This window comes from Sturnira hondurensis, unplaced genomic scaffold, assembly GCF_014824575.4.
Source record: "Sturnira hondurensis isolate 20B ecotype Veracruz unplaced genomic scaffold, ASM1482457v3 Scaffold0001538, whole genome shotgun sequence".
In the NCBI taxonomy this organism is placed as follows: Eukaryota; Metazoa; Chordata; class Mammalia; order Chiroptera; family Phyllostomidae; genus Sturnira; species Sturnira hondurensis.
The window spans coordinates 359668-503846 of record NW_028074169.1 but is presented as its reverse complement, the minus strand read 5'-3'; the positions used below and the strand labels follow the sequence as shown (position 1 = coordinate 503846).

The following is a 144179-nucleotide window of genomic DNA, read 5'->3' as shown; positions in this document are numbered from 1 at the left end:
GTCCTGTTTTACTGAGATATAATTGACCTGTAGCACTGTATGAGTTTAAGGTCACAGTCTGATTTGACATACACATGTTGTGAGATGATTACCAAATTAAGTTTATATACAATCCATCACCTCATATTGATATGGAACAAAGAAAAAGAAAAAAAAGGTTTTTTCCTTGTGATGAGAACTCTTAAATCTACTCTCTTTCATATATGCATACAGGAGGTATGAATATAGTTATGGTCATCATATGTTACATCCCTAGTAATTATTTATCTTGTAACGAGAAGTTTGTACCTTTTTGCCATTTTCCCCCAATTCCCCCTCCCTCTACACTTTGCCTCTGGTAACCTCAAGTCTGATCTTGTTTTCTATGTTTTTTAAAAATTATTGCTGTTGAATTACAGTTGTCCCCATTTCCTCCCATTGCTCTCCCCTGTCCTGTGGATGCCCACTCCAACATTCAGTCCTCCACCCACCCCACCCCATTGTCCTTATCCATGGGTCCTTGATACATTTTCCTTGACTTTACCCATCCCCTTCTTTCTCCCACTATTCCCCCCTCCCCTCCAGTCACTGTCAGTTTGTTCTTTATTTTCATGTCTCTGGTTCTATTTTGCTCACTTATTTTTTTGTTGATTAGGTTATACTTATAGGTGAGATCATATGGTATTTGTCTTTTACTGCCTGCCTTATTTCACTTAGCATAATGCTCTCCACTTCCATCTATACTGTTGTGAAGGGTAGGAGATCCTTCTTTCTTTCTGCCGCATAGTATTCTACTGTGTGAATGTAGCACAATTTCTTGATCCACTCATTTACTGATGGCACTTAGGCTGTTTCTAGTATTTGTCTATTGTAAATAATGGTGCTGTGAACATTGGGGTGCATAGGTTCTTTGAATTAGTGTTGCAGGATTCTTAGGGTATAATCCCAACAGTGGAATTGCCAGGTCAAAAGACAGTTCCATTTTTAGTTTTTTTTAGGAAACTCCACACTGTTTTCCACAATGGCCGCACCAGTCTGCATTCCCACCAATAGTGTATTAGGATTCCCTTTTCTTTACAACCTCGCCAGCACATATTCTTTGTTGATTTATTAATGATGGCCATTCTGACCTGTATGAGGTGGTATCTTACTGTGGTTTAAATTTGCGCCTCTGTAATGGCTAGTGATGTTGCATATCCTTCATATGTCTGTGAGCCCTCTGTATTTCCTCCCTGGATAAGTGTTCGTTCAGGTTTTTCACTCATTTTTTAAATTGGATTGTTTTTCTTCCTTATATGGAGTCATGTGAGTTCTTTATATATTTGGGAGATCAAACCTTTGTCTGAGGTATCATTTGCAAATATATTTTCCCATATGGTTGATTCCCTTTTCATTTTGCCAATGTTTTCTTCAGCTGTGCAGAAGCGCTTTAATTTGATGTAATCCCATTTGATTATTCTTTCCTTTATCAGTGAATATACTACTGTGTGGGATATCTGAAAGTTTGCTGCCTATGTTCTCCTCTATGACTTTTATGGTGTCACGACTTACATTTAAGTCCTTTATCCATCTTGAGTTTATATTTGTGTATGGCGTAAGTTGGTGATTTGGCTTCATTTTTTTGCATACACCTGTCCATATCTCCCAATACTATTCATTGAAGAGATTATTTTTCTCCACCTTATACTCTTGTCTTCTTTGTTGCATATTAATTGCCCATAGAGGCATGGATTTACTTCTGAGCTCCATGTTCTGTTGCATTGATCTATATGTGGGTTCCTATGCTGTTTTGACTACAGTGGCTTTGTAATATAATTTGATACCAGGTATTGTGATCCCTCCCACTTTGTTCTTCTTTCTCAAAATTGCTGAGGCTATTCAGGGACATTTATGGTTCCATATAAGTTTTTGAAATGTTTGTTCTAAATCTGTGAAATACATCATCAGTATTTTAATAGAGTTATGCTGGATCTATAAATTGCTTTGGATAGTATGAACACTTTGTTGATGTTAATTCTTTCGATCCATGAATATGGTATATGTTTCCATTTATTTGTGTCTTCCTTAATCTATTTCTTCAGTGTTGTGTGGTTTTCCAAGTACAGGTCTTTTACTTCCTTGGTTAGGTTCATTCCTAGCTACTTTATTTTTCTTGTTGCTATATCAAATGGTATTTTTCTTCTGATATCTGTTTCTGATATTTCATTGTTGGTGTACAAGAATGCCTTTGGTTTCAAATATTGACTTTGTATCCTACCATTCTGCCAGATTCATTTACGAGGTCGAGTAGGTTTTGGTGGAGTCTGTAGAATTTTTTATGTACACTATTGTGTAATCTGCAAACAATGACAGTTTTACTTCCTCCTTTTCAGTTTGGATGCCTTTTATTTCTTTTCTTTGTGTGATCACTGTGGCCAGAACTTCCAAGACTCTGTTGATTAGAAGTATTGAGGATAGACACCCTGGTCTTGTCCCTGGTCTTAGGAAAAAGGCTTTTAGTTTTTGTCCATTGAGTATGTGTTGGCTATAGATTCTTTGTATTTATGCTGAGGTATGCTCCCTTTACTCCCACTTTGCTGAGTGTTTTTATCATAAATAGGTGCTGTGCTTTATCAAATGCTTTTTCAATATCTGTTGATATGATCGTGTGTTTTTTGTCTTTACTTTTGTTTATGTGGTGTATTACAGTTATTGACTTACGAATATTGTACCATCCTTGCATTCCTGGGATGAATTGTATTTGATCATGTTGTATCATCTTTTTTATGTATTTCTGGATGCAGTTTGCCAATATTTTTTGAAGAATTTTAGCATCTATTTTCATCAGCAATATTGGCCTGTAGTTTTCTTTCTTTCTTGTGTTTTATCTAGTTTTGGGATTAGGATGATGCTGGTCTCATAAAAAAAAGCTTAGGAGTCTTGCCTCTTGGATTTTTTTGGAATAGTTTGAGAAGGAAAGATGTTAGCTCTTCCTTAAATGTTTTCTAAAACTCTCTTGTGAAACCATCTAGCCTAGGGTTTTTGTGTACCGTGAGTATTACTGCTTGAATTTCACTATCAGTTATCCATCTTCTCAGGCTTTCTGCTTCTTCTTGTCTCAGTTTTTAAGGGATTATATTTCTAAAAATTTTCCCAGTTTTCTAGATTGTCCAATTTCTTGGCATGTAGTTGTTCATAGTAATTTAGTAATCTTTTGTATTTCTGTGGTATCAGTTGTAATCTCTCCTCTTTCATTTCTTGTTCTATTTATTTGGGTGGGTCCTCTGCCTGTTTTTGTTGATGAGTCTGATTAAAGACTTTTCGAGTTTGTTTATCTTTTCAAAGAACAAGTTTCTGGATTTATTAATTCTTTGAATTGTTCTTTTAGTTTCTATGTCACTTAATTCTGCTCTGATCTTGATTGTTCTCTTCCTTCTACTTGTTCGGGCTTTGTATGTTGTTGTTCCTCCAGTTTCTGTAGACATTAGGTTGTTTATTTGAAATGTTTCTATATTTTTTAGGTAAGGTTGTATTGCTAGAAACTTCCCTCCTAGTACTGTCTTCACTGTTTGGACTGTTGTGTGTTCATTTTCATGTTTCCAGCAATGTTTTGATTTCTCCCTTGATCTGATTGTTAATCCATTCATTGTTTAATAGCATGCTATTCAATCTCTGTGAATTTGAATGTTTTTGAGTTTTATCATTGAGTTGGTTTCTAGTTTCAAGCCATTGTGGTCCAAGAAAATGGTCGATATGTTTTCAACTTTTTTGAATTTGTTGAGGCTTGTTTTGTGTCCTATGATGTGGTCTATCTTTGAAAATGTTCCATGTACATTTGAAAAGACTGTATTTTTCTTCTTTGGAGTGAATGGTTCTCTATATATCAAGTAAGTTTATTTGATATAGTGCATTGTTCTGTGCCACATTATCCTTATTGATTTTTTTTTGTTTGGAATATTTATCTATTGCTGACAATGAGGTGATAAAATCCCCTACTGTAAGTGTGTTGCTGACTATAGCTTTCTTGAAGTTCTCCAAGATTTTCCTTATATATTTTGGTGCTGCTATGTTGGGAAATATGTGTTTAAAATGTTTATGTCTTCTCGATGGATTCTATCCTTGAATTTTATGAAGTGTCCTTCTGTGTCTTTTTTAATGGCCTTTGAAAACTATTTTGCCTGTTACAAGAATTGGTACTCCAGCTTTTTTTTTTCCCTGACCCTTTTCTTGGAATAATTTTTTCCAACCCTTTACTTTCAGTCTGTTTAGGTCTTTTGTTCTGAGGTGAGTCTCTTGTAGGCAACATGTATGTGTGTCCTGTTTTCTTATCCATTCAGCTACCCTATGCCTTTTGATTGGAGCATTTATTCCATTTACATTTAAAGTTATTATTAATGTGTACTTATTCATCGCCATTTTACTCCCTTTGTACCTGTGTTCCTCTCTCTCTCCTTTTCTTCATCTTCTTAAAGCAGACCCTTTCACATATCTTTCAATGCTGGTTTAGTGGAGGTGTATTAGCCTTCTATTAGCCTTCATTTGTCTAGGAAACTCCTTATTTCACCTTTCATTTTCAATGACAGCCTTGCTGGGTAGAGTAGTCATGTTGCAGGTTTTTTAAATATAGTTGGAATATTTCTTGCCATTCCCTCCTGACTTGTAGTGTTTCTGTTGAGAAATCAGCTGATAGCTGTATCAGTACTTCCTTGGATGTTACTTCCTGTTTCTCCCTTGCTACCTTAAGATTCTCTCCTTATCTTTGAATTTTGCCATTTTAATTATGATGCGTCTTGGAGTGGGCCCCTTTGGGTTCATATTGACAGGGCCCTCTGTGCTTTCTGGACTTGTGTGACTTTTTCTCTCATCAAATTAGTGAAGTTTTCTGTCATTACTTTTTCAAACAGGTTTTCTATCCTTTGCTCCTCTTCTTCTTCCTCTGGTATCACTACTATATGGATATTATTACCTTTCATGTTGTCCTGCAGTAACCTTAACCCCTCTTCATTCTTTTGAAGTCTTTTTTCCTTTTTTTGCTCCTTCTGGGAATTTTTTTCTACCTTGCCCTCCAGGCTGCTTCTTTGATTCCCTGCTTCAGTGAACCTACTTTTGATGTCTTCTACTGTGTTCTTTGAATCAGAATGGTGTTCCTAATTTCTTCCTGCCTCTTATTGATAGTTTCTATGTCTTATTTCATACTAATGTAGTTCTCAGTAAGTTCCTTGTTGCTTCTGTGTTCTTTGTAATGCTCACTGACCTCACTGAGCTTCCTTATAACCATTGTTTTGAACTAATGTCTGATAGTTTACTTGCTTCTATTTTATTTAGCACTCTTTTTAGGGATTCCTCATTTCCTTTTAATTGTGGGTTGTTCCTTTGACTTCCTGTTATTTTTGAGACTTTTCTTGTTTCCTTCTGCTTCTTAAACTGATCTGCTTTGACTCCTTGTTTTTGTGTTATGAGCTTCTCTGGTAGAAGACCTGTGAGATTTAGTGGTGCAGTCTCCTCAATCTCCTGAACTTGATGCTCACGATATTTTTTATGCCATTTATGTTGGCTCTATGAATGTAATTGTGTTTTGGTTGTTGCTGGGTCATTCTTTGGAAGGTCCTTCCCCTCCAGTTGGCTGGCTGAGTGTCACACTGCCCACCACATCTTGTATGCTGTTGTGCAGATGCTGCCAGAACAAAACCACACAGTCCAGGTAACAAATCCACAACTTTAAAAATAACTCCCACCCACTATTTCAGTATCAAGAGCAGAACAGGTATTAATAAAGGTGTAAAGAGATTAATACTATTATAAGAAAGGAGAAGCGAGTATGAAATGACTAACTGCAAGAAAAATGATTTGGAGGGGGTAATGGGAGGGGCACTTAAAGAGTAGGAAGCAGAGCAATGCAAAGAGAGAAAGTAAAATTTACATTGTAAATAAAAAAGAGAACGAAGCAGGCATAATGGAGTAAGAGAAGGAAAATGTATGGTATCAGGTTTTAACAGAAATTAAAAAAATAAAGTGAGAGAAAGAAAATGGGAAAAATAAGTAATTTTAAAAATAAGAACCAAATTGGTGAGAAAGATCCACCACAACACTATCAAAATGAGCTATCACAAATGAGCTAAGACTAACATAGATGTGAAAGAAATAAGAGGAAAGAAAGAAAGAAAGAAATCTTAAGAGATATCTAGAGGAAAGGAAGTGATTTTGAGATTACAGAGGGAGAGGGAATACTCAGAGTGAGGAATGAAAAACAGGCTACAACAGGGAACATTCAAAATTTGAGATTACAAAAACAAAAAGTCAGAAGAAATAAAAAACGTAAAAGAAAAAAACAGGCTAAGACAGGGAAAAGTGAAATTTGAGACAAAAAATGGGCAGGATGAAGACAGAATGGAGAGAGGAATGGTAAAATTATAGATTGAAACACAAGAATAATGGAAATCTAGAGATCATATTGAAAAAATCAGCCCTGGCTGGTGTAGCTCAGTGGATTGAGCTCGGGCCTGCGAACCAGATGATCGTGGTTCGATTCCCAGTCAGGGCACATGCCTGGGTTTCAGGCCAATTCCTGGCAGGGGCCAGTTCCCAGCAGGGGATGCATGAGAAGCAACCATACATTGATGTTTCTCTTCCTCTCTCCTTCCCTTCCCTTCTAAAGATAAATAAATAAAATATTTTTTAAAAAAAGAAAAAATCAACAACGACTTGTCTATCCACAGCTAATCAGCAGAGATTGATAAAAGTGGAGAGAGAGTGTGGGTATTTTAAGAGCAGGAAAAAGAATGTGAGATGACCTTTGATGAGAAAATTGGTTTTGAGAGGCTGACAGGGGAGAAATGTTAGGAGTGTGGAATGGAAACAAGCTCTATTAAGTGAAAACAAAATTTAAAATGAAAGTGATATGAGGATAGAAGAAGGTAAAATGGGCTAAAATAAGGGAGGAGTACAATATCAGAATTAAAATAAACTATAACATAAAATCTATCTACTATATACACAAACTTGAAAGACCAGAAATGTATGTTAAAAAACTATGCAGGAAAGAATATCATGGAGAAAACCATGGTGGAATTTGTCTCGGTAGCATCTAGAATTGAACACTGTTTTTTCTTTTTGGATCCACCTCTGGTGATGTCAGATGGTACCCCAGTCTGGCCTTAAGCAATCTGTTCAAGACTACCAGAAATCTACCATCTCTGGCTGATTCCTTCAGTTGTTAATGTAGTCATTCTGTACTCAGCAGTCAGGCTTAAGCACCACAGGGTTGGGCAGAGTAATTCCTAGGGGTGGGGCTATTGCTTCCCCTTAGGCTGGTGCCACTCAGGGGAGTGGTCTGCCTGAGCAAGATGGCTCCTGCAGTATAGCAGATGACTCAGCATCAGGATCCTGGAAGCTGCTCTCTCAGTTCTCTCTCCAAAGCCGCTGTCCCCAATTTCTCCTCAAGCATATCTAGTCACTCTGTCCCCCCATTTTGCTGGAACCCAGGGTAAATGGGTGCATATGAAGAATTTATGTATTGGCCCTTTAAATGTCTCTCTGCATCTATGGCAGAGAGAAATCCTGCTGCTTTTCAGAGCTGTATGCTATCTGTGTACTTTTCAGACTCTGATGCTGTAGGCTAGGTAGTCCAGCTTGGGGTTTAGATGCCACACTTATCAGGGGTATCACCTCAGCCACTGAAATATGCTTTCTGGCACTTCATCTGCCATCCATGGGAGCCCAGACACCCTTCTTGTGCATTTCCTCTGCACTCCCTACAAGTCATGGTGTGTTGAAGCTTGTTTCTTGTGTCTGTCTGTGGTTATAAGGCTTCTCTGCAATTATTGTTCAATTGATTATTCCGAATGATTTCTCCATAATTCTCTTGTAATTCCAGATTGGTCCTGGGAGGAGGTTAGGGTAAATTTCACTCAATCTTCCACTATATTGAATTGGCTTGATCTGTTTTTCTTTATTTTTTTTTAAATTTAATTATTGTTCAAGTACAGTTTTCTATCTTATATTCCCAACCCTGCCCATGGCCCACAGTGCTCCCCACCTCCCTCCCATTCCCCCCCCCCCCAGCCTTAGTTATTGTCCATGTGTCCTTTATATTTGCTCCTGTGAATTCTTCCCCTTTTCTCCTGTGATTCTCTTCCCTCTCCTCTCTGGTCCCTGTCAGACTGCTCTGTATTTCAGTGTCTTTGGACATATTTTGCTTCCTTGTTTGTTTTCTTGTTTAAGTTCCTGTTACAGGTGAGATGATATGGTACTTGTCCTTCACCTCCTGGCTTATTTCACTCGGCATAATGCTTTCCAGTTCCATCTATGCTGTTGCAAAGGGTAGGAGCTCCTTCTTTCTTTCTGCTCCAAGGAATACCATTGTGTAAATGTACCATAGGTTTTGGATCCATTCATTTACTGATGGGCACCTAGGTTGCTTCCAACTCTTGGCTATTGTAAATCGTGCTGCAATGAACATCGGTGTGCATAGGTTCTTTTGGATTGGTGTTTCAGGGTTCTTAGGATATACTCCTAATATGAAATTGCTGAGTCAAAAGGCATGTTCATTTTTACATTTCCTAGAAAATTCCATACTGTTTTCCATAGTGGTTGTACCAGTCTGCAATCCCACCAACAATGGATTAGGGTCCCCTTTTCCCCACAACCTCTCCAACATTTGTTATTTGTTGCTTTGGTTATGATGGCCATTCTGACCGGTATAAAGTGGTATCTCATTGTGGTTTTAATTTGCATTTCTCTGATAGCTGGTAATATTGAGCATCTTTTCATGTGTCTCTGGAACTTCTGTATGTCCTCCTTGGAGAAGTTTCTGTTCAAGTCCTTTGCCCATTTTTTAAATTGGGTTGCTTGTCTTCTTAGAGTGGAGTCATGTAAGTTCTTTCTATATTTTGGAGATTAAACCTTTTTCTAAGGTATCATTGGCAAATATGTTTTCCCAAACAGTTGCTTTTTAAAAAATCTTAATACTGTTTTCTTTGGCCTTGCAGAAGCTTTTAATTTTGAGGAGATCCCCTTTGTTTATTCTTTCCTCTATGTCCCTTACTCTAGAGGACATATCAGTAAAAATATTGCTATGTGAAATATCAGATATTCCTGCCAATGTTCTTCTCTAGGACTTTAATGGTGTCACGGCTTATATTTGAGTCTGTTATCCACCTTGAATTTATTTTGGTGTATGGTGTAAGTCAGTGTCCAAGTTTCATTTTTTTTGTACATAGCTGTCCAGTTCTCACAACACCATTTGTTGAAGAGGATATCTTTACCCAATTTTATGTTACTGCCCCATTTGTCAAATATTAATTGACTGTAGAGACTAGGGTTTGTTTCTGGGCTCTCTGTTCTGTTCCATTGGTCTATGTGCCTGTTTTTATGCCATTACCAGGATATTTTGATTACAGTGACCTTGTAATACAGTTTGATATCAGGTATTGTCATCCCTCCTACTTTGTTCTTCTTTCCCAAAATTGTGGCTGCTGTTCAGGTCTGTTTGTAGTTCCAGATAAATTTTTGAAGTGTTTGTTCTATGTCTGTGAAATATGCCATTGGTACTTTAATAGGTATTGCATTGAATCTGTAAATTGCTTTCGGTAGTATGGACATTTTGATGATGTGAATTTTTCCAATCCATGAATATGGTACATGTTTCCATTTGTTTGTGTTTTCCTTGATTTTTTTTCTTCAGTGTTGTGTAGTTTTCTGCATACAAGTGTTTTACCTTCTTGGTTAGGCTTATTCCCAGATATTTTATTTTTGGTTTTGCTATATCGAATGGGATTTTTTTCTTGATTTCTGCTTCTGCTGATTGATTGTTAGTATACAAAAATGCCTTTGGTTTCTGGATATTGACTTTGTAACCTGCTATTTTGCCAAATTCATTTATTAGTTCCAGTAGTTTTTTGGTAGAGTCTATAGGATTTTCCATGTATACTATCATGTCATCTGCAAACAATGACAGTTTTGTTTCCTCCTTTCTGATTTGGATGCCTTTTATTTCCTTTTCTTGTCTGATCACTGAGGCTAAAACTTCCAATATTATATTGAATAGAAGTGGTGAAAGTGGACAACCTTGTCTTGTTCTTGATCTTAGTGGAAAAGATTTTGGTTTTGCCCAATGATTATGATGCTGGCTGTAGGTCTCTCATATATGGCACTTATTATGTTGAGGAATGCTCCCTCTATTCCCACTTTGCTGAGTGTCTTTATCATAAATGGGTGTTGTACCTTATCAAAAGCTTTTTCCACGCCTATTTATATGACCATGTGGTTTCTGTCTTTGATTTTGTTTATGTGGTGTATTACATTTACTGACTTGCAGATATTGAAACATCCTTGCATCCCTGGGATGAATCCCACTTGGTCATGGTGTATGATCTTTTTGATGTATTGTTGCATGAAATTTGCCAATATTTTGTTGAGGATTTTAGCGTCTATGTTCATCAGCGATATTGGCCTTAAGTTTTCTTTCTTTGTTGTGTCTCTATCTGGTTTTGGAATTAGGATGATGCTGGCTTCATGAAAAAAGTTTGGGAGTTTTCCATCATTTTGGATTTTTTGGAATAGTCTGTGAAGAATAGGGGTTAGCTCTTCCTTAAATCCTTTGTAGAATTTGCCTGTGACATCATCTGGTCCAGGGCTTTTGTGTGACGGGAGTTTTTTATTACTGCTTCAATTTCATCTGCTGTTATTGGCCTGATCAGGTTTTCTGCTTGTTTTTCATTGAGTTTTGGAAGATTACATTTTTCTAGAAATTTGTCCATTTCATCTAGGTTTTCAAATTTCTTGGCATACTATATATAGCCTAAAGATCTTCTATCTCTTTAGTTCTTCATAGAAATTTCTTACAATCCTTTCTATTTCTGTGGTATCAGTTGTAATCTCTCCCCTTTCATTTCTGATTGTGTTTATTTGGGTCCTCTCTTCTTTTCTTAATGAGCCTACATAAAGGTTTGTCTATTTTGTTTATCTTTAAAAAGAACAACTCCTGGATTCATTGATTCTGGGAACTGTGCTTTTAGTCTCTATGTCATTTAATTCTGCTCTGATCTTGGTTATTTCCTTCCTTCTACTTGCTCTGGGCTGTCTTTGTTGTTGTTCCTCGAGTTCTTGCATGTGTCGGGTTAGGTTGTTTGTTTGAAATATTTCTCTTCTTTAGGTAAGCCTGTATTGCTATGAACTTCCCTCTCAGGACTGCCTGCGCCGTGTCCCATAAGTTTTGGGTTGTTGTGAGTTCATTTTCATTTGTCTCCAGAAACTTTTTGATTTCTTCCATAATTTTATTCTTGACCCATTCATTGTTTAATAGCATACCATTCTGTCTCCATGATTTTGGGTGTTTTGAATTTTTTTCCTGTGGGATTGGTTTCCAATTTCATTCCCTTTACCCTGGCTTTTTGTTTTTCTTGTCCATTTGTTTGGAAAATTTGTTTCCAGCCTTTCACTTTTAGTCTGTGATGGTCTTTTGTCCTGAGGTGTCTCTCTTGTAGGCAGCATATGTGTGGGTCATGCTTTCTTATCCATTCAGTTTTTCTATGTCTTCTGATTGGAGCATTTAATCCATTTACATTTAAGGTTAATATTGATATGTACTTATTCATTGCCATTTTTGTACCACAGTTCCTCTCTATCTCTTTCTTTTCCTTCCTTTCCTTAAAGCAGTCCTTTTAGTATTTCTTCTAGAGCTGGTTTGGTGGAGGCATATTCTTTTAGACTTCTTTTGTCTTGGAAGCTCTTTATTTGGCCTTCTATCTTGGTTGAGAGCCTTGCTGGGTAAAGTAGCCTTGGTTGCAGGGCTCTGGTTCTCATTACTCGAAATATTTCTTGCCATTCTCTTCTTGCTTGGAATGTTTCCATTGAGAAGTCAGTGGGTAACGTAATTGGGGCTCCATTGTATGTTACTTCCTTTTTCTCCCTTGCTGCCTTTAGGATTCTCTCTTAGTCTTGGAATTTTGCCATTTTAATGATGATGTGTCTTGAAGTGTGCGTCTTTGGGTTCCTCTTGGATGGGACTCTCTGTGATTCCTGGATTCATGTGACTTTTTCTCTCATCAAATTAGGGAAATTTTTCATCATTACTCTTTCAAATAGGTTTTCTATCCCTTGTTCTTCTTCTTCTTCTTCTGATATTCCTATTATTTGGATATTATTACGTTTCATATTATCTTGCATTTCTCTTAATCCCTCTTCATTCTTTTTGAGCCTCTTTTCCCTTTCTTGGTCTTTCTGGGAGATTCTTTTTACTGTGTCCTCCAACTCGCTGGTCCGATCTTCTGCCTCATCGATCCTGCTTTTCATTCCTTCTACTGTGTTCTTCAGTTCAGAAAATATATTCTTCATTTTCTCTTGGCCCTTGCTGATACTTTCTATTTCCTTTTACATGTTGATATAGTTTGTGGAGAGCTCATTGTAGCTCCCCTCTAGTTTCTCGTAGCTCATTGAACTTCCTGATAACCAGTGCTTTGAATTCAATATCTGATAGTTGACTTGGCTCTATTTCATCTAACATTATTTTTGAGTCTTCCACCTTTTCTTTCATATGGGGATTGTTTCTTTGTCTTCCCATTGTTTGTGTTGCTCTTCTTGTTAGCCTCAGCTTCTTAAATTGATCTGTTCTGACTCCCTGGGTTTATGGTGTGAACTTCTGTGGTAGAATACCTGTGAATTTCAGTGGTGCTGTCTCCTTCAGGTATCTTGATGTTCTCTGCTTCCACCTACTCCTTTCTTTGTGTGTGTGCGATTAGTTGGAGGAGGAGGCAAAATGGTTTATGACAGCAGGAGAGTACTTTATGATATTTACAGTCACAGCTGGTAGAGAAGAGATAGAAGATCTTTAGGCTATATATAGTGTTAACCATAATCTTCAACTCAACTTGCCACTTTTAAGAAAGGATGGACCAAAGATAAGTCTCTTGTTGGGGAGGGAAGGCTTGTGAGTTGTATCTAGAAAGCAGTGGTGTTGTGGGTGGTCAGATTTTGAGGTAAGGTGAGAGTAAAGAACAGTAAATAGACATAGCATGTGAGCAAGTAAAGTTAATCACTACAGTAATAGAATTCAGGAACCTGTAAAGTGAGCTAAGACCCAAGAGATGTGTTGTGAAGTATTTACTGTGGTATACAAAGCAACAAACAAACAAACAAACAAAAAGGACAGGAGAAGTGAGGAAAAAGCAATAAGTTTGGGGTGAAAGGAAGAAGGACTAAAGCCGGGAAAAAAGGAGAGGGACAAAGTATTGAAAGATAAAGCAATAATAAAATTAAAAAATATATATGATTACTAAAAAAATTAAAATTAAAAAAACAACACACCCTCTCTTGTTGGTTTCAAACTGTCCAATTCAATTTTTCTGGTTTCAGCAGGACCCCTCTGTGGGCTAGGTTGTAGGTGCAGATGCATACCCATGCGCCAGCCAGGCTACCAGACTGGGGTACTGGTGCCCGCCCACCTAACAGTCTGCCTGGGTCCCAGGGGATCTGGTACTGGTCCTTCCCAGTCCTGTGGCTGGGTGAGAAGCAAGGCAAAGTGCCTTTGCAGGAGAACACCTCCATCCACTTTCCAATAAAAAACTTCTCCAGAAAGCCTGCCTCTCAGCCCAGCCCAATACCCAACCCGACCAGTTAGAACAATGCTCCTCTCAAATCTCCTGGGCTGGCAGGCTGGTGGGCTGGCGGCCACAGAGATTGCAACTGAACATGGGCCCCTGTCCTTGCCACCCTTCCTGCAAACCTAGGCAGACAGGTCTCTGCCCGGTGCCACCCAGCCCCGCCTAGGTGGGGAGAGAGGGAGCCAGCTCTCTTCCAAAGACCCCACAGCCAGCCCAAGGCTCTGCTGGGTGCCGGGCTCCCAATGAGTCCTCCATGGCAGATGCCTTCGGCCACAGACAGAAGCCTCTGGGCCCTGACTGCTGCAGCAGCAGCAGCAGCGGCTCCAGGGTCGCTAGGCGCCAGCCAAGGGCCGCTGGTCCCGCAGCTGCTGCTTTTGACTTTACTCTGGGGTGCCAGGCTCCCGATGAATCCACTGTGGTAGATGCCCCTGTTGCTGGGCCCTCTGGGCCCTGACTGTTATGAGAGCAGCAGCTCTGAGGCTGTAACTCGCTGGCCTAGGGCTGCCGCCCGGCCGCCTCCATCTTCTACTCACGTCCCTGAGACTCCACCAACCTGTAGCTGTCTGATCCATCACTATCTCTGGTCTCTTATTTTCATAAATGCTGGGGAATTGTTGGTTGGGGAATTGATGGTGCTGTTCCTCAGTAGATCTGTCAGGATTTTCTCCCAGGGGTATGAGAACTGGAGTCACTCCATCCTACTCCGCCGCCATTTTCCTCCATTCCCTTAAAAGTGCAAGCATCTTTTGTGTGTTCCCACGTGACTTTATTTACACAGTCTTGACATGCACAGAAAGGTACAAGGTAGTCCTGTATTACATGGCAGGTGTGACACTGGACATTTTGAGAATATCACTGTTTAAGCTTTAAAACATCTCTGCATGGCATCTCTGCATCTCTACATGGGGTGTTACTTTTCCATTTTAGGCTGTGAGTGACTTTCTCAAATATCAAAAGTAGGGCTCAAACCCAGGCAGAAATGATTTCTTTCTATTTATTTATTTATTTGTTTGTTTGTTTATTTATTTTTAACTTTTAAAACAAATTGTTGTTTAAGTACAGTTTTCTGTCTTTTGAAAGGCAGGGCTGATTTTTAAACCTTGCCTCCTTTTCACTGCTCCAGGTTTTCTCTAACCTTTTTCATCAGGTCTTGTAGACACACATTTATAGACCACAGCCATGTTTTTCTGCTATGTTATTGGCCTATGAGCTAAAAATAAAGTGAATGGATTGATTTAACAGAAGTATCTTAAAACCAGATAGATAACTATAGATCTCCATAGTGAGATATGTCAGCAGATATATAGATTTGGACCTAGTGAGTAGCCTACAGGGGCTTGCATCATACATGTGAAAGGAAAGGGGTCCATACTCCTCCTTTCCCTGTGAACAGAACAAAAGCAAATAGATTCATTTGCAGCATAAAGAATTTCCATAAAAGGTGAGAAAGAAACTCCTGAACTCAAGAGTTCAGCATTGGGATCATTGGCCCACAGTGGCATTTAAGTGTATTGATCCTGTGGGGGGAACTTTGCCTGCAAGTCTCCCCATCTGCTACAGATGAAAGTGAAATTACCAAGAAATGATCTGCTTGGGGAGGAGAGGTGGTCAGTCTCTCAGAGGACAAAGACCAAGAGCTCCTTCCTCAACAGCTTTTCTTGGGTTGTAATACACAGGAATACAGGTAAAGCTCATCAATCAATGTCAATTGGCAGGGATCAAACAGTAGATAACATTTCAAAGAAATCTGAGGGCTTAGTCTGAGTCAGTGTCTGTCAGGTAAGGGGGTTGCAGAAACTTTGGGAGACACGCTCACTTCCTGCTCTGACCCTTATCATATGAATGAAAGCACTCTTAGCAAAGCAGGCTTCACAAGACTTTGTGAACTCTTTCTCATGCCTGATCACCCCAGATATCACTCTAGATGCAAGGGGCTGCACTGCCTTCCCCATCATAGGTTTTAGGCTTATGTGAATTAGAGACAGGAAGCGCTTCTTCTAGACGGAAATGGGGACTCGGGCTACATAAGAATAGCTGGGGGGAGAGAGTCCATTACTCCCTCTTTGCTGCAGCCCCCAGAGCCCTTCCTTGATGGCCTCCCAAGTGATCGTGTCTGGCTTAGGTTGCACCCCCTCTGAGGGGTCTTACCCATTTTTGACTAACTGACCAAGTGTTGGGGGCAGGGGATGAATCAGCCAGAGATAAGCTTTGCCTCCTTAGTGACACTCACTCAGCCTTAGCCATGGGGGGCAGTTACAGCTCCTGAAACCAGGCAGAGCAGTTCCAAACATGATCTGTTTCTGGCCTTGTTCCTGGGAGGGGTCTGGGGTGTGATAATCATTCAGGAGCTCATTCAGTAGTATGACATGTCAAGTACCTAGCTCAACAAATAAGAATTTTTCCCCTTCAGCTAAGAGATGCACAGAAATAAAAACAAAACAAAATGTAACTGTATGGAATAATTAGGATGTGACATTTGAACTGTCAGGGCTTAGTTTTCTTGGAGGCTGCAGATACTTTTTAGTGCTTTAAAATAAGAGGTCTCACAGACAAAAAAGAAACAAGACGGGAAGGGAGGAAGAGTAGCATTCTGGTACCTGCAGCAGGTGGGGTGTACAGGATGAGTTTTTAGACTCTTCTAGAATTCTTTCAGTGATCATCTTTCAATGATCTGGATGCACAGTCATAATTTGGTTATGAGGGTGGGGCACATGCTTCATCAAAAGGAACAGGAAGATAGGCCTCACTTGGTGTTGGCCTCCACACTCAAACCTGTAATTTGGGGACCCAGGAGTGCTCTGTGGTGAGAAAGGGAATATCTGGCAGCATGGAGGATCAGGACCTCACCCTGTTGTAACTGCATGAACTCTGGGTCACATCAGAACAGGAGACAGTGTTTTCACTTCCACAGATGGCCCTGGGAGTAAGTGGGGAGTAGTGGAGCATATAGGGGGGCATTTATGAACCAGACTCCCAGACCAGGGTCACATAGGAAGGGCAGGCAGATGGGGTACTGAGGAGGAATACCAAACTAGGACAGGCATTCAGAGGCATGCCAAGAGGTGGTGGGGAGGGTGGAGTAGGGAAGCAGTGCTGTGGGTTATTCATAGGACCCTTCCATGATTTGATACATAATAAGTGTGGTAAATCATTAGTGAATGAATGACTCAGGATATTTATTTCATGACTGTAGAATAGAAGCAGACTTTCCATAGGTAATCTATAGTCAATTTGAGAGTAACTATGCATGTTATAAAGAAGAACCATGCCTAAACAGAAGCCATTCACAATCCATCACCCCAACCTCTTGTACCTCTATGGAACACAAAGAGCTCCCTTTATGCTCCTCTCCATGAGGAGAGGGCCTCTTCTCCACTCAGCTGAGCTTTACTCCCTCACATGTTGAGTCTTTTCCTGACCACCTCATGAGTCTACATGGCACACCTCAAACCTCTTGAGTTTACTCTGTCACCTTGACCATCCCTTTCAGGGCCTTATCACCTTTCCTCATTCTTCCCTTCCTGTGGACTCAGTGGCCATCTCTACCTCTCAACTGAAATATCTGTATCATTTGCAGACTATAGAAGCCTCTCTACCCAGGTGTAGTGAAAGGGAATTAAATAAGGGGAGTCAGATGCTTTCAAAATAGTTGGAGAAACTGCAGGAGTGGTCTATAACTTTCCAGGAATGCTTCCCTGACTGTTCTAGCCCATGGATGTCTCTGCCTTCTTTTAGCCACATTATTCATTCATTTAGCATGCATGGAGCAAAGGTCATTCTAGCTACTAAAGACAGGGTACTAGCATGGATAAACAAAACATGGTCTTTGGCTCCAAATAATTCATGGTTACTTACACTAGGTTATGATGAATACTGGATAAAAGAGATGTGAACAAAATGTTACAGGGCCCCAGAGAGGAGCAGCTAACTCATCCTAGAAGCTGGGAAAGACTTCAGAATTCATAGAAGGGGCAGGCTGGGGCAGGAGGCCAGAGAATAAACTAATTGAAGTATGGGGCCTGCAGGATCCCACCTGATCACTCACTGGGACACAATTACATGGTATCTTAAATTCTTATTGCAATCACACAATGGTAAGAATACAGACTTGAGAGCCAGCCTAATTGGTTCAATTTCTGCTGGGTTCAAAACCTACAAGTTGTGTGTCTGCAGACAATCTTGTTAGCCCCTCATGGCCTCAATTTTTCTCATCTGTAAAATGGGGGAAATAACAGTACCCATCCAGCAGGGTTGTTGTGAGGGTTAAATGAATTATCACATGGCACACTTAAACAAATATTTAGCCAAGGTAGATATCAGCTGCTAGTGTGGGTCATTATGTAATATTTGACTCTGCAGCAAGTATCCTGCTGAATTCTTTTCTATAAATTTTCTCAATCATTACTCAAAAAGAGCCCAGGAAATCAGCATTATTGACCTGTTTTACAAATCAGACCTCTATTTCTAGTGTCCTCTATGAAATTTTAGACCCCTTTAAGGATTTTGTCCTATTTCCATTCCTGCCACATGCTACTCATGCTGTAGGAGCGCTGCCAGAGAAGGAGGAACAAAGTCATCCTGGGACTGAAAGAGAAAGGGAAACAGTTTGGATTCCAACAGAGCCTGTCATGCTCTCCACCTGAGTCTCAGGGTCTCTCTCACTCAAACCTGATGATTTTTTATATTCAGTTAACATTTTAATTAAGAATAACAAACAATAGATTTCCAGCCAAGATGGAGGCATAGGCAGAAATACTGTACCTCCTCGCACAACCAAATTTAAGGACAACAAAGATTTAGAAACAAAACAGACAGAAAATTGAACTGTACTGAAGTCTAACACCAACAAACCGAACCATTAATCCAGACCAGTAAGAGGGGCGGAGTTGGTGGCTAGCAGAGAGGGGTACTGGCAAGAAGAGGCAGTGGTTGCCAGAAGTGGGCGTGGGGAGAAAATGAGCAAACCCAGGAAGACACGCATGGTGGCTGGCTGACCACAGGCACACATTTGCATGCAGATAAACCATGCAGGTTTAAAAATGGTCAGTGAGACAGACCGCACAACCCAGGGCACCACCAATGAGAAATAAAGCCTAAAAGCACCAATTGGAAAAACTTTTGGGAGCTGAGGTGCTGGGAGAGGCACTCAGCCTCATAGGAGAGTTCATTGGGGAGACCCACAGGGTCCTAAAATGTACACAAGCCCACACAACTGGGAACCAGCACAAGAAGGGCCCAATTTGCTTGTGGTAAGTAGTGTAGGGGACTGAAATCTGAGAGAGCCCAACAAATCCCATTGCTCTCTCCCTGACCCCAACCCCAGTCACAACTCAGCAACTGGGTAGACCCACCCTGGTGAACACCTAAGCCTCTGCCCCACATACATGATAGGCACAAATAGACCAAAACATTATGGCTCAAGCAGAAGAACAGCTTAAAGCCCCAGAGCCAATACTCTGAAGTGACCAAGAGATAGCCAATCTATCAGATGCACAATTCAAAACACTGCTGATCAGGATGCTCACAGAACTGGTTGATTTTAGCCACAAATGAGATGAAAAAATGAAGGCTACACTATGTGAAATGAAGGAAAATGCACAGGGATTGATTAGTGATGGAAAGGAAACTGGGACTCTAATCAATGGAGTGGACCAGAAGGAAGGAAGAAACAATCAAACAGAAAAGAATGAAAAACAAGAATTCAAAAATATGAGGAGAGGCTTAGGAACCTCCACGACATTTTTAAATGTTCCAATATCCGAATTATAGGGCTACCAGAGGGGAAGAGGAAGAGCAACAAGTGGAAAACTTATTTGAACAAATAATAAAGGAGAACTTCCCCAATCTGCCAAAGGGAATAAACTTCCAGGAAATCCAGGAAGCTCAGAGTCCTGAAGAAGTTGGACCCAAGAAGGAACGAACCAAGGCACATCATTACATTAGCCAAGATTAAAATGAAGGACAGAATCCTAGAAGCAGCAAGAGATAAGGGGACAGTCACCTAAAAAGGAGTGCCCATGAGAGTGTCAGGTGATTTCTCAAAAGAGACCTTGCAGGCAAGAAGGGGCTTGAAAGAAGTATTCCAAGTCATGAAATCCAAAGACCTACAGCCAAGATTACTCTATCCAGCAAAGCTTTCATTTAGAATGGAAGGGTAGATAAAATGTGTCTCAAATAAGGTCAAGTTCAAAGAGTTTATCATCACCAAGCCCTTATTATATGAAATGCCAAAGGGACTTATCTAAGAAAAAGAAGATAAAAATATAAACAGTGAAAGGACAGCAAACTCACAGTTATTAACAACCACACCTAAAACAAAAGCAAACTAAGAGGACAGCTAGATCAGGAGCAGACCCACAGAAATGGAGATCACATGGAAGGTTAGCAACAGGGGAGTGGGAGGAGGAGAAGGGGGAAGAAGGTACAGAGAATAAGTAGCATGGATGGTAGGTAGAAAATAGACAGGGGGAGGGCAAGAATAGTATGGGAAATACAGAAGCTAAAGAACTTGTGACACATGGACATGAACTAAAAGGGGGAATATGGGGGGAGGGGTGTGCTGGGTTGAGGGGAATGAAGGGGGGAAATGGGACAACTGTAATGGCATAATCAATAAACTATATTTTTTAAAAAATTAAAGAGAGGCAGGAAAGTGGTGGTGGAGTAGGAAGAAGAGACTCCAGTTCTCGTACCCCTGGGAGAAAATCCTGGCAGATTTACTGAAGAACAGTGCAATCAATTCCCCAAGCAACAATTTCCCAGCATTTATGAAAATAAGAGACCAGAAATAGTGACAAATCAGACAGCTACAGGTCGTTGGGGGCTCAGGGAAATGAGTAAGGATGGAGGTGGCCATGCTGGCGGCAGCCCTTGGCTGGCACATAACGGCCCTGGAGCCACGGCTGCCCCAGTGGTTGGAGCGCAGAGGCTTCTGTCTGTGCCCAGCAACGGGGGGCGTCTGCCACGGAGAACTCATGGGGAGTCCGCCAACCCTGAGTAGTCAAGGGTGGCTCTGGCAGTGGCGGAGGGCAGCCATTGGCCGGCGCGAAAAGACCTTGGAGCCCCAGCTGCCGCAGCTTCCAGGGCCCAGAGGCTTGCACCTGCGCCCAGCGACAGGGGCATCTGCCACAGAGACCTCATCAGGAGCCAGACACCTGTGAGTAAAGACAAACGCGGCAGCGGCAGGGCTGGCTGCCCTCGGCCAGCCCATAACACCTCAGAGCCGCCACTGCCGCCGCCTTAGGGGTGTAGAGGCTTCCGTCTGCAGCCAGTGCCACGGAGGACTCATAGGGAGCCCAGCACCCAGTGGAGCACTGGGCCGGCTGCGGGGGTCCTTGGAAGAGCTGGCTCCCTCCCTCACCATCTAGGCGGGGCTGGGTGGCAGAGACCTCTCTGCCTAGGTGTGCAGGGAGGGTGGCAAGGACAGGGGGCCATGTTCAGTTGCGATCTCTGTGGTCCCCACGCCACCAGCCTGCCAGCCCAGGAAACTTGAGAGGAGCATTGTCCTAACAAGTCAGGTTGGGGATTAGGCTGGGCTGAGAGGTACGCTTTCTGGAGAAGTTTTTACTGGAAAGTGGACTGAGGTGTTCTCCTATGAAGGTAGCTTGACTTGCTTCTCACCCAGCCACAGGACTGGGAAGGACCACTACCAGATCCCGTGGGGCCCAGGCAGCCTGTCGGGTGGACAGGCACCTGCACTCCAGTCTGGTAGCCTGGATGGCACGTGGTTGTGCACCTGGTCCTATAACCCAGCCCACAGAGGGGTCGTGCTGAAACTAGAAAAACCGGATTGGACAGTTTGAAACCAACAGGGAGGAGTTGGGGATTTTTTTCCTTTTTAAAAAAAAAATTTAAAAAACTTTTTAAAACCTTTTAAAAAACTTTGTTCAGTAATCATATAATTTCAATTTTATTGTTGCTGTATCTTTCAGTACTCTGTTCTTCTTTAGTTTTTCCTGTTTTAGTCCTTCTTACTTTCACCCCAAACTTACTGCTTTTTCCTCACTTCTCTTGTCCTTTTTTTGTGTTTGTTTGTTTGTTCTATACCACTGTAAATATTTCACAACACATCTCTCGGGTCTTAGCTCACTTTACAGGTTCCTGAATTCTATTACTGTAGTGATTAACTTTACTTGCTCACATGCTATGTCTATTTACTGTTCTTTACTCTCACCTTACCTCAAAATCTGACCACCCACAACACCACTGCTTTCTAGATACAACTCACAAGCCTTCCCTCCCCAACAAGAGACTTATCTTTGGTCTATCATTTCTTAAAAGTGGCAAGTTGAGTTGAAGAATACAGTTCACACTATATTGCCTAAAGATCTTCTATCTCTTCTCTACCAGCTGTGACTGTAAATATCATAAAGTACTCTCCTGCTGTCATAAACCATTTTGCCTCCTCCTCCAACTAATCGCACACACACAAAGAAAGGAGTAGGTGGAAGCAGAGAACATCAAGATACCTGAAGGAGACAGCACCACTGAAATGCACAGGTATTCTACCACAGAAGTTCACACCATAAACCCAGGGAGTCAGAACAGATCAATTTAAGAAGCTGAGGCTAACAAGAAGAGCAACACAAACAATGGGAAGACAAAGAAACAATCCCCATATGAAAGAAAAGGTGGAAGACTCAAAAATAATGTTAGATGAAATAGAGCCAAGTCAACTATCAGATATTGAATTCAAAGCACTGGTTATCAGGAAGTTCAAAGAGCTTACAATGAGCTACGAGAAACTAGAGGGGAGCTACAATGAGCTCTCCACAAACTATATCAACATGTAAAAGGAAATAGAAACTATCAGCACAGGCTAAGAGGACATGAAGAATACAATTTCGGAACTAAAGAACACAGTAGAAGGAATGAAAAGCAGGATCGATGAGGCAGAAGATCAGATCAGCGAGTTGGAGGACACAGTAAAAAGAATCTCCCAGAAAGAGCAAGAAAGGGAAAAGAGGCTCAAAAAGAATGAAGAGGGACTAAGAGAAATGCAAGATAATATGAAACATAATAATATCCGAATAATAGGAATACGAGGAGAAGAAGAAGAACAAGGAATAGAAAACCTATTTGAAAGAGTAATGATGGAAAATTTTCCTAATTTGATGAGAGAAAAAGTCACACGAACCCAGGAATCACAGAGAGTCCCATTCAAGAGGAACACAAAGAGGCCCACTTCAAGACACATCATCATTAAAATGGCAAAATTCCAAGACAAAGAGAGAATCTTAAAGGCAAGGGAGAAAAAGGAAGTAACATACAAGGGAGCCCCAATTACGTTATCTACTGACTTCTCAGTGGAAACACTCTAAGCAAGAAGAGAATGGCAAGAAATACTTTGAGTAATGAGAACCAGAGCCCTGCAACCAAGGCTACTTTACCCAGCAAGGCTCTCAATCAAGATAGAAGGCCAAATAAAGAGCTTCCAAGACGAAAGAAGTCTAAAGGAATATGCCTCCACCAAACCAGCTCTACAAGAAATACTAAAAGGACTGCTTTAAAGAAAGTAAGGAAAAGAGAGAGACAGAGAGGAACTCTGGTGCAAAAATGGCAATGAATAAGTACCTATCAATAATAACCTTAAATGTAAATGGATTCAATGCTTGAATCAAAAGACATAGAATAGCTGAATAGATAAGAAAGCAAGACCCACACATATGCTGCCTACAGAAGGCCCACTTTAGGACAAAAGAGCATCACAGACTAAAAGTGAAAGGCTGGAAACAAATTTTCCAACCAAATGGTCAAGAAAAAAAAGCTGGGGTAGCAATTCTCATAACAGACAAAATAGACTTCAAGAGAAGGGCAATAAAGAGAGACCCAGAAGGTCACTTCATAATACTCAAAGGAAGAAGCCCCCAAAAAGACATTAATATCATAAACATATATGCACCCGACATAGGAGCACCCAAATATATACGAAAAATCCCAGAAGACTTCAAGAAAGATATTGACAGCAACACAATTATACTCGGGGATTTTAACACCCTACTTTCAAAAATGGACAGATCTTCCAAACAAAATATCAACAAAGGTACAGCTGCACTAAAAAAACACCCTAGATGAAATGGACTTGATTGATATATTTAGAGTTCTTCATCCCAAAGAAGCTATATACACATTCTTTCCAAACGCACATGGAACATTTTCAAAGATAGACCACACGATAGGACACAAAATGAGCCTCAAGAAATTCAAAAAGATTGAAATCATACAAAGCATTTTCTCTGACCACAAGAAACTGAAATTAGAAACCAACCCCACAGGAAAAAACCCAAAACACCCAAAATCATGGAGACTGAATGGTATGCTATTAAACAATGAATGTGTCAAGATTGAAAATAGGGAAGAAATCGAAAGTTTCTGGAAATGAAAATGAACTCACAACAACCCAAAACTTATGGGACATGGCGAAGGCAGTCCTGAGAGGGAAGTTCATAGCAATACAGGCTTACCTGAAGAAAATAGAAACATTTCAAACAAACAACCTAACCCAACACATGCAAGAACTCAAGAAACAACAACAAAGACAGCCCAGAGCAAGTAGAAGGAATGAAATAACCAAGATCAGAGCAGAGCTAAATGACATAGAGACTAAAAGCACAATTCTAAGGATCAATGAATCCAGGAGTTGGTTTTTTGAAAAGAAAAACAAAATAGACAAACCTTTAGGTAGGCTCATCAAGAAAAGAAGAGAGAGGACACAAATAAATACAATCAGAAAGAGGAGAGATTGCAACTGATACCACAGAAATAGAAGAGATTGTAAGAAATTACTATGAAGAAGTGTGTGCCAAAAAATTAGAAAACCTAGGTGAAATGGACAAATTTATAGAAAAATATAATCTTCCAAAACTCAATGGAAAAGAAGCAGAAAACCTAAACAGACCAATAACAGCAGGTGAAATTGAAGCAGTAATCAAAAAACTCCCATCGCACAAAGGCCCTGGACCAGATGGTTTCACACGAGAATTCTACAAAGCATTTAAGGAAGAGCTAACCCCTATTCTTCACAGACTATTCCAAAAAATCCAAAATGATGGAAACTCCCCAACTCTTTTTATGAAGCCAGCATCATCCTAATTCCAAAACCAGATAGAGACACAACAAAGAAAGAAAACTTAAGGCTAATATCGCTGATGAACATAGACGCTAAAATCTCAACAAAATATTGGCAAATTTCATGCAACAATACATCAAAAAGATCATACACCATGACCAAGTGGGATTCATCCCAGGGATGCAAGGATGGTTTGATATTCACAAATCAGTAAATGTAATACACCACATAAACAAAAGCAATGAAAAAACCACATGGTCATATCAATAGATGGGGAAAAAGCTTTTGATAAGGTACGACACCCATTTATAATAAAGGTACTCAGCATAGTAGGAATAGAGGGAGCATTCCTCAATATAGTAAAGGCCATATATGAAAGACCTAGAGCCAACATCATACTCAATGGGCAAAAACTAAAAGCTTTTCCACTAAGATCAGGAACAAGACAAGGTTGTCCACTTTCACCACTTCTATTCAATATAGTATTCGAAGTTCTAGCCACAGCGATCAGGCAAGAAAAGGAAATAAAAGGCATCCAAATCGGAAAGGAGGAAACAAAACTGGAAATCTTTGCAGATGACATGATAATGTACATTGAGAAGCCTATAGCCTCTACCAAAAAAAAACTGCTTGAACTAATAAATGAATTTGGCAAAACAGTAGGATACAAAGTCAATATCCAGAAATCAAAGGCATTTTTGTATGCTAACAATGAATCAGCAGAAGCAGAAATCAAGAAAAAAATCCCATTTGATATAGCAAAAACAAAAATAAAATATCTGGGAATAAACCTAACCAAGGAGGTAAAAGGCCTGTATGCAGAAAACTACACAACACTGAAGAAAGAAAACAAGGAAGACACAAACAAATGGAAACATATACTGTATTCATGGATTGGAAGAATTCACATCATCAAAATGTCCATACTACCCAAAGCAATTTACAGATTCAATGCAATACCTATTAAAGTACCAATGGCATATTTCACAGACATAGAACAAACACTTCAAAAATTTATATGGAACCATAAAAGACCCGGAATAGCAGCCGTAATTTTGAGGGAAAAAAAGAATAAAATAGGAGGGATCACAATACCTGATATCAAACTGTATTACAAGGCCACTGTAATCAAAATATCCTGGTCCTGGCATAAAAACAGGCACATAGACCAATGGAACAGAATAGAGAACCCAGAAATAAACACAACTCTCTACAGTCAATTAATATTCGACAAAGGGGACAGTAACATAAAATGGGGTAAAGATAGCCTCTTCAACAAATGGTGTTGGGAGAACTGGACAGCTACATGCAAAAAAATGAAACTCGAGCACCAACTTACATCATAGGCCAAAATAAATTCAAGGTGGATAAAAGACTTAAATATAAGCCGTGACACCATTAAAGTCCTTCAGATATTTCACGCAGCAACATTTTTACTGATATGTTCTCTAGAGCAAGGATTATAAAGGAAAAAACAAACAAATGGGATCTCATCAATATAAAATGCTTCTGCGCAGCTAAAGAAAACAGCATTAAAATAACAAGACAACCAACTGTATAGGAAAACACATTTGCCAATGATACCTCAGACAAAGGTTTAATGTCCAAAATATACAAAGAACTCACAGGAGTTCACTCTAAGAAGACAACTAACCCAATTAAAAAATGGGGAAAGGACTTGAACAGACAATTCTCCAAGGAGGACATACAGAGGATCCAGAGACACATGAAGAGATGCTCAATATCGCTTGCTATCAGAGAGATGCAAATTAAAACCACAATGAGATACCCCTTTACACCGGTGAGAATGGCTATCATAAACAAAGCAACAAACAACAAATTTTGGAGAGGGTGTGGGGAAAAGGGGACTCTGGTTCACTGTTGGTGGGATTGCAGACTGTTACAACCATTATGGAAAACAGTATGGAATTTTCTCAGAAAACTAAAATTGGACTTGCCTTTTGACCCAGCAATTCCACTTCTAGGATTGTATCCTAAGAACCCTAAAACACCAATCCCGAAGAAAATATGCACCCAATGTTCATAGCAGCACCGTTTACAACAGCCAAGAGTTGGAAGCAACGTAAGTGCCCATCAGTAAATGAATGGATGAAAAAACTATGGTACATATACACAAAGGAACTTTATGCTGCAGAAAGAAAGAAGGAGCTCCTTCCTTTTGCAACATTATGGATGTGAAAGCATTATGCTGAATGATATAAGGCAGGTGTTGAAGGACAAATACCATATGATCTCACCTTTAACAGGAACCTAAACAATAAAACGAACAAGCAAGCAAAATATAACCAAAGACACTGAAATAGAGAACAGGCTGACAAGGACCAGAGGGGAGAGGGGAGAGAATTTCAGGGGAAATAGGGGAGGGATTTAGAGGAACATATATAAAGGATACATGGACAAGAACTGAGAAGGGTGGAAATGGGAGGGAGGCGGGGAACACGGTGGGTGGCATAGGATGGGAGTAATAGAAAGAAAACTGTATTTGAAAAATAATTAAATAAAAGTAATTGGAAAAAAATTTAAAAATACCATAAGAAAAAAATGAGAAAAACAAACAATAATTAAACAGATGACATTTGAATTAACTCTCCCAACTGTAAATAGCCTGATGGAAATTATTGTGAAATATGATTTAAATATTTCTTCTCGAAAAAACTATGACCTCAAACTATCCATGGTCAGAAATATCTTCCTTGTATGTATTTTGTTTTAAAAAGAAAACCCATCTGGTACCATACATAATTATTACAATATTACTGACTATATTCTTTATGTTGTACTTTACATCACTGTGACTATTCTGTAACTACCAATTTGTACTTCTTAATCCCTTCATCTTTAACCCACCCCACCAAACACTGTCCCATCTTGCTACTATCAAAATGTTTTCTGTATGTATGTGTCTTTCTGTTCTTCTTGTCGGTTTATTTATTTATTTTAGATTCCACATATAAGTGAAAGAATATGCCATTTGTCTTTCTCTGTCTGACATTTCACTCAGCACAATACCCTCTTGGTTCATTTATGTTGTTGCAGATCGCAAGATTTTATTCTTTTTCATAGTTGAGTCATATTCCTTTGTATATATGCACCACTTCTTTATGTGTTCATCTATTGATGACACTTAGGCTGCTTCCACATCTTGGCTGTTGTAAATAATGCTACAGTGAACACAAAAGATATATTTTTATTTTTATTTTAATGTATTATATTGATTATGCTATTACAGTTGTCCCATTTTCCCCCCTTCACTCTCCTCCACCCTGCATACCCCCTTCCATCCACATTCCCCATCTTTTGTTCATGTGCATGGATCATACTTATTAGTTGTTTAGCTTCTACATTTCCCATACTATTCATACTCTCCCCCTGTCTATTTTCTACCTACTTTCTATGCTACTTATTCTCTGTACATTTCCTTCCTTCCCCTCCCACTCCCCTGTTGTTAAGCCTCCATGTGATCTCCATTTCTGTGGTTCTGTTCCTGTTCTATTGTTTACTTATTTTGCTTTTGTTTTTGTTTTTGTTTTAGGTGTGGTTATTAACTGTGAGTTTGCTGTCATTTTACTGTTGATATTTTTATCTTCTTTTTCTTTTTTTAAATATATTTTATTGATTATACCATTACAGTTGTTCTATTCCCCCCCTTCATTCCCCTCCACCTGCACACTCCCTCCCCCACCATTCTCCCCCCTTAGTTTATAACCACGTGTCTCAAGTTCTTTACATTCTATATTTCCCCCACTATTCTTGCCTTCCCCCGTATCTATTTGCTACCTACCGTCTATGCTATTTTCTGTACCTTCTCCCCCCTTCTCCTCCTCCCACTCCCCTGTTGCTAACCCTCCATATGTTCTTCATTTCTATGGTTCCACTCCTGATCTAGCTGTCCTCTTGGTTTGCGTTTGTTTTTAGGTGTGGTGTTAATAACTGTGAGTTTGCTGTCCTTTCACTGTTCATATTTTTCATCTTCTTTTTCTTAGATAAGTCCCTTTAGCATTTCATATAATAAGGGCTTGGTGATGATGAACTCCTTGAACTTGACCTTATCTGAGAAGCACTTTATCTGTCCTTCTATTCTAAATGAAAGTTTTGCTGGATAAAGCAATCTTGGCTGTAGGACTTTGGATTTCATGACTTGGAATACTTCTTTCCAGCCCCTTCTTGCCTGTAAAGTCTCTTTTGAGAAATAAGCTGACAGTCTGATGGGAACTCCTTTGTAGGTGACTGTCCCCTTATCCCTTGCTGCTTCTAGGATTCTCTCCTTCATTTTAGTCTTGGCTAATGTCATTATGATGTGCCTTGGTGTGTTCCTTCTTGGGTCCAACTTCTTTGGGACTCTCTGAGCTTCCTGGATTTCCTGGAAGTCTATGTCCTTTGCCAGACTGGGGAAGTTCTCCTTTATTATTTGTTCAAATAAGTTTTCCACTCGTGGCTGTTTCTTTCCCCCTCTGGTACCCCTATAATCCGGATGTTGGAATGTTTAAAGATGTCCTGGAGGTTCCTAAGCCTCTCCTCATTTGTTTGAATTCTCATTTCTTCATTCCTTTCTGGTTGGATGTTTCGTTCTTCCTTCTGGTCCATTTCATTGATTTGAGTCCCAGTTTCCTTTCCATCACTATGGGTTTCCTGGACATCTCCGTTCATTTCAATTAGTTTAGCCTTCATATGTTCCTCTAATTTGTGACTATAATCAACCAGTTCTGTGAGCATCCTGATAAACAGTGTATTGAACTGTGCTTCTGAGAGGCTGGCAATCTCTTGGCTGCTTAGAGTTATTGGCTCTGGGACTTTGAGTTCTTCTAGCACCATCTTTTGGGCTGTTTGTTCCTGTTCCATAGCAGGATCAGAGCCCTAGGTGTTCACCAGAGCAGGGCAACTAAGTCGCTGGGTTGTGACGCTGTATGTGGGAGCGGGGTCAAAGAGGAGCAATGGCGTCCTGTCTTCTGCCTCCTGCTACTGCCACCACAGGTGCTGCAGCTGCCACCATCACCAGGTCCGTGCGTTTCATCCCACTGCACATGAGTTCGCCACCGCCGTTAACACTCCACCACTGGGTTCACCCCCTGGGGCCTGTGGGGTCCGTCTCACTGTGCGCGTATGTCTGACCGCGGTCAATCTGCCCCACACTCTGACTGGGTCCGGGCTACTTGGGCACCTCGGTCTGGGGATCTTTCCTGCCTGACCCTGCTCCGCTGCTGGCTCTGCCCCTCTTACCATCCCAATTGAACGGTTAGTTGTTGTCAGACTTCCGTATAACTCAATTTTCTGTTCTTTGGCTGTGTCTTTGTTCTCCAAACCTTTGTTGTATTCAAACTTGGTTGTGGGAGAAGGCACAGTGTTTCCACTTATGCCTCCCTCTTGGCGGAAGTTCTTTATCTTCTTTTTCTTAGATAAGTCCCTTTAACATTTTATATAATAAGGGCTTGCTGATGATGAACTCCTTTAACTTGACCTTATTTGAGACACACTTTATCTGCCCTTCCATTGTAAATGAAAGCTTTGCTGGGTAGAGTAATCTTGGATGTACTTCCTTGCCTTTCATGACTTGGAATACTTCTTTCCAACCCCTTCTTGCCTGTAAAGTCTCTTTTGAGAAATCTGCTGACAGTCTGATGTGAATTGCTTTGTAGGTAATTCTCTCCTTTTCTCTTACTGCTTCTAAGATTCTCTCCTTCATTTTAATCTTGGGTAATGTAATTATGATGTGCCTTGGTGTGTTCCTCCTTGGGTTCAACTTCTTTGGGAGTTTCTGAGCTTTCTGGACTTCTGGTAAGTCTATTTCCTTTGCCATATTGGGGAAGTTCTTTGTTATTTGTTCAAATCACTTTTCCACTTCTTGCCCTCCCTCTCCTCCTTCTGATACACCTATAATTCAGATGTTGGAACATTTAAAGGTGTCCTGGACATTCCTAAGTTTCTCCTCATTTTTTTGAATTCCTGTTTCTTCATTCTTTTCTGATTGGATGTTTATTTTTTTCTGGTCCACACCATTTATTAGAGTCCCAGTTTCTGTCCCATCACTATTGGTTCCCTGTACATTTTCCTTTATTTCACTTAACATAGCTTTCATCTTTTCATTCAATTTGCAACCAAATTGCAACCAATTCTGTGAGCATCCTGATTACCAGTGTTTTGAACTGTGCATCTGACAAGTTGGCTACCTCTTCTTTGCTTAGTTGTATTTTTTCTGGAGCCTTTATCTGTTCTTTCATTTGGTCCATTTTTGGGGGGGTCTCTGTGTACATGTGATGTATAAGGGGCAGAGCCTTAGCTGTTCACCAGGGCAGGGCAACCCACATCGTGACTGCACTGTGACGCTGTATGTGGGGAAGAGGTCCAAGAGGGAACAATGGCACTTGCTCTGCTCTCTGCAGGATTTCAGTCACTGTCCCCACTACCCACAAGCGAGGTGGGCCCTTCTGGTACTGATGAGGGTGGGCTTGTGTACATTCTAGGATCCTGTGGGTTTCTCCAACAAACTCTTCTGTGAGGCTGAGGGTTTTTCTTGCTGCTGTCTCAACCCTCATGGGTGCTTTCAATTGTTGGTTTGAGGTTTTATTTCCTTGTGCTGGGACCCCAGGTTGCGCAATCTGTCTTGCTCCCTAGGTGTTCCTCCTGGTTTATCCACACTGTTTTTGTCCGTACTTTGGTTGTACAAGGAGGCACAGTGTGTCTACCTATGCATCTGTCTTGGGTGGAAGTCTCCAAAAGATATCTTTTAAAATTGGTGTTTTGGATATCTTTGGATAAATACCCAGAGGTGGAATTGCTGGGTCCTTCTTTGTTTTTTGTTATAGCCTTTGTTTTAAAGTCTATTTTGTCCAGGAAAAGTATTGATACTCCAGCATGAATTGCCATGAAGTATCTTTTTTCATCCCTCTACTTTCAGTATGTGTGTGTCTTTGATTTGAAGTGAGTCTCTTATAGACATCATATATAATGGTCTTGTTTTCTTATCCATTCAGCCACCCTATGTCTTTTGATTGGAGCATTTAATTCATTTGCATTTGAAGTAATTGCTGAGATATATATTTATTGCCACTTTATTATTTATGTTTTTTAATCTTTTTCTCCTTCTTCTTAAAGAAGACCCTTTAACATTTCTTGTAATGGTTTAGTAGAGATGAACTCCTTGAGCTTTTTCTTGTCTGGGGAGCTCTTTATCTGTCCTTTGATTCTAAATGATAGCTTTGCTCAATGGAGTAATCTTGGTGGTAGGTCCTTGCTTTTCATCACTTTAAATATTTTGTGCTAATCCCTCTGGCCTAACAAGTTTCTGTTGAAAAAGCAGCTGACAGTCATATGGGGGCTCTCTTGTAGGCAACTAACTGCTTTTCTCTTGCTGCTTTTAAGATTCTCTGCTTGTCTTTAACCTTTGGCATTTTAATTATGGCATGTCTTGGTATGGACCTCCTTGGGCTCATCTTGTTTGGCGTTCTCTGTGCTTCCTGGACTTGTATGTCTGTTTTCTCCACCAGCTTAGGGAAGTTGTTCATCATTATATTTTTAAGTAGGTTTCAATTTCTTGATCTCTCTCCTCTCCTTCTGGCACCTCCATGATGCAGATGTTCTTACACTTGATGTTGTCCCAGAGGCCCCTTAAACTATCTTCATTTTGAGGGGATTATTTTTTCTTTTTGTTGTTCTGATTGAGTGTTTTCTGCTACCTTATCTTCCAAACTGCTGATTGTCCTTTGCTCCATCTATGTACTGTTGATTTTGTATGATATAGTCTTCATTTCTGACTGGTTGTTTTTTATGTTTTCTGTCTTCATTTTTATGTTTCTTATCCCTTAAAGTTCTCACTGAGTTCATATACTCTGTTCACTGAGCATTCTTTTTCTTATATATCTCATAACAATAGATTAATTTTATTTTATTTCACTTTTTAAATTTTTTATTGATGCTCAAATATAGTTGTCTCCATTTTCCCACCACCACTTTCCCCTGCCTTACCCATGCACACTTACCACCATCAATCCCACCCCCTCCTTAGCTCCATTCATGGGTTCCTCATTCATGTTCATTTATGCCCCATTTCCTTCTTTCCCAACTTATTTCCCTCTCCCCTCCCTTCTGATTACTGTCAGTTTGTTCTAGATTTCAATGCCTTTGGCTATATTTTGTTTGCCAGTTTGTTTTGTTAGTTAGGTTCCACTTAGATGAGATCATGTGGTGCTTATCTTTCACCACCTGGCTTGCTTCACTTAGCATAATACTTTCCAGTTCCATCTATGTTGCCGCGAGGGGTAGGAGCTCCTTCTTTCTTGCTGCCTAGTATTCCATTGTGAAAATGTACCATAGTTTATTGATCCACTCATTTATGGATGCGCACCTAGGCTGCTTCCAGCACTTGGCTATTGTAAATTGTGTTGCTATGAACATTAGGGTGCATAGGTTCTTTGAATTAGTGTTTCAGGATGCTTAGGGTATAAGGCAGCATGGAATTGCTGGGTCAAAAGGCAATTTCATTTTTAGTTTCTTAAGGAAATTTCATAGTTTCCCACAAAGGTTGCACTGGTTTACATTCCCAGCAAGAGTGTACTGGGGTTCCATTTCTCCACAACCCTGCCAGCACTTATTTTTTGTTGATTAGTTTGTGATGGCTATTCTCACTGAAGGCTATTCTCAATGGTGCCTATTGTGGTTTTAATTTGCATCTCTCTGATGGCTAATGATGATGAGAATCTTTCCATATGTCTCTGGGCCCTCTGTATGTCTTCCTTGCAGAAGTGTCTGTTTAGGTATATTGCCCATTTTTAATTGGATTGTTTGTCTTCCTGGTGTGGCATCATGTGAGTTCTTTATATATTTTGAAGATTAAACTCTTGTCTGAGATATCATTGGCAAATATGTTTTCCCATACAGTTGGTTCTCTTTTCGTTTTAATGTTTTCTTTAGCCATGCAGAAGTTTTTTTTTTTATTTTGATGAGATCCATTTATTTATTCTTTCATGTCCCTTGCTCTAGGAGATATATCAGTGAAAATATTGCTGTGTGGAATATCTGAGATTTTCCTACCTATCTTCTCCTCTAGGACTTTTATGGTATCATGACTTCTATTTAAGTCTTTTATCCATCTTGACTTTATTTGTGTGTATGATGTAAATTGGTGGTGAAGTTTCATTTTATTGCATGTAGCTGTCCAGATCTCCCAACACCATTTGTTGAAGAGGCTATTTTGATTCCATTTTATGTTTTTCTTTATGTGATGTATATCATTTATTGATTTGAGAATATTGTACCATCCCTGCATCCCTGGGATGAATCCCGCTTAATCATGATGTGTGATCTTTCTAATGTATTTCTGAATGTGGTTTGCCAATATTTTATTGAGGATTTTAGTGTCTATGTTCATCAGCGATATTGGCCTGAAGTTTTCTTTCTTTGTTGTGCCTTTACCTGGTTTTGGGATTGTGATAATGTTGGCTTTGTAAAAAAAAATCAAGAGTCTTCTCTCTTCTTGGATTTTTTGGAAAAGTCTGTGAAAAATAAGGATTGGCTGTTCCTTAGATGTTTTGTAGAATTCTCCTGTAAAACCATCAGTCCAGGTTTTTGTGTGCTGGGAGTTTCTTGAGTATTGCTTTGATTTCCTCAGCTGTTATTGGTCTGTTCAGACTTTCTGCTGCTTCTTCATTCAGTTTTGGAAGATTATGTCTTTCTAGATATTTGTCTATTTCACCTCAGTTTTCAGATTTCTCGGAATATAGTTCTTCATAGTAATTACAGTCCTTAGTATTTCTGTGGTATCAGTTGTAATTTCTCTTCTCTCAATGCTGATTGTGTTTTGGTTTTTTTTGGTTCCTCTCTCTTTTTTTCTTGATGAGTCTTGTTGATCTTTTCAAAGAACCAGCTCCTGGATTCATTGATCCTTAGAATTGTGCTTTTTGTCTCTATGTCATTTAATTCTGCTGTGATCTTGGATATTTTCTTCCTTCTACTTGCTCTGGGCTGTCTTTGTTGTTGTTGTTCCAGTCCTTGTAGATGTAGGGTTAGGTTGTTTGTTTGAAATGTTTCTCTCTTTTTCAGGTAGGCCTGTATTGCTATGAACCTCTCTCTCAAAACTGCCTTCTCTGTGTACCATAAGTTTTGATTTGTTGTGAGTTCATTTTCATTTGTTTCCAGAAACTTTTTGATTTCTTCCTTGATCTCATTCTTAACCCATTCATTGTTTAATAGGATGCTATTCAATCTCCATGATTTTGAGTGTTTTCGAGTTTTTTTCCTTGAGATTTGTTTCTAGTTTCAGGCCCTGGTGGTCTGAGAATATGCTTGATATGGTTTCAACTTTCTTGAATTTGTTGACACTTATTTTGTGTCCTATCATGTGGTCTCTCTTTGAAAATGTTTCTTGTGCATCTGAAAAGAGTGTGTATTTTGCTTCTTTGGGGTGAAAGGTTATATATATATCAGTTACGTCTATTTGGTCTAGGGCATTGTTTAATGCTGCAATATTCTTGTTGATGTTTTGTTTGGAAGATCTGTGCATTTTTGACGGTGGGATGTTAAAATTTTGGACAGTGGGGTGTAGTATAAGTGTTGCTATTTATATCTTTCTTGAAGTCCTCCAAAAATTTTTAATGTAATTGGGTACTCCTATGTTGGGTGCATATATGTTTACAATGTTTGTGTCTTCTTGATGGATTCTTCTCTTGGGTGTTATGAAGTGTCCTTCTGGGTCTGTTTTTATGGGCTTTGTTTCGAAGTCTGTTTTGTCAGGTATAAGTATTGCTACCCTGGCTTTTTTTTTCCTGTCCATTTGCATGGAATATTTTGTTCCAGCCCTTCGCTTTCAGTCAGTGTAGCTCTTTTGTTCTGAGGTTGGTTGCTTGAAGGAAGCATATGTATGGGTCATGTTTTCTTTTTCATTCAGCTACCCTATGTCTTTTTATTGCAGCATTTAATCCATTTACATTATTGTTATTATTAATAGGTACTTATTCATTGCCATTTTACTCCCTTTGTGCCTTTGTTCCTTTCTCTCTCACTGTTTTTATTCCTCTTCTTAAAGCAATTCCTTTAGCATATTTTGTAGTGCTGGTTTGATGGAGGTGCATTCGTTTAGCCTTGTTTTGTCTGGGAAACTCCTTATTTGGCCTTCCATTTTAATTGAGAGCCTTGCTGGATAGTGTAGTCTTGGTTATAGACATTTGTTTTTCATTACTTGGAATATTTCTTGCCATTCCCTTCTGTATTGTAGTGTTTCTGTTGAGAAGTCAGTTGCTAGTCTTATTGGGGTTCCCTTGTATGTTACTTCTTATTTCTCCCTTGCTACCTTTAAGATTCTCTCTTCATCTTTAAATTTTGCCATTTTAATTATGATGTGTCTTGGAGTCGGCCTCTTTGAGTTCCTCTTGATTGGTATCCTCTCTGCTTCCTGGACTTGTTCCTCTCATCAAGTTAGGGAGGTGTTCCATTATTACTTTTTCAAACAAGTTTTCTATCCCTTGCTGTTCTTCTTCACCTTCTGGTATCCCTATTATATAGATATTATTCCATTTCATGTGGTCCTGCATTTCTTTTACCGCTTATCATTCTTTTTCAGTGTTTTTTCTTGTTCTCTTGGGGCATTTTTTCTACTTTGTCCTCCAGGTTACTTATTTGATCCTCTGTTTCACTGATCCTGCTTTTGATTCCTTCTACTGTGTTCTTTAATTCAGAAATTGTATTCTTCATTTCTTCTTGGACTTTGTTGATTCTTTCTATATCCTTTTTTATGTTGATATAATTTGCATTAAGTTCCTTGTATTTTCCCTGCAGTTTTGGTAGTTTACACTGAGTTCATTGAGCTTCCTTATAACTGTTGTTTTGAACTCAATATCTGATAGTTGACTTGCCTATATTTCATTTAGCATTCTTTCTGAGGATTCCTTTTTTCTTTTACATTGGGGATTGTTTCTTTATCTTCCCATTGTTTGTGGGACACTTCTTGTTTGCTTCTGTTTCTTAAATTGATCTGTTTTGACTTTCTGACTTTGTGATGTGAACTTGTATGGTGGGAGGCCTGTGAGATTCAGTGGTGCAGTCTCCTTGATACCTGAACTTGATGTTCTTGGGATGTCCTTTATGCCTTTTATGCTAGTTTTCTGAATGTATTTGGGTTTTGATTGTTGTTGAGTTGTTCTTTTATGGGTCCTTCCCTGCCACTGGTTGACCGAGGGTCACTTTGCTCACCATGTCTTGTGTGCTGTTGGGCAGGCACTGCCTAAACAAAACCACAGAGCCCACGAAACAAACCCACACTCAGAAACATAGTTCCACCAACAATCCTATTATCCCTAGCTAATGAACCAGTATTAATAAGGGTGTAATGAGATTAAGACTATTATGAGAAAAGAGAGTGGATATGAGATGACCTACTGAAGGAGAAATGATTTTTGAGAGGGTAGAGGGAGGAGCACTGATAATAGTTGGGAGTTGGAGCAATGGACGAAGAGAAAGTAAAGTTTACCTCATGAATAAAGAAAGGGAATGAAGAGTGTGGAATGGTGTATGAGAAGAAAAGGGTATAATATTAGGTTTAAGCATAAATTAAAATAGTGTAAAGTAAAATAAAGTTAGAGACAGAAAGAAAAAGAAAGGTAAATATTAAATACTTAATAAAATATAGGGGCCAAATTGGAGAGAAAGATCCACTGGAGTATTATCAACAACAAACAAGGTAAAATTAATATAGGTGGTATGGGAATAAGAGGGAAAAAAGAAACAAAGAAAAGTCTAAGAGATGTTTAGTGGAATGGGAAGTGATTTTGTAATTATAGAGGGAGAGGGAATACTAAGATTGAAGAACAAAAACTAGAGTGAGGGATTAATTAAAATTTGGGATGCAAAGGAATAGGAAAATAAGGAGAATAAAGAAAAATAAAAGGGCAGAATTAAAGAGAAATAGAGGAAAGATAAAAAAGGAAGAAAAAAGACTAAAACAACATAATTAAAATTTGAATCCCCCCCAAAAAAAGTAGGAGAGGGGTCCAGTAAAATTGGTTATTTGAAATACAGAATTAGTGAAGCTCTAGAGATAACCTTGAGAAAACAGTGCAACAACTCCTACCCTACCCACAACCAACTAGCACAGTTTGTTAGAGGTGTAAAGAGAACACAGGTATTTTGATAGCTGGGCACAAGAATGTGAAATGACCCTTGACAGGAGAATTCGTTTTGAGTGTCTGAGCAGGGGAGAAATAGTAAGTAAGAGTGTGGAATGGAAACAGTTGGTAGCTAGAGAGTAAACCAAATTTAAAATGAAAATATTGCAAGGAAAAAGGAAGGTAAGCTGGGCTAAGAGAAGGGAGGAAGGGAGGGGCAAAACAGATGGATTGAAATACACTAGTGTAAAATCTAGTGCCTTATTATATACAAATTCACTGGACAAGAAATGAATATTATAAAGCTATGCAGGAAAGAAAAGATTGCAAATCATGAAGGAGATCACAATGACTTTTGTATAAGTAGTCTCTTGTATTTACCACTGTTTTTTTTTTTCCTTTCTGAATCTGCCTCTGGTGATGTCAGACATCGACCTCGTGTGACCTTAGGCAGCCTGTTTGATACATCTAGTGATCTGCTGTTACTGGCTATCTCTTTCAATTATTAATATGGTCCCTCTGCACTCCTCAGTCAGGTTTAAGCACCATAGGGCAGGTTGAATCCCTCCTGTAGTGGAGGCTATTGTTTTCCCTCAGGTAGCTGCTGCTTAGAGGGGAGTGGTCTGCCTGAACGGAATGGTTGCTGCATAAGGGGGTTGGCTCAGCACTGGATCCATATCCGGTGGCTACTTTCTCAGTTTTCTCTGCAAAGCCTCTATCCCTAGTCTCTCCTCAAGTCTCTCAGTCCACTCTGCCCAACGTTAGCCAGTGATCTACTGTCTCTGGCTGTTTTCTTCGGTTATTTTTCTGATCACCAGGACTCAGCAGCCAGGCTTAACCCTTCTGGGGCTAGGACTATTGTTTTCCCTCTGGCTTCTGCCTCTCTGTGGGGAGTAGTCTGCCTGAGCACAAAGTCTGCTTCCATCTGGGGAATGACTCAGCACCAGGATCCCAACGGCCACTTTTTCACTTCTCTCTCCCCAAGGCTTCTGTCCCCAGTCTCTCCTCAGGCGTCTCTAGCCCACTCTGCCCCTGCCTTTGCTTGAGCCCCAGGTAAGTGGCTACAAATGAAAATTTGTGTGTTGGCCCTTTAAACGGACCTTGCATCTCCAACATCTGTCTCTGGCAAAAAGCAACCCTGTTGCTTTTTCCGATGGTTGTTATCTGTGTACTTTTTGGGCTCTGGTGTCCTAGGCTGGGAGTCCTAGTTTAGGATTTAGACCCCAATCTTCTTTGGGGGATCCAAACACCTGCTTAATTATCCTGCCGATGCTGCCACCTGTGGGCATCCAGCAAGCCCTCTAGAATATCCACCTCACTCCTTACTAGACCAGTTTTGCTGAAATTTGTTCTCTACGTCTGAAGTTATTTGCATCTCTCTGGCTATTGCTCAGTTTCTTCTGGGTGGTTTCTCCACAATTGAGTTGTAATTCCAGATTGGGAGGAGGTCAATGTGATTTCCATTCACTCCTCTGCCATCTTCCTTTTCTCTCTTATTCAAGCATTCTTATAACCAGTGTTTTAAACTCTGCATCTGGTAGATTGCTTTATCTTCATTTTTTTAGTCCTTTTTCTGAAGCTTTGTTCTGTTCTTTCATTTGGACCATGTTTCTCTGCCTCCCCCATTTTGACTACCTTCCTGTGTTGGCTTCTATGTATTAGGTAGAGCTGCTATATCATCCAGTCTTAGTAGAGTGGCCTGTAGTAATAGGTGTCCTGTAGGACCTAGTGGCTCAGCCTCCCCAGTTACCAGAGTTGGGCACTCCAGAGGAACCCCCATGTAGGCTGGGTGTATTCTCCTATTATAGTTGAGCCTTGATTTCTGTTGGCATGTCAGTAGGAGGGATTGACCCCAGGACAGTCAGCTGCAAGGAATAGCCATGGAAAGAGTGGAGGAGCTGCTGTGAAGGGGCACACATAATGAAGCAGGACTAGCTTCACTAGGTTGCTGGTGCCTGCTGACTCTACCCATTGAGTATGTCATTGGTAGAAATGGTTGGGTGGTGCTCTGGCGTGGTCTGAAGCTATCCACCAGATGTACTGGCTTAGGGACCTCCCAGGAGATGTAGGCCAAGATCAGCTGCCACCAAATACCTGCCTGGGGCTACTTGGAGTGAACTACAGGGTGACCTACAGATGGCTGCTATTTGTGCTAGATTTGGAGGTGGCTGGAAGATCTAAACTGCAAACTGAGGCTGGCTACCCCTAGTGTTGGGCTTGGGCCACTTGGCAAGATTTATGGGGCATGCTGAGACTAGATGCTGCTTGTTTGGGGGTTGTGAATCTTTGAGAGATTTTAGGAAAGTTGGATGCATAAGCCAAGACAGGCAGTTTATAGGGAAAAGACACTGGAAGCAGCTTAGAGGGACCTGCAAGTTGGGTGGGAGTCAGATTTCAGGGAATCATAAGTGTGGGTGAATGGTTTTAGCCAGGTTAAAGGAGACTTAGATGTGGTGCCTGCCTACACTGGCAGTGGGAGTACATAGCAAAAGAACAATGGCTTTTGCCAGAACTTCTGCCTAGGAGAAAACTGCCCCTTCAGAACTCACCCCAAAGCCAGACAATTCAGTTTCTTCTGTATGTCCCTGGTACCTTTCAAGCTGCTGCCCTAGTGTTGGAGCTCAGAGGGAATAAGGTTGAATAAGTTCATGCACAGGTGCTTTAAGAGGAATACCTGGGACTCCAAAAGCCTTCATATCACTCAGCCACAATCCCTGCTGATTTTCATAGCCTGAATTATAGGGATTTCTTTTCCTGGCACTGGGGGAACTGGTGTACAGTTGTCACCATTCGCTCCTCAGTGTGGACCTCCACAACTGAAACATCCCTCCCAATTTTAACCATCACACTTTGGCGTGGGACCAGCACATTTAGCACCTAAAGCCCTTCTACCAATCTCAATGTGGCTTCTTCTGTATATCCTTAGATTTAGGACTTCTGTTCAGCTAGATGTCAGGTGGGTCTCATTTATGTTTGATCTGTAGTTTAGTTGTGATTTTAAGGTGGTTATGGGAGGAGGTGAGTACCACATTTACCTACTCTGCCATCTTGACAAGAAGCTCCTATGACTTTTAAGATCACAAATTCTGGCAGTAGGAGTTTGGTGGATGTGGATGATGAGGAGGGCCATGCACTGCCTGAGTGGAGTCCCTTAGAAATAATTGAGAGATAACTGCATGTACAGTTTCCAGAGGAGGCAGGCAGGCAGATTCCCTTCTACCTTCTTCATTTAAAGACATTATAAAAGTCAACAGTATGTGTGCTAGTTTCAAACAAGGTTAAAAAAAGTCAGTGGGACTGTCTGGGTCAGATGCCACCGGAGCTGCTGCCTAGGGGCAGGAACATCCACTGTGTCCCTCTGACCATTCATTTTCTCCAATAAATCCTGTTTTCCAAACTTTCCCTAGTAAAATTAGTAGAATGTTTTTTCAGTTGGACATCCAGTTCTCCCTTTAATAGAGCTTGAAATTGCTCAAAACAGGGTGAGCAGGATGGAGGCTAACATTTTCTACTCAGTGCCAGGCCATGCTAAGTGCTTAATTCTGACAGCCTTGTGAGGGAAGCATTGTGATCCTCACTCCACAGATGTGCAGGTAGGGAGGGTGTAGGTGCCAGCTGAGTCCAAAGTCCTCTTGGAAACATGTGAGGGCACTTTCATGGAAGTGAACTGTTTCCCTCCCATCACTGGTCTCCATCTTTTAAGGTGCTGGTAGGGCTGCTGGACTGTTTCCTGCCTACCCTACTCCAGGGATCCCAGAACCATGTGGGTCTGTGAGTGGCCCTCACCATTGGAGGGGTTGGAAAAGCAGAAGCCTCAACTTTAAACAACAGAGTCCTTTAGTATATTTTTACATACCTTCCAGCATTTCATCCCAAAACCTTAGTGAGTTGGTGCCAGGGGGAGAAATTGAGCCCGTGGAAACCCAGGAACTGGTTCATGGGAAGGCTCGAGCATAAACCCAGGCCTCCAGACTGCAAGTAAACCATCTGTGTCATCAGAGAAAAGGGTTTCAGAGTGGATAGTTGCAGTGTGTTCTCTATGCCAGGCAAGGCCCCGAGCATTTCACACATGTCTCATTTACTCCATATTGCCCTCTGTGGTTGGTGTTATTTGGATTATCTCCATCTTGCAGGTGAGCAAGCTGAGATCCAGAAAGGTTCATCACTTCAACAATGAGTAAGCAATGGAATAAAGGGAAAGTTAATTTTTTGTAAGGGAAATTCCCCTTTGTCACATCTGTGCATGAGTAAGCAGGCCCTGACTTATAAACTCTGAGGAATTCTGCAACATGTTCATCTCAAGGTCTGCATATGCCTTACTGGGAGTTGCTCTGCTTCCCAGGGCTGGATGCCAGGCAGGCCATCTGCTCCTGGGCCCAGGCCTCCCTCTTTAATAGTCACTGCCTTCTCCCAAAACAACTGCCTCCTAACAGGCTGCAGCCATTAAAGGTGGTCCTGCCAAAAGATCTTTGCTAGCCTCTTCTGCAACCTAATTTCTACCACTGTGGGTATTGCTGTGTCTGCATAAATGCCCTGTTAATTTTCTGCTGCTGTTGTTGATTGAGGTTGAAGAAGGCCAGGGGAGGAAGTAGAGGAGGGTCTGGCCATTCAGTTTCACTGCTTCTCTGTCCACAGAGCCAGACATGCTTCAAAAAATCAGATTATCCCCATCTCCATGCTCCATACCACCCTCTGCCCTGTACCACACTCTGTATGAAGGAAATACAGAGAACCACCCCCTACCTCCTTGCTGCCTCACCTCTCAGAGCTTATCTAAGGTATCTTCTCCTCCCAGAAGCCCTCAGCAAACTCTTCATTCTGTGCCTAGAATAGGTACACCTGTGTTATCCTGGATACAACCTTAAACCCAACAGCTCTCATTCCTGCCCATAAACGTCCTTTTCTCAGTCTTCAGGTCTCAGCTTGAATACTTCAAGGCCTTCCCTAACTATTGTGTTCAGTCCCAGTAAGGTCCCCTGTGGTACCCTCTTTTTGTGTTTATGTCACTTCTCACAATACACACTTATACATGTATTTGTTCAGTATCTGTCTTTCCTGTGAAACTGTCACCTATATGAAGGTAGGGACAAGGCTGTTTTTCCATTTCTGTGTCCCTCGGACCTGGCATACGATAAGCTTTGAATCAGTATTTCTGGACAGTCTCAGTCAAAGGACCATTGTCACTACCATCCTGTGACTGCAGGCTCAGAGTGGCCAGGTGACTTGCCCAGAGCCATGTATGGTGATGCTGGGAATCAAACCAACCCTCCTGGCCTGTGCTCTCTGTTCATGGCTTCCTGGCATATGTGGTATTATTTATTCAACATCTAAGTTTCTTAGTGCTGTGTACTTTCAGAGCATAAATATAATCACGACTGTGAAATCCTAAGTGGTGGCCAGGATCCAGTGTGAATGTGGAAGTTCCATAGAAAGCCATGATGGGTATTGCACTTTCTCCAAAGAGACAAGGCACAAGGACACAGAGCTCAGAGTATAGCTGGATGTGTTCATGGCAACCAGGAGAGGAGCTCAGAGGGGCTGGGACTGGTCAGTTTTAGACACAGGATGGAACCATAAGCAGCTGGTGGTTCCACCTATAGCAGGTGTGAGGGGAGAAAGCCAGGGAGGTCTGACAAGAGGAGGGGGGCATCCTAGCAAGTGAGGGGCGCAAAGAAATGGAAAATCCTGGTATCAGCATACTTCCCAAGACCCCTACCCCAGGGCATAAGCTCTAACCTGGGAGACTGCTGTGAGCAGAGGGATCCAAGCATAAGGGGTCATCCAGACAGTCAACAAATCTTTACTAAGCTATTATTATGCACTAACATTTTTCCCAGCCAAGAATATAGTTATAAATGAGACCAATAAGACCTCTGCCCTCACAGAACATAGTCTAGTTAGGGGAGGCAAAAGAAAGCATAGCAGTAGATAAGTACATTTAGACAGTGTCAAGTACTGAAGAGACTGAAGTGGTCAGAAGAGGCCTGAGATTCAAACGATGATCAAAGCCAGCATGCAAAGATTGGGATGAGAGTGGTCATCACCAGCAGAAGCCCTTTCAGGTGGGAAAGGGCTCACCAACCTAGGCTGGAGCAGGCTTGGACAGGCTTTCATTGGCCAATGGTGCACACCCCTTTTCAACTCTGAATTCAGTGATGGCATGCTAATGGCTTGAAATCAGCCATGGTGAGAGCATTTGCACCATGGAAATTGGCAAAGCTATTATGAAGATCATTACCTTCCCAGGTCATCAAAAGGCTCATCAAGGCAGGGTGTGGAGGATATTATCACAAAAACAGCAGGCTTTGTTCAGTGGCAGTGGACAAAGTCTCTGAGGGGTTTCAATCAGAGAGGTAACATGATTTGATTTTCACTTTGCCAAACAGATTCTACAAAGCAAAGACTCACGTCCAAAGAACAGTAAGTGTGGGTAGGAGGAAGACTGATTTATCAGAGTTGGGGGCCAGGTCTCTCCCCTGCCTCTTGCAGCAGCAGTAGCATAAGACCAGAATGAGGCCTATTGTTGCAATATGTGTCTGCAGAGATGCCTAACATGGATCTAGAGGGGAAAGGGGCCTGAGCCCGCAGGTGCTGCTCTGCCTTTGCAGAGAAGGGTGACTGAAATTTTGGCCACCTGCAGTGGGATGGCCATGTCAGTCTACTTCATTTCCAAAGGGATGGCAGCAGCAAGCTACAGAAGCCTCTGCATGTCTACGGATGGAACCCATGGTTTATCCAGCATGTTTCTCAGGGAGATAAGTGGTTCCAAAGTGGCTGTTAAGTTTCCACACCAAAATGGCTGCATTCTTGCCACTGGCAAGTTCCATGTGGCATCTGAGCAGCACTGTCACCCAAGCTGCACATTGGTGAATAAAACAGGTGCCTCTTCACCTTGGCCGCACATGAGAACTGCTGGTGAGCTTTCCCTCACCAGGCCAATTAAACCCAGAGGTTCTTCTGGTGGTGGGACCCAGCCTCAGCACTTTTGAAAGCTCTCTGGGTAATTTCAAGATGTGGCCCAAGTTGAGAACCTCTGGAATAGAAAGATTTCTGTAGAGTAAAAGGTCAAATATTTTTCCACATGTTGCCTTGGGAATGGACTCTATTGGCAGGCAATTCCAGGCATAATGACAGTGCCTCGTGCCACTCCTTTGGACACTGAGTGAAACCCCTAAGTTCTCCACTGAATTGGACCAAAATGCAGTGAGAGGCTAACTATTGCATGACTGCCTTAATCACTTGTCCTTCTGCATTAACTGTGGACTGATTTAATACAGCAGCTGCCAAAATTCTGGAAGAATTTTAAAGGGCTAAGCCTCCTTTTCTGGAGGTCCAGTCCCTTTTGCAGATCAGAGACGATGAGCATGTTTCAGACATGCTCTTCAATAGCTGAGAGGAGTCCCATCAGTGGACCCCAGAAGTGTCAGGTGGACAGGTATAATCATGTGGCTAGGCATTACATGGAACAATAAAGAAGCTGTGAAATGTTTCTCTTGTATTTTTAGGTAAATAGCAGGGAGGACAGATATCAAAGGAAAATGAGGTTAATGCTGGTACTTTGTATTCTGCTTAAAGAATAAAGCATGTAGCATGGTAAAACGAACTAGTGCTATTCTGCCTCTACACAACCCGGCAGAGAGGAGTTATAGAAAGAATACAGGCTTTTGAAAAAAGTGTTTTTTCACTTAACACATATTCTCTGGTCCCTGCTCAGTGCCACAGGGTGGAGTATTGCTCTGGCGTTTTGCCCTTCTGGCCTCTTGAGCTGACTTCAAAGTGGAGGAGAGAGCCAAGAATCAAGCAAGCAAATGGTAAATTGCAATGTGCAGTGAGTTTTCAGTGTAGGTCAGAAAGGCCCAAGAGAAGGAAATCATAGCAGGTGAGATGGATAAAAGGCCTTTCTGAGGTGACATCTTTCCTGAGACCCAGCCATGAGAGATCTGGCAGAGAGCACTCTAGGGGGAAGGTGATGTCAAAGCCGAAGGCCCTGAGGTGGAAAGAACTGGGTGCTGCTGAAGAAATGACTGGAAGCCCCTAGTGAGGACAGGGAGGTGAGCTGGGGGTATAGCCAGAAGGAGTGATAAGGAAACAAGGGACAAGATGACTTGTATTCTGAGCCTACTGGTAGCCCATTGGAGACCTGAAAGCCAGGTGCTGACATGCTCTGATCTACCTTTTACCAACTTGCTTTGTGACTTGGGCAATTAACTTCTCTGATTTTCACTCTCGGCTGTAAAGAAGATAAATACGACATGATTTTGAGTATTATAACTCTTGTATATGGAGTTAACAGAGGAACTGACACATAGTAAATGTTCAATAAAATGGCAGCTACTGTTCTCCTTCTTCCCTGCCCTTACCTCATTAGCAGATATTGACTGGGTGTGTATCACAGCAGTCACTCCTTGCTTGAAAGGACTCTAACATTTCATGGGTCTTATGCTAAACATATGAGTGTTGACAGTTGTATATTTAAGAATCTAAATCCCCTATCATAACTCTACCACTGCTGGGCTGACACCATCCAGTGTAGAAGCCAGGGTAAGCTATGTGCCATGGACGCTATTGTTTGTGTCCCAAAGCACTCATGCTTCATTGAAGGTTTTCCTGGGTGACTGAGACCCCAGCCAAACTCTGCTTCTAGCTCCTGAGGTTTCTTCTGCATGGATCTTAGGTGAAAATATAGCTGTTTATTTTATTTTATTTTTTGCCATTTTTTAAAATTTTAATTGTTGTTCAAGTACAGTTTTCTGCATTTTACTTCCATCCCAGCCCACCCCCCCAGCCCTCCCCACCTCCCTTCCATTTCCACCTCTTCTTGGTTTTGTCCATGTGTCCTTTATACTTGTTCTTGTAAACCCATCCCCTTTTCCCCGATCCCTCCCCTCTCTCCTCTGATAGCTGTTTATTTTTAAACCTCACAACCTTTGTCATTTATCCAATCATTCAAACAGCATTTGCAGAGTACCCTCCCAGAGCTCAAAACAATGCTAGTCACTAAAGAAAAATGAGAGAGAAGCCTGAATGTCCTCCACCAGTGGTGGAGGCAGGTAGAAAGCAACTGTTACCTATCCTGTAATGGAAGGGTTACAGAGGCCCAGAGCAGAGAAGAGACAAGACAGCTTTTCAGAGGGTGTAAAATCTTTTTCAGAGGGGAACCTTAAGGATCAGTCTTGAAGCAAGGGGAGGAGTTTGACAAATGGAGAGAGGGAGGATTATAAAAGTCACATACATAAGGCAAATGCCAGCAGCTTGTGGAAGAATGAATGTGCAAGTACATTTATTCTACACAAAAATAGAAAAAATTATATGTCAGTTAGGATTCTTCTCATTGCAAGTGACAGAAAACCCAATGACCTCAACAAGAACAAAAGGCAGGATGAGGGAGAATGCTGGCTTCAGGTCCAGCTAGATTCAGAGTTCAAATACATTTGGGACTTGGTGGCCCTCCTTTACATGGTTCTCCTCTGTTGGGTCAACTCAGTTCAGTTTGGGCCAAGTGGCTGGAGCCATTCTAGGCTCACAGCCTCCAAGGCTAGTCTAGTGGGGAAATGAAAACACCTTCTCGTGACCATGTAGGCCAAAGCTCTGGGATCAGCTCTGATTGGAACAAGACAGCTTGGCTCAAGTCGCATACCTGTACCTCAACCAGTCACTATGGGGTGATCATGGAATACCCTGATTGGCTTAGGGCTGATCCATCTGGGCAGCTTGGCTAGGGAGAAAACCAGTACCAATGGAGGGCCTGCCCAGCATTCTGTCTGGCGTGTTGGTATAAATTAGCACCTGCGACCCTCACCACCCCTTTTCAGAGGAAGAGACTGTTATTACTATTTTACAGGTAAAAAAATGAAGCTTCAGGGTTGAGTATTATGCCTTTGAGCTCACAGTAGAGCCAAGATTTGGTCTCCGTTCTGTGGAACCCTGAAACTTAGCATTCTAAGAGCAATGCCCTTTTACTTAGTGATGCATTTAGTCTGTGATCTGGTCTTTGATTTGTTGCTGATGTCATGAAACTTCAGACTGCTTAAGCTACAGCTTCAGTGATCCAACACCTTCCTAACCTGGCTCCCCTCTCATACTTGCAGAGCCCTCATCTTTGTGTCTCATGGAGCTGGGGAGCACTGTGGCCGCTATGATGAGCTGGCTCAGATGCTAGTGGGCCTGGAGCTTCTGGTGTTTGCCCATGACCATGGTGAGTACCCCAAGGGCTACAGTGAGCAGAGCCCATGATTCTGGCCAGTGCCTGACAGTTTGGGGGTCTAGAAAGGTGTATAGTACATCTTACCTTCATCCTTCATCTTCCTCAGTTATTCTCTTCCGAGTCCTGCATTGAAACTGGAAAAGATATTCTCCATGGGATGTTTCTACGTTAAAAAATATGTAGTTATGTAAACAATAAGTATGCCTGACCAGCAGTTTCTGTTGAGTTTGGGACCTCCACTGGAAAACCAAAATGGAAATATGTTTATATAAGAACTTTCCACAGGCCGAGTAACACTCTCTTACATTTATAGTGAGCTTTCTTTATAAAATGGGCCCTGGTTTTCTCTGAAGGGACTTCAGATGGATATGGTACAGTCAACAATAGGGCAATTTAAACTGTGTTTTAACCACAAGGGGTTTACAAAGAATTTCAAACCAGGAGAATAGTAAAAGTCTCAAAAGACCATGTTGGTCATGCAAAAACCCAAACACACATGCATGCACACACACCTACATATCCATACACTTATACACATACATGTCCTTAGGCTGAGTCTTTGATTATTTGTCATGTAACAAAATCCACAATAACCATAAAAATGTAATGTTCATAGACTAAGTCAGTATGTTGTTCCTTAATCATTTCTATGACATTCTCCATGGCTGAGAAGGGTCCCAATACAGATCTTTCTTTGCCTAACAAGTCTTTAAAATGAAGGGTTTTCTGTGACCAATATTATCATCCTGCACTCCTGTGTGTTATCAGTAGCACATTGCTGAGACCTTTACCCCAGACAGCACAAACATACCTGGGTCTAAGTCCTCACTGGACTGTGCTATCGTGAAGACCTTGTTTAACCATTGCAAGCCCTCATTTTCTCATCTACCAAATGGGCAAGATAGGTCTGTAACATAATAAGTATTGCCATGAGATAATGCATGTAGAGGGCCCAGCAGAGTGAGGTACCTTCTTCCCCTTTACTCTGTCTGATCTGAGATCTCCTCTACCCCGCAATGCATACCAGCTGGTGTTCTGTGTACCCAAAAGGGGGACTCTGAGCAGGATCTGCTAAGCTGAGGCTGAAAGTCAGGGGGCATTGGCTTCTTGTCTTAGTATCACTGCCCACAGCCAGGTCATCTGTCAGTCCTGCAGAGGCTGCTACGAAGCTAAAATGAAATGATAAATACAAAAAATGTTTTACACAGTAAACAGAACTAGTAACAGTGGTTTTGCTGCTGGTTTCTATAATACAATTTGTAGAAACACAGGTTTCTGTAAATCTAGTGCTAATTGGATCTTAAGTTGTATTTTTCAGTTATATTACAGAATTTCATTATTTGGGTAGAAATCTCAAGACACTGTGATTGTGTCAGTCTGGCTCTGTTTCTCAACATACTTGGCAGACTGGCATGCACAGAGAGGCGCCCAGTATTTCATTTAAGTTTGTTTTCCATTTTCACCTTAGAATTGTTCAAGTTGACCTCATGGGCAAGAACAGCTTGCCAGAAATGAGAATTACGATTCCTGACATTTATTGAGTGCCAACTGCACACCAGCCTCTGTTCTAGCCATTTTGGTACATTATCTCTAATCTCTCATAACAGTGAATATTATAACCTCGTTTTAGAGGTGAAGATGCTGAGGTTGCATAGCCAGGGGAGCCCATTGTCATTACACCAAAACACATACCAGTCTGTGGCAGTTTGACTGTATGCAACAGAAATCTGACAGTAAGTTAATGAATAAAAGATTATTCATTTCTTGTGCTACACAAAATCTGAAGCAGGTGTGAGAATGCCATAGTGCCATCAATGCCCAAGACTCCATCTGCAATTTTGCTCAGTTGTTCTTAGCTTGTGGCTCTCATGCCCAAGGATGCCATTCCTCCTCATCTTCTAAGTAGAAAGGAGACACAGAAGCAACACAGAGGAAGGGGCTAGACTCATATCAGGAAAGCAGATTTTTCTTGGAGCTCCCTGACATATTCCAGCTGCATTTCATTTGCCAGCACTGCATAAAATGGCTACACCTAACTGCAAGGGAGGCAGAAAAATCTAATTTGTTAACTGCATATTTGCTGATCCAAACAAAACAAGGTTCTGTGAATAAAAAAGAAGTAAAGAATGCATATTGCTAGTAACCATCTTGTCCTCTGCCGCACTACACTCCAAGTTAATTATTTAAGAGAGCATTTCTCAATCATTTCTTTTTTATGTTTTCTGTATTATCTATCCCTATGTTCTTTCATGAGGTTTTGATGCAAAGGTTATTTTTAGCATCATCAGTAAGGAGTGGTTAAAGTTCCTAATTAGCCCTGGGCTAGGTGTTATACAAGGAGAAATGCAAGGACACAGTAACTGACGTCCTCATGGTACAGTGATTTATCTTCACCGGAAAAATTAAGCAGCCTCTATTTAAGTGCTCAGTTTTGTTAGAGTATTATCCTGAGTGGTAACTATCTCCTCATGGTTGAGGCAGCAAGCTCTTGGCAAAGACTGTCTTATTGTGTCATGTGTTAGCTTCTTTCTTTACCCCCACAACCTTCTAATCTGCTATATGGGTGCCAGGACTTAGCAGAGAGTAGTGGCATCATCAGTGGTTATTGAGTGTATGAATGAATGAGTGAAGGGTTTCTGATCCAAAATAATAGATCAGACCAGAAATGTTTCAACTAGCAATAGTAAAGAAAGTATCCACATTAGCAGGGCACTATTGAGTCTTATCCTTGTGAAGAGGATCCAGCGCAGTGGCCACTGGAACTCTGAGTCTGGTGGCCAAGGTTGAGGCAGAGGTAGCAATCAAGTAGAGCTAAAAAGTGATGGAGGCTGAGGCAGAGGTGAGATACTAAATCTCAGAGGCACAGGGTTGTCCCAATACCTGGAGGGCTGGCAAGGTGACTGGGTCTTGTCAGGTGAGTAGGAGCTTGCCAGAAGAAGAAAGAATGTAGAAAGAGGCACCAGTCATTGAGAGCTGTGTTTCTTACATTTGCTGCCCATTAAAAAATACTAAGGAATCTTATAAATACTGAAGCCTGGGTGCCCTCTCTCTGCAGAGACTTATTTCTTGGGGGGTGGGGGATAGGTGGGGTTTGTGTAGCTGGAGCATCAAGGTTTTTTAAAATTACCCAAGGCTCAGAACTAACATTCCAGTCAGAAGAGGTCATAGGGCAAAAACCCCCAAAACAACAACAATCCAGCCCTAGCTGGTGTGGATCAGTGGACTGAGCACTGGCCTGCAAGCCAAAAGGTCCCCAGTTTGGTTCCCTGTCAGGGTGCATGCCTGGGTTGTGGTCCAGGTCCCTGGTTGGGGATGTGTGAGAGACAACCAATCGATGTATCTCTCACACAGTGCTGTTTCTCTCCCTCTCTTTAAGAAAGAAAGAAATGAAGGAAGGGAGGGAGGGAGGGAGGGAGGGAGGGAGGGAGGAAGGAAGGAAGGAAGGAAGGAAGGAAGGAAGGAAGGAAGGAAAGAAAGAAAGAGAAAAAAAGAAAAGAAAAGAAAGAAATACACTAGATTGCACACTTATATCATGTTCAGGTAGAAATCCTCGCTGGCACAAGGGTTTAGCTAGACCCTCAGGTTTATGAATAGAAACAGAGGGGGAGCCCATGCTGGCACAGCTCAGGGCTCTGTAATAAATCCTTTTGGACTCTTGGAGCTGGTGGAGGAGTTTAAGGAAGGAAAGATAGGATGGCTGTTGGATGCAGTGAGGGCTACCAGTAGTCTTTTGGAACTATCAGGAAATGAGATCCAGGACAGGGCCTAGTGAGGAAAAGGCATGGGTCAGCAGAAATGGAGTTGCTGCAGACACATCTGAACAGGTGGAAACCACAGAGTCTGGGATTTTCTGTGCCACTCTAAATACAGCACAGAGAGAAATGGGGCTCTCTCACCAGCCTGTCCCTCAGTCACCAGCTGCTCTTGGTGACTCACTGGAAACCTCTTCAGCCTTCCTGTCAACCAGAGTGGCAGTGTTCCCAAGAGAGAGGGGTGAAGGAGGCATTGTAGGTGGAGAGAGATGGGACAATGAAGTCTCATCATCCCTGAAACAAGCAAGTCTGGCATGTCATTTAGGCCCCAGGTGACAAGGCTTTTGGCCAGGTCACCCTTCCTACTAAGCAACCTTCTAATTCTGTGCAGTGGCCCACTTAAAATTACTTTTACTGGGGCTGGAATGCTCTCTTTTTATTTAAATAGTATATAAGAATCATTCTAAAATGATTAACAATGAATTGATTATTTGCAAATCTTTGAAGGACAGTGTTAAAGGAAAACTGTTTTGTTTTTGTTTGGGTTGTTTTTTTTATGGCTGAGGTGCATTTTATTGGTTTTCTTTTAGAGTTTTTTTTTTTTAACTATTTTGGGGTATGTGAGAAGAGGAAGTTCTGAGGGAATGTTTGTGGGTGGCAGTTAAGCCTGGGTAACTTTGGAGTGGGGCTACCCTGTCTGGAGAAAAGTATTTAGGAAATTCTGGGGAAAGAATCCCCATCTTTCCATCTTTCTATCTTTAGGAAAGATGATATATGTATGTTTTCCATGCAGGTAGACATGTTTGGGTCAAGGTACTTTGCTGGATCTATCCTAAAATAGACTTCCATCAGTTAAAATAATATATTCTTGTTTGAAATGTTTCAAAATAATGTTAATGATTTTTCTTATCTTAGTAAACATGAAAGTTAAAATAGTAGAGTGAGTGTCCCTGTGATGCTTCACAAGACCCAACCCTGGGTGGGGTTAGTGAACTCTCTCCAAGTGCCTCAGGCATGGTGAGCTCAGTTGTGCTGCCTCTCTCTTTTAGGTCTCTGCAGTTCCCTTCCTCACCACCTTTCTTCCTGTTTTATTCACAGTTAGGCATATCCAAGCCTTCAATTTTGGATATAAATGTCTGACATGAGTTTATTTGGTCAATTGTTTCTTTATTGAATAAAGCAGAGGCTTCCATGAGCCTCAATTTACTCGTCTATATAATGAGGATAATAATAAAAGTTACCTCGTGGTTGTGGGATAAAATGGGAGAAAGAAGTGTTTAACTCTCCCTGGAAGGCTTGTGAAAACCCAGATGGCTGAGTCCCAGATGGCTGGCTTCTCAGACTATTGGATTCTATTGGGCGAATTCCAGGAGAAGGGAGCCAGGGTCACCATAGGTGTTTCTTGTGTAGGGTTTAAGTAAGGTGTAGTGTAGATGTAGTCAAAATTGAAAATGTAGTATTTGCAATAAGCAGATTTAGCATCTCCTACAGCAGATATTATATGAGAACCTACTAGGCAGAGAGTTTGTACTGGGTGTGGGGATATGGAAATGACACAGACCCAGGTACAGCTTCCAAGAACCTAGTATAGTGAAAGGGACAGACATGCTTTAAAAGAACATTGAGCAGAGGAGCTTATTATAACACCCAGGTGGGAGTGTGCAGGAGGTAAAAGAGAGAAAGGCTGAGTCTCCCCTATGTAGTGATCATCCAAAAAATCTTCACAGGACATGATACCTGTGACCTTGGACAAATCACTGATCCTTACTGAGTCCCAGTTTCCCCACCTGAATCATAGTATCTCCTTGGTAGGATTATATAAATGTGGTAGTTGCTGGGCATGAAGATGTTCAATAAATATCCATGCTGTACTCCCTGACACAGACCCACTTCTTTCTTCACTATGCATTTGACATGATCTTTGAGGCAAGAACTTTCTTTGTCATTTTCCTGAGTTTCTATTTTTTTGTGGCCAGTTGCTCACACTTCCTGTTTTATTTATTCTGAAAGCAGTTCAGCCCACAATGGGGCTGTTCTTGCCTTGTTTCACTATCACAGAAACAGCCTCTATATCAGCATCTGGGGGTTTCCCTCTGATGATGTCTGAAGTAGTCACTTCTGGCTTCCTACCTGCTGTTGAGGTCATTTAAAAAATATTTAGAAAGTGCTTGCTGTGAAGATACACGAAGAGTGATGAGTGAGTCACATGTGAATCAGACACATGATTAACAGGCAAGTTTGTAGTCTGAATCCTGTATCATGAGTTAGTTGTAGGGACTTTGAAAGCCAAATGGATGTTTCCAGAAATCCAGTACCATCTTTTCTCATTTCACTGATGGAGTTGCCTGATAATTTGCCATCTGGTTATCTCTCAAAAGGACTTTGACAGTGTATATATTCCTTCAAAATTATTTATGAAGCTCCTGAAATAGAAATATTTAAGGTTTTCTGGTGATAAGAAGACAGACATCACTTTTTGTCTCTTGAATAAGCCATTTCTGAAGTATTTTTATACTTTATGGAGGAGAAAATAAAGTCAAATTATTTACATGTGAAGCTGTGTTAAGAAGAAAGCTTGAATAATTCTGAGGAAGGAAATTCTTCTTAAAAGAGGGTGCTGTTTGTTGTGGTTTGGGAACTTGGATAAGAGGTACCTAATTATGGACTTTGGCCAAGATGGAGGCATAGGTGGAAATGCTGTGTCCCCTCACACAACCAAAATTAAGGACAACAAAGATTTAGAAACAAAAACACAACCAGAACAGACAGAAAATTGAACTGTATGGAAGTCTGACAACCATTCAAGCAGACCGGTAAGAGGGGTTGAGTTGGAGGCCAGTGGAGAGGGGTCTTGGTGGGAAAAGGTCATGGCTGTCAGACCCAGGAGCACAGGCAACACAGGGCTGACCACGGCACAGTCACACATTCACACGCAGATAAACTAGGCAAAAATGAGCAGTGAGACAGACTGCACGACCCAGGACTTCAGCACTGAGAAATAAAACCTAAAAGCACTGATTGAAAAGGTGCTGGGAGAGACTCCCAGCCTCACAGTAGAATTCATTGAAAAGACCCACAGGGTCCTAGAATGTACGCAAGCCCACTCACCCAGGAACCAGCATCAGAAGGGCCCAATTTGCTTGTGGGAAGCAATGTAGGGGACTGAAATCCGAGGGAGAGCAGAACAAGTGCCATTGTTCCCTCTCTGACCCCACTCCCACATACACTGTCACAATCCCCCAACTAGGTAGCCCTGCCCTGGTGAACACCTAAGTCTCTGCACCCTCATACCTTACAGGTGCAACCTGAACAAAGAATTATGGCTCAAATCAAAGCCCCAGAGCCAATACTTTTAAGTGACCAAGAGATAGCCAACCTATCAGATGCACAGTTCAAAACACTGGTGATCAGGATGCTCACAGAACTGGTTGATTTTGGTCACAAATTAGAGGAAAAAAATGAAGGCTACACTAAGTGAAATAAAGGAAAATGCACAGGGAACCAATAGTGATGGGGAAAAAAAACTGGTACTCAAATCAATGAAGTGGACCAGAGGAAGAAAGAAACAGCCAAACAGAAAAGAATGAAGAAACAATAATTCAAAAAAATGAGGAGAGGCTTAAGAACCTCCAGGACATCTTTAAATGTTCCAATATCCAAATTATAGGGGTACCAGAAGGGGAAGAGGAACAGCAACAAGTGGAAAGCTTATTTGAACAAATAATAAAGGAGAATTTCTCCAGTCTGGCAAAGGAAATAGACTTCCAGGAAATCCAGGAAGCTCAGAGAGTCCCAAAGGAGTTGGACCCAAGAAGGAACACACCAAGGCACATCATCATTACATTAGCCAAGATTAAAATGAAGGAGAGAATCCTAGAAGCAGCAAGAGATAAGGGGACAGTCACCTACAAAGGAGTACCCATCAGACTGTCAGTTGATTTCTCAAAATGCAGGCAAGAAGGGGCTGGAAAGAAGTATTCCAAGTCATGAAAGACAAGGACCTACATCCAAGATTGCTCTATCCAGCAAAGCTTTCATTCAGAATGGAAGGACAGATAAAGTACTTCTTAGATAAGGTCAAGTTCAAGGAGTTCATCATCACCAAGCCCTTATTTTATGAAATGTTAAAGGGACTTATCTAAGAAAAAGAAGGTAAAAAATATGAACAGTGAAAGGACAGCAAACTCACAGTTATTAACAACCACATCTAAAACAAAAGCAAACTAAGAGGACAGCTAGATCAGGAGTGGAACCATAGAAATGGAGATCACATGGAGGGTAGTAACAGAGGAGTGGGAGGAGGAGAAGGGGGGAGAAGGTACAGAGAATAAGTAGCATAGACGGTGGGGAGAAAATAGATAGGGGGAGGGCAAGAGTAGTGTGGGAAATACAGAAGCTAAAGAACTTATGACATATGAACATGACTAAAGGGGAGGAATGTGTGGGGGAGGGGGTGTTCAGGGTGGAGGGGAATGAAGAGAGGGAAGGGCACAACTGTAATGGCATAATCAATAAAATACATTATTTTTTAAAAGGTACCTAATTATGATATATACATAGGTTATATTTGGAAGTAGAGAAAAATATAGACCTTGGCATCTGAAAGTCCTGATTAGAGTCAGTTCAACCACCTTCTTTCTGTGTGACAGTAGGCAAGTTACCTACCTCTCTGAACCTTGTTTTTCTCATCTACAGCAATGGGAGAATTAAAGTCTCTATCTGGCCCATAAGGTCAGTGAGGGGGGGGGCGGGTTAAATGAGATAACCCACATAGAATGCCTGGATCAGTGTAAGTACTCTATAAATATTGGCTATGATGAAGTGGCTACTTATTAGTCTTAGAAACACACCTGAGTTTGACACTAGTTCTAGTTTCACACTACCTAATGTGTCTTTCAAATTTGAAAAGTGGATGTAAATATTACCTATCTCATAAATAAGAGTTTTCACATAAGGAGATATTTCTATTTAATTGAAATATTAATATTTATTGTATCCCTGAAAGTCCACACAAAAGCTTTTTTAGTATTGCTTTGTTTGACTCTCATGACAGCCTTGAAGTAGATACAGTTATTATTACAGACGAGAAGAGCTCATTAACACCCTGGAATGCCTCTTCTTACTCACCAGCACAGCAATAACTGTGGGCCATGACTCTCCTGGCATTTCCCATTCTTCATTGCATTTATTCTGCACACGGGCCTGTAGTATAGAGGAGAAATTTTCAATCTTTTTATCTTATAGCACACATAAACTAATTACTAAAATTCTGCAGCACACCAAAAGAATTTTTTTTGGCTGATCTGGCGAAGAAGTAGGTATAATTTTGATTCATTTACACTGGACTGCTATTGTTGTGTCAGCTGTTGTTTTTTTGTTTGTTTGTTTGACAATATAAGGGACAAAAGGTCAATACTCTTGATTAAATAGTCATGTGTAGCATGTTTTAAAAGTTTTTGTGGCACACCAGTTGAAAATCTCTGGTCTAGATGTTTTCATGCCCATTTTCCAGACCGGAAAGCGGAGAAAAGGCACACAGATGAGATGAGGCAAGCTTGGGTTCCTTCTGTTACAGCTATGCAGCCCCAGAGTCCCTATTCTCTGCCTCCCTGCAAAGGTGACAAAGATGTTTGTCCTCCTGACCCTTCCTGGAGCCCAGGTAGTCTGCTGCATGGCCAGATGTACCTAAAGGAAAGCGTGTTCTCCAGTCCTTCCTATATTATGTCAGAGGCAGTTCTTGCATCTGGGAGAAGAGGGGAGGACAACTGGCCCAGTGGTGGTGCTTAGACACCTCAACAAACAAGCTTGGGTGCTACCTGGGGGCCTGTGCTGGGATTGAAGATGGAGGTCATCAGCACAGGGCTGGGCAATGCCACAAAGTCTAGGAGAAGCCGGGGGTGCTTACAAGATGGTCAGGAGGGAGGAAAATTTCAAGAGTCAGAGGAGTAGGCTCTTTGTAGCAGAAACTTGAACTGTAGCTCAGACATGCCAGGCAGAGCGGGATGGGAGAAAGGGCATCATGGTCCGAAGGAGCAGCTGGACAAAGGCTTAGAGGCAAGGGCCAGACACCATGATCCATAGGTGTGTCTTGCACTTTAAAGGTGAGAGTACAGTAGTCCCTTCTTATCCGTGGTTTTACTTTCCAGGGTTTCAATTACCAGCAGCCAACTCTGGTCTGAAAATATTAAATAGAAAATTACAGAAATAAACAACTGATAAGTTTTAAATTATGCACCATATGAAATCTTTTCCATCCCTACCATCCCATCCACTACATCAATCATCCCCTTTTCAGTCTCCACACTGTATACACTCCCTGCCCATTAATCACTTAGTAGCCATCTCATAATCAAATCAACTGCTGCAGTATCACAGTGCTTGTGTTCAAGTCACCCTTATTTTACTTCATAATGGCCTCAAAGCACAAGCATAGTGATGCTGGTGATTTGTATATGCCAAAGAGAAACTGTAAATGCTTCCTCTAAGTGAAAAGTTAAGCACAGTATAATATGTTCAGAGAGAGGAAGAAAAAGACCATGTTCATATAAATTTTTACGTGTACATAATTGTATAATTACAGTGTTATAATTATTCTACTTCATTGTTAGTTGTTGGTGCTAATACTTCACTGTGCCTAATTTATAAATTTAACTTTATTATAGGTAGTAGGTATAGGAAAAACGTAGTACAGGTATATATGGGGTTCAGTACTATCCATGGCTTCAGGAATTTTTTTGGAGTCTTGGAATGCATCCTCCACAAATAAAAGGGCACTGCTGTACTGGGCTTTGGAGAAGCAGAAGGCTGGGTGGATCACATGGCAGGAAGAGCGCACTGGATTCCCTGCACTATACAGGATGGCTATTGTTGGGAAGAAGCCTTTGGGTTGAATGGCCAAATCCTGGGGCTTGGTGACCAGGTTTGAGTGGGAATTTAGGGATGACTGTTGAACCACTTGTGGAGGAGGGGCCATGTGCTGCTGCCAGAAGCCTCTCAGACAGCCCAGACCAGGGCTCCAAGGCAGGGGTTGTAGCTGCTGTCACATCAGTCAGCTCCTAGACTCCTATTACCATCTTTAAGCCCTTTATATTGCAGACAATGGCTGAAGATATCATGAGGCCCTGGAGTGTCAGCTCCCTCTCAAAATACAGCTTTGTGCAGATACTGGACCACCTCTGACACTAGCTGCTGGCCTGCCCAGGTCCCCATCAGAGGACCTGCCAATGCCTACCTAGCTAAACTTGCAGCCCCAGCTCTTACTTCAGACAGTTTTTCCTCACCCTTATATCCCACATGCTCCTGTCACACTTTTTACTTGCTTGAGAATAGTGCGTCTCCCACTGCATACTTCTAGTTATCCATTTGTGTGTTTGCTTCCCCATTTAAACACTCAGCTCTTCCAGTACCAGAACCAGGTATTATTTTGCCCCCTATATCCCTAGCACAGCTGAGATCCTGGTCACTGACTGAGGGAAGGCAGAATGACTGTGAAATAAATAAGCTTAGTAACTGCCTGAGCACAATGTGTGTCTTCACTTCTCCAGTAGGGTTTTCATCTCTGAGTTTCAGAACAGGGGAGTCATAGTAGGGAGAGAGGGGAAGGGAGGGGGAAGGAAGTAAGTTTGAAGAGACTCCCCAGAGGGTAGGGTCATGGTGGCAGAGCTTAGAACAGAGTAAGAAATTAATACCAGTCAGTGTCTGGACTGGGTCAGCAGTAGGACATGTCCAGGTGCATCTTGTGGCTTGATAGGGGTCTCCACCTGGGTTGGCAGGGTCCATGATCAAGCAGCCTTGGCTGCAACAGGCTTCTGGGAAACAGAGGGCATAATCCTGGGTATGACTATAGGCCTGGCTGAATCAGAGCACCTTGAACTTGAGTTGTCTTTATCACCATAATGACTGGATGCTGGCCAGGTGTTGTTACTTTCAGTGTGGCTTCATGGTATCAGAAGCGTTGATGCTTTTAGTGGTCATTTTATAACTCTCAGTCGGTGCTTCAGCAGATGTCCTCACTGGTCTCTTACAAACTCAGTTGGGCAATGATGAGCCCTCTGGAGCCTTTTCTTGTCAGGCACACTGGTTCCTGGACACTGGGCCCACTGAAGGCAAGCCTAGCAGACCTAAGGTTACACCAGCATGTGCCCTGCATTACATTCCATGAGGCTGTCTCCCATGCACAGACACCTTCCAAAATTAAACAGTATGAACCTGGCTTAAGTAACAATTACCTTGAATTATTATTTCCTACCTGCAAATATTGACTATTTTCCTAAAGACATTCAAGTTGGGTGGATTAGGCTTCTGTCTCTAGTCAGAATTAGTAATCCACAGACTTTTCCAGCACATATTAAGACAAAGGAAAGGAGAATAACCTAACACAGCTGCCCAAGGTGAGAGGCAGATTTGGAAGCAACCATCCCGCCTAGGTTTAAATCCTGCCCCCCCCCCGCCCCCCGCCCCGCTCCTCTATTCACTGGCTGGCTACAAGGCAGGACAAGACCCTGACCCTGAAACTTCTGTTTCCTCTCTGTGATGTGCCAATGTACAATAACTGGATGTTACCATCTATACAGCCCTTAATGCAGGACCTGGCCCAAAAACTTATGTCAGCATATGGTGCCTATTCTTATATACATACTCCTAACTGAAGCTAAGATATGAGCATAATTACAATCTGCATATTAGTCACCCACAAGCAGGAGGCCACAGTGAACCTACAAGGAAGACCTGTCTTTTCACTCTAGGGTATGGGGGCAGGTGGTATGTTCTAGGTCCCACCAAGCATGGCTGGCAGGTTTGGTCCAGGACTCCAGCTTCCCAGGGCTGCCTACATATGTGGCTCTGCCCCTGGGTAAATTAACACTTAAAATAACTCTGTCCCTGGCCAGGTGGCTTAGTTGGTTGGAGTGTCATCCCATACATCAAAAGGTTGCTGGTTCAATTCCCAGTTGGGAGGCAACCAGCCCAGTTGGGAGGCAACAAACATCACATCGATGTTTCTCTTTCTCTCTTTCAAATCAATAATTTAAAAAAAATCATTGGATAAGGATAAAAAATAAAACACACAAAATAAAATAACTCTGCAGATGGACCAGGAAAAGGAGCTACTCCAATTATTAAACAGGTAGAGCCAAGCTGGCTACATTTAAGCATGTCCCTTGGAGAGGCCATGTGACTCTGTGGGGCCCACATGGAATGCTTAGGTTTGCAGTGGGGGGAGGCTGCCTGAGGGAGGAGCATCCTCTGCTTTTGAGCTGGAGCCTTTTTGAAGTCAGAACTGAAACAGCATGTGACCAGGAAATGTCTGACCCACAGAGAACTAAAAATAAGCGACTGTGATGCTGCAAACTGCCAGGGCAGCAGGAGAACAGGGGAGCAGGCACTAGGCCAATGGGGCCCTCCTCAAACTGGAAAAAGGAACCTCTTTATGGCAGACAAGCTGATTCATAAACTTCTGGTGACAATTTTAAAATGCACATGAAACCACTTGGCAACCATAAACCACCAGCTACACTTGTATGACACCCACTGTTCCTGGGTGTTGCCATATCCTTTATTAATTTCATTTTTCCAAGCTGCTTCCAAGGCAGATAGAGCAACTGTGTCTTTGTTTCACAGATGACAGCAGCCAGAAGTGGAGGGCCAATATCAGAATTCTGACTCACAGTCCTATGAAACTGCTTTCCTAGTGCCTTGATTTCTCATGTATTACTGGTAAAAGGAAAAATTATAAGGCTACCCAAGGAACCAATACCCAAGCACAGAAAGATCTTGTTGGCAAGGCCCTGGGATGCTACACTTATCTAGTGTTTTCCTAAACATTCAAGAATGAAGAGCTCTGTGTTTAAAGACTGGTTAAGCCCAAGCTAGGCTGCCAGATGCCAAGTCAGTGAAATGAGTGGGCTGGACATGCAGGGACTGAGGCAGTCTGAGTGGACATGTGCTACACCTCTCTGGGCCTCTGCTTTCTCATCTGAAAAAGATGAGACCCACAATACCTCCAATGTGGACTGTTATAGTGAGCAACTTAATGTAACACATGGATACATGCAGAAAGCACTTGGAATGGGGTGTGAAATCTGTGTGCAGTCTGTTCCAGGCCCTCCCACATGGGTGTGGCTACAAAAGTAGCCTCCTCTGGAGTACTATGAGGTCCTGCCTTAATCCTGTAAGCAGAGGTTGGATAGTAGGTGACAATGCCTGCTGAAGATGGAGGAGGAGCCCTGGAGAAACACCTCCTCTCTCGAAGCAGCTCACCCCCATCCAGAACCAAGCCAGCAACCCCAGCATAGTGGCACTAACAGGACAGCACCATGGAAGAAGCCAGTGTGCATAGTGAGCTACAGAAAGCAGGGTGGTCTGGTCATCAGCCTCCCTGGGAACTCCCTCCCACACTGATCTCTCTCACAGCATAGTCAGCCACAAAACATCCCTTGACTATAAGCACCCTCAGAATAGTACCCAAGGCTTACTGATCTCTGCATCCTGCCTGGTACCTAGACATTGTAGCTGCTCAATGGATGTCTGATGAATTCTAAAGCATTTGATTAAAGACAATGATTTCCCTGGATTTTCCCCACTTAGAGTCTTGAATCATGTTTATGTGCATATAAATTTGAGCTAGAGGAGAGCCCTGTTGAAGAAAGTCAAATAATACTTTCCCACCTGGGAAAATCCATCATTTCTCTGCTAGGGATTATTCCCAAGTATCACCCCATGTAATCCTTGCAGCAATGTGATGAGGCAAGGGGTGTGTGCATTGAGGAAGCAAGCTCAGAGATGCAGAGTGACTTCCCTGAGGCCACACAGCCATCAGGATGGCAAAGCTCTATTCAAATCCCAACACTCACCTCACTAGCATTTTAATTTTTGGAAATCTGCTTTGGGATAGGGTGCTGTAGGTTCCATCTGACTAGCAATGCCCCTCTCAGTGTGTACCTCTGAGCATCTGGTTTGGAGTGCAGTCCCCAGGGAAGTAAGTGATCCTGGGTGTCTGCATCATCTGACAGAAGTGCCAAAACAACTCCAGGAATTGCTTGGGACATGCAGTCTGTTGAGTGTGCATGCCAGCTCCAAACCACACCTTCTCAGGAGTGGCCTTCTGCCAAGGCTGTGCTCAGAGATGCTCTGACTCCCAAAGGTGGCACCCAAGCCCAACCAAGGGACAGACACAGTGCCAGGGCTGATTCTAGGAGTGGGAACATGATCCTTCACCCTATTAGTTCCTCAGCTTCCCCACTGACAGAGACATGACCTACACCTCTTGCTAACTGAACCTCATGAGCCTTATAGGGGTCAGATCCCTGTTTTTAGCTCAAGCTCAGGCCAGGATATTCTTTTATGTGACTCTGCTGGGTAGAGGCAGAGGGACTTGGCCTCAGGCCCTGCTCCACTTTTTTCTGGCCGTGTGGCCAGGACTACCCCTCTGAGCCCCAGTTTGCCCATCTGTCTGATGGGCCTGAGGCTTTCCCTAGAAAATTTAAACTGTAGAACCCAATAAACTTAGCATGCAATAAGTGTTAGCTCAGGGGCTCATATAATCCTTTTCCTTCCCTCTGCTTGGCTCTGCTCCTGTTTGAAGGGCTGCACTCATATCAGCCAGTCTTCTCTACCAGAAAACCAAGCCCACTAGTCAGGGCCTGCCAGCAAAGACCTGAGTATGAGAAGCAGGAGTCAGCTGTCCTTTCCCCAGAGTTGTGGAGAAATACTGGATAATTTAGTCACCATAAAAGCAGTTCTTTCTTTCCCTGCTTATTGTACCATTGTCACCCAATCATAAACTCTCTCAGAAAGTTTATTTAGTGGAAACTTTCTTTTACTGAAGAAGGAGAGAAATCATGCACAGTACTGCATCTAAAGGCCAAGGGACAGATTTCAAAGCTACTGGGGAGAAAGAGGGAGGAGGCACTGGTCTGATCTGAGGTAGGTCAGGCCCTTCCTTTCCCCCAGCCAACCCACAAACTGAGAACCCCTGGAGTTATCAGACTCCCTGGGCTACATGCATATTTTTATTGATTATGCTATTACAGTTGTCCCATTTCCCCCCTTCATTCTCCTCCAGCCTGCACACCCCATCCCACCCACATTGCCCCTCTTTAGTTCATGTCCATGTGTCATAAGTTCTTTAGCTTTTACATTTCTTACACTATTCTTACCCTCCTCCTGTCTATTTCTACCTACCATCTATGCTACTTATTCTCTATACCTTTTCCCCTCTCTCTTCCTCCAACTCCCCTATTGCTATCCTTCCATGTGATCTCCATTTCTGTGGTTCTGTTCCTGTTCTAGTTGTTTGCTTTGTTTACTTTTTTGTTGTTGTTTAAAGTGTGGTTGTTAATAACTGTGAATTTGCTGTCATTTTATTATACAAGTTTTTTATCTTCTTTTTCTTAGATAAGTCCCTTTAACATTTCTTAGAATAAGGGCTTGGTGAAGATGAACTCCTTTAACTTGACCTTATCTGAGAAACACGTTATCTGCCCTTCCATTTTAAATGAAAGTTTTGCTGGATGGAGCAATCTTGGCTGTAGGTCTTTGGATTTCATGACTTGGAATACTTCTTTCCAGCCCCTTCTTGACTGTAAAGTCTCTTGATAAATCAGCTGACAGTCTGATGGGAACTCCTTTGTAGGTAATTGTCCTCTTATCTCTTGCTGCTGCTGGAATTCTTTCCTTCATTTTAATCTTGGGTAATATAATTATGATGTGCCTTGGTGTGCCTTCCTTGAGTCGACCTTCTTTGGGACTCTCTGAGCTTTCTGGACTTCCTGAAAGTCTATTTCCTTTGCCAGATTGGGGAAGTTCTCCTTTATTATTTGTTCCAATAAGTTTTCCACTTGTTGCTCTTCCTCTTTCCCTTCTGGTACACCCTGTAATTTGGATGCTGGAATGTTTAAAGATGTCCTGGAGGTTCCAAAGCCTCTCCTCATTTTTTTGAATTATTTTTTCTTCATTCTTTTCTGTTTGGCTGTTTCTTTCTTCCTCTGGTCCACTCCATTGATTTGAATCCCAATTTCCTTCCCATCACTATTGGTTCCCTGTGAATTTTTCTTCATTTCACTTAGCATAACCTTTATTTTTTCATCTAATTTGTGACCAACTTCAACCAATTCTGTGAGCATCCTGATCACCAGTGTTTTGAACTGTCCATTTGATAGGTTGGCTACCTGTTCATCGCTTAGTTGTATTATTTCTGGAGCTTTGATCTGTTCTTCTGTTCTGACCTTTTTTTTTTTGTCTTGTCGGGCCTGTTACGTACTGAAAGGTGGAGCCTTAGGTGTTCACCAGGGTGGGGCCACCCAATTGGGGGGTTGTGACACTGTATGTGGGGGCAGGGTCAGAGAGGGAACAATGGCACTTGCCCGCTCTCTGTCGGACCCTTCCACTGCTTCCCCCAAGCAAACTGGGCCTTTTTGGTGCTGGTTCCCAGGTGGGTGGGATTGTGTGTGTTCTAGGACCCTGTGGATCTCTCCAACGAACTCTCCTGTGAGGCTGGGAATCTTTCCCTGTGCATCAACCCCCACAGGTGTTTACACTCTGTATTTTGAGGCTTTATTTTCTGGCCTGGGACTCTGGGTCACGCAGTCTGTCTCGATCCCCAGTTATCTGCATGCCAATGTGAGACCACCAACTGGTCAGCCAGCTACCTTGCACGCAGTGCCTTGGTTCACAAGTGCCACCTGGCTGGGTCTGCCCATTGCCACCCCATGCTCGGTATCTTCCAGCCACTGCCTACATGCCCAGGGTCCATCTGCTGCCATCTTACGTGCCCAGGATGTCTTGTGTGCCTGGTGTCACCACTTCTTGTGCCGCGACCCCTCTCCACTCGGCCGCCTGACTCCACCCTGCCTACTGGTCTGGATAAATGTGTCTATTCCAGCTCCTTGGCTGTCCAACTTCCATACAGTTCAAAATTTTTGTCAGTTCTGGTTTTTCTAAATTTTTGTTGTCCTTATTTGGGTTGTGCGAGGAGGCACAGTGTGTCTACCTACACTTCCATCTTGGCCAGAAGTCCTACATGCATCTTGATAAAGTGGCACCATTTCTGTGAACTAAATCCTCTCCAACAGGAGAAGGTGTAAGGAAATATGAGAACACACCCATGGCTAAGATTTCTAAATGACCCACATAGACACAGAAGTCCACCTTGGCCACATGACCTAGAAAGAAGGTGAACCTAACCTTCACTGAATACCTACTGTGTGCCAGAAGCAGTGTGGAAGCTTTGTCAACATTTGTGTGTGTTACAGGGACCAAGTGAGGGGTGAAGACAGGTCCAGAGAGGTTCAAGATATTAGCCAAACACCTGGTGGCAGAGCCACAGGTTTGAGACCTGACTGATCCCATGTATTTCAGCTACTGCAGTCACATATAGGGGAACTGTTTGAAATAGTTGTCAGGAACCTCCTAGATTGCCGTCATCTGTAAGTACAACATTTGCAACTTATAGTTAGTACACCCCTGCACATTTTCAGGAATAATATTTTTCCTTTAACAATAGCTTGTCATTGGCATGATAAATGTGCTGGGGTTTTTTTTTCATAAAATATATCTGAACTATAAAGGCCTTTTTAAAGAGAAAGAAAAAAAGACAGTTGTTAGTGACTTCCTCAATTCTCCTTGCTTTACACAATAGAATTGTTACAAAAAGAGACTGACTCTTTGTCTTTCAGAGTTAAAGATGAAGGAAGTACAAAGGAAGAGAGAAGTGTGACTGTGGGTTTAATTATACAAGGCAGCATAGGCCATGTGAGGGGCCTAGCAGATAGGAGCCTCAGAATGCTCAGAAAACTTCTTGTTATTGATATGTTCCATCACATCTTTAAGCCTCACTTATTCATTTGTTTATCTGCTTGCTCTATAATTTATGAATACTTGCCATGGGTCAGGCCTGGTCTAAGCACAGGCAATATAGTTTTGAATGAGACAGACAAAAATCCCTGTAATTGTCAGACCATGTATTGTCAGAAATGAGTGACTTTGGAGTGTATAACTCAAAGATAAGTGTCACAGAGAAAAATAAAACAGAGAAGGGATAGGTCGGTGGGGGCAGGGTCCCATTCTAAGTAGGCTGGCCTCACTGAGAAAGTGGCAGTTGAGCGAAGACCTAGAGGAAGTGGGGGGTAGCCATGTAGTATTTGGGGGAAGAGGGAGCAGCCATGCAAAAGTCCTGGAGCAGAAGAATGTCTCACTCATGAGAGAAACAGTCAGGAAGTGGGGTACAATGGAGAGGAGGGAGTAGTAAAAGAGACAGAGGTGAAAGGAACAGACAATGTGGGGCCCAGTGAACCTCAATTTTTCATCTGTAAAATAGAAATGAAGACCCCACATAACTGTCACACAGATGTGCTGGAGTAATGGCATCTGTACATGTGGCAGGCACTCAACAAATGTAACCAAATGTAAACATTCTTTTCCTAAGACATCAGAATGCAATTAGTCAGCCTCCATTTGCAAGGTGTCAAGGACACATGGCTAAATGCAGCTAAGACAGGGTAAGCTTGAGTTGATTCAGATTTACCCTGATTGGAGTCAAGGAGTGCTCTCTCATTATTAGCAGGTTCACTCAACTTCACAACACTGTCACAGCTTTCTTAGTTGTGCTAAGAAACTGTGCACATGTGGGTTACATGTGTGCATTGTATTGCGTGTGTGTATGAGTGTTTTATATAGAGGCATTGGTATATAGCTAGGATTGTTTCTAACAAATATTTAAGAAATCAAGAAATATTAGTAGATTGCTACTTCCCTTACTGAATCAATCAGCAATTGCACAATTAAACTGCTTAATGAAGCAGTTTAAAATCTTCACACAAGAGTGACATGGGATGCCAAGATATCTCAGTGAGAAATGCACAGAGAAGACAAGCCTGCCTCTGAATGCATACTGGTTAGGGGGACATCAGTACAGTACATGGTCAGGAGGGCAGCTCACTAGCCAGCACCAGGACTCAGTGCAGCACTATGGACTTGGATAGATGTGTCACTGCTACTCTGAACCCAGAGTGAGTGGACCCACTGTAGGCCCCAGCAAGTCACAGGGCACCACCTTTACAATTTTGGCCTAGATGCACACCATCTGTACTTGATATATTTTTTATTACAAAGACTCTTTTTTCTTATGTGAATATAGTTATTAAAGACACTGTCTAGCCCTGGCCGGGTGGCTAAGTTAGTTGGATCTTCATCCTGTACACCAAAAGGCTGTGGGTTGGATTCCCAGTCTGGGTACATATCTAGGTTGTAGGTTTGATACATGGTCAGGGCTTGTATGGGAGACAACCAACTGATGTTCCCCTTTCATCTCTCTCCCCTGCTCCCTTCTTCCCTCTCTAAAATCAATAAACATATCCTTGGATGAGGATTTTAAATAAAGACATTTTCTATCACTACTGCTAATGGAAAACCAGAGTCACTTTCCATAAAGAATAACTGGTAAAGATTGCTGTTTGCCTACTCAGAATTCATTCTTTTCCTTTTTAGTAACTCAACCCTGATTTTATCCAGACCTGCAATGTATCCAAAGCACTCTATCTTCTATCTTCCCCAATAATCAGGCGTGGCCATGTGATTAAGTTCTAGTCATTAAAATATAAGAAGTTGATATGGAACTTCCAGAAAGTTTTTACGCATCATTTTTGATATCTGATATATAATTGTGATGCAATGGCTGGAAGTCCAGTAGCCATTTTGGACCAAGAGGAGAACTTGAGGTTGGATGATCTAAGGGTGGCAAAGCACCCTTCCCCCCTTTCACAAGGAACAAAGTTTTAATTTTGGCTTTTCTTTGTTCCGGGTAATAGCAGCTCATGAAAAGTGGAGTTGTTTGAGTTAAGAGTTATCTTTTGCTTTTCTCTGAGGTTGAGCAGCATGTGGGATGCCTTCCCAAGCAGATTAGGCTTTGTAGGCTGAGAGAGCACCCTGCTGCTGACAACCCTTTCTTTAGCACATTTCCTTCCAGACTACACAGCCGGGTAACAACTCAAACTGGTGTCACAGCCCAAAGGTCTGAAGATACCAAAAACACATATAAAAACAAACATAACTGTTGTTTTTCCCCTATATAATCCCCTCACTTAGACTGAATGGGAAGTTTTAAAACAGAATGCACAAACAGTTGAGGAAATATTACCATTTAAATAGTGTGGAATATGTGAACATGAGTATGCAAGTTTAAAATTACATTTTACAAGATGCCTACCCCTCCAAAAAAAAAACCCTTTCATTTTGACATACTCCTTCTTCTCCCCATGGCTGATTTCCTCAGCTGCTGAGTGGGAGGGAGTGTAAGGAGACCGGCTGGGAGCCTCTGGAGGACAAGCTGGGGGACAAATCATACGTTTACCCTCCATCCTAGGTCCAAGTTGGCCTCTACTCCAGCCCTCACAGGATGCAGCCCAACCTCCCATCTCCCAGGCTAGAGCTCCAGGACCCTTGCTCCCCTGGTCTATAGGGGAACCTGCTAAGTATCTCTTAGGAATAATGGCCTGAGGTGGTCAGAGCAAAGCCCACCAACTGTGCACTTCAGCTCTGCTGGTCATGTCACCACTCGATGCCTCAACTTTTACTTCAGTAAAGTGGGGATCAGTAATGCTGTCTACCTAGAAGGGCTGTTGTGAGAATTAATTCAGTTAGTATATGTAAAAAGTTTGAGATACTAGATGGTTGTACAATATTCTAAGTCTCCCAATAGCTAGTAGCAAGAGGTTTAGGAATTCTCGTCTTATAGTTGAGGAAACTGGAACAGAAATTAAGTATTTCTTGCAATCTTAGAATATATTGGTATGGAGATATATATAAACTTTATATATATGGTTTATATATACTATATACATAGTATATATATAGTTTATATGTATAGTTTATATACATATATATAAACTTTATATATATATACATATATATATATATATATCTATATATATATATATATATATATATATATATATATAAAGTTTTCTTTCTTATTTTGCCCCTTATCATTGTGAGGGGGACAGCAAGACTGCTTCCCTAAAAGGGAGAGATTTTCTTCCTCAGTCTATATATCTCCTTCATTCAAGGGGATGTGAGGACCTCAGAGTAAACTTGATAAGATTGTGGGCAGCCCAGCTTGGCAAGTCACGGGGATCAGAGGTCACCATGGGGGCCTCTCATAGGCTGTGGGCTGGGCTCATAAAAGGAAGTACCAGCAGGAAGCTCAGAGCAGTATGAAACCAAGGCCTGGGAAGGCCTGAGTGTGTGGTCTATGGGAAGTGGGGCTCACACAAACAAGGAAAATAGCTGAGTGCCAGTGCCCAGATCCCTAAAGGCTGTGATGTGGCTGGTGGTAGAAATGCCATCCTAGGAAAGACAGGGTTTGTGCGGTACCAGCCAGCCCAGGCTAGTCCAAGCCAGTTCACTTAGCATGCCAAGTCAGAGGCAGAGATGCAGCAGGGAAGAAAAGAATGTCAAGGAAAGGGTATCTGGGGCCCTGCCTAGGGCAGTGAGATCTGCATGTCCCCCTGGACCAGGAGCCTTTGCCATCTTGTAGCCACGTGGCTTTGACCAGGTTATTGGATAGTTGAATCTCATCTTACTTGCAGAAGGGACTTTTCCTCTCCATGGACTCCATACTGCCCTTGTTATTGCCACCATTTTCAACAAGAAAAATGAAGGTCATTGAGGTTATAACATTACACATTGCTCCCCAGTGGCAGAGCCAGAATCAGGCCCAGGAATATCTGATGGTAATTGAGTAAAGCAGTGCTGGGAATGCTCCCAGCTCAGCAGCTTCCCATGTTCTGTTCTCAGCAAATACTAGGAAAATTGATGAAAAGTGGCTGTGGGAACAAAGCCATGAAAACTTGGCCCATTTTGTAAGGGGAAAACAGCCTCACACCTTACCACAGAGAATGTCTCTGGGTTCTCAGAATCACTAGGCAAAGGGTACAGTATCTTCAACATTGTGGGCTTCTGGTGTGGGACAGGTTCCTGACCCACAGAATGAGCATGCTCGATGCTTCTTAACTGTTCTATGACTTCTTTCTTTTCTCTTTGGGTCTTTTGTATTTATTCCTGTGAACATTGTCTCCCATTTTTGTGGCGATTCCTTTTAGAGCCTTCTTACCCTAAGAAACTGGTGTTTATTTTATAATGCAACAGTAGGAAAATCTTTCTATTTTTTCCCCATGGAATACCAAAACTCAGAAAAAAATCAAGGGCACAACAGCAATTAAATAAGGGGCAGTTTTTTTCCCTCTTAGAAAATGTAATGACTTTGGTGTACATGCCTTTGAGATTAAGGGAGAAAAGACAAACTCTATCTGATGAGTCCTGTGCAGTGCACACTGAAGGCTGTGAGAGGAGAAGAAAGAGGAGGGCCTGAGAGAGGAGGGAGGTAAGAGAATCAGGAAGTAAGAGTGTTACAGAACAGACCCCTGGATTTGCCTCCTATCCTAGAAGGCAAAGATTGGCAGAATAGAATGAAAAGCATTTCCTGGAGCTCTTTTGGAGAATTACTTTTTCCCATCCTAGGATATCTCAGTAGTGGTTAAGAGGATTGTCTTGTGGCTCTGAGGCAGGAGAGCAGAAGCCTCATTACTCTATTAAAGGGCTCTTCAGATCGACTGTCATTATTTCCTTCCCCTGCCCCACTCAGCCTATACATTTTTATGTCCTCAACTAGCCAAGTCCCTGGCTTGTCAGCATAAGACATGAATGCACTAATTCCAATTACAATAATTTCTTAAGAGCAGATATGATCGTAGGCTGATTGCAGAGCTGGGGAATTTTGTTTCATGCTTTATAACATTTCACAAGCCTCCATCTGTATGTATGTTCAAATATGATATTTTAAAATACAACCTTACTTTTCCACCAATGACAAAACACCAATTTACTGTGGAAATTTTGGAAAATATAAAAAAGGACAAAATAATTTAAATAACCCTAATCGGATTACTCAGAGACCATCAGTACCTTGTTTTGTGGTGCATCCTTTCAGCTGTATGTGTGTGCATATGTATGTATATCTTTGTGGGTGTGTGTGTATGTATGCATTGTGTTATGTGTATACATGTGGTTTGTGTTCATGTGCATGTGTGTTATATATGTGTGCATATATATTTGTGTGTAGGTCTGTGTGGTATATATTTGGGAGTGGGTATGTGTATAGATATATATGTGAGTATGTGTGGTGTGTGTGTGGTTTGTGTAAATGACTGAGACCAGTGGTTCTGACAACATAATAGACGTTCCATCTATGTCCCTTGGGGTCTAGCCTGCATCTGCTATTTTAGGCATTCTCCATTTCCTTCATCATGGTGTGCTCTCTTATTTCTGTACTTCCTTGTGTTTTTTTGTAAGTTGCTTCTGAAAATGGAAAGTGGGAGCACAGCATTTTGAAGCATGATGGAAGCAGATTTGGAGACTGTCTCCTTAACTGCACAGATGAAGAAGCAAAGGCCCAGTCTTTCTCAAGGCCACCCACCAGGTTGGTTGCAGAATAGGAGCTCTTGACCACTAATGTCCAGACCACAACATGTGGCCTCCTCATCATTCAGATGCCTTTTCCACAGCAAACCCAAAAGAGGCCCTGAATTTCACCAGGAAGCAAACTGTACAGGTGGCGTCTTTCCAGCAGAGAGCCTGAGCCCTAGCCCCACCCTTGCCTTAGAAGTCTCTTCCCCCAGGGAATGCCTTTCTGGGAGGGACATTCTTTCTTCCTTCTTGATCTAGCCCTGCCCACCCCCCCCCCATTTCCTGGCTTCTTTCTCGCTGCTCCCCACCTACCCAACCTCTATCAGAGCCTCCACACTTGGTACTCTCCAGAAATCTGTTACCTCCTCCTCATCTTTATGGAAACATTGCCTCAGAAGGCCTTCTCTGAAACTGTATCTTCCACATACACACACATGCACATGTACACCTACTCACTCCTCTGCTCTGTTTTTTCCAGACCACCAATCAGCACACCTGCTCTGCATTTTCTGTATTTCTTGTCTGATTCCACTGAAATGACAAAACAAAACAAATTTGGGGGGTGGGGCAGGAAGGGGTCTCTTCTTTGGTCTTGTCCACTGGTGACTGCTAAACCCCACCTCCCTGAACGTGGCAAGTGCTCAAGAAACTTCTGGTTGAATAAAAGATGAATGGAATTTGAAATGAAGGAAGCTAGAGAGATAAAGGAACAGAGGGGGGCATCATGCACTTTTTCTTTTAAAATGGACTTGATCTGAATTTATATATTCTCAAGTTATTCTAGCAGGAGGCTCTGTGACAACTTTGCTTTCATCTTGTTCAGTTAGAAAATGGTTGTGACCCCTGTTTCAGGGCTCAGATTCTGCACAAGTTCACAAGCATCTCAACAAACTGTCATACATAGATTGCAAAGTGTAATTAGGGCTGTAGACACAGATGAGGATGCAACTCCTTGTGGAATGGCAGAGGGTGAGGCCAGGTATGAGGAGGAGGTGACCTATACATGGAGTTTTGATAGCTGAATAGAAGTTTGTGAGGTGGGCAGAACAGGGTGACATTAAAGCAAAGAGAATTATGTTTGCAAAAGAACAGAGTCCCATAGCAGGGAGATATGTGGAGGGAACTACACACTACTTATTAGGGATTGGTGTCATGCTCAGTAGTCAGCAGCTCAGGCTGCCATAATAAATACCACAGACTGGGTGGCTTTAACACAGAAATGTATTGTTTCACAGTCCTGGAGGCTGGGGGATCCAAAATTATGGTGTCAGCAGGTTTGGTTTCCTATTAAGACCCCTTTCCTTGGTGTGTCCTCTTTTTTCCCTGTGTCCTCCCATGGTCCTCCCTCTTGTGTGTGTCTGTGTCCCAATCTCCTCTTATAAGCATGTGGGTGGACATCATGTGAGACAACCTCACTTTAGGTTGGCCCTAAATGTGAGGCCCACCCACATGACCTCACTTTACCCTAATTACTTCTTTAAAGGTCCTATCTCCAAATAGAGCTGCATCTGAGGTACTGAGGGTTTGAATGTCAGCATATGAATTTGGGAGGATACAACTCAGCCCCTAGCACCATAATAGGAAATGAGTTGGGACTGGTGAAGAAGTCTATGGGGCTATAACTTTCTCCTGAGAGGTATTAAGGAAGGAACAATGTCAACACATTGAGATTTATAATGATGAATTGAGAACTTGGATTCAACTCAAATGATCCTGTGAATGCCAGAGGCCTTTCTGTGGTATATCTATTACCACAGGGAAAACCTATCCAAAGCTACAGAAGTTGGGTACATTTGTTATGGGGGAAAAACACTTGAAATTACCCTCCACACATGGTACTAGTGAGATCCACAAAGTATGGCCTCAAAGTTGTTTGACATCTATTTACAATTACTTTTAATGATTATCATTTTGAAGAATACATTTGAATCTTCTTTTTTTTAAAATTCTTTTAAAGATTTTATTCATTTATCTTCAGAGGGGAAGGGAAGGAGAGAGGGAGAGAAACATCAATTATGGTTGCCTCTCGTGCATCCCCCCACCCCGCCGCCACCGCCCCCCCCCCCCGCCCCCGAAACTGGCCCGCAACCCAGGCATGTGCCCTGACTGGGAATCGAACCGCGATTGTGTGGTTCGCAGGCCTGGGCTCAATCCACTGAGCTACGCCAGCCAGAACTGACTCTTCTTGATAATTAATTTTTACTCCACATGGTGCCTTTGACACAGTGGCCACCTCCCTCATGAAATCCCACATGAACTCAGGTAAAGAGAGCATTTGGTCCCACCTGGCCTGTTTTTAATTAACATCAGGCCCCAGAGTGACAGGGCTGAGGCAAACTCCACCCATAGGGAGAGGCTCCCTTCCTGTGATGTGACTGAATCATCTGTTTGTGCAGGCCTGAAGGTCTGTGAGCCAGTCCCAGGGACCATAAGTGTGAAATAAACTCTGGCCCAAATCAGGGTATCTCTGTTTCCTTTGGGACAATTGCTTTAAGTGGTAGGTGTTACAGTGGAAGCTGTGGACAGCAACCTAATATAAAGTACTGTGACTCTCCCCATTTGGGACTCAGCTGGACTTGAGACCCTGTAGCCAAATTCTCAGTGAGTCTGTTAGTTGACCTGGAGTGAATGTCTCATTTGTTACCAAATGAACCACATCTCATTCTCATTAGTTCTTTTATTCTTAACAATCTGCTAAAAGCCTGGAACTTTCTAGATGCTAGAGATACAAAAATAAATCACCTTTCCTTCCCTCTCCCAGATACAGTCTCTGGGAGAGTGGTTCCACAATGCAGACAGACTTAAAATTAAACTGTTGTGTGCTAACAGTAAAGTTAGAATTCTGAGCACACAAGGAAATGTCAGGGTAAGTATCCTTAGGGGAAAGACAAGTGAGTTCCACAAGGGTGTGTTGGGGAATATTTCAGATGGAGCAAGAGCATGTGAAAGGTCCAGAGATGTGCAAGAAAGAGAGAACTCTCTAAGCACTCTAACACACCATAAGTCCCTCCCAGTCATGTAGCCTATGACCAGTTAAATCTACAGTATTCCCCCCTCCCTGGGGAAATGAGGATGAGGAGGGGTTATCCCCAGGCCCACAGACCTGATAGGCTTTGTGGAGGCCCTGGAATGGAGAAAGAATGGGGGCTGGAGAGTGGAATAGGATAGGGGGCAGGAAAAAATACTAGCAGACTATGAACCAGTGAGGAAGAAGGAAGTTAGGGGGTAGGCATTCCCCTCAAGGGAGCTGTGAGAGAGAGGGGTAAACAATGTTCCCGTGATTTCACCACCAGCAGAGATGAGGAGTGAAGCCTCATGAGGACAAGGGTGGAAGTGGACCTGAAGAGACTCATTTTAAACAGGTGGAAAACATGTGTATGGAATCTGGGAGCAAAATGAGACAGGAAAGCAGCCCAGGGCATCACCCTGTGGCATCACACTGTGATACTCAAGTGCTTGGTATGGATAGGTACCCTGGGGCTGGAGTGGAGAGAAAGCAGCGGCAGGATGAAGGAGTAGAGGGGTTTGGGAGAGGGTAACAATGGGGGCAGATGAGACAAAAGGATGGGTGGACCTGTAATCCAAGGGACAGGAGAGTTTCACAAGCAGATGGAGGGCAGTCACCATCTGCACAGGGATGATGAGAGAGAGATGGCTCAGAGAGACTTGGGGAAACATAGAACAGGCAATGTGTGGAGCTGCCATATCAGAAAACTTGATGGAAGTGGCTGCACATTTTTGTTTAACTTTTTTTCCCTGAAGGAGGGTCAAGAAGATTGGCCCATTTCAGCTGGATTCTGCTCCATTTCAGCAATCTGGAGAGAAAGCCTTAGCAACTCATTTGACCTGTCAGCCTGCTGGTGCCATTACGCTCAGTCTTCTCTCGCTTTCATTCCCACCCATGTGTCTCCCCCTGAAACCCCTCTCTTCCAAGCTCCTGGAGTCTGTGACTCCTATTCTATTCAAACTCTGTTCTTTGCCTTTCCTCCAGAAAAGTCATAATCACTTTTATTGCCACAGTAGGCAAAAGTTGGACATTTTACATCTGGTCTCGTATGAGGCTGGAACCTGTTCAGTCTGCTCCTTCAATCCCCTAGGCTGCATTCACAGAGAAGCTCAGGACAGTAGTTATCCAAGGAGGGTTGTGCTCAGGGTGCAGCCACTGTAAGACCTTGTTTGGCCTCAAGTGGAAGAACTGTGCAGTGGAGGACAGACAGACACCATGCTATAAATTCATGGTCCCAGTTCTAAATCAAGCTTTCCTTTTTTAAAATAAAGATTTTATTTATTTTTAGAGAGAGGGGAAGGGAAGGAGAAAGAGGGAGAGAAATATCAATGTATGGTTGCCTCTCACATGCCCCCCACTGGAGACCTGGCCTGCAACCTACACATGTGCCTTGACTGGGAACCAAACCAGCGATCCTTTGGTTCGAAGGCCAGTACTCAGTCCACTGATTCACAGCAGCCAGGGCCTAAATCAGGCTTTCTTACTCTTGGGATTACAATGGGAAAAGGAAGACTAACATTTTCTGGGCATTGATCAACTGTCACCCGCTTTCTCATGTAAACTTTTCAACCTCGTGCCAGCTAAATGTAGTTACCCTGATGTCAATTTTAACTGTTGGGAAGACCGTGATCATAGTGATGAAGTAGTTTGCCCAAGCTAACACAGTTAAAAAGTAGAAGCAGAATTTAAATCCAGATCTTATGCCAAAGCCTGTGTTCTTTCTGGGGTCTTCCAGAAACTCTGCCAGCCCATGGATTTATGGTGTGGAAGCAAATATATATATTAGTCAAAACATAGTCTCTATAATATATTTTCTGACAAAAATAAAGATGATCTTAAGGACACAGAGAAACTCATTTACAAATGAACTATTCTGTAAAATCTGGATCAGATCAGAAATTTGTTTAATTTGGCATATTGTTCCTTTGATGTTTTCCCCTTTGTCTGGTTCTAAAAATAGAAAGATTTTTTTATATTAAGCATTTTTCTGAAATTTCAAACCATTATAATTTGCTGACCTTTGGTGTTCTGTAATTTGCCTCAAGCATTATTTATGGAATTTGCAGAACATCCTGTTATTTTTAATAGATTTTTTTATTCCTTGATCTCATTGCATCCTGGAAGTCTCTGGTAGTAAATGCCTCTCCCCACCCACCAGCTGCTGCCTGTTTATAAACTAAAGGCACTTTCTGTATAGTCATCAGGAAGATATGGGTGAAAGGTCTAGCATTTCTGGATGATCCTGGCTAGCCCAGAATTGGCCAGAGCCCCACCAGGTCATGAGACAGAAAATTAATGGGAGAAATGTCCCCATGAGCATGACACATGGGAAAGTGACAACTTACCAGACAGCGAGAACCAGCTTCTCTCAGTTCTCTGAAACCAAATTATCAGTCTATCTACAGCATGAACTAAAGGAAGATCATTTTGTTAGAACGAAGAACCATAGTTATGACACTTTTTGTCATGCTGTTTCCTCTGACTTACACAGTGGGGAGTAGAATGTTTTCAAATAAACCCTCTAAATCCGACATCCTGAGGATGCATTATTTCTAAAATGCCATACCATTAACAGCCTTTTAGCTGGTTACATTATAAAGCATATTGTAACAACTTAAAGGAAAAATCTGCACTAAAATGTTTCCATAGCCCATATGTTGAATTCGGGCATCTTTATACCTTTTCCAAACTGTTGTCAATTAGTAAAGAGATTAAGTTCTGTCTTTATGTCCTTTTTAAGATCAAGTGTATGCTTGGAAGCTGCAGGGAGCTACAAAGAAAGATGTTTTTCCTCGGTTGATGGTGACTGAGAGCAGCAGTAATTAGGGAGATGAAGATGTGTTGTTTCAAGACTTCTGCCAAGATGGAGGCATAGGTGGAAACACTGTGCCTTCTCCCACAACCAAGTTTGAATACAACAAAGGTTTGGAGAACAAAGACACAGCCAAAGAACAGAAAATTGAATTATATGGAAGTCCGACAACAACTAACCGTTCAACCAGGATGGTAAGAGGGGCAGAGCCAGCAGCGGAGCAGGGTTGGGCTGGAAAGATCACCCAACCTAGGCGCGCAGGTAGCCCGGACCCAGTCAGGGTGTGGAGCAGACTGACCTCGGTTGCACATTCGCACACAGTGAGACAGACCACACAGGCCCCAGAGGGTGAACCCAGTGGTGGAGGGCTGATGGCGGTGGCACACTCGAGTGCAGTGGGATGAAACGCACGGACCTGGTGATGGTGGCAGCTGCAGCACCTGTGGTGGCAGTAGCAGGAGGCAGAAGACAGGACGCCATTGCTCCTCTTTGACCCCGCTCCCACATACAGCGTCACAACCCAGCGACTTAGTTGCCCTGCTCTGGTGAACACCTAGGGCTCTGATCCTGCTATGGAACAGGAACGAACAGCCCAAAAGATGGTGCTAGAAGAACTCAAAGTCCCAGAGCCAATAACTCTAAGCAGCCAAGAGATTGCCAGCCTCTCAGAAGCACAGTTCAATACACTGTTTATCAGGATGCTCACAGAACTGGTTGATTATAGTCACAAATTAGAGGAACATATGAAGGCTAAACTAATTGAAATGAACGGAGATGTCCAGGAAACCCATAGTGATGGAAAGGAAACTGGGACTCAAATCAATGAAATGGACCAGAAGGAAGAACGAAACATCCAACCAGAAAGGAATGAAGAAATGAGAATTCAAAAAAATGAGGAGAGGCTTAGGAACATCCAGGACATCTTTAAACATTCCAACATCCGGATTATAGGGGTACCAGAAGGGGGAAAGAAACAGCCACGAGTGGAAAACTTATTTGAACAAATAATAAAGGAGAACTTCCCCAGTCTGGCAAAGGACATAGACTTCCAGGAAATCCAGGAAGCTCAGAGAGTCCCAAAGAAGTTGGACCCAAGACAGAACACACCAAGGCACATCATAATGACATTAGCCAAGACTAAAATGAAGGAGAGAATCCTAGAAGCATTGAGGGATAAGGGGACAGTCACCTACAAAGGAGTACCCATCAGATTGTCAGAGGATTTCTCAAAAGAGACCTTATAGGCAAGAAGGGGCTGGAAAGAAGTATTCCAAGTCATGAAATCCAAAGTCCTACAGCCAAGATTGCTTTATCCAGCAAAACTTTCATTTAGAATGGAAGGACAGATAAAGTGCTTCTCAGATAAGGTCAAGTTCAAGGAGTTCATCATCACCAAGCCCTTATTATATGAAATGCTAAAGGGACTTATCTAAGAAAAAGAAGATGAAAAATATGAACAGTGAAAGGACAGCAAACTCACAGTTATTAACACCACACCTAAAAACAAACGCAAACCAAGAGGACAGCTAGATCAGGAGTGGAACCATAGAAATGAAGAACACATGGAGGGTTAGCAACAGGGGAGTGGGAGGAGGAGAAGGGGGGAGAAGGCACAGAAAATAGCATAGAGGGTAGGTAGAAAATAGATAGGGGGAGGGCAAGAATAGTGGGGGAAATATAGAATGTAAAGAACTTGAGACACGTGGTTATAAACTAAGGGGAGAATGGTGGGGGAGGGTGTGTGCGGGTGGAGGGGAATGAAGGGGGAGAACAGAACAACTGTAATGGTATAATCAATAAAATATATTTTAAAAAAATTTGAGCACACACACACACACAAAAGATGTGTTGTTTCAAGTGTCTGAGATGAACACTTGGGCCATCAACAAACATAAAGGAGGAATGACGTTTGTTGTGGGAAACAAACTGTTTTCCGGGCCAACAAGTTGTGACCTTAGACTTTTTGCCATATGCCTTTTAAAAAGAGAAAGAGAGATGGAACCTCCTGATCATATGTTATCCCTTTCCCTGGCAAAGGGATGGACACCTGATCCTGGTAGGACGCACTTCTTGTCTAACCTGGATCAAATCACCTACCTCTGTAGTCCCTTTGCCTGGTGACTTTGAATCTCCCTTTGTTCCCACACAGCTTTTGGAACCTAACAAAGACATTTTTAGCATTAGTGAAATGTATTGGCTGATGACCCAACATACTTTTTTGTTGGCAGCAAATGGACATATAGCCTTTTTGTTTAAGAATGCATTTCCATTAATTTTAACTTGGCATTGGTCTTATTTCCTTACATTTTGGTATACAATTCTATTGCTAATGGGATTTATCTATTGGATGTCACCTAGGCACAGAAAACCTACGTTAAAAAATAGGTTTGAAACTATGATATCTAAATTTTAAACAGCATAATTATGTTGCAGCCTAAAGGGGGAAGGAAATATGGAGATGCTGGCATTCTTGTTCAAATCACAAGGATGTCTGCTAGAAGTAGAGACCATGGCTTGATGAATAAATGCCACTGAGCAGATTTTCTGTCACATCACTGTGGGTGCATTTGATATGGCAGTCACGTGATTTCCGAGTGAGTCAGCACAAAGCCTGGATAATTATACCACCCATTGTTTGAGTGACATATACTGTGGCTCTCTCTCTACCAATGGTAAAGAAATAGGTTCCCCTAAAAAAGAGAGGGAGAGAGAGAGGAAAACATAGGACTTGAGCGACATGTTCTCCGGACCAAAACAATAGCTTTCTGTAGGGTTTTTAACTGGAAGCCAAGTACCACACTAGGAAGAAAGTGGGTTTGTCACTGCCTGTGTAATAAACAAAAACATAATTCCTTCTGCTGGCAAGGATGTAATGAAACTCAAATTTCCATACTTTGCTGAGGACAGTGAAATTCATCTAGTTGAAAAGCATTTTGGGTTCTGTGAATGAAGACTCCCCAAAATATTCATATATTTTGATTTAGAAATCTCATTTTGCTGAGTTTATTCTAAAAATTTTATATACATCTATAAAAAATATAGCTCATCTTAGTATTATTTATTATAGCAAAAGATTGAAGGCAACCTCAATGCCTTACCATAAAAAGTAGTTGAGGAAGTCGTGAATTTAACCATTGGCAGGCTATCATGCAGTCACTATAAATCATAAATACAAATTATGTAACACTGTGGAGGAAATATTTATGTATTATATATGTTAAGTTAAAAATCAACTCTAGGCCTAGTACCTTGCCAAGACCTGACACATGTCTTTTCAGTTGCAAAGAGCTTTCATCATCTTCCTGTAGCAGCCCTGATAGAGAAAAGCCTTGTCTAATTGGAACACTTACATTCTCCCCGACCCCATGACCAAATATATACCCCACCCCTCAGAAACATGAGATAATGGGGTGCAGACTGAGCAAGAAGTCAAATGACACTCCCTAGCTGTTCTTGCTGGAAGGGCATATCCATGACCACCTCCACCTGCACCTTCTGCCTCTTTGTAGCACACATGTCATGGGTGTCCTAGCATGAGCCTCGGGCCTGACAAAGGGCAGAGTAATGCATACAAGGTGGCTGTCCTATCTGAGAGAAGCTGGGCTGTCTGAAAAGAAGGGCAGAGTAATGCGTACAAGGTGCCTGTCCTAAGAAGGCCACACTAGCCTGTCCTGGTTATGTTATAGTGTTCAGAGCCTTATGCAGGATAGATGGCCACCCAGGACCATAGGAAATAGTATGATTTTGTGGGTTAGTTAAAAATGTAAGTGGTGAGCCATGTGGGCATCATTTCACAGTTTGGGTATTTTTCTTTCAGCAATCTGTCTTAGAGTTCTTCCTGGGTCAGTTCATATAGTTCACACTGGCAGGCCATTGAAAAAAAAACACACCTTAATTAATACATTTTTCCTCTACTATAAAAAAATATGGCATTCCTATGAAATCTTTTGTAAGCCAAAATAGTGTAAAGCAATGATACAGTTACCATCATTTATAAGGAAAATTTTTGAGCATTCCGAGACCCAAATTTCAACACATGAACATCTTTATTTTGTTCACCACAATTGAAACAATCATGTCCAGTTTTATGCTAAGTATAACACTCTTATGAGCTTTCTTGGTTTTTCTGGTACATTGGGACACATCTTGCTAATGGCTGCACAGAATAAATGGAATTAAAGGGCAAATGCTCACATGGTTCCTGGGGAAGGATTTGGTTGGGGCCAGTCTCACTGTTCAGGGTGCCGCTGCTTCAAAACAAACCCTGAACACTGTTTTAATTTTCACCTTTGCTTGTAAAAGCAAAAATACTCAGGATTTCTTTTGATTAGTGAAAATGGGTGCTAACTTACGTCTTTTGTAAAAGTGAGGGGCCCTGGATGGTGTGGCCTAGTGGATTGAGTGCTGGCCTGCTAAACAAAGCAAAGGGTCATTGGTTGGGTTCCCAGTCAGGGCACACACCTGCCTTTCATTCCCACTTTGCAAATGAGGAGACTGAGGTGCAAAGAATTTGAAAACCCTGTGTGAGGCCTTCCCACAGTGTAGCCAGATTTGATCTGAGGCAGCCTAAAACCCGAAGTCATTCCACTTAACCTCATACTCAGTGGCTGCCCCAATGCTTTTCTAGTTTTCTCCACACCTACTTTGAACATGTATTACTTCTATAATCAGAGAAAGGATCAAGGTGTATTATTTCAAATGCAGGCAGATTGATACAGGTGTTTTTCATCAGTACCTCCTGAACAGAAAACATTTTCGGTATTGCCTGTGGTGACAGGTGTGTTCTGAATCGGCCCTGCCCAACATGGCAGCCACCAGTCACTTAAATGTGATTGCCGAGCATTTAAAATGTGGTTGATGAGACTGAGCAACTGAGTTTTTAATAGTTTTCATTTTAATTCATTTAAATTTAAGTTTAACTGACACATGGACTGGTAGTTAGCTACCATCCTGAACACTGCAATTGGTGCAGCACATTTCTCAGTGGCACTGCTTGATGGCCTAATGGGGCAGGGGTGTCCAACCTGTGATCTGCAGGCCACATGCGGTTCACTATGGCTATGAATATGGACTAACACAAAATCTCAAATTTACATAAAACCTTTTTTTTTGCTCATAAGTTTTCATTAGTGTTTGTGTATTTAATGTGTGGCCCAAGACTACTCTTCTCCTAGTGTGGCCAAGAGATGCCAAATGGTTGGACATCCCTAGAGAGGGACTCTGTACCTGGCTGGCAGAAGTCAGGCCACCACCCTGTTTGTTTGGTCTATTCTCCTCTGCCTACTCCTATAAGGGTTGAGCTGGTGGCCACACGCCCATACTGGGAGATGAGCATCACATCCAGGTGATGAGCAGAGAAAGCCAGCTGGCTATTTCTAACCTGTTCTTAGGCAGGACTTGGAGGGATTGGGTCCCCGCTAGCAGTATGCCTTTAGCCCCTCTGTCCCTTATTTCTTATTCTGACAAGACTGAGTGGGTGATGAAAGTTTGACATCTGATTCCAGCCCCCAGTCTCCACCATTATCATTCGGGATTCCCACCTGGCTCCTTAGGATATGGTTCAGGAAACAGTCACTTGTTTGTGCCTCCTAGGGTAAGTTTTGCTCCTCCATGTAATTGAGGACTCCACAGGAAAGATCTAGATCATTTCCAAACTTTCAGTAATCACAAGCACTTGTGACATCCTCAGGTACTAGCATAATATTACTGTGTGTCATATGTTAATATATAATTAATGACTGTTTTAAGGAGCAGTAGATGATTTCACTGTCTCCTGGAAAGAGTCAGTGGTGTCCTAGAATTGAAAATGACATAGCAGATGTTCCAGTGCAAAGAACACAGGGCTGCTTTTGGTCTCAACCCATATCTTCATCATAACTTAATAGCAGCAGCGAGCAGGGACTGAACACTTACTGTGTGCCACACTCAGTGCTAACCACCTTACACTCACAACATCCAATAGTCCTTGTAGCACACTATAGAGTGCTTCTTACTGCAGGTGAGGAAGCTACGCCTTCAAGAGGTTAAGGTCACCTGCCCAGGTCACACCAGCCTGCCTTCATCCTTAACCCCAGTCCCCTACTCCCTTTATTCTCTGGCTTTTGTCTCCTGTCTTTAAACTGGATGGTGACTCCTTGGCTATTATCAAACAAAAAAAAAACACCACACACAGGTCCAATGAGCTACCATAGGGTCAGACATGTAATACATGCTTAACAAATTAGTCTCTTTTCATGTTCATGATACACACTAATAAGCAAAATAGAAACATGGAACAGACTGGCAGCTAAGATGGGAGGAGGAGAGAAGGTGAAGTGATTAGTCAAAGAACATTTATGATGACCCATGGACATGGGCAACGATGTGGGAATTGCCTGTGGGAGTGGGGGGCAGGCTGGGTGGAGGGGGGCAAAGGGGGGAAAATTAGAACAACTGTAACAGCATAGACAATAAAATATTTAAATAAAAATACTTAACACTTGAGGCTCTTTTTACATTCATGACATCTTTGCTGAATTTTGATTTGCAGTAGTGTTTATTCATTCTTTTATTCATAATGTGTGAAGGGCTGTCATCCTGAGGGCCATGTCTGGGCATAACTGCATAGAGGGAAGTTCAAACTCTAAAGGGCACAAGGATCTACTTACCCTCTGTGGTTGAGGAAGTGCTGACCCAGCTGTGGCATTTCTGAAATCTCCAGGATCCCAACTTCAACTGAGTTTAGTTATCTGCATCCCCAAGTATTTCAGAAATCTCCTCTTCTTAATATTAAAAGTATAACATCTCTCATACCAGAGATAGGAATCTGCACTTCTTTTTAAAGCAATTCAGTCTACTATGTGCAAGCTCCTTTGTTTTTTTAAAAGTAGCATTTGTTACAATACCAAAAGAAGTTAAACATGGATTGCAGCGTTTCTATGTTTTATCATGTTTTACCAACCCTAAGCTCCATAAACTGTGATAGCATTGCACAGGGAAGTTGAATCTGCTAGAAGATACAATATACGTAATTAAATGTTTTTTAGGGGGGAAAGAAAAGGTCTGCTACATGTTAAACCTGGGAATTTTTAGTTTGAAGGAACCTGAGCTGAGAGGTAATCTAATGCTTTATCTGTAAAGTTACAGTTACACTGAGGATGCAGATTAGTTATTGTCCGTATCTTTGGAGAACTGAACAAGAGAAAATCCTTTTAAGTGTGAGAAACACAAGTTAGACAAAGAGAAGAATTTCTGACAGGAAAGAATGCTGAACACCACAATAATTTATAAACTTTCTCCTCTGCAACTATTTGCAGGAGAAAAGGAAATGGGAGACCTACTCTATGTTGGGTATGTTTTGCTATTTCATTCATTCCCCTGACAAATTTATGACATGAGTGTATGTCTCCCAGTTTTACAGATGGGCAAGTAACCAGGGTTAAGTACTATCTCAAAATTTTTTTTATTCTCTTGCTTTCTTATTTTATGCTTTTTCATATAGGTATGGCTCTCTAAAAATATTGTTTGCTTTTGGGTTTTTAGCTTCATATAAAATGGCTAAACTGCATACTTATGCAGTTCTCTTTGACTTGCCCTTTTCACTTTATATTTTCTAAGGTTCATCCAATTTGCTAAGTGTAATTTTAGTTCATTTTCACTACTGTAGAATAATCCCTTTTACTACACTGTGTCCATTCTGTAGCTATGACAATAGGCTGTATTATGCCTGTCTCCTGATACACTTGTTCAAGAATTTCTCATGGGTGTAGGTATACCTGGAGTTAGAATTGTTGTAAAGTATGGAATTTCAAAATTATAAGACACCAAATTGTGTTCCAAAGTGGTTGTACTAGTTTTTCTCTCTTCTGTTACGTATATGAGGTTTTAACTCCCTTTAAGTTTAGCAGTGGATGTTTAATCCTAACAATGCTTTGTGCCACTCTGGCACACATCCACAAGTGGCTACTATTCTCCCTCTGGGTCTGAGTGGCCATGACTCTCACAACTGGCTTTTGCCAGTCCAGTCATGTAGTTCTCAAGGCCTAAGGCTCCACAGTAATTGCCTGTCTCATTGAGCTGAACCACATGTCTTGCAAGAGTCTCCTATCCTGGGGCTTGCTGACCTCCTGTGGGTTGGCCAGGAATGCAGGCCCAATACCCTAACCATGGTGGAAGGTCCTCTTACCACTCATGTTCCCAGGGAAATCAAAGCCAGCTCTCCAGAGCCTCAGTTCTGCCTCAGCCCTCACATGTCTCATGGCTGCCTTGCTGGTGGGAGGAAAGATCCCCTTGAAAATCAGGAATTGAGGAACTCATGAGGTTAATGTGAAAAAATACAGCAGTCTGCTAAAGAACTAATAGTGCCTTGGATCACTCTACCTGGGTGTTGTGGACTTGGAACATAGCCAAGACCAGAGCAACTTTTCTAATTAGTTCTTTCATGCTTTAACAGAGCTGGTTCCTTTGGCAGGCTGAGCCAATGTAACCTATGGAATGTGGCCAATGTAGCTATGGAATGTGGCCAGCTTTGAGGGTCAGTAAATGCTATCTGGTTGCTACCTTCAAAGGAGCAGAGGTGAGACATAAGAGATTTCTGTTTTACAAAAACCTCCAATGGAGAGCATGTGCGATAGGAGTTAGAAAAACGGCGACTGTGGGCCCACTGTAGACCCTTCACTAAGAGGGGCGATGGCACTTCTTTCATAGTGAAGTTGGCAAAGGGAGCTAGGCATCCCCATGTCTTGTGGAAGCAATCTCCTCACTTTAGATTTGCCTCTCTGACTTTCAAAAGATAGAGGAACTGGTGATAGAAAGTGCTGGTCTGATGTTAACATGTATTCATTTGCCTACATTTTAAATAATATATGCCACATCCTTTTCTTCACTATCAAAGTAAGATATGTTCAAGGTAGATTTAGGTGAGTGGACTAGTAATGCATTAGAGGCAGCTGTTCAAACCATTGAGATTAATGGGTGGGCTCCACAATTAGTCATCTTCAGGTCAAATCTAGCCCTGCCACTGCAAGGCCTCATGCAGAGTTTTCAACTCCTTGGGGCCTCAGTCTCCTCATCTATAAGGAAAGTAGATGACGCTGTAGGTCAGCCTTTGAGCTAAAGGCTGTATTCTTCTGTTCTGACCAGTGTGGCTTAGTTGATTAGGCATCATCGTGCAAAGTGAAAGGTTGCAGGTTGGATTCCCAGTCAGGGCACATGCCTAGGTTTTGTATTCAGGGCTCGTATGACAGGTGTATTAGTTTCTCTCCCTCTTTCTCCCTCTCTTCCACTTTCTCTAAAAATAAATAAATAAATAAAATCTTTAAAAAAAGAAAAAGTTGTACTTTTCTGTGTGGGGTCAGAGAGGGTTTCCTCAGCCATCGCTCTGTCCTCCATTTTGGATCTTCTCTCATTGGCTGAATCTTCATTCCACCCTACCCAAGTAATAGCTCTATACCCTAAACTCCCTTCCTCTGCTCAGAGGCAAAGTTTTCCCCTCCTAACCCCTGGTAGTCTGAACAAAGGCCACTCTGTACTCAAGTGTAGTTATAGTTGGTGGACAAAGCTTCGGACGAGACTTTCCAAGATCTTGGATGATCTTGTGGCAAAAGTGATCTGATGGGGTCAATTACAAGTTTGTTTTATATTTTAATTACCATTGCTTTCAATAGTGTATTAGTTTCAAGGTTATATAATTTACAGAGTGACATCTCCAATAACTCTAGTGCCTTCCTGAAACCATACATAGTTATTGCAATATTATTGACTATATTATTTATGCTGTACCTTACATCTATGTGACTATTGTTTTACTGCCAATTTGTACTTCTTAACCTCTTCACCTTTTTCATCTAACCCTCCCCACAAACTCCCTCCTACTTTGCCATCATTGGTTTGCATTCTGTATTTATGTTTGTTTCTGTTTTGTTTGTCCATTTATTTTGTTTTTTTAGCTTCCACATGTAAGTGAAATCTTATGGTGTTTGTCCTTCTTTGTCAGACTTATTTTAGTTAGCATAATATGCTCTAGAACCATCCATGTTGTTGCAAATGAAAAAATTTCATTCTTTGTACATATAAGTTCTTTGAGTCCTGTTTCTTATATCATTTTTATCTCTCCCCATCTATTTTCTGCCAACTAATTATGCTTCTTCTTCCCTGTACCTTTTCCCTGCTATTCCTCCCTTCCCACTCCCCATTGGAAACCCTCCATGTGATGTCCATTTCTCTGATTCTGTTCCTGTTTTAGTTGCTTGCTTAGTTTTTGTTTTCATTGTTTTTCTTTTTTTTAAGGTTCATTTGTTGATAGTTTTGTTTGTTGACATTTCATTGTTCATATTTTTAATCATCTTTTTCTTAGATGAGTCCCTTTAATGTTTCATATAATAAGGGCTTGGTGATGATGATCTCCTTTAAGTTGACTTTATCTGGGAAGCACTTTACCTTCCTATTCTAAATGATAGCTTTGCTGGATAGAGTAATCTTCAATGTAAATCCTTGCTTTTCACAACTTTCAATACTTCTTTCCACCCTTCTTGCCTATAAGGTTTCTTTTGAGAAATCAACTTAGTATTATGGACACTCCTTTGTAGGTAATTCTTTTCTTTCCTCTCGCTGCTTTTAAGGTTCTCTCTTTGTCTTTAACCTTGGGTAACTTAATGATAATGTGCCTTGGTGTGTTACTCTTTGGGTCCAACTTCTTTGGGACTCTCTGGGCTTCCTTGTTGGGAACCACCCTGCCTGGTTTCAGAAGCTGAAACCCCTGCATGGCTAAGGCTGAGTGAGCAACCTTCAGAGCATAAGCCACTAAGGACACAAAGCTTATCTTCCTGGCAGGAGCAATGCTTCTGCTCCTTTTATGTCATCTATAACTGGACCCCAATACTTGATTGGTTAGCCAATGATGGGTAAGATTCCCTTAAGGGAGGAATAACCTAAGACAGGCACAATCATGGGGAAGCCTCAGGGAAGGACTTGGGGGCTATAGCAAAAGGGGTGATGGACCCTCACCCCTCAGCTTTGACAATGCCTGAGTCCTCATTCTATCTTTGAGAAGTCTGCTAATCTCTTGGCTGCCTTAATTCCCCTGCCTAACTGAAACCTGAAACAATGTCAGAGGGTGGTGCAGCCCTGTGCTGGAAAGGGTAGGTTCCTTGGGTGATCAGGCCTAAGAAAGAATATGTAAAATCCTGTGAAATATGTTTTGTTTAGAATGCTCTCAATTAAATGATAAGGGTCCAAGCAGGAAATGAGTTTGTTTCCCAAAGTTTTGTAGCCCTTTAGTTAACAGACCCTGACTCAGAAAAGGCCCTTGTAGTTCTTTGTATGCTATCTATCGTTTGATCCTTACTGCCTGACAATGATTAATGAACTTTACCTGTATTCCTGTGCAAACTGAAACCCAATAAACCCTGCCAAGGCAAGGATCAGTGCACTCTCCTCTTGAGAGAATGGCCATGCTGTCCCTTTTCCTCCACAGGACTTGGTAGTCTGTGTAAATTTGTCTCATATCTCATCCATAATGCTGCAGACACTGTAGGCCAGTGTCCACATCACTTCCTAGAAGTCTATTTCCTTTGCCAGATTGGAGAAGTTTCCCTTCATTATTTGTTCAAATAAGTTTTCAATTTCGTGCTGTTCTTCTCCTTCTGGCACCCCTATAATTCAGGTATTGAAATGTTTCAAGTTGTCCCAGAGGTTTGAAAGTCTCTCTTTATTTTTTTGAATTCTTGTTTCTTCATACTGTTCCGGTTGGATGTTTATTTCTTCCTTTTGTTCAAATCATTGCTTTGACTCTTGGTTTCCTTCCTGTCACTGTTAGTTCTCTGACTATTTTGCTTTATTTCATTTTGGGTATATTTCATTTGTTCTTTCATTTTTTGATCAAGCTCAGTCAGTTCTGTGAGTATTTTAATTACCAGGGCTTTAAATTCTCCATTAGATAGATTAGCTATCTCCTCACCACTTAGCTCTCTTTCTGAAATTTTGCTCTGTTCTTTCATTTTGGCCTTATTTCTTTGTTCAGGGCACCTGTGAAGTTGTAAGGGGGGGGTCCTTAGGTATTCACCCAGTCAGGGCAACCCTCCATGCTGCAGTGCTGCTTGTGAGGGAGGGGCCAGAGAGGGAACAATGCAGCTCCCCTACTCATCTCTAGCCCACTTTCCAACAGACTCTCATGTCAGACTGAGAGTTCCTCCCACCTCGAAAACCACCATAGTCCACAGCCAGTTCTGAGTCTCAGTCTTCCCTTAAGTCAGCCCCACTCCCATGGTCTGTCGCTTCACCTCAGATTCTCTCTCTCTGCTGCCTTATGGGTCTGGTTGTTGTGTTTGAGTCTTTCTTTAATTTCGTGGTTGTTGGAGTTCCATGCAGTTTGATTTTGTGGCACTTCTGGTTATTTATTGAGTTTAGATTGGTTGTTATCCCCCTTTTGGTTAGGTGAGGAAGCTAAGGGTTTCTACCTACACTGCCATCTTGTCCAGAACCTAGTTTTAATTTTTTTCGAGAAGCCTCCATACTGTTTTCCATAGTGGTTGTGCCAATTTGCAATCTTACCAACAATGTGCAAGGTTTTCCTTTTCTCCACATTCTCACCAACACTTATTTGTTGATTTATTGATAATATCTATTCTGACAGGTATGAGGTAATACCTCATTGTAGTTTTAATTTGCATTTCTCTGATGATTAGTGATACTGAGCATCTTTTCATATGTCTATTGGCCACCTGTATGTCTTCTTTTGAGAAATGTCTGTTCCAGTCCTCTTCCCATTTTTAATTGAATTGTCTGTCTTCTTGGTATTCAGTTGTATGAGTTACTTATATATTTTGGATATTAACCCCTTATTGGATGTATCATTGGTGATACAACAGTAGGTTGTGTTTTTGTTTTGTTGATGGTTTCTTTTGCTGTGCAGGAAGTTTTCAATTTGATGTAATCCCATTTATTTATTTTCCTTTTATTTCTCTTACCCAAGGATATATATCAGAAAAAATATTACTAAGAGCAATGTCAGAGAGTTTATTGCTGTTTTTTTTAATTTTATGGTTTCAAGTCTTCCACTTAAGTCTCTAATCCATTCTGAATTTATTCTTATACATACTGTAAGAAAGTGGTCAAGTTTCATTTTCTGTATGTATCTGTCCAGTTTTCCCAACAGCATTTATTGAAGACACTGCCTGTACCCCACTGTATATTCTTGACTCCTTACTCATAGACTAACTGACCATATAGGCATTGTTTTATTTCTGGTCTCTCTATTTGGTTCCATTGATCTATGTGTTGGTTTTTATACTAGTGCCATGCTGTTTTGATTACTATAACTTTGAAGTGTAGTTTGATATCAGGTAACATGATAGCTCCAAGTTTGTTTTTTCTCAAGAGTGCTTTGGTTATTTGGGGTCTTTTGTGGTTTTGTATAAATTTTAGGATTATTTGTTGTAGTTCTGTGAAGAATACCATTGGTATTTTGATAGGCATTTCACTGACACTGTAGATTGCTTTGGGTTGTTTGGACATTTTAGTGATGTTAATTCTTCCTACCTATGAGCATGATATACGCTCCTATTTATTTGTATCTTCTTCAGTTTCTTTCTTCAATGTCTTACAGTTTTTTGAGGACAGGTCTTTTACCTCCTTGGTTAAATTTATTCCTAGGTATTTTATTTATTTCATACAATTATAAATAGGATTTTTTATTTCTCTTTTCTGATCATTCATCATTGGTACATAAAATGCTACCAGTTTCTGAATATTAATTTTGTATTTTATTGAATTTATTTCTCAGTTGTAATAGTTGTTTGAATAATTTTCAGTGGACTTTTTAGGGTTTTCTATATATAGTATCATGCCATCTGAAAATAAGAACAGCTTTACTTCTTCATTTCAAGTTTAGATGCTTTTTATTTCTTTTTCATGTGTGACTGCTGTTGCTGGGACTTACAACACTATGTTGAATAGAAGTGTTGAAAGTAGACATCCTTGTCTTGTTCCTGATCTTAAGGAAAATGCTTTTAGTTGCCTTACTGTTGAGTATGATGTCAGCTGTGGGTTTGTCATATATGGCCTTTATTATGTTGAAGTATGTTCCCTCTGTTCCTTCCCACTTTGCTGAGAGATTTTTTTATCAGAAATGTATGTGGAATTTTGCTAAATGTTTTTTCTGTATCTATTAATATTATAGTATGAGTTTTACCCTTCATTTTGTTTATGCGGTATATCATATTAATTGATTTGTAAGTATTGAACCAAGCTTTCATCCCAGAAACAAATCCCATTTGATCATGGTGTATGATCTTTTAAATATAGTGCTGAATTGATTTGCTAATATTTTTGAGAATATTTGCATTATGTTCATCAGAGATACTCACCTATAATTTTCTTTTTTTGTAATGTCTGGTTTTCAAATCAGGGTAATGCTGGCCTCATAAAAAGCCTATTTTTTTTTAGGTTAGCTTGATAAAGACTGGAACTAATTCTTTTTAAATATTTGGTAAATTTCACTTATGAAGCCATGTGGTCCAGGACTTTTGACTGTTGGGAGTCTTTTGACTAATGATTCAATTTTATTAGTAGTTATTAGCCTGTTCAGATTTTATGTTTTTTGCCGATTCAGTCTTAAAAGATTGTCTCTAGGAATTTATCCATATTTTCCAGGTTGTCTATTTTGTTCATACATATTTGTTTGTAGTATTTTCTTATAATCTATTGTACTTCCTTATGTCAGTTGTCACTTCTCTCCTCTTACATTTCTGATTTTAATTATTTGGGTTCTCTCTTTTTTGTTGTTGATGAGTCTGGTTAAAAGTTTATTAATTTTGTTTGTCTTTTCAAATAACTAGCTCTTGGTTTCATTGACCTTTTATATTTTTTAGAGTCTATTTCATTTATTTTCACTCTGATTTTTGTTATTGCCTTCCTTTGACTCACTTTGGGATTTATCTGCTCTTCTATTTCTCATTCTTTTAGTTGTAAGGAAGTGAAGCCTATTTACTAAAAATGCAGATGTCACTCTTGTGCCAAAACCCTCCTCAACTCTGCATCTCACCCTCCAGGTAGAGGCCACATCTGGACAGTGAGATCTGACCCCAAAGAACCACAACTCTTCTCACCAGGATTTTTGTTCTCTCTGTCCCAGGCCTGAGTCTCACTCTCTCTCCCCCTTCTTTGGACACGGCCATTGTTCCAGGTCACTTCAGACTGTACTTCCTCAAGGAGCCTGGGCCAGCAGTCTGGGCAGTTTCTAACACTCCCAGGGACCAGTTTGTGTGTTCATAAAGCTCACACATGTGCCTACATAGTGTGCCTTGGGGAACATCCTTGAAAGCAGTGAGTTCATAGATTTGGTGAATGAATGTTGCTAGTTGTTGTGTAAACTCCAGTGTCAATCTCAGCTCAGCCCGTATGTTTCCACTGTACCTATTCCCAAATATTTGGAAGGCTTCCAAATCATGCATCCTGGTGGCCTCCATGTTTTCACATCTTCAGAAGCTAAAGAGCTCAGCCACATAGCAAATGAGCCTGTCTTATTATGACACCACCAAGCACTCACAGGACTCACCTCGGGTGTGAACAGCTCTGGGCACACACTCAGAGGAAAGGTGCCATCTGTGTGCTTTCACAGCAGGTTTTTTATCTGTTTAGGAAGGGCTTTATTTTCATTCCATTGGTCTCTGAGCCTCCTGTTCTTCCCTGCGGTTTTCACTGAGCTTTGACAGTCAAAGCACTCAATTTGTAATCTGAAGTCTGCACTGAAGTCCTTGCCTAGCCTCTAACTCACTGGGGGAATGAATTCCATCTAATCTCTCTGAGGGTCAGTTTTCTCAGGTAGAAATTGGGGGTAAGAATCCTGGATTCACAGTTATGAGGATCAAATGAAATAAACTCTGATAGTGGCCTTTGTAAATTACACACTGCCACACAAATGTCAGGTGTTGCTTTTTGAATGCTTAATCTCTCTTTTCTGTTCCAGGCTGTATTTTACCAGCCTTTTCTTCTCTTAAGAAAGGGAGAAGCATTTAAGATCTTGCTCTCTGGCATATGTCATCAGTTTGGCTTAAATAAATTCTTATAAAAATTTTCATGGAAAGAAAGGAAGGGAGAGAAAGAGGGTGAGAGACAGCTCAGAACTCAGAGGGGCCGCTCCTCAAAAAACTAAACAGAATTATCATATGACCCAGCAATCCCACTTCTGGGTCTACACCCAAAAGAATTGAAAGCAATGTCTGGAAGAGATACTTGTCCACCAGTGTTCACAGTAGCATTACCCACAGTAGCCAAGAGGTAGAAGCAACCTGATTGTGTCCATTGACAGTTGAATGGATAAACAAAATGTGATAGATATATGCATACAATGGAATATTATTCAGCCTTTAAAAAAGAACAAAATTCTGTTACATGCTCTAACAAGGAACAACCTTGAGGACATTATGGCAAATGAAATAAGCTGGTCACAAAAAGACAAAACTATATGATTCCACTTATAGGAGATTCTTAATACTAGTCAAATTCATAGAGACAGAAAATGAAAGGGTGGGTACCAAGGGCTGCAGGGAGGGGAACTAGTAATAAATGTTCAATGGAGGTATTAGTCAGCTCAGGCTGCCATAAGAAAGAATCACAGAGTGGGTGGCTTACACAACACTTATTTCCTCATAGTTCTAGAAGCTGGAAGTCAGAGATCAAGGCCTGGCAGGGTTAGTTTCACTGAGGCATGTCTCCTTCATCTGCGGATAGCCATCTTCTTCCTGTGTCCTCACATGGTCTTCCCTCTGTGTGTTTGTATCCTAATCTCCTCTTATAAAACACTAGTCCTATTTGATTAGAGCCTAGTGACCTCATTTTAACTTAAGTACCTCTTTAAGGGCCCTGTCTCCAAATAGTCACTTGGGATTAGGACTTCAACATGTGCATTGCAGGGGAGGGTGCATGGAATTCAGCCCATAACAATGAGTATGAAGTAAGTTTAGAAAGATGGAAAAGTTCTGGTGATGATGATGGTGATGGTTAATTGTGAATGTACTTAATACCACTGAACTGTACACTAAAAAAATGGTTAAGATGCTATAAATGTTGTGTTATGTATATCTTACCACAATACAAAATTAAATTTAATTAAATTTTAAGAGGGAAAAATCCTCAGAGAGGCCAGGGAACTGAAGGTACTGCTGAGAGTGTGACAGAACTGGTGGGCCCTGGGCTTCATCCGATGGTCAGAGAGGGAAGGTGGGGACACATGGGGGAGGGTGACAGGAGAGTAGAAACAAGAGTCTGTGTTCTGACCACACTGAGTTTCTGAGACTGAGGTCTGGGTGGCCAGTCAGTTTCAGGTGATGATGAATCTTCATCTTTCTCTTCTGTGAAATAAGTATTATAACTATTACTGTAATAGCTTCCTCGAAAAAGCAGCAGGAAGGATTTGGGTAGATGCTCTTTGCTATGTGGTCCCCTTTCTCACAGAGCTCACTCTTTTTTGCAATTTTCAGACAATCATATCAGCTACTTTCAGCCTGAATATGGAAGCCACAGTGAGTGTGCTGTTTCTATAGTGACTTATGTCCTTCTGAGGGGGCAAAAGTAGAGAGATCCTAAGAAAAGAACAGGGGAAGTGAACAGTCCAGATGTGTGTTAGATAATTTGCATTGGCCAAAACATCTGTTTGGTTTTATCCATAAGATGTCTCTAGTAGCGCTTAATTGTCTTTAAATTCATTCAAAATAATTTTTAGATTGTGTTGCGATAGCTGTCATATCAGTATGCACTTAAAAAACTTATCAAAATTGGTGAATTTTTGTGTAGCCATTTTAATATTGAAGGTGGAAGAAAATAAGCAACATTTTCAGCATATTGTGCTTTATTATTTCAAGAAAGGTAAAAATGCAACTGAAATGTGAAAAAATATTGTGCGGTATATGGAGAAGGTGCTGTGACTGATGGAACATGTCAAAAGTGGTTTGTGAAGTTTCATGCTGGACATTTCTTGCTGGATGGTGCTCCATGGTCCAGTAGACCAGTTGAAGTTGATAGTGATCAAATTGAGACAACTGAAAACAACTAATGTTATACCATGCAGGAGATAGCTGACATACTCAAAATATCTAAATCAATGAAGTTATTGGTGAAAATGAAAAATGTGCCTTTTATTTTACAGAAAATATCATACGTACTTTTTGGCTAACCCAGTAAAATTCCAGGGGGCTAGAACTGGACCTGGTTTTTTTTTTTTTTTTTTTGCTTTGTTGAGAAGATTTCTAGTGAGCACACTTGACTATTTTTCTGTTTGTCATATCTTCTGTAAAAAGAGAAGACGCTTTATCTGGTAAAAGGCTAACATTAGAGCACAACCGTGAGGATCAAGGAACTAGGAAAACCCAGGAAAATTTTGAGACTCGTGACCTACTCTGACCACTTTACAGAAAATCAGGTTTGGTAAGCTTCTCCTTATACCTGCCTTGCTTTCTTTCTTGGAACCGGCCACAGGGAAGACATCCTGGCTTTGTGGACGGGGTGTGTAGTATGGTTCACTTCCTGACTGTGATCTTGGGCAAGTTCCTAATGTTACAGAACAGACTGGGGGGAGCAATTATTGGTCCACCAAGGGATGCCAAAAACTCTTACAGAACACACCCACACAAACACACACAGGGCCAAGGGGGGGTCACAATATACTACTTACTGAAAAGATCCCCTGCTAGGTTCGTTATGTCTGCTGCCAGAGGAAATACATCTCTCAATGCCAGAGATTTGTGAAAAGGAAAGAAAATGCTTAATTAATGCTATACAGGCTTAAAGTAGTTACCTAACGTCTTCATTAAAATATCAAAGTCCTTTTTGGATACCCACAGATGCCCACAGTGCTTTCTTCTCCCCCTGCCCTAATTTGGGGTACCACAACTCTGGAAAAGAAGCAAGTGTCTGTGATTCAGGTTGCTGGCACCATCGGCTGTGTCGCCTTCCAGGCAGGATCTCCAATTAATCCAAAGCCATGTGCCACCTTCTCATGGCCTACTGGCAAGAGTTCTTTCACCCTTCTTCCAGACAAAGTCTCTCCTGCTTCCCAGGCCACATGGCCAAAGGGAGCACCCCAAAGCTGCATGGTCCTCTTCTCTCCACCAAAGCTGGAGGGAGGTGGGGGGTCGCCCCTCTGCCAAAGCCACATGGTGATTCTCTCCACTCAGGCTACAGGGGTCCCCACTCTAGCCAAAAGTGTGTGGCTCTCTCTGCACTGCCACAGCTGCATGGTCCTCTCCCCCAAAGCTGTGAGTGGCTCTCCCTTCTCACATGCCTGTGGGGGGTCCCCACTCTGCCAGAAGTGTGTGTCTCTCTCCTTTAGTTGGATGCAGGGGTCCCCACTCTGTAAGAAGCACATGCTTCTTCCTCCAATGGCTGCTGAGTCTGGGTTTAAATCCCCACACCAGTCTTCTTCTGCAGCCCCATTTCTGACTCTTCCTAGAATTGGCTACACTTGCCAGCACTCCCATATTCTTCCAGCTTTCCTGGGCTGCCATAGTGAGTCTGGGCAGGTGTGGCCCCAGGTTGTGGAGCCAATCATCTCCAAACTCTCATGCAGGTGCTGTCACCTGGGGGACCTGCCCCCAGTTACATCTTGTGGGGGGGGGGAGTCCCTTTCATGCTCTTGGCTCAGAGCATGGCCACAGTTATTTAACTTATCTATGCAGCTAGTTAATGGTTATAGATATGTTAAATGACCGTGCCAGAGGTTAGCTGCAAAGCTGTTGCTGTACAAAACAGCTCTGCCTGTTCCTGCGCCATGTGTCCCTTCCCCCAACTCACACCTGTGGGTGGAAGGAGTGAGGACATCCTATATATCTTTCTAATATTTTCTGGACAACTTGAGTTCTGGACCCCATTCCAAATCCCTATTTGGGGCCCCCCTCTTGGCTGCACCCTGTAACACTAACTACCCTGAGCCTCAACTTCCTAATCTGCACAATGAGGGGAGATTAATTCCCATGTCCAATAGTGGTTAGAAAGGGTTCAATGAAATGACCCATTCAGGTTCTCAGTAAAGAGTAGCTGGTAATTCTGGTGAAGAAACCACTGAGCTTTGGCAAGAATCAACCTCCTAGTTACTGCAGTTCTCTCATCTCCCATTCCCTTCCAGTTGGCCATGGACAGAGTGAAGGGGAGAGGATGGTAGTGTCCGACTTCCATGTTTTCATCAGAGATGTGTTACAACATGTGGAAATTGTGCAGAAAGACTACCCAGGGCTTCCTGTCTTCCTTCTAGGCCACTCCATGGTAAGTAGACCATAGAAGATCCAGTCCAAATCAGGCCTGTGGTGAGTAGGCAGTGTGAGAACACTGTGATGAAGAAAGGGCAGGCGGCCCTGCCTCCCTGCCTCGTCTGCTCTCCCCACCTGGCTGGCATACCCCACTCTGCGGGCCCTGCACTTGGAGTTCCCAGGCTATTTGGTGCTTAGGAAACAGGTTAGGTTCAGAGTCCTGGAAACAGCCCCAGAAATAGCTCAGAGCAGCCCATTACTTCCCACCAGGGCCCAAGGCACCAGGAGGTGAACAGCCAGTCCTTAATGAGGAGCTCAGGTATGGGGCATCTTGGGAAACTATCTTTTTTTTAACCCTGTTTACACCTCTGTGCCATTTCATAGTGAATCTCTCAAGGGTACTTCTGCTCCCTGCAGAGACACTTCTCAGAGCTGGGACAGTGCTTCAGTCCTTCCTGCTTGCTTCAGAGCTGTACAGTACAAATGGGAACTAGGGACAAAGGCTCCCCATGGACTCAATTAATGGTCATTCAGAATTCTTTTCACCTTTTAAATTTATAAAACCCTGTAAGAATTAACCAAGTATAATCTTTAAATTGGGAGTTCTCAAACTTATAGCACCCAGGGCAAATCTTCCTCTGACAACCTGACGTGTTGGCCGACAGAGAATTTGAACTGCCTGATTTTGAATTTGGGGAAACTTTTCACTCCAGGGCAGACTTTCCACCCCCTTTATCACAGCCTGGCTTTGTACCTGCATTTCTCTGACCTGCCTGGCCCCTGTAAGCATTTACCCTTTCCACCCTTGGTTCCACCCTTGACTGCAGCTTCAGCAGTCATGGTCTCAGGCCTTCAGCACCATCCACATTTACTAAATATTTTTCTTGAACCCTTTCTGAGCCAGGGGAAAAAGTGTAGCAACCTCTTATTATCATCAGATTATAAAAAAGGAAGGAAGGAAGGGAGGGAGGGAGGGAGGGAGGGGAGGGGAAGGGAGGGAGGGAGGAAGGAAAGAGGGAAGGAAGAAAGGAAGAAAGGAAAGAAGGAGAGAGAGAAAGAAAGAAAGAAAGAAGAAAGAAAGAAGAAAGAAAGAAAGAAAGAAAGAAAGAAAGAAAGAAAGAAAGAAAGAAAGAAAGAAAGAAAGAAAGAAAGAAAGAAAGAAAGAAAACACCCTCCTATTAAGCCTGACAGAGTGGATGAATTGGATGTCTGCCAGCTTTTGGTTTAAAGCAAAGTAGGAATGTGTTGTTTAATTTACAGCCCACAAGCAGGAACCTTATTTGTATCTCTGAAATGTTTGCTCTTGGGAAAAAAAGTAAAATAAAATAATTGCAGACCCAGTTTATCCAACATTCAGTGGTGCCTATTCCAGGGTGGACTTCCTCTGGGCTCCTTGGCCAGGCTTAGGAGACCTCATCCATGGAGCTCATTGGAAAACATGTGCTGGTTGAAGCCAGCACACAGCAACTCTACCCATTTTGCATTGCAGGGAGGTGCCATTGCCATCCTCACGGCTGCAGAGAAGCCAGGCCACTTCTCAGGCATGGTTCTCATTTCACCTTTGGTTCTGGCCAATCCTGAGTCTGCAACAACATTCAAGGTAAATGGACTTCTGATTCTGTGAAACTCCTATAGCTTCCCTGGGACCTCCATTTATAGCCAGAATATGGGGAAAGGGGCCAAAGTCCATTCTTGTACTTAATACACTATTATGTTAAGGTTTGAACAAATTTCAAACTTTATTGCCACTGAGGTTCTCTATAATTTCTAAATCAGGTGTTCTTTTTCCCCAAAGACAAAGGAAAAGTGACTTCCTGTTTGTGCATGTTTTATTGGTGAACATTAAAAGGAGAAAGGGTTACTCATGCTAGGATTCCAACAAAGTAACCTTTGTTAATAAGTCACATGCAAGGCTCAAGCTAATTTTTATTGAATATTTGCCAGTTTCAGCCAAAAGTACACAGTAAGTGGAATTGCAGGCTACTTGTAATTGCAACATAGAGTCTTGTTCACTGTAGCTCTCCTCCACCCCAAAGTGCTTTCCCCTCTGCTTCTAACTCAGCCATCATTTTGTTTTTCAGGTTGTAATGTTACATAATGGCACACATGTTCACCTCTTGGTTCTGGGGCTTTGAGCTACTTTTAACAAGGCAAACAAAACAATAATACTACCAGAAGTAGAGCAGGTGCCGTATCCCCCTGAAAAAGGAGAGGAAACTGGTCCTCAGCTTGGCTGCTTAATTGTGAATGTGGGTTGTTGATATACAATGAACCTATCCTTGAGGGGCATGACATTTGAGACAGTTAATAATCTAATGAGATTAGAGAATCCCCACCCTGCGTATCTCCTAAGAATGCTCCAGTTCACTCAAGTGCTGGGTGGGACTGTTGCCTCTTAAGCCAGTTCTGGGAACTCTCAGAGGAGCACTAAAGGTGAAGCGGTGGGTAACAAGGCCATGGGAACTGGGCAGCCATCAGATGACAGCAGGATCATTTAAATCAGCAGTCCCCAACCTTTTTGGCACCAGGGACCAGTTTTATGGAAGACAATTTTTCCATGGGCTGTGGGGAGGAATGAGGGAGGATGATGTTATAGCCTGCCAACAGATGAGGCTTAATTGCCACTTGCCACTCACTGTTAGGATTTTGATGTGAGTCTGTAAGCAATTGATTTATTATTGTTTCTGTGCAGTCAAACCTCTCTGCTGCTGATAATCTATGTTTGCAGCCACTCCCCAGAGCTAGCATCACTGCCTCAGCTCCACCTCAGCTCCAACTCAGATTCTCATAAGGAGTCCACAACCTAGATCCCTTGCATGAGCAGTTCACAGTAGGGTTTGTGCTCCTATGAGAATCTAATGCTGCCACTGATCTGACAGGTGGTGGAACTCAGGCAGAAGTGTGAGCAATGGGGAGCGGCTGTTAATACAGAAGAAGCTTAGCTCACTTGCCTGTTGCTTTCCTCCTGCTGTGCAGCCCAGTTCTTAACAGGCCATAGACTAGTACTGGTCTGTGGCCCGAGGGGGTCTGGGGCACCTGATTTAAATCATTGCCTTAGCTCTGATGCCTTTGGTATTCTCCATAGAACCCAATTGGGGAGCACAGGATAGGGAATGAAACCTTATGAAAATGTCCTCAAATGTTTCTGATAGCCCACAGACACAGACTTAATCCTTAGAAATGGACTGGCAGGTCCTGTGTATAGGCTTTCAATTAGATAGCTAAATTTTCACCAATTTCAAATAAGGAAAGGTTGAGCAAAAGAGAAATTTGGAACTATCTGATAGTTTAATCAGAGAACAATTTATTTAGCTTGAGGAAGAAAAGAAATAGATAGCTCTTTTTAATTTTACTCAGCTTTAAAAAAAATCACCACTGCCTTATTGAAACTGACTATCATTAGTAAATTTCAGTGTGGTATGGGACAGCCTTGGAGGTGGGAGCCACTGTATGTCAGCCATGGAAAGAAACAAGGTCATCCACAGAGTCACCAGTGGCTACTTCTTGGCCATTTAAATGTGCCAGAGAGAACACAACCTCTTAGACAGCTTCTGTCATGACTATAATTGCATAATATGAGCCAAATCAGTCAAGGGCTCTTGTCCAGGTAGAATAAGCAAGACCAGGGTAACAGAGGGGAGAGGAGTTTCTTCTGCCATTCATGTGCTTGGAGTCATGAAAATTTACTCAACTCAATGTCAGGCATATGCTGTGCTTATCTCACTTAACTCCCCTCATCAGCCTAGGGAGAGTTCATGACCTGCATTTAATGGATAGAACTTGAGGCTTAGACCAGATGATTGACTTGCCAGGATCACACAACTTGTGTGATGAATTTGAATCCAAGGCTGTATACTCTTCATCTAGGGTGTTGCCCCATAGAAGAAAGTGGATGTATTCAACAGTAGATACTTTCCATTAGAGAAAAGCCACAGACCGTGGGGCTTTTCAGGTGATGTGCACAAGGGTCATGGCAGCTGAGCTGTGAGGTGGAGCCAGCAAGATTTTTTCCCAGAGTCACTGGTAGAGATGGAATTTCTGGGCAAAGCCGTACCAACATGGCCTTTCTTTGCCCTGTGCTAACAGATCACCTTCTCAAATCTAGGGCCAGCTGTCCCTGAGGATATGCAGGTCTCTTCTTGTTGCCCAAGATGAATTAGATTTCCTGTTGCCCTCAGATCTGAGGGCATGTCCTCCCGAAGGATTCTGTTGCTGCTCCTGGCTCTTGAGCAGTTTTGACTAATAGAGTCTATGATTCATTTTCTACACACTTCAGATGGCTTGATCACACTGCACCCATCTGGTCCTGTGTGACAACTTTTCAGAAAGAGTCTTGCTGAATTTTTTTAATTTAATTTTTTTAAATTGTAATGTAATACATTTACACAAGGGAAGGCTTCTTTCCCAGTTGGAGGTGGACAGCCAGAATTACAGAGGGAGTGGATGCATCTTCTGTGGACACACATACACCCTCCTTTGCTCTTGTGTTTTACAAAAAGGCAACATCCTCCCTGAACTTTTTATTTCATTGTTCTCTCTTGGTTGGCTGGTTTGTTTTTGTGAGTTTTAGGTTGAATTTGTCACTTGCAAAACAGTTCCTCTTACAGCTCCTTCCCATCAGAACAACAAAAGGCCCATTATAAGATAAGCTCTGAATTAGTTGAAAACCTGCTGTAAATGGTCTAGAGATTGAGAGGCCTGACTATAGAATGGGCTCTGGTTTAGATGAGGCCCTAGTGCAAGATGGGCTTTGGATTAGGTGAGGTCCTGTTGTAGGATGGGCTATAGATTAGGCAATGCCCCACTGACTGATCTTCAGGTCATTTATATGCAGTGGATTGCTCTTATGGTTCCAGAGGTAGACAGATTCCTATAGGTCACCTCATGCTGAGAAAGCTGAGACTCAGGAGGGACCTTTCCCTAGGTCAGTGGCATTGGCAGGGGGCCATAGAAGGCAGAGTCTCATGGGTCCTCTGATTCATGACTCCTCACTCAGAACTCAGCTCAGAACTTTTCAAAGGTTTATTTCATGGCCAGGAGTTCCTGCTGTAGAGGTCCTTGATATCATTAAAGCAGACAGTGTGAGGTCATGTAGAAGGTGACATAAGACAGTTGACACAAGAAATGTTGAAGCCTGAAGAGAATTTTTATCAGTGGAGCCAAACTGACAACATATGGCAAAGAGCAACATGTCAAATGCTCCAAAGAATAACAGTTTTGCCATTATGCACTTGAGATTAAGGAGGGAATTTAAGTAAAATTATATGGAAATAGAAGAAAGCAAGACTGGGTTCAGATTACAGACAGTTAAGATTATTTGCATTCTTAATTAAAACCACAATGAGATACCACTTTACACTGGTCAGAATACCCATCTCAAACAAAGCAACAAACAACAAGTGTTGGAGAAGTTGTGGAGAAAAAGGGACCCTAATCCATTATTGGTGGGATTGCAGATTGGTACAACCAATCAGGAAAAAATTTTCAGATTTTGAAAAATTTTGAAACCAATCTGAAAAAAATTTTCATAGTGGGAAAAAATTTTTCCACTATAGAAAACAGTATGGAATTTTCTCAGAAAACTAAAAATGAACCTGCCTTTTGCCCCAGCAATTCCACTGCAGGATTATATCCTAAGAACTCTAAAACACCAGTCCAAAAGTACCTATGCACCCCAATGTTCATAGCAGCACAATTTACAATAGCCAAGAGTCGGAAGCAACCTAGGTGCCCATCAGTAAATGAATGGATCAAAAAATTATGGTACATGTACACAATGGAATTCTATGCAGCAGAAAGAAAGAAGGAGCTCCTACCCTTTGCAACAGCATGGATGGAAATGGAAAACATTATGAGGAGTGAAATAAGCCAAGTGTTGAAAGACAAATGCCATATGATCTCACCTTTAACAGTAAGCTAAACAACAAAACAAACAAGCAAGCAAAATATAACCAAAGACACTGAAATAGAGAATGGGGACAGTGACCAGAGGGGTGAGGGGAGGTAATTTCAGGGGAAAAGGGGGAACTATTCACAGGAACTAGTATAAAGGACACATGGACAACAACTAAGGGGGGTGGAAATGGGAGGGAGGTGGGGAGCACTTGGGGTGTGGGCTAGGATGGGAGTAAAAGACAGAAAACTGTACTTGAACAATAATTAGATAAATTTCTAAAAAGATTATTTGCATTCTTGATGGTTTTAGCTGAGAAGGAGGGGTGTGAAAGGGGGCATCCTCAAAGGTATGTTTAACATAGATGCACAGAAACAATGGATGGGGCTTGGTTAAAGCAAAGCCTTTCAGTAAAGAACATATATGCCTAGGGTGTGACTACCCACCATGATTGCCCAGCTAGGAATTTATGATCAGGTCACTCTGTGAGGTTGCTTTCTGTAGAACTACTCTTTTTGTCCACATCCCCTACCCTGAAATGTGAGAATGCCAGATCTCCCTCCCCCACTCCTACCACCAGTCTTGCACACATCTGGTTTTTACATGGATTCTCTGTTTTCAACAAGCTGGGATGAGCAGAGGCTTCTGGCCTCCAAACACTGCTAAGAATGTGGTTTCACAAGGGAAATGAGAGCAGGAGAAATTTAGAAACAAAAATCTAATGCATCAGACCAAGTCTTGGCTGTTTATGAGGTCATTTCACGGAGATTATGCTCGGGGGAAGGTAGGGCTGGAGTAATAACAGGGACAGAGGGGAAACCCATGGTTGCCCAAGTAAGATGTTAAACCCTGAGCTTAACTTGGGTCTCCTCAGCTGCCATGAGGACACCCAGCAATACGGAGTAAGTTGCAGAGCACCTTCTTTCCCTGAGAGTCCTCAGGGTCAGGATTGAAATACCCCTGGGCAGATCCTGGGGTCCAGATGGGGCTCAGCCTTCTAGAAGTCTAGTCTTCTGAAGAGATCTTCCTGCCTATTGCCTGGAGGTCAGATGCAGAAGCCAACCCTTCCAGTGCTTTCAGATGCTTCCACTCCCCACCAACGAGGGCATCTGGCAAAGTAGGGAGAAATGAATGGCCTTTATAAACCTAGCAGTTTTGGCTAACATGCTCTCCATCACCATTCTATAAGGAGGGATAATGATTTCCAATGTATTCGCAAGCAAATGAGGCCAACTGTCTCATTGAAGGTGAACTTGAGCATCAGCTCTGCTACCAAGTGTGGCAGGATGCTCTCTTTCACCCAAAAACCCACCCAAATCAGGTTTTCCTGACTTTAGCCCACTTCCCAACTGAATACTGCTCATCTGTTTTTAGTGACCAACACCCAAAAGGCCCTTGAAGCAGTGGGGTGGTGGAGGGAAAATGGACGAGGGCATGGGGGATTGCCACTCTTTCCAACTTCAAGTATATTTACGCCCAGGAGTTAGGAACTTAGCTGTGCTCATGAATTTGACAGCAGCAATGCACCCTGAGGCATTGTTACCTCTGTCCTGCAGGCCCCTGCTCTCTAACATCTGGGGTTCAGACTTCTAAACACATAGGACTCAAGGAAGAAGTTATCACTTCAACACATCCTTTGGGAGCCCCAGCAGCCAGCAAGTTTTGGGTGCTTTTTCAGGACTTACCAACAAGGGCATGCAGTGCTTTCTATTCTGTCTGCTTGAGGGTCGGTTTCCCTCCTGAGACAGTCTCAGCCATTCTCTGACCCTTGCGCTGGTGTCACCTGCACAGAAGACATGGAGTTCTAGCCTCCTTTTGCACAGGTCAACCTGCTGGAGCTACTTTAGAGGATAGCAATTGTAATTACCTTTCTCATGTCAAGTCTTTCATGGGCAGAAGTTTTAAAATGACCTTAGGGGGTCATTAAAACTTCATGTAAAAATACAGGCATTTGTGCAAGTCAGTAGTATTTAAAATGATGGGCCTGCAGTTAATCCAGGAATGCCATTAGGGCACAGCAAAGACATAGAACACATTTTGGTTTCTTGGTACTCATAAACAGACCTTGTTTCTGGGGAATTGTCTCTTTTTTAAGTTTTTTAAAGTAATTTTGGGTTTTAGCTGTGATATTACATTTGTTGATAAGCTGCAGGTCACTTACTTTTTCTAAAGTCTCCACTCTGAATAACACTATCATGTACTCATTCCTTCAGCAACCAACACCTGCTTCTTGAGATTCTCCTGGGGCCAGAAACCTGAAGGGCAGTTAGGGTATAGCACTGTGGGAATCAGGTCTCACTCAGATAACCTTCCCATCAACACTTCAGATTTAGTTTTATTATCCCCTTTTTACAGAAGATGAGAGAATTTCTTGGGGGTGCAGAACCAGAGGTCTGATGCAAATCTGCCTGGCTTCCAGTCTCTGAATCTGATTGTTCCACTTCATCACCTCCCCTTTTGGGGCTGGTAGTTAGTGACTGAATATCCATTCATTGTGAGTCTTGGCCTGCAAATTACCTTCAGGCAATAAGACCTTGGGTCCCTGTTAAGTCAGTGTCACTGAGCTCTCTGTGGTTGCACAGACCTGACTTAGCCTGTTGGAATCATGATGAGGGTCTATCACTTCAAGGGGGTCCTATTTAGGGCCATTCTTCTCCTGAGCTGGACCTCTACACTCACACAGGATTATCCAAAAAGTTTGGTTGAAATGACATCAAGAATGGTAATACCTTGTGTTGTACCATCTTCATGGTGAGCCACTCCACCTCCCCTTCACCTGTGTCATGGCTTCCTTTGTCTTCCCTTGGAAATAGGTACAGGGCTCTCATGTCTGACAGTGGAGGCCAAAGAAGTTTATGACAGAAAGCAACAGTAGCCACTCAGGCAACCTGGACAAAACTGATCCTTCTGGGTGTGGAGCATGACAGGTTCTTTCCATCCCCCACTGCTTCCTTACAACTGGACCTCAAGATCCTCTTCTCTGCCTTTCCATCTTCCTTCATTGCTACGATCAACAATGCTTCTGCTTAGTTCTTTCTCCACCAAGCCACCCTTTTCTCCTTCATCAGACATTAGGGTAATGAAATATACCTGAAAAGGAAAGCATGGGGAGGGGTTCTCTTTTGCAACTATTCAAAGCATCCTTGCCCCTGCATTATTCTTGGATCTTTTGTGGGAAAGAGGCTAAACAACTAATTTTTTTAACTGTGACATGAATTACCACTTCCTAATTAAGTCCTGTTAGAAATATGGTTTGGAACTTACCATGCAGGTTTAGACAAAGAGTTGAGGGTTGGCACCACCCAAATATCTCTTCTGAGACATCTGTGCCCCTCCCCACCAACCAGTGTGGGTCAGGAATACTCTCTACTCTGGTTACACATTGGAATCACCTAGGGAGCCTAAAAGAAAACACTGATTCCAGGGTCCCAAATCAATTAGAATCTCTCTGAAACCTGGGAAGAGGCATTTGTGATGCTTCTCTGAGACACAGAAGCTGCCAGTCCCTCAAATGTCAGAGCACAAACTAATGTCTTAAGGGTTCCTGAGATAATGCAGATTCTGATCTGATAGGCCCCACATCTACAGGAGCTGATGGTGCTGCTAGTCACTGTGAGAGCAGGAAAGCCATAGAATATTAGGAAACGACAGTCTTCTGGGTAGGTGTGCTACATAACCCCCCTAACAATACTCTAATCAAATGAAAAACAAAACAGAATGCTCAAAACAAAGGGCTGTCTTACTGGGTAGACAGGTAGAGAGGTAGCCACAGGTTACTTCAAGTGACTCCCTGACTCAAGACACCTTCTTTATTATTTTTCCTCATGGTACCTCTCCTGTGAGGGGTGTGTCCATCTCAGGCCTCTGCATGCATTCTCCCAAGTGTTAACTCATACCCAGGTTTTGATAATCATCTATAGGCTGAGACTTTCCTGTTCTTGGGGTGACATCCTTCAGGATCCAACCATGCAAAATGAAGAACAGTGATATCTGCACACTGACCCCTCATCTATATTTGTAATTGAACAACCAGTTCTCATTGCTAGGACTCCAGTGTCTTCCATTACACTCAACCACTGGAGTTGTGTCATCATGAGCTGGTCCTTTTAGGGACATTCACCCATCCTGAATCCACCTGCATCAGCTCCCTTAGAGGATTGAGAACAGATGCTGCCACCCCCTGACCCTACCCAGACGAGTCTTTGTGGTGGAAAGCATATAGCTGCACACATCTACTGGGCTAGCCACCAGCCAAGTCCAGTCCTAAGCATGATGTGTCCTTGTCATGTCTCCTCCTGTTTGTGCTTTTGGCAACATGTCATTGGCAGTTGCAGGAGTCCTTACCAGGACTTGGCTTCTTCTACTTGGAAGTGGGTAGTGAGGTGGTCAACTGATCTGCCATTGTTGTGCTTCCTCTAGGGACTAAACCCTTGCATTATTCATTTTGTGCAAAGTAAATACTTCTCCAGAAATGCTCCTTTCTTTACATGAAACTCTTTTCCTGAAAGAGTCATTTAGCTGCAGAAAGTTCCCCTGTTAAGAGGAAGAAAAGACCGGTGACTCAGGGAAAGGACAGAACAAGTTTTTTTTTCCCTATGGTTGTCTCCTGGAGGCAGAGTCCTTCCTGTCTCTCTAGTCCCCCTCACTACTCCCTGTGAAACCAGAGCAAGGATGGTACCTGCCATAGCATGACCTTTCCTACTTTTTGTTGAGCATAAACTGTCAGAATTTTCTCCTGGACATAGAGGCCTTGACAGTTTTGGATACAAATGTTTGGTTTAAGAAGTGCTGGAACATGAACTCAAGAATGAGGATAAATCTGCCTCTTCACAAATGGCCAGCACCTGCATGCCCAGATCCATGCAGAATCAGGTGATGAGCAACAAAACAAATTGTTAGCAAATGAGAAATCTGCTGGTGGGCTTCAGAGAAATGCAATGGGCCCTGCAGGGTCTCTCTCCTCAGTTCTACTGCAGAGTGAGTACTGAAGTACTATGTCCCTGGCTGTTGTCCATCTCATTTGGAAATGTGTAGGAAGCTAGTTTGCAGAAATACAGCCATGTCCTTGAGAAGGTCATGCCAAACCTGGCAGGCAGACAGACCAAGTGAAGCAGCAGGGTCTGGAGACTGACAATTGCACAAGGTCTTATCAAACACAATCACCCCACAATTCCTGAGCATGGCAGGGTCACATGTGGGGTAAACCATCAGCCCTTATGTCTACTCAGGGAGCTATGAGCAGGAGTCATCAAATACAGCAAAATGTAGAGAAGTCAGTTCTAAAAACTTTGGGATGTATTAAGTTTTTTCCTAATAGTGTTGCCCTTGGTAGAAGAGATAATCCCTAAAAGTCCACTCTCCTTACACAATTGGAGCCCAGTGAAGGCTACGAGGCTGGCGCCCACTGCCTCTCCATGCACCTTCAGTGCACTTCTTATCTGCTGCATTTTCTCTTTATTACAAATTTTCAACTTTTGAAAGCATAGGTACCAACATCTGAATTTAGGTTCCCAGAGAAGTCTCTAGTTCCTGGAGTTCACAGACATTTGACCTGTGTTTGGAAGCACACGCACCCTTTCCTTTCATAGTGCTCCCAGAATTCTGATCCCTTCTGGTTCTGTACTTGTTCATAACCCTATATTGGCTCTTGAACCTGCCCAATATAGATCACAACCATTCCATGAGGCTTCAGATTGCATGGACCAATTCAAGTGCTAACCTAGTGCTCAAGTTGGATTTCTTCATATTTCTGTGCTAGACTATCACAGATCAGCCCAGAGCCTGGCAGTAGTTCTCGGTACATTAGTAGTAGCAAGTCACTATGCATGGGGTTTACTTGCCTAGACACCAGGCTTGGGGTGCAATTGACCTAGGATAGTCTTAGAAGGCTGCCATCCTTGCACTGAAAAATGGAGAATTGACCATCTGAATTTCAGAATAGGTGCATGCCTGTGTGTTCTTCTAGGAGCAAAGCCCTGCCTGATCCTTGGCAATGTGAGGTTACATCATGCTTGTGCAGCCTGAGGAACAGGACGTTTTATAGCTGTGAGTGTAAAGGGAAGCTGAGCAGTACAGCAGTTGTGTCACCATGGAGAGTATCAGTGCCAGTTATTCTTGTAGCACTTACAAGTATACTGGATGAGAGAACGAATAATGAAGGCTGGTGGCATAAAGAGAAAGAGTAGCTTCACTCACACCCTTGCCCCTGTCCAGCTGACCACATGGTATGGTGCTGAGCTTCTGTTTTCTTTTCTATTAAGTCAGAATACACCCTTGCTTCACAGCATTTGTATCAAGATTAAAAGACTGGGCACCTACAACTGTCTCTAATAACATCAAAAGATTGTTACTCAGTAGATATTAGTGCCCTGCCTCCCCACCAAGGGTCCTGAGGGACCATCACTTAGTTCCATGACATTCACCCTCAGCATGCACTGAGAATCCACTGTTTGCATGAATTAGAAGGTGATTAGAATCACCTTCTATGTGATTCTAATTTCACAGCTCACTTTTGGAATAGTATCTTTCATCCCAGTGTGTCTTTCATCCCTCTTTCACGAGAGTCTGTGCACAGTGCAGAAATGAGAACACTCCCCCTCTATAGGCAGAAGTATGAGATCCAGGTTCATGCTTTTCCTGGGTAAACACCAGATTCAGCAGGAGAAATGGGGTAGGGTGGGGCAGAAAGGCCTGTACCAGAATCAAGTTCAAGGAGGTTCAAGTTCAAGGAGCATATACTAAGCATCTACTATGTGTCTGGTGCTTTTGCACACAGTGGTCCCCCTTAGCAGCTAAGGCAACAGAGGCTCAGTTGTGGTCATCTCTCAAGTCCACATATGTGAGGCAGCACAGCCAGAAATCAAGTTAGGCCTCATTCCCTTTCCTACACATCTCCTACTCAGGCTTGGTGACTATTTTTGTTCCTTTCCACAAGAAACCACGACGATGATCAACAGATTCTTTCTGATCAGAGCAGGTTTCTTTTGTGTCTTTTAGGGTGTCTGGCTTCACTCTCAGGTGACTTAGATAATTCTGATCCTGTGGTATTTTTTTAAGATCCCCTGAGAAATGGCTCACGCAGAAGAGCTCAGCCAGGCAGCTCCTGAAAATAATTCAAAATAATGACTCATGAGTGATTGTGAGGAGAGCTATATCACATAGAATCTGGAGCAGGAGAAAAATAGACATGGCATTCCCTCTGTCAACCCTGGTGGCTACCTCTCACCCACTCCCCACAAGGATCTATGCCAGACTAACTCAAGGCTGTCTGAGTGAGAGCAGGAAGAGTCCTGGGGCACTCAGCCTTGGGAAACAAACCTGGCTGATTTTCAGTTTGGGTGTCACTTTTCTTAATTTACTGTAAACTGTCCCGTGGGCAGAGCTGGGCATGGATCCCACTGCACTCACACCCTTGTTTTCCCTCCCTGGCTAGGTCCTGGCAGCAAAAGTTCTCAACCTTGTCCTGCCAAACATGTCCCTGGGCCCGATCGATGCCAGCGTGCTCTCTCGGAATAAGACAGAGGTGAGAGTTTTCTGAAATGAGGGTGGGGAGGAGTGGTTAGCTGGGGCTGGTGAGGAGTGAAGGCAGCAGCCCCAGTTGGAAATCCGAGTTTTAGCCCTACTGGTGGCATTTTGCTACCCTTTTGCCAAGGCTTTGCATAAAGTGATGGGGACATGGAGATGCATGAGATGCCATCTGGCTTCAGAATGGAGAGGAAAGGGATGTGTGGTCATGATGCCTGAGCTATGCATTAGACATGCAGTGGTGCTAACAAGATAAAACTGTGTGTATATCAGCCAAGTCTCTTTTGGTTGTAAGTGACAGAAACTTAATTCAAAATGGTTTAAGCAAATTTAAAAGTGAAATTTATTGTTGAATATACTAAAGACCTAGAGCATGAGTGGATCCAGGGGCTCAAAAATCTTGTTTACCATTCATTCTCTTCAGGTTTCATATCCCCTGGTTCAGCTTCATTCCTGACCAAACTTTGCCCAAGTGGAGGCAGAGATGGCCACTGGCAACTTTACCTGAGCAACCCCAGTGGGAAAATAGCTCCCCTTTCCAAGAAAAGTCCTAGGGCTGATTCTTATTGGCTGATTATCCAAGCCTGGGTTATTTGTCCAGGAAAGGGATCAGTGTCAACCCCACACAACTTCATGGACCACAAGTGCAGGAAAAGTGGTCCAATTGGGATAGCATAGCAAAGGACAGAAGATGGATTTAGGCCAGGCCAAATGGGTTGTGGGAGTGGTGCTGGGCTGAAGGGGGATCAGAATAAAAGTGTTCAGGTACAGGGAATTGCATTAGTAATGAGCTCTAGCATGGAGAGAGGACAGCTCATTTGCAAAACACCAGTATTTGGTTCGACCACAGGTAGGGCAGCAGGTAAGTGTTGAAGGCTAAACTGAGGTCAGATCATGAGGTAACCCATGAACCCCATCTCGTAGGAGTCACTGCCCTGACAGGAGTATCTTGCAGAGTGGTACTGCCTTCTGTAAAAGCTAAATTGAGAGAGAGAGAGAGAGAGAGAGAGAGAGAGAGAGAGAGAGAGAGAGAGAGAGAGAGAGAGGAAGGAAGGAAGGAAGGAAGGAAGGAAGGAAGGAAGGAAGGAAGGAAGGAAGGAAGGAAGAAAAGAAAGGAAGAAAGATTAAAAAATAAAAGCAAAACCAGCAACGTAGAAAGAAGAGGCAAGGTGGCTTTGGGAGAGATAAGCTGAGAGGTTGTGCCATCCATCAATGTCATTGCCTCTGGGACCAGGCTTTGCATAAAGTGATGGGGACATGGAGATGCATGAGATGCCATCTGGCTTCAGAATGGGGAGGAAAGAGATGTATGATGCCTGAGCTATGCACTAGACTTGCAATGGTGCTAACAAGATAAAACTGTGTGTGTATCAGCCAAGTCTCTTTTGGTTGGCACAAAGGTCAGCATGGATAAAAGGTCAAGGTCAATAATGTACCTGAGGCACTGGCTCTGAGCAGACTCCAAGGCCCCAGATATTGGGATTCATCTATTAAGATGCTCCTCATCTATTAAGATGAACCAACCTATCTGTCTCTGCCTTTGATTGGGCCTTTATGCTCTGTGCCAGGGGAGTGCTGTGTGCTTACCCACACAGGACAGCCCCAAATGAGCAGACTGAGGCTCTGCAAGATGAGAGGACTTGCCTGGGTCACCCACTGGTTGGACTAACCTGAGTTAGTAGATGGGTGTGGTCCCCAGCCCTCCTCTGTCTGTGGGGACAACAACCCCATGTAAACTTACAGCCAGTGGAGAGGTAGCAACCCTGGGTTTCTGGAAGACACTGGAATTATCTTCAGGATTAAGCAAATCATTTTGTCACTCATCTCCCTCAGTTTCCTATCTTGTCTTAGAAATTTGAAATCATGAAAGCAGTGGCTTCCTAAGGACCCTGTAAAATGGAATGAGGTGCTCTAGCTTTCCCAGGTTTCCTCAGAACTTCAGCAGTTAGACTCTAGTTTTATCATAAAATTTGACCTCCAATGCCTTGGCTGGATGGCTCAGTTGGTTGGGGCATCATTTCTATGTGCCAGGGTTGTGGGTTCAATCCCTGGTCCAGGCATATACAGAGTCAACTGGTAGGTGCATGGATAGGTAGAGCAACAGGTCACTGTCTCTCTGTCCTCTCTCTCTCTCAAAAAAAATCAGTAAATATATTTTTTGTAAACATTTGATCTCCTGGCACTCTGAGTCACTTGGAGAGTAGGCAACTAAATGTAAACCAGCCCTAATATGTAGGAAAGAGACATTTGTTACCAGGGATTAAAACTCCCAGTCTTCCAGAGTCAGCAGCTCCTTATGAATCAGGCTCGTAAGAGGCTCTAGGAAGTGGTGGGGTCTGTGGGGAGCCAGAGGGTATCAGCTCCACTCAAGTCATCTGCATTCTACTTTAACTTAATCTAGCTTTAATACTCACAGTGCCTCCCAAATTCACATCTTGGGGCCAAATGTGACCCAACAGGGTCAAAGAATATTTGAGTAGAGAAAAAAAATTGTACAACTTTAGGACCCAGAAAAACCAAAGGCAAAACACATGCTGTTTAGTTTAAGCTTGATATGAATGAAACCAACATTAACCCCATTTCACAGATTGGGAAACTGAGGCTCGGAGGTTAAATAACATCCATGGTTGCACAATCAATCAAGGGCAGAACTGGGATTTGAACCCATTTGATTCAAAGTCTGTGGTTGAACACCTGCTACCAGCTAGTATTTATGATCATTAAGCTTTTTTTCCTGTTTTATGGTCCACACAGCCTGTGCCTGGGGGTCATTGCTCTGTGTGCAGGATTCACTTTGTGATGGGAGTCAGTGTGGGGCAGGAGCTTTTCCTAATGCTGGCATCCCCCACAATGGCTCTGGCTCAACTGTGCAGTCTCTAGTAAAACCAACTATTTTTGCAGCAGCTGTGCTAGGACAACCATGGGTTAAAAGAGAGACAGGGACCTTGCTTTGAGATCGTTGATAGGAAACATCCAGGTGCAAATCTGAGTCATTTATCTCACCATCTGAAAGTACTTGGACAAAAAGAGAGAGAAAAAAGAGATAATAAAATATTCCAAGCCCTCTTTGTTTAAAAGTAGCCACCCTCAGAGTTTTTATTTTATTTTTGAAAGGATGGAAAGTTCCGCTGAAGGCTTTAAACACACGTAAGAGTCTGGTGTGAAAATACAGCACACGGGCTCTCCTGGTATACTGGGTTGCATGCCTCCATGTATCAGATTTCTGACTGGTCAGGTAAATGAAGTGATTCTTTAGAAACACAAAAAGATGTCCTTACTTGGAAGACTTTGAGGAGAGAGGTGGTTGGTGGCTGCTCAACACAAAGGCTGAAATCCTATTGGAATGAATAGGAGCAAGTGTTTCCATTCCTCAGCAGAGAGAATTTACCCTGTCCAGCTCTGAGTTTCCCTTTAAACCTTGTGCTGAACTTTAAAAATAGCAACATCCAGAGGCAAATGTGCTCAGAAAAGGCATCTCCCCAGATATAACATGGGGTGTTTTACAGCACATCTTTAGCAAAGATATTTCCCGTGAACCCTGCAGCTATAAAAGCCTCAAAAAGAAAAGAAACATTTGCCTAACAAGCTTACTAAAAGCAGGCCCTTGGAGGAAGGGTACAGGCTGAGGAGGGTGGAAGGTGGCAGACTCTTTGTAGTTCTCTCTGGGGAAATAGGCTGGTTCTGCCATTCCAATGTCAAAAGCAGGATGTTTGTTTGGGGTTTGCTGTGGCAAGTGCTCTAACAACCCACCCAGGACTGTTAGCATAACACCCTTTACTAGCATCACTTCACAGCTGCCAGCCCTCAGACACACATTCTCCTGGCCTATGTGGCCTCCAGGAGTAATTTTTGTAGCACAATCTAATGGACAATGATTGCACCCTTCTTCTGTCAGACTAGCCCTTTTGTCTCCCACAACTCCAAGAAAGCAGTCTTATTACCAGTATTTGCATTTGTGGAAGCTTGGGCCCGGACAAGGCAAGTCACTTACCTGAGGTCACACAGCTACAAAGTAAGGATTTGAGCCCAGACCTCCCTGCTCTGAGCCAAGTGCACTTGGCACTAAAATCCTGGGAACAAGGAAGTTGCTACTCAAGCATTTTTTGTTTGTCTGCACATTTACAATCCCTGGTCAGAACACTGGATACTGAGATATTAATCATTCCATCTTCAGAATGTGATAAATCCCTGCCACTCTGAAAAGCCTTGCATGGTCTAATAGTAATCCAGCCAATGATGCAGGTGGTGGTAGGAGCTGAAGGATAAAAAGGGAGTTGCTCAGAGTCTCCACCTGCCTTCACATCACACCATTGCTAACCACACCATTACAAAAGAATGCATTGCTTTCTTTCCGAGCTCCATCCTTTGGCTTGTGAGCTGGGAGGAGGAGATGCTGTGATTCTGAGCACCCATTCCACTGGGGACAATGCAATGTTTGTATATTGAGGTACTTTGTTTTCTACAACCAAGTCTCTATTCTGTATAAATACTCTGGGATGCCCACCAGGAATATCCTAGCTTGTTTATAGAATGCTGGCAGGCTTTATGGTAAGGGCTGTGAGGAGTAACCAACCCCACTTTATTTCATTTCTATAAGTGGGTGCCACTCCATACACCACCCAGTGTTTGATATGTGCCAGTGTCAAGGATTAGGCTTTCTCCTCCCCAGTTCCTTGCAGGTCTCCCACCCACATGCCAGTAGGCCACCTCTGCCCATTGCCCTCAGAGGCTCCTGCCAAGTCTTGGAAAGCTCAGTCACACTGAGGCTTTTTGCTAATTATAACCGCAGCTAAAGATAGGCCCCAGCTTCCCCTCTCTCCCCAGGACAGCAGTCCCCTCCAAGAACTGGTTATTAACTTTCCAATGTTTCTGGTTTGGTTAGCCAATTTTATTTTGTACTTTCCATCAATCATATTGTTACCAAATCACCTTCCAATTCAGGTTTGTGTATCTGATACACTAGTAAGCAAAAACATTGAGATATCAGTGGCTGGAGAAACAGAAAGATTTGTTCAATTTGGCCAAAGCCAGAGGACGAGAGCAAGATCTTTCAAATCTGTCTACATCAAAAAGCTAAAGTAGGGAGTTTTTATGCAACTAGGGAGCGGGGAAGGGGGAGTTTTAGGGAACTGAGAAAGAAATCTGTGTTTCTTTAGTCACAGATAACATTTTGTCAGCCTTCTGGGTAGCAGCAGCTGGTCCCAGCTACCTTGGAGACATTCTTTCCTTCTGCAAAACAAACTCATAAATTCTCCTTGTGGCCCTGAAGTTATCTTTTCCTGCTAACAAAGAAACAGCACATCAACAACACAAAATTATATTGTAAGAACAAAGGGTGCTGGGTTGAAGAACCAAGATTCTGCAAAATGTGTCATAATTGTACATCAGTGACATTATCTCTAAAGCAAAAAGCAGAAACTAGACATCTTGTGACTATTACTATTGTTTAAGCTATCATTGATTTGTGCTTAACTAACTATATTTTCTATTATCTCAAGCAAAGTATAATTTTAAACACTTCTCCTGGAACTTGCTTTAGGCAGCCTTTCAGATCATGGCTAACATACTTTCTTAATGTTTGACTATAAGCTATATGACAATCAATTAAAACATTTAATTAAAGCCTATACCTACAGATTCTATGATCTAGTACTGAAACATGTTTACTGTTGACGGTTGGTTTCAGTATCTCATGCTCCCCACATGAGGTTTGTCTGTTTGAGGCAGCTATAATTTACCAATGACCTAAAAACATAACAAGTCATTGGAACGTTTCTTGGAGTGTATAGCTCCATATGGGACAACTGGAAAATGGGTCTGCCTTGGTCTTGTGCCCTGCAAAGTGGGGTCTGTTGGTCTTCCTACCCCCTTCCTCCAGATGTTTCCTGCTCCTAACCCTCCTCCTCTGACTCTGGAAGAAGCAGCTCTGAGCAAATGAGAGGCGTGTCCCTGAAATCAGTGACTTTATATAGCAACAAAAAAGTCAGTGACTCTGTAGAGAAACTGTCAGGGGCAATCCCAACTGCCAGCCTGACCTAAGACAGAATGAAGCATTCTTCCTGCCCCACAGGCCAAGCTAAGCTTTTCAATCCAAATACTTTTGCATGGTTGAAGAAGAAGGAGGCTACACACTTGTCTACGTTCACATAGGAACATAGCCTGGGCAAAGCTCTCTTGAAGATGTCATTGAATTAAACCCCCATTTACATGAGGATCCAATGCAACTGACTTGCCAAGGCTTGAATAAGTGGCTAAGCCAGGCACAAGCTCCAAACAGGCCTCTGACCACAGTGTACAGGGTCTCCCTGCCACAAGCCTACCTGGGGGATGTATGGCTTCTCCTGGAAAAGCAAATCAAAATAAAAAATGAGAAAGCTGAGATTGTGGGTAAAGGAGAGGTCAAAGTCAGTCACCAGCTTTTCCCTCCAACTTAACTATGGAAATTTTCAAATCTATAGAAAAGTTAATATGGTCATACAATGCACACCCATATACTCCTCTTAAGATTCATCAATTGGAAATACTCTGCCACACTTTATCTATGCTTAAAAATGAAAATATCAATATAGATGCAGATTTCAAATCCTTTAAAATTTACTGTGGTAAGAGATACAGAACATAAGATTTGTCATCTTAATTATTTTTAGGTGTTCAGTTCAGTGGCATTAAGTATATTCACATTGTTGTGCAACCTCACCACCATCCATCTCCAGAACTTTGCCATGTTCCCAAACTGAAATTCTGTGTTCATTAAACATGGTCTTCCCACCTCCTCTCCCCCGGCCTCTGGCAACCCCAATTTTGCTTTCTGTCTCTATGAATTTGATTATTCTAGGTGCCTCATATAAGTGTAATCATACAGCATTTGTCCTTTTTTTTATTTTAAGCATAATTTCCTTTAGGTTCATACATGTTATAGCATGTGTCAGAATTCCCTTCCTTTTCAAGACTAAATAATATTCCATTGTATGGCTAGAGAACATTTTCTTTATCCATTCATCCTGTTGATGGACACCTGGGTTGCTTCCACCTCTTGGCAACTGCAAACAATGATTCTGTGAATATGGGCATGCAATATCTCTTCAAGACCCTGCTTTCATTTCCTCTGAGTTTATACACAGAAGTGGGATTGCCTGATCATTTTGGTTTGCATCTTCCTAATGATTCCTGATACCGAGCATCTTTTTATATATTTATTGGGCATTAACCACTGATATATCTTTATTGTAGAAATGTCTACTAAACACTTTGTCCATTTTTTAATCAAGTTGTTTGATTTTTTTATTGTTGAGTTGTGGAAGTTCTTTATATATTCTGGACATAAAGTCCTTATGATATTTATGATTTGCAAATATTTTCCCATTATATGGGTTGTTTTTTCACTCTGTTGATAGTATTCTTTGATGTGCAAAAATGTTTTCATTTTGGTGAAATTTTATCTAATTTCAATTTATCTAATTTTTTCTTTTATTGCTGAATTGAATGTCATTAAGTGGATATATTATGTTGACTGAATCTTTTAAAAATCTTTTTTATTTTGTTTTTTTAAAGAGAGGGGCAGGGAGGAAGAAAAGAGGAAGAGAAACATAGATGTGTGAGAGAAACATCTATTGATTGCTTCTTGTACACCCTCAACTGGGGACCTGGCCCTCAACCCAGGCATGTGCCCTGATGGGGAGTCCAAATGACAACGCTTTGGTGCTCAGGCTGGTATTCAACCTACTGAGCCACACCAGCCAGGGCAAAACCTTTTAAAAGTAAGTTGCATACACCATGATTCTTAACTCAGCCTGTGCTGCTCAAGAGAAAGAATCCAGAATAAAGGCTTTCATACATATAACCCAATACCATTATCACACTTTGAAAAAGTAGCAATAATTCTGTGTTACTTTCTATCTAGTTCATAATATTTCTTATTTCCTTAGTTGTCAACAACTCTTAAGACTTGAGATCACATGATCTTGCTGTGTGTGACCAGCAATTATGAGAGTAGTTCTGCAAGATCTCAGTAATTCTTTTTCTTTTTTTATTTATGTTCAAGTATATTTTATTGATTATACTATTACAGTTGTCCCACTTTTTTCTCCACTTTATCTACATCTGCCCTTAACCCCTCCTCCTTCTCATACTCCCCAACCCTCTTAGTTCATGCCCTTCGGTCATACATACAAGTTCTTTGGCTTCTCCATTTCCTATACTATTCTTAACCTCCCCTGTCTATTTTCTACCTACCATTTATGCTTTTTGTTCCCTGTACCTGTTTCCCATTTTTCCCCACTTGTTCTCCTAGCTGATAACCCTCCATGTGATTTCCATATCTATGATTCTGTCCCTGTTCTAGTTGTTTGCTTAGTTTGTTTTTGTTTTTTAGGTTCAGTTGTTGATAGTTGTGAGTTTGTTGTCATTTTACTGTTCATAGTCTTGATTTTCTTCTTTTTCTTAGATAAATCCCTTTAACATTTCATGTAATAAGGGCTGGGTAATGATGAACTCCTCTAACTTTACCTCATCTGGGAAGCACTTTATTTGCCCTTCCATTCTAAATGATAGCTTTGATGGATAGAGTAATCTTGGATACAGGTCCTTGCCTTTCATGACTTTGAATACTTCTTTCCAGCCCCTTTGCCTATAAGGTTTCTTTTGAGAAATCAACTGATAGTCTTATGGAAACTCTTTTGTAGGTGACTCTCTCTTTTCCTCTTGCTGCTTTTAAGATTCTCTCCATATCTTTAATCTTGAGTAATGTAATTATGATGTGCCGTGCTGTGTTCCTCCTTGGGTACAAATTCTTTGGGACTCTCTGAGCTTCCTGGACTTGCATGTCTATTTCCTTTACCAGATTGGGGAAGTTTTCCTTTATTTGTTCAAATAAATTTTCCTTATTTGTTCAAATAAGTTTTCAATTTCTTGATCTTCCTCTTCTCCTTCTGGCACCCCTATGATTTGCATGTTGGAACATTTAAGGTTGTCCCAGAGGTTCCTGAGTCTCCCCTTATTTTTTTGAATTCTTGTTTCTTTATTCTGTTCTGGTTGAATGTTTCTTTCTCCCTTCTGTTCCAAATGTTTGATTTGAGTCCCAGTTTCCTTCCCCTCACTGTTGGTTCCCTGTATATTTTGCTTTATTTTACTTGTATAGCCTTTACCTTTTCCTTTATTTTTCATCCATATTTAATCATTCTGTATTTATACTGATTACCAGTATTTTGAACTCTGCATCTGATAGGTTGGCTATTTCTTCATTGCTTAGTTCTTTTTCTGGGGTTTTGATCTGTTCTTTCATTTCGGCCATATTTCTTTGTCTCAGTGCACCTGTTACATTGTAAGGGGCGGAGCCTTAGGTATTCACCAGGGCAGGGCAACCAATTTGGTTACATTGGGTTACAATGTAACAGGTGGGTTACATTGCTGTATGTGAGGGAGGTGTCAGAGAGGGAACAATGCCTCTTGCTTGGATCTCACCCTGCTTTCAGTGACTTCGCCCCTACCCACAAGTGAACTGCACCTTTCTGATGCTGATTCCCTGGGTGGATGGGCTTGTGTACATTCTAGAATCCTGTCAGCCTCTCCAACATACTGTCCTGTGAGAGTGGGCATTTCTTCCACCACTGCAACCCCCACAGGTTCTACAGACAGAGGTGTTGCCTCTTTACTTTTCCACACTGGAACCCTGGATTTCACAGTCTGTCTTGCTCCCCAGTTGTTCCTCCTGGCTTAGCCACACATGAATGTGGGACAGACAAGTGTGCTAATTGCTGCCTAGGCCTCCCTGTCCAACAGTCACCACCTTCCCTTTTGTCCTTTCCACCCCAGCTGCCTATCTCTGCCCCTCCTACCAATCTAGATGAATGTTTCTTCTTTAACTCCTGGGTTATCAGACTTCCATAAAGTTCAATTTTTCTAGCAGTTCTGGTTACTTTTTGTCTTAAAATTGTTTTTTATCCTCCTTTTGGTTGTATGAAGAAGTGAAGCATATCTACCTACGCCTCCATCTTGGCCAGAAACCCCAGTAATTCTTTCTTGTATCTCTTATAATTTATTCAGTCCCTGGACCTGTCAAAAGGTAGCCATGGTTGTGTGATTGGGTAGAGAACATGATGGCTGCTTTCCTCTTCCCTTGGTAACCGCTCAGGACTTATGTCTGGGCCCAGCGTTGCACCCTAGGAGCCTCTATTCCAAAAAAGCAAGTGAGGTTGACTTTCTGACTCACCTCTGGTTGTGAGCCCCCCAACCCTCCAGAAGGAGGTCCTAGCACCCTCTGGTGGGTGTGCACAAACCACCTGTGCCCACATGTCCAAGCCTATGACCTACCAGGATATTCAGGAGTACAAGCCTTAATAGCAAAAAGTAATTCTTGAGAAGAAATGTTCAGTAAATCACTGAACATTCTTGAGAAGTAAATGTTCAGTAAGTCATTCCTGGGAAAAAATGTTTGGTAAGTCTCATGCCCTTGATTAAGTGGCAGTTCATATATATGAATCATCTTTACATCCAAAATGGAATTGCATCTTCCTTACTTCTGATGGTTCTTGTCTGGTTTGGGAATTTCTGCTACCAAGTTGAGTGCCTCTTTCAGCAATCATAGGGGGAGCTCAGGCCTCCTGGTAAATGTCCAAGCAGACTTTCTGCCAAGTCAGGCAAGGCCCTATCTCCACTTTGCCATTCTGCAGGCATCATGTCAAGTCAACAAATTTATTTGGAGCTCCCACTTTGCTCCAGGCCCCAAAATGGAGGCAAGGACACCCAATAAGTCACCCTATCTTCTGAGGTCATAGACAGAAGGCACATCAACAGTTCTGTGTTGTTACAGAAGACAAAGAGACAGAGAGCTTTGAGGGAATAGCAAAAGGGTCTGTGTCTGGACCCAGCTCTCCAGCTCTGTCTGTTTGTGCTTCAGTGTAACCTTGGAGACCACACTCAGTGTCACTGATCCTCAGTTTCCTCGGGAGCCTAGGGTATGGCCTGACACAGCATCAACTCTAGCTAAATGAGATCTGTTGTTATCACAGCTGTTTTTAAAGAAGTGTCCACGAAGCTACAGGAGCCCTAGGAAGACAGGCATCAGTTTCACTACTAGTGTCTGGGCACCTGTCATGGGAGGACACACTTGAATTGGGCCATGAAAGAAGACAGGTATTTGTTGGCAGACAAGAGTTAGGGCATAGGAAAGGTGCATTATGGAAACTAGAAATGTCAGTGGCAGCCCCCAGTCTGTAGGTACAGAAGCTGACCACGTGAAAGGAGTAGGAGCCCTGAAGGAATGGCACACAGTGTCCCTGGGGAAGGCAGGGGGCTTCCCAGAGGAAGGGGCAACTGAGCTAAATGTCATAAGAGAGGAGAAAGTCTACAGGCAGCCAAGGCTGAGGGGACAGCCATGTGACAGGGAGGAGTGTTGAGAAAGGAAGCAGAGGAGAGCCCTCTGCGGACTTGCAAGCCAGACTCTTCCAGGAAGAGTTTGGATTTGGCCCTACAGTGTATGGGATGCATGGCAGAGTCCCTAGGTGCAGAGGTATTCAGGGAGAATCTGAGCACAGTATGCAGGGGCTGGCCAGCTAGGAGGAGAATTGCTCAGAGGTATCACGTGAAGAGAGGAGCATGCACTGGACATGCCACAGACAAGGCTGTTTCCAGTGTCTGGTATGTTTCTTATTCAGGCCAGTTTCTGTGCTAAATTATTAGTTACATTTAGAATATTCCACAAACCTGAAATTCATTAGAGTACTGCCCAGTGAGCCACAGGGAAACAATACCAAGCACATCCAAAGAGCTTACCTTTGCGGGGCTTTCCTCCTTCAAACCTAATTATTCTTTGTTGAATGAACTAATAAGGAACCTTTTCTTCTAAGGCCCATGGGTGTCATTCCAATGTAAATACCAAATTTTGCCATGTATAATGCATACTTTTTGCTCAAATTTTTGAGGGAAAGATAAGAATGTGTATTATACATGGGTAGTCCCATATATTTATTCCATATATATATAAATGTTTTTAATTCTTTTACTTATGCTTATACATTAAGTATAACTCTAGAAAGCAATGTCCATATGCAAATTTGTTACTGGCACATAAAATTTGTTGTACCTTGTATCTGTGCTTGTGTTTTGTAATTGTTACATAAAATTTTCTTGTACCATAATATGTTCAAAAAGAAATGCTAAATCCCTTTATAATACAAAAAAACCCCAAGGATCTAAATATAAATAAATTAAAAAGTGAGCCCTGGCTGTTATGGCTCAGTGGATTGAGTGCCAGCCTGAGGACCAAAGGGTTACTGGGTCGATTACCAATCAGGGCACATGCCTGAGTTATAGGTCAGGTCCCCAGAAGGGGCCTGTGAGAGGCTACCACACATTGAGTTTCTCTCCCTCTCTTTGTCCCTTCTTCCCCTCTCTCTAAAAGGAAATAAATAAAATATTTTTTTAAAAATTGAATTAAAAAATGAATTGAATTAAAATGAAAGATTTTTTTGAAAGTTTGGGCCAAAAATATGGACACACATTATACACGACAAAATACAATAGCCCCTTTGCCAGCTGTTGGCCAGGGAGCCTGGTACAGAGATTCCCAGCTGCTATCTAATCTGTGTTGGGCTCCCAGTGCCCAGAAATGCTGTCTTTTGGTCTGAGTTAGAAAAGGTTGGCTCACTTATTCACTCCACCAGTATTTACTGAGGTCCTCCTATGCCAGGACACAGCAAAAGCAAGACAGACAGAGCCCTGCCCTATGGACTGACACTCCAGTCAAGGGAGAGGCAGGTGCAAAAACACCTGGTTGAAGAGTGAGTGCAGGACTAGAGAAGGGCTGCTAGCCACAAGAGCCTGGGAAGTCAAGAAGGCCTCCCCAAATGAGTGAAGTCCAAAAGAGGTGTAGATGTTGATTAGTTTAAGATCAAAGAGTTGGAAAAGCCACTTGAGATGGGCAATGGAAGCCACTGTATAGAGGAAAGGATTTTCTTTTTTTTAAAGTATATTTTATTGTTCATGCTATTATAGTTGTCCTGATTTTTTCTCCCCTTTATTCCCACTCCACCCTGCACCTCCCTACTCTCTAGCATCCCCCCTTAGTTCATATCCATGGATTGTACACACAAGTTCTTTGGCTTCTCTATTTTCTATACCTCCCCCTGTCTATTTTATGCCTACCAATTATGCTTCTTAATTCATGTACCTTCCCCCCATTCTCTCTCTTCCTCACCCCAGTGATAACCCTCCATGTGATCTCCATTTCTGTGATTCTGTTCCTGTTCTAGTTGTTTACGTAGTTTTTGTTTTTTAGGTTCATTTGTTTTCATTTTTTAGGTTCATTTGTTTTTTAGGTTCATTTGGTTCATAGTTGTGAGTATGTTGTCATTTTACTGTTTATATTTTTTATCTTTTTTAAAAGATTTATTTATTTATCTTTAGAGGAGAAGAAAAGGAGAGAGGGAAATATCAAAGTATGGTTGCCTCTAGTGCATCCCCTGCTGGGAACTGGCCTGCAACCTAAGCACGTGCCCTGACTGGGAATCAAACTACAGTTGTTTGGTTTGCAGGCCCTCACTCAATACACTGAGTTACACCAGCCAAGCCATGATTGCCTTCTTTTTCTTAGATAAGTTCTTTTAACATTTCATATAATGAGGGCTTGGTAATGATGAACTCCTCTAACTTTACCTCATCTGGGAAGCACTTTATCTACCCTTCCATTCTAAATGATAGCTTTGATGGATAGAGTAATCTTGGATACAGGTCCTTGCCTTTCATGACTTTGAATACTTCCTTCCAGCCCCCTTCCCTATAAGTTTTTTTTTTTTTTGAGAAATCAGTTGATAGTCTTATGGACACTCCTTTGTGGTAACTCTCTCTTTTCCTCTTGCTGCTTTTAAGATTCTCTCCTTACCTTTAATCTTGGGTAACTTAATTATAATATGCCTTGGTGGTTCCTCCTTGGGTCCAATTTCTTTGGTACTCCCTGGACTTCCTGGAAGTCTATTTCCTTCACCAGATTGGGGGAGTTTTCCTTCATTATTTTCTCAATAAGTTTTCAATTTCTTGGTCTTCCTCCTTTCCTTCTGGAACCCCTATGATTCAGATGTTGGAGTACTTAAAGTTCTCCCAGATGTCCCTAAGGCTCTCCTCATTTTTCTGAATTCATGTTTCTTTATTCTGTTCTTGTTGGATGTTTATCTCTTCCTTTTGTTCCAAATTGTTGATTTGAGTTCTGGTTTCCTCTCTTTCCTTCCAGGGAACTTTTGGTTCCCTATATATTTTCCTTTATTTTACTTTGGGTAGCCTTCACTTCTTGGTTCATTTTGCAGCCAAGCTCAATCAATTCTGTAGCATCCTGATTACCAGTGATTTGAATCTGTATCTCATAGGTTGTCTATCTTATAAAAGAGGATTTTTAATCACCCAAGCCTTTCCAAAACAAATTGCCATTAAAAACAAAGGTAGGAAATGAAGATACTATCTCTGCAAAGACATGTCCATTCATTGTAGGGTTCCCAGTTTCTAGATTTCACAGAGTTCACTTGGGTAGAATCACTTGTGCACTCTCTCCAATATGTCAGAGAAGGCTATCTTATTTCCCTGTGATAAAAATAGGTGGATTAAAAAGGATCTAAACAGTGGAGGAGGGGGGTAGGAATCCTGGGATGGGGTCCAAAGCACAGGAAGAAGAGTGAGGCTTCCATAGGAAAAGGAATGGTATTAGAGGAAAGGAGGGTCAGGAACACCCAGTTGTGGACACATGTAGGCACCTGAAGGGAAAATGCAGGAGATTAGACTTGCTAAGCTATATTTTCTGTGAAGTGGTAAACAATGTCATGTGAGGAGGGCACTTGCCTGTCTGTGTCCAGAAGTGTGCTCCCAACCCCTTCTGTGAAGGGTGGCAACCTGTGGGAACCACTAAGTCATTTCACTATCTGTCAGACCTAGATGTTTACAGTCTTCACCAAGGACCCATTCCTTTCTTTTCTGAGGAGTGCCACCTCCATGGCTTCTGACTATCTATGAGTCCACAGGACTCATCTTTACTTTCTCTTCTCTAGACAGGTAGTATGGCATAATGAATGGTATAAAATGCTGAATGTGGAGCCCATCTGCTTAGGTTCTTATCCTAGTTCCACCTTTTATGTTGTAACCTCAGGTGGATCACCTGGCCTCTCTGAGCCAATCTTCTAATGCATAAAATGACGATAATAACAGTAGTACCTACTGTGAGTTCCCATGAAGATTCAATAGGCAAGTACAAGTAAAGTGCTTGACACAGCACTTGGTACAAAATTAAGGGCTCAGTGTGTTTGTTATTTTAAATATTACTTTAATTACGCATGTAATTTTACATTCCATCACAGAACAGCTTTTTAAAAAATAGGTCAAGGGATTTGAATGTAGGGTTGGTGCCTAGATTTTTCTCAACCAAGTTAAGAAAACTCCCAGCTCTATCTTGTAGCTATATTCACTGTGCTCTAGGGCAGTTTCTTTCCCACAGAGAGATAGTGTTCAATATCAGAAGCCCAGCTGGCATGTTTCTGGCTGGCAAGTTCAATCTTTCTGGGAGCTCTCAGAGCTGCAGAAAACAGTGAAAGTACTAGAGGATTGCTATACACAGGAGGCCAGGAAATTATTCACAACCTATGAAACTTAAAACCCAAGAGGAACCTTCAAGGTCACAGGACTAAGGCTTCACCTAAGGTTATGTGACTCAAGATCTCTAAGGGAGAGAGGCCTCCAGTGTGGAGTGGCTCTCCTCCTCTTGTTCCCAGTGTCAGGTTCAGATGCACCACACACATCATTAACCTCAATATGAGGCCAGACACTGGGCTTGACACTGTATCTACATCGTCTTTTTTAATCTTCCTAGAGTCCTCTGAAACATTTCTACTACCACCCCCATTTCACAAATGAGCCAACTGAGTTTAGGAGAGAATAGCCATGTCCAGATCATGGCTGGGAAGTATCAGGGGTGAGTGCTCCTCACTCTTCTGATTTTGTTTATATTGTCAGCTGATCCCTCCCCTCAAGATATAAAACTTCAAATCTCAGCCAGTGGAGGCACTCCCAGAGGTCAGTTATCTGAAGCAAAGATGTGGTCACTTGTACCCAGACTCACAGCCTCCAACTGACATATTCCCAGCTGACACATCCTCAGCTGGCAGGAACAACTGTAGTAAAAAAAAATGAGGTGAAGGAGGCACAAGAGATATTGCCAAAGATGGGTCTTTGCTATGTTTTTAAATTCAACTTTTTGTTTTGATGTAATAGTGATTCACATGTAGTTGTGAGAAAAATAGAGAGGAATCCAATGGACTTTTTACTCAGTTCCCCTCAATGCTGCCATTTTACAAAACTATAGGACATCATAACCAGGAAATTGACATCAGTACAGTCAAACCACAGAATGTCCTATCACCACAAAGATCCCTCATATTGCCCTTGTATAGTACACCCACTTCCCCCTGCCCCACCCCTAACAAACACATTTCTATTCTCCATTTCTCTCATTTTGCCACCTTTCGCTTTCAAGTAAGCAAAGACCACTGATGGGACCAGAATGGTTACTTGAGAGGAGGGTTTGGGCCTTCTAAGTCTGTTTCTCCATAAGGTATGACCCTCCTTTTCACTCCAAATCTCACTTTTCCTCTGTCCCTTGCCTTTTGCCCCAGCTGTGGCTCCCATCAGGGGACTGCCCTTTCTCTGACATATCTGGCAATTCCTTCCCCAGGCCCAAAATCAGCCATTGTGTAAACAGTGACTACATAATCAGGAAAAGGAAAATGAAGCCAAAAACAGGAAGCCGATTGGGCCAGCAGAGCAATTAGATCCTGGAACAGACTCCCCAAGGGGCCTCATGCAGCCAGGATGTCTTGGGTCAGCAGGGCAAGGTGGCAGGCCATTTCAGGAAAGTGGTGGTCTAGTGGACTCTGGCCTTGTGCACTCCGGCCTTGTGCACTCCTAAGAACATATTCCCTGCAGCCAGGACCCAACAGCATAGAATGGAGTGCTGTTAGCAGGGCTGCCAGCCTGCAGAGACCCAGACCTCAACAATGGGGACTTAAACAGAGTAGAAACTTATTTCCCTGCACAGTGACTTCTCAGTGTCACCAGCCCCACATGCTCCAACACATTTTGTTGTTTGCTGTTTCTGGAGTACAGGTCTTGTCCCTGTAGCCTCATCTGCCTCCCTATTCTGCTGTGGCCTGATAGGTGGGAGGAGGGAAATAAATAGGACAAGTATTTGACAAAAGGCAGTGCATAGCACTGCTGCTCACTTCCCATTGACCAGAATGTGGTCACATAACCACACCTAACTGAAAGGGAGCCTGGGAAATATAGTCTTTACTCTGGATGCTTGTGTTCCAAATGAAACTTTCAGGGTTCTATAGGGGAGAACAGGAACTGGATAATGAATAAAAGGCAGGTTCCTCATTTACAAAACAGGGATAATAAGAGCCATTCCTCAGACAGGTTAATTGGGTTAAACACTTAGTACATGCACATAGGAAGAAAGAGCTCAGAAGTATTAGCTATTCTTATTTCTTTTCATTAAATGAGATCTTGCACATGATGCCCTGGCACTGTGCCAGGTACAAAGTATGTGTCCAGTCAGTGGTGCTGCAGTTACCATTGTTCTTGCTGTTAGCCTCAGTTCTCAACAGACTCTGAGGCCAGGCTCTGCTTCCAGATAGGACTCCTTGCAACCCCTGGACAAGCAACTGCTATGGTTGTGTACTGCCCCTGTACTTCCCCTGCTAGTCTCTTGTCCCCTCAGCCCCCAAACAAATAGCCTGGCCCTGCAGGATTCACAACAGCTCAGCTGCAGGAAGTGGCTAAATCATCTCCTGTGGCTTTCCACAAAGGTCTAATTTGCCTGTTCTGTCCCCGGGATCAGAGAAATTAGGGATGGCAGGGATGACCCAGAATAGCTTGTTGCATTTTGGCATAAATCTGGATTCTAGCCAAGTCCTATAGGGGTGGTGACATAAAAGCAGTGTAGTCCCTGCCCTTGCAGACTCAGATTGGAACACAGTGGACACTCTGGCAGTCTCACACAGGACAGCTGGGAGAACATTTCCTTCCAACTGTTCCTGTATTCCTTGTCCCCATGGCCCCTCTGCTCCCTTACCCAGTATTAAAACTATGTGGCACTTCTCCAGCCAGTTGAGAATCCACTGGCAAGAATGAGAGAAATGAAATAAGGGATGGTTGTGGCCTCACACCCAACCATATGGGCCTGAGATACTTCTTACCCAGATTTTGTGGGGGAAATGCCCCATCTGGGGTCACAGTGAACAGACAACTCACTGTTCTCTTAGAGGCAGGAGGAGTAAAGCCAGGGAGAACAAGGACAAGGCATCAGGGTATCCCCATGAAGGGGTGGGTTGGATTCTGAGCCATAAGCAGGGAGAGTGTCAGAGTTAGGTCCTGGGCAATTTGATGACTAAAGAGGGAGGACCCAGCCTCTGGGCATGTCCCTTAAAGAAGCAGCAGGCATCGCTGTCAGAATGACAGGCAGCCTTCTGCAGCCCAGAGGACAGGGACACGAGAGCCCACCACAGACCAGACCTGCCCTGGACTTTGCTCCTCTGGAAGCCTGTGGGGTAGTGCCCTGCTAAAGTGCCTCAGGAGTAACTCCAACCAGCCCCATGCCTTCCACAATGGCCCCCATTGCCCCCACATCTTGTGTGTGCCCCTCACCCACTTCCATCAGGTGGTCACTAAGTAAGGGGAGACAGGCTTAGAAAAAGCAAAATTCAGATGACTAGCACCAAAATATCTTCAGATATTCCTTTGAGATATTCCTTCAGAGCTATTCCTTAGTGAAATATTATGTAAATAAGACAATGCTGCCTACATAAAAATATAGGGATTAACACTTGAAACTGTCTACAGAGAATGTATGAATGTGGAATGCATAGAACAAAGCCTGTGAAGAGGCATCAAAAGTAGTGTAGATCTGGGTCAGGGAAGGACTGGCCATTCTACTAGCTCTTGGCACCTGCACTCCAAATGGGCTGACTGAATGGAATCAGCTCTTCAGGCCAAAGGAAAAGGAAGAGCTAACAGCCTGGCTGGATGGCTCAGTTGGTTAGAGGGCTGTCTCATACACCTCCTCCCGCCAAAAATGGTTGCAGGTTCAATTCCCAGTCAGGGCACATACCTGTATTGCAGCTTCAATCCCTCATCAGGACATACCTCTTTGCAGTTTCAATCCCCTACTGAGGTGTATACGAGAGGCAACCAATCAATGTTTCTCTCTCTCTCTCTCTCTCTCTCTCTCTCTCGATTTCTTCCTTCTCTCTCTAAAATCAATAAACATATCCTTGGGCGAGAATTCATAGAGAAGAAGGAAGAGCTAACAGAAAATATAAAAGTTCCCACACCCATGAAGTGACAGAACCCTTTCTCTTTTTTCCCTCAGGTCGACCTTTATAACACAGACCCCCTCATCTGCCGAGCAGGACTGAAAGTGTGCTTTGGCATCCAGCTACTCAATGCTGTCTCAAGGGTGGAGCGGGCCCTCCCCAAGCTGACCTTGCCCTTCCTCCTGCTCCAGGGCTCTGCTGACCGCCTGTGCGACAGCAAAGGGGCCTACTTGCTCATGGAGTCTGCCAAGAGCCAGGACAAGACACTCAAGGTGAACACCTAATCCCCTCACTTCCCCAAGGTTGGGAAGGTGGTATCCTTTTGGGCACATCTTCCCAGAACCCCAAAGGCCACTCCCAGGAGAGGCATCTTGAAATGGGGCCAGCCTGGCCCTGCTGGGAAATAAGTACCAGGAATAAAAGGCAGTTGTTAATTCTAAGCAAGAACACAAGCCATTAGCTGACTGTTCACATGAACAAGCTTCAAAGGGAAAAAGAGAGAACACTCAGATGTTCTAGTCAAAGAAAAAATCCTGCAACAGGGAACCAAGCAAAGAAAGATCTCCAAGAGTTTGTGTCCCACTTTTCCATGTCCAAGGTCCAAAGGCCTGTGGCCATCTGGCCTCCCTGCAGGTTGGTTTGCTGCAGCAGCCTGGGACCAGCCACCACTGCCAAGGGCTTTGGGTGTACTGGTGCAGTGGGACATGGCAGGATCTGGTCTTCAAGTGAATCTGCAACAGGGGATAGGACCTGTGGCTTAGCCACATGGCTTGTCAGACATACAGGCTGCAATGGACAGATTAGAGGGCCTTTAGAGATGTGGTTTGGAGGTCCCAATGTTCCTGTTTTTATTTGTCTGATTGACCTGGAAAGAGCTCCAGCTGGGATAATGGGAGGAAGAGAAGCACTTACTATGTACCTGTCAGTTGACCCTGAAGGCAGCTATATGCGGTCAATTGGGCAGAGCACAGCCTCAGTGTAACAATGAATGGAAGTGTCTCCAAACAGTGCCACTACCGCCTGTGCAGTGGATGCATGGAAGCCCTGCGTCCAGAGCCATTTCCTGCTAAGTTACAAAGAGAGCAGGCAACTCATTACAGATCACACACTTACTGAGCAGAAGGGTCAAGATTCAAACTCACACCCTCTGACCCATCCACACTAACCCTCTCCATTCCCTACTGTACTGATAGAGACTCTTATGTCTTTGCAAACTTTCAAGTGTTCCCCTCACACCATTATGCATTACAGACCCTAGCCCATACAAACTACAAGATATAGACTCCTAGATGAACAGAAAGAAAGAGAAAAAGGAAGATTGGTTCTTGTAATGCTGGAAAGAATAAATACCATGAGCACTTTGTAGTTTGGGTGCAGGCACCGCACAGATAATTTTCTTTGCTGGAATGGAACCTTGGTGGCCCTGCAATAGAAGGCCATGCAGAGTGCTCATCTGCTCACTCACTCTCCATTCATCCATTTCTTTATTCAATCCAAGTGTTCACTGAACATTGACTTTGTGCCAGCACCAGAGAACAAGACAGGCAAAGTCTCAACCCTCCCAAGCAGTCCATCCTAGCAGAAGAGCAACAAACAAATAACCAAACAGGATAAAGAGGGTCAGTGTCCTGAAGGAAATTAAGCAGGAGATGGGGACAGGGGGACCAGACAAAAGGTGAAGTATCTACTTCAGATAGGCAGGCAGGCCTAAGAGCTAACAGTGACTAGAGCAGTAGAAGAACATTCCAGACAAAGGGAAAGGTAACTGCAAAGACCCAAGCTGCAAAAATACTGGTGTATGCAAACAACCAGGAGATCAGTGCAGCAGAAGTGTACTGAACAGGGTGAGGATGTTATGCGACAGAGTGACCTGAAAGCAGAGGAGGAGTCTGGAATTTTTCTTTTAGTACTATGAAAAAGCCACCAGAGTGTTCTGAGCTGGAGAGCAATATGCTCCAACTCTAGTTCTCAAAGCACCCCTCAGCTGCCATGTGGAGAGAAGAATGAGGGAAAGGACACCAGGGGCAAGATGGTGGTGTCACCTAGGCCAAGAGGATGGGCTTGGCCTGTGGTGGTGGCAGTGAAGGCAGGGAACAGCCTGGCCAGACCTGGAGAAAAAAGTGACTGCAGTGATCAAGTGATTATGGATGAATCCTGAGCTGGGACCTGCACCAGTGAGGAGACTATGACACCTACCCCGAGATGGGTGACACAAGGAGTTCCATTTTGAGATACCTGTTAGAGAGTCCATTGAAAATTTGAGACAAGAACTGGAAACAACCACAAGAGGAAAGTCTTTCTAGAAGGTTAATAGCTTTTGAATGATGTTGGGAAGACAAATAATATGAGGGCAAGTGTTCCCTGGCTACGGGTGACTGAAGGTCATTGGAGCCCCTGCCAAGAACAGTTGCTGTGGGTTGATGGGAGTGAAAATAGACTGGGCTCAGCTGAGGTCCAAGTGGAAGGCAAGTAAGTGAAGACAGTAAACGGATATTAAAGTATTGAGATGGAGGCACAGACCAGGTCCACAGCTGGAGAGAGAAGCAGAATAAATGGAAAGTATGTGTTGACTTAAGAAAGGAAGTGCTAGAACATATTGGGATATTTTAATTTTTTTGAACCATCGTCTGATCAAAAGACATTAGTACCATAAAGACAGGAGTCCTGGGACAAGGGGAGATTGCGGGGGATTTCAGCTGCTGCCTGTGGCCTCACTCCCTGCACCTGTAGCTTCCTATAGCCCTGATTTCCTCTCTCTCCTAATTCCAGATTTATGAAGGTGCCTACCACGTTCTCCACAAAGAGCTTCCTGAAGTAACCAACTCCGTCTTCCATGAAATAAACATGTGGGTCTCTCAAAGGACAGCAGCAGCAAGAACAGGGTCCCTACCCTAAGCACATTGTCCAGCCAGGCAATCCCACAGTTAGGGAAATGGGCAGAGGAAGGGCAGAAGCTGACCTCTCAGATGTGGCTTGCAAAAAGAAAAAAAAACCACAAATTGGAGGAATCCCTAGAATAATTTACTACAAAAAAGATGCTCTTGTCTTTCATTAAGTTGTCCATCCCTGGACCTACCTTAAAGGGTAGACAGTTTATGCAAAAAAATAGAGAAGAGTCACAAGCAGTTTTCCAGAGATGGAATGTGATGGAATGTCCTTAAAACACAGCAGAGACTCTGCTCTGCCTCTCCTAGCTCCTGCAAGGTTCCCAGGAATTCCTGGTGTTCTGGGACACCTGACTGCAATAATTGGAGGAGTCCCCTCCTGCCCACCTCTCCAGTCCCCCCCCAACCCCTCCACCCCCATTTATCTCAGTCTGGCCCTTCTCTGGCTGTGATGTGATGAGGTGGTTGGCGTCAGCTTCCCAGGGAAGATTTATGTGCCCTCTGAGTCCCAGAAAATGCCTGGAACTTCTTCAGAATATATAGTCCCACCCTGTGACCCCTGTCAACTCTTTGTCAGTGAGAACAGGGCTTTGAGGTGGCATGAAACTTAGCCCAGAGAGAGACAGAAGTTGACAGGAGACCCTACTCTTCCTTCTTCTCCTTCAGGGAGTCTGAGGCTGCCCATTGAGAGCTGTGTATTCAAGGGCTGCCTTTCCTTCCATGACTCATTTTACCTGAAACTATGAGAGGACAATTGTATTGAAGAGGGAATGTCTAATATATAATGTATATTCTAAAACAGATACTATTTGAGTAAGTAGGTGAGTGGGCTCAAGGGGGCTTGGAGGCACATGAGTCTGATCCCTCTGCACAGGCATAGGAAAATCTGGCCTGGGAACTCTGTGCTTTTAAAGGCATCAATGCACACTCCCCAGAGGCAAGTCCCTGAGCACCACCAGTGGCAGTGTCAGGCTTCTCCCTGGTCCCCATCTGTCTGGGCCCATAACTGTCCTGGAAGCTCAGTCCTGGCAGCACAGCTACCTCTGGTGGCAGGAGAAGAGAGTCCCCACTTGGTGGCTCTGCAGCCAGGTGGGCAGATGAGGCTAGCTGAGAGGGCCAACCTTTCCTAAACCTTTCCTAGCCAATGCCCCGCAGTGCCTGACCAGCCTTTCTCAGGTGCCAACACTCACCTGTGGCCCTCATTTAGTGCTAGCAATAAACAAGGATCACTGCCCACTTCAGGAATACCTTCACTTTCAATCAGACTTGCTGTGACCTCATGAGGCTCCTCAGTATAACTATGACCATGTTGTGGGGGGAGTCACTGGGAGGCAGTTGCTCAGTGTTGACTCCCATGGAAGGTGCAGGCAGGAGCTCCAGGCTACAGAGAAGAGGCAGCAGATTCCCTACCAGGGCCTTTAGGAGTTGGGTCTCTTGCTCCTCTTCCTCTAGCAGTGGAACTGCTGCCCCTTATTCACATCTTATTCTTTTAGGCCCTTTTCCAATCCTCAAGGAGGGGACCCATTTCTGCCCTCCCTCCAGGGACCTGCCTACACCATGGTGGAGCTAGAATTAGTCCCCTTTCAATGAGCAGTCTGATCATGCTTGCTTGCCCAGGGTCCAGGTTTCTGTTCTCATGCCCCTGCCCCTCAGGAGAGGCAAAGTACCCAAGTACCTACCCCCTGGGGGCAGGGCCCCAGTTCCCCCACAGAACTGGCTTCCATGGAAGACAGTGGCTTCCATTGCCCTGTCTTATTTCTCTGGCTTCTCTTTGAGGGAGAAAAATGTAAGAAATGCACTGAGAGACAAGGTGGGTGTCTGTTCAGCTGGGCAGCCATGTGAATGTTTGTGCTCCTCAGCTAAGGAAAAGCAGAAACTACATTGCAAACTCCCAAACCCACAAAACCCTCCTGAGCCCAGACCTGGAATTCTTGCCAGAGCTGTGACAGCTCCCATCACATAAAGTCCCCACACCTCCCACCCACTCTATTGCCGCAGTACCTCTCCCATAAGCAGGTGACTGCAAAAGCATTTCTCAAATTAAATATCAGACACATGGTTTAACCACTAATCTTAGATGCATGAATTTATTTATATGAACGTTCTTAGAGACAAATTCAATCACATTTACACATCTGGTTAAAGAATCACCTATATAAAAAAGAAAAAAATATTTGAAATAAATGAGGAGGGAGCTCAGGAGCCAGACATCAGCTGTGTCTGGAGTCTTATCTGAGGTACTCCAAGTAAACTATGTGGGTCTCCAATTGAGTTCATTCTCAAAGTTGACAACTCTGCACTGACATCTGGAGCTTCAAAGTAGTGCCATGGGAGCAGGGCAGATGAGCTGGATTTGGAAGGGACAGTAGGTCTCACACACAGCCTGGCCTTGAAAGAGGTGAGAGGAGGGCATAGCCTAGCTAGGGAAGAGACCCCAGAGGTGCAGCTGATCCAAACTCACCTGGAGGGATGAACACAACAGGATACTATACCCAAGCACTGATGTGAACACACCTCTCCCTGTACCCCAGAGGTCATGCTGGTCCATACAGAAATGGGTTTCATGCCAGAAAATCTTTCTAGGCAAAGATGTCACTTGTAGCTAGTGTGGGGGTTTCCAGTTCCAAAGGACTCCATTCTTTTGCAGGGAATGGGCAGCCTTCCTTCCACGGAGCACAGACCCCAGCTTCCCCCTCAGTTTCTACAGGGGAAACTGGGGGTCATGGCAAGAGCACAGAAAGGTGCTCTGGACACCCACCTTGCTCTGCTCATCACCCTGTAGCAAGATTTTTTCTTTCTCTCACCACTGCTAATATAAACCCATTAGGATCACAATGATTTGCTAAACAATTCACCTGTTTGCTTTTGTCACTGCAGCTCAACACACACGTAAAAGTATGCTGTTAGTGGGGAAATATGTATCAGTTTAGAATTATTAAAGGAACCAATATGCCACAGCTAATCCTAATAAACCAGATTTTTTTGAATGGTGTTTTCTGTCTGTCTGCCTGATCCAAGACTACAACGTGCCCTATAGAGAGGGCAGAACTGAGAGCCTGTGCTGAGCCAGTCATCTGATACAAACCAATGTGTATGGACTTGACTTTCTGTCCTATACACTCAGAGACTTCTGCCCCAGGAGCAGATTGAGTATGCATTCTGTTACATTGTAGACTTGGCCACGCTGCATACCAGAGGAGCAGGGCCGCCCCCAGCTCTGGACCAACTGCTTCCTCCACAATGCCACATGGATACCTGAACATCTCCAAAAACAAGCTCTGATCTTCACTGCCACACTGATTCCATCTGTGCCTCATTCATCTCAGCACAGGGTACCCCAGCTCTTCTGCTGTCAGGCCAAAGCTCTGGAGAGCATGCTCCACTCATCTTGGCCCCACACTTACCCTTTCCCAGCAGTAAATCCTGTCACCTATGCTTTGATTTCCCTCTGGCCTGATAGCTGGTAACCCTGCCTTTGTCCTTTCTCTCGTGTCCTTTGCCACATTATTCATGAAGCCTTTCCTGACCACCCTGTCAAAAGTCACCCCAGCAACCCAGACCCTACACTACTTCTCTTCCTCCAGCAAACCGCTGCCTGTTCTGCTTGTCTACTCAGTAGCCCTCTGTCCCCACCACTGGAATAAGCTGCAGGAGTGTGTGTCCTTACTTTAGCTTTATGTCTGATTTCCAGGGGATCCCCGATAAAATGCCTGTCCAGTAAGGATGGGAGGGAAGGTGGGAGGGGGAAGAAAGTGAATGAGTAAATAAGAGAGGGGGTATAGAGGAGGGAGAGAAGGAAGGTGAAAGGGACAAATGCCATCTCTGAGACAGGCACTGAGTTTGGCACTGGGACCAATTTCATGCATATGCAACCTGTGCAATCAATTGCTCAGGGGCTCATACTTAGAAAGGCCTCCATGTTTTGCTTATTGCTCTGCCATTGCTGTCTTCAAATTCTCGATCATTTCTGAACAAGTTCCCCACATATTTGTTCTCCACTGGGCTCTACATACATGGAACGGGTTCTGTGGGCCTGCCCTCTGTGGAGAGGACCCTCCAATGGTTGTATACCTGAAGGACAGTCTGCCCCACCCAGGCTTTCCCTTTCTTCTTATACCTAACCAAATTCTACCCTGAGCCTGATCAAACCTGGCCTTCCCTGACTCACATGAGCATTTGGTACTATCATAAAATACCCAATAAGCATCCTTGATGTGCCTGCCAGGCACCATGCCTGGGCCGGGGACTGCCCCACAGAATGAAGACAGAGTGACACAGCCTGCCACTCCAGCATCTAACAGTGGAAGGTCAAGAAATGAGACAGCACACAGTGGGGCCAGCCCAGCAGTCTAGCATGCTCTCCAGAGTTGGCCCTGTGGGAAAATAGGGTAATAAGTGGGAGTGGGGAGCTCAAGAGGGCTCCAGGCAAGATTTAAGGGTGGAAGTTGGTCTCAGAACTGGGACTTTCAGGATGAGTGGAGGAAACCTAGGGTACCCTCAGAAGCACCCAAACAAGGACAGTGTGGTGAAAGGAATCCATGGGGTAGATGTGTTACTAGAGGCTTGTTTATTCTCACCAACACAGTAAAGAATTAAAGATCAATGAGATGAAAGTGGATAAGTAAGAGTTTTATTAATACATTTTCTCTCAGGCCTGCTGAGGGTGGCAAGAAGAGCTTAGCATAGAAAAAGCAAGAAGAGAGCCTAGGCTGAGCTGCCTTAACTCACTGGGAAGTCAGAGAAAAGGGGCCGGGAGGACAGGTTCAGGGCATGAGCTTAAGATGAGCTGCCAGCTGGTCATTGCCTGTGTGTGTGTGTGGGGGGGGGGGGGGGGGGGGGGGGGGGGGGGGGGGGGGGGGGGGGGNGGGGGGGGGGGGAGGGGGTAGGGCAGGGGGTGGGGAGAAGAAAGCAAAAAAGTATGGCTCCAGACACTACTCACAGGAAGAGCACGTGCACTCATGTTGGGTCCTTTGTCTTGAGGTTTTTATCTCTTTTTTGCAGGCAGGAATCTTAGGAGAGGTCTCAGGGGAGGATTTCAGTATAATATCAGTTCTCTGGGTGTGCCCTTTCAGGTCATGGTATCCTCTGATTGGTCAGTGGCAGGGGGTCTTTAGTCATTGCAGTTGGTTCTGGCATAGTCCACCTGGCTTTGCTGATTTTCTGGGCCTGGAGCTGAAACACAACTGAAACCTAGATGTTATCTCTAGGGAGGTGACCTTTTGTATCTGGCTGTAAATTGCTCAGGCATTGTGTTCTGCTATCTCAGTTGCCCTATTCCACTTGCCAGAGAATTTTCTTAGTTTCTTAATATCCAGTGTCAGGTCACAGTGGGGAGCCGTGGCTGGAGGACACATCACTGAACATGGAGAGCACTGCCCTGTGAGAGGGGTGGCACTTGTCAGGCTGGGGCTTCAGAGAGAGGACACAGCCATGACCAAGATGGAGGCTGGCAGGGAGGAGGCAACCCACTTCTTTCTCTTTCCATCTTTCACCCTTCTTGAATCTGGAGTCTGAAGCCTGGAGAATGAGCCTTCTAATCCATCATCCAAAATGGTTGCTCTAGCTCCTGCCACTGCATCCTTGTTCCAGCCAACCAGAGGAGAAGAAAGGAAGTGGGCAGGCATGAGTCGGCCTTTGAAGGAATAAAGCACAGCTCACATCTAGAACCTGGTGCAAAGAAGGCTGGTAAATATGCCAGGTGCTCATGAAAAAGGGCTCAGATATCAGGGACAGCCATCAGGCTATGCCCGTGAATGAAGAGTGCACCCTGAGGCTTCCAAGGAGGAGAGACCCAGCCTCAGTATCTGCCTGAAAGATGCCAACAAGGCAGTGAAAATGGGCTGTAGGTGAGGCAGGGCCTTGTGGCAGTGAGTAGAGAAAAGGGGAGACTGAGCAGCAGCTCCTAAAGAGGTAAAATCAACAAGGTTTTGTAATCAACTGAGTTTGAGGGTCAAGGAATTGGGAGAGAACACAAAGAACACACATCCATCTTTAAAAAGCTCTGTGGGTAAGCGTCAATGAAAAAAAGATCCAAACTTGTAGAGAAATTTCATGAGTATGGGTCAAAATGAAGACCTATGCCAGGGAACAAGATCTCGAAGGCTCTCAAGAATAACAGTTTTGCAGCTTCTTTTCTGCATTTGAAATTAGGAAGGAGAGTAAGGTAGATACTCAGAGGTGGGAGAAAGCAGGATGGGGATTGAGTTAAAGGATAGTTAACAAGATTATGTGCTTTGTTAAAGGTAGTTATCCTTCAGGCATCTCAAAGGTGCATTAGCCTAGATGCCCAAGAACAAGGGACATGGCTGGCTTAAAAAAATCTTTCTCTGATGAATTTATATTCCTAATTGACAAAATAAAAAAGCAAACAAAATGTAACCAGAGACATTGAAATTAAGAACAATCTAACAATAGCCAGAGGGGAGGAGGGAGGAAACAATGTGGGAGGTGTTTTCAGGAACTACTTACAAAGGGCACAGGCACAAAACCAAGGGGGAGGGTGGAAGCAAGGGAGGGAGGTGGGTTTGGCTGGGGGTGGGGGGGAGTGGTGGGAAGAAAATGCAGACAACTGTAATTGAACAACAATAAAATAATTTAAAAAAAACAAAGAAAAAAGAAAAAATACATAAAAAAAAGAAAAAAGTAAAATAAACACAATCTTAAAAAAAAAGTTAAATTCCTGGGGAGTGACTACCCACCATTACCTACCCAGTTAGGAATTTATGATCAGATCACCTTGCAAGGTTACCTTCCATAGAATCCCCTTTTGTCTCCACATAAGGAAAGGATGCAAAGTCTGTCCAGATTGCTTGTGTGATATTTTCCAGAGAAAATGAAAATTCACATTGAGATTCACATTGCTAGTTTAGCCCCTTCTATGGTTGGTACTTCCTCACAACCTTCTTTAATTTTCATATCAGCTGTGGGTGGTTGGTGCTATTGCTCCCATTTAGACTAAGTAAATTGAGGTTCCCAAGAATTCAGTGATTTGTTCAAAGCCAGATGCTGAGTCCCAGCCAAGTTACCAGATTCAGGTACAGAGTACCTGTTGCCTACCAGAGAAGGAAGTTAGGTGACAAAGCTCCAAGAGCAGAGTACCGCAATGCAACTGTTTGTATTTTAAATCCACACCATCCCTCCCTCACCCCTCCCCACAGGGACCAGTATTGTCTGAGGGCAGCTTCCTGGCTCAGAGTAGTGACTCCCTGAGGCCTAACGGCCCCAGAGCACCCTCTTTCAGAAGTCCCTGTCTCTGAGGCCTCTGGTACAGACTTTTCCCAAAGTGAGAAAATTTTATGGCTTCAAAATGTTTGCTCTAGGGACTAAGGCTGACCCAAGACCTGGCAAGAGCACTCTTTACTTTGTGATGCCAGTGGCTAGATGGCAACCTCACCCTGCCTTGGATTCCTCAGTCTGCTGCAGTGAGAGAGGACACTGAAGGCTATGTAAGTGTTTTCCAGATAGAGGAAAGAACATATGATGCAAAATTTCCATTCTTTTTCTTTTTTCAGGTGGGGATGATATTAGAGAATGAGTGAAAAAAAATTTTTTTCATTATAGACTTACCTCATGTAACAACTGTTTGGGTTAGGACTGGAACTAAAGTGAGGCCAGTGAGGCACTCACCTCAACACAAAATGTAAGGGGGCACCAAAAATCTTAGTAATTAAGATTACTTTTTAAATCAAAATTAATGCAAAAAAATGATGAACCAAATAACATTTTAAATAAAGATAGGATCTGGCTTTCTATTTTGCTTCAAATTTTAGTTTGACCCAGCAGAGAACTTTCACTGATCTTGTTTCTGCCCTACCCCATCATCACTCCTTTTCTCTTCTCCAGGGTGAAACAAGCCATCCTTATGTTACATTATGTGTATTAACTGTGGTTTTTTTTCTTTTCCATCGTTGCTTATTTTGTTAGTGTTTGGTTGATCTATTTTTACTTCTGTGAAAAAATATGTGGATATCTTGAGTTGGGATAGAATGCATGTAGTACCCAATAAAATATATGGAAATTTATGTTTTTTCATCCAGCAGTTTTGCACTTAGAGTCAGGAATTAATTATGCAGTTAAGAGGGGAATAAATGTGCTTTTTCTAATAGTAGTACAGCCACACTATGAAAACCACACCCAAGTCAGATGAACCTCAACTCTCAATCAGCACTCCTCTGTTCCTTTTTGGGACCATGCCCATGTTTAGGAGCTGGGGATTGTGGGGCAAACCCAAGGTGGCCTGAATGAGCCCCCACAGCCAGGGGCTGCCAACTCAAGACCCATAGACCCAGGACAACCCCCAATCCCTAAGAGATCCCTGCTTGGCACCCAACCCTCTCCTTGAGGGGTCCCAACTCCATAAAATGTCCCTTCACTCTCCCCAGACTCTACCCACTTCCAGGGACTAAGGCTCCCACAGTGAATTCAAGCTTTGTTGCAACCAGACCCTTCTGCTCCCTGCTGGCCATCTCTGTCCCTATGAGAATGAAACTGGAAAAGTCAGTGTTTGTGCTGCCCATCACTACCAGAGCTAAGAAGTAAAGACAAGGACTGAATCTCTATGGGTGCTTTACTCAGATGTCCAGTGATCTGAGAAGACAACAGGTTATGTACCCTAACAGATCATCTTAATATTTTAAGCCTACCTTTTTATAAGAAAGGGTAGGTAAGGGGTTTGGAAAAGAGGTTCATTGGATAAGAGTTATAGTCCAGTGATTTTTCTAGTATTTCTTTATCTGTTGATCAACAATTCTTTATCTGCATCCCTCCCTGGAACACAATAGCTTGCAGACCCCTTGGGGTACAAAGGTTGAATTGCTTCTCAACCTCCTGGAGTCACATGGTCTTGCATCCCAGTTCCTGGAATAACAGTTTTCAACATGGGTTAATTGCTTAAGACTATCAACTAAAACTAAAATCTTTAACTCTTGAGTTCCCCTATCACTCCCCGCTGTTGGTTTTTAATTATCATATTTCTATAAGATTAGTTTACAAAGTAAAACAACATAAAAGCAGATAAGGCTGTTTAAAAATTATTTTGCTGTTGAATAAACAGTCCTTCCACACATTACAAACCATCCTACAGGCAATTTGACATTACTAAAGGTATAAGAAACATTAGTGGTGGTGTTGCAGCTCATCTAAAACAGTTTTTAGTACAGTGACAAAAGTTGCACATTTTCCATCTGAGGCTACATTAGCAATTGTAAAGAAATCATTTCCCTATTCTTTTTTTAAAATTTTTTTATTTAATTCTTGTTCAAGTACAGTTTTCTGTCTTGTATTCCCATCCCTGCCCCCCAAGTGCTCCCCACCTCCCTCCCATCTCCACCCCCACCTTAGTTATTGTCCATGTGTCTTTTATACTTGTTCATGTGAGTCCTTCCCCTTTTCCCCTGTGATTCTCTCCCCTCTGGACCCTGTCAGCAGGTTCTGCATTTCAGTGTCTTTGGTTACATTTTGCTTGCTTGTTTGTTTTGTTGTTTAGATTCCTGTTAATGGTGGTATTTGTCTTTCATTGCCTGGCTTATTTCACTCAGCATAATGCTTTCCAGTTCCCTCCATGATGTTGCAAAGGGTAGGAGCTCCTTCTTCCTTTCTGCAGCATAGAATTCCATTGTGTAAATGTACCATAGTTTTTTGATCCAGTCATTGACCAATGGGCATCTAGGTTGTTTCCAACTCTTGGCTATCGTAAATTGTGCTGCTATGAACATCAGGGTGCATAGGTTCTTTTGGATTGGTGCTTCCAGGTTCTTAGGATATACTCCTAACAGTGGAATTGCTGGGTCAAAAGGCATGTCCATTTTTAGTTTTCTTAGAAAATTCCATACTGCTTTCCATAGTGGTTGTACCAGTCTGCAATCCCACCAACAGTGAACTAGAGTCCCCTTTTCCCCACAACCTCTTCAACACTTGTTGTTTGTTTCTTTGTTTATGGTAGCCATTCTGACTGGTGTTAAGTGGTATCTCATTGTGGTTTTGACTTGCATCTCTCTGATAGCTAGTGATATCGAGCATCTTTTCAACAATACATCAAAAAGATCATACACCACAACCAAGTGGGATTCATCCCAGGGATGCAAGGATGGTTCAATATCCATAAATCAGTAAATGTAATACACCACATAAACAAAAGCAAAGACAAAAACCACGTGATCATATCAATAGACATGGAAAAAGCTTTTGATAAGGTCCAACACCTATTTATTTTTTTAAAGATTTTATTTATTTATCCTTAGAGGGGAAGGGAAGGAGAGATGGAGAGAAATATCAATGTATGGTTGCCTCTCATATGTCCCCTGTTGGGAACTGGCCTGCAACCCAGGCATGTGCCCTGACTGGGAATCGAACCGC

The 144179-nt window shown here is 42.6% G+C and overlaps 1 protein-coding gene across 1 annotated transcript; it reads left to right on the top strand.

Annotated features, from left to right (window-relative positions):
- Window positions 1-47804: 47804 nt before the first annotated feature.
- On the top strand, window positions 47805-136817 carry LOC118975866 (monoglyceride lipase; the record flags this gene model as incomplete). The annotated part of the gene is made up of 6 exons (XM_037030048.1): window positions 47805-47928; window positions 98061-98197; window positions 99671-99781; window positions 111507-111596; window positions 130998-131213; window positions 133711-136817. Coding segments are annotated over 6 exons (804 nt in total), but the record flags the coding sequence as incomplete, so codon positions are not given.
- Window positions 136818-144179: the final 7362 nt, after the last annotated feature.